A 144,179-nucleotide genomic window follows, 5' to 3' on the forward strand; every position below is an offset into this window, starting at 1 on the left:
ATTTTGTGGACTGATTGCCCTGAATTCTGGGCACCTGTTTGTGAATCCCAGGCCAGGCCCATGGAAGCCAGCTTGGAAACACTGCAATACTTGCATGAATTTGAGCTCTGGGGTCACACAGAACCGGATTTGAATTCTGCCTTAGTTTTCACATCTGTAACAAGGAATGATAGTACTTCTGTATTAGTTTGCTAGTGCTTCCATAACAAAATACTACAAACTGGGTGGCTTAGAACAATAATAATGTATTGTCTCACAGTTTGGGTGCTAGAGGTCTGAGGTCACGATGACTGTAGAGCCCTGCTCCCTCTGAAGACCCTAGAGAAGGATCTGCCCCATTCCTCTCAGCTTCTCTCGGGCTCAGGCATTCCTTGGCTCGTAGATGCATCCTCCACCCCTCCATTTTCCTAGCTCATTCTCTCTGTCTCCCACACATCATCTTCCCTCTGTGCATGTCTGTCTCTGTGTCCAAATTTCCACATTTTATAGGGATACCAATAATGGGATTATGGCTCCTCAATGGCCTCATTTTAATTTGATTACCTCTGTAAAGACCCTGTTTCTATATGAAGTCAGAATCTGAGGCACTGGGAATAGGACTTCAACACATCTTTTGGGGAGACATGATTCAAACCATAGCACTGTCCTTTGCTGTTCTGGGGGCTAGAAATAATAGTAATATTGTATGACCAATGGTAAGTACACTGATCATGGTGGGCATTTAGTAATGGATATAATCATTGAATTACTATGTTGTACATCTGAAACTAATGCTGTATATCAACTCTATTTTAGTTAAAAAAATGAGCTCTCAGGATCATAAATGCTCAAGGAAGAACAGTTAGTATGCTCATAGGAGGATGGCTCACTACCCCTCCCAGAGACACATTTCAGGATGATATTTACATTCAGCAATACTGGCTGTAGTTTGGAATTTCTTACACTGCTGTGTGTCAGTGAGAGAAGGGCCCTTACTACAGATTAAATTCCACTAAAGTGTTTACATACACTCAAGGCTACAGCTGTCAGATTTCGTTATCTACCATGTTAGTTTTTAAAAATCACTTTGGGCCAGACTGTGAGCCTTTTGATTACATTCCTTATTCTATCTCTATACTCCAATAGCTGTTGAGCACATACCAGCCCCTCAGGCCCCTCCAAGTATAGGCTGTGAGTTTCTTTTGCTTTAAAGAAGCAGGCTGCTATATATTTCTTTCTTTACTTTTTCTTTTCAGTTGGATTTTGGAACCAAGTCTGATTCTCCCACCAATGAAGAAAATCAGTCCTGGGCTAGGGGCCATATGATGAACTCAGAAAGGAGACTTTGAAAGGAAGGGCATATGTGTAGTAAGTTGTTGTGCACATGGCCAACTGTGTCCAGTGACTTTGAAAGTCCTGCCTTTTCGTACTGGACTGTCATATGTGTGCAGATTAGATTCCCAAAGAGAACTGTGAACAGTGGCCTTTGCCTTATGGACATAAAAATTTTCTTTGTGGAATTTCATGCCCGTTAAAGCAAGCAACGGAGGAGCCTGACTCCTCAGGCTGGCTGAGGGTTTTTATGTGATGGGGGGACCAGCTTTATGGAGTGCCCTATCAGGTAGATACGCATTTGACACAAGAACGCTGAGTTATCAAGTTTTGTCCAAGGGCAATAATATATCTTGGGAATCCAGAGTCAAATTATATTTGACATTTCATTTAAAGCCTGAGACATCTTGATGTTAAACCAGAGTCTAAGAGTGCTAAAGCACGAGGCCATTCAATTTGACGGAGTGGATGTTTCTATTCCTATCTCACCTGCATGGGTAATAGACAAGTCCTTATAGTTCTTCCTTATTTCATCCAGATGAAAATCACTGAGTTAGCTCTCTGCTGAAATGACACTATCTCAAAGTTATTTTCTCTCTGGCAATGTGAAGACACATCTGGAGTCATTTGGAAGCTGCATCGTGGTTGGTATTTGTGCAGTGGGTAACAAAGCTGTATTTACCTGAATTACATTGCGGATTGAAGAAGTGAGGGTATGTGTGAACAGGAGATACATGAGCAAGACCCATCAGGGGACGTTTCTTTCAGATGTAGGGGACCAAGAAAGAGGAGGCTGGGAGAACTGTGCTTAACCCAGGGTGGTGGTGATTCCCATACTTCTCTTTCCTTTTAATGAGAATTTTATACTTGTTTTTGTGAATTTTAGAAGGAGGGCAGGGAGGAGAAAAAGAGACAAAGAGGAGACTAGTTTAACCTAGTATTTTCCAGAGGATTTAGAAATAAAATGATTTATTATCTAAATATAAGAAAAATTAAGACATGTTAGCATGGTGGTATGTATGTAACATGAATGTATGTAACATTGAATGTATGTATGTACATGAATGTAATTCATAGATAAAGAAATGAGCATATGTACGTGATCAAAAACACTTGGATATTACCCGTCAGTAGCCTGTACTGGTTGGCATATTTGATCATTGCCTCTGGAAGTATCAAACACAGTCAGTACATCTGATCACAGTAATTATTTCATGAGTACCCAGGTAAACAGTCCTGTGCCAATATTTTCAGCAGAAACCAAGAAGCATGAGTGATTCACCCTCAAAACCCCCCATAATGGGGAAGAGGTAGAGGAGTAGAGTGGATCCCACGTGGATTGCCGAGGACATTCATCCATTCGTCCACGCCCCGTGGCTGTGTCGAGCCTCCAAAGTAGCAGGAGATCAGGAACAGCTGAAGGAGTGAAGGAATGAGTGACTGAGTGAATAAACACATGGACAACTGCTCTGTCCGACCGAAGCTAAGAGAACACACAATGGATGGGGCTGCCCCGGTCACAGAGAACTTGAAAGAAAGAGGAAACACAAGCTTGAGTTCCCATTTTATCTGTGATTTCTACAAGTGCAGCCGGTTTCTTTTTCAGAGGGCCCGAACAGGACCAAGTGGCCAAAAAAGGCTCCTCGAAGGACACAAGCAGAGACACTGATCCCTCAAACACCATCTGTCAGGGTGCCTCCCAGCTCCAGAATGTCAGTTCTGCCTCATTTATCATCTGTCTTTGAAAAATATCCCTATAATGTTACAGTCCAATGTTACAGCACCAGCGGAGGTATATTGTTGAAACTTAGAGAAATTAAAAAACAACAAAGCCAGCATATTTTTATCACCCAGAAGTCACCTTGTTGCAAATCCATTTGTACATTATTGATTGATTTGCATATCCATCTGCACATACCAATAATGTTTTATACTAAAATGAGATCTTATTGTATATACTATTCTGTAATCTGCTTTTTTTCATTAATGATGTCCACGTTTTCATTTTACTAAATTGGAAACTCATCAAATAGTCTCCCAGATGACATTCAAATGATTTTTATAGTTGGTTTCTCCAGTATCAATCAGGAAAATATTGAATAGATTATTATGTCTCCTAAGCAGTGAGTGGCACATGACAGCTGGCCTGTCCCTTGCACAAAGAATATTGCAAGTTGTTTGATGTCACAGAAGCAGCTTGAAATTGCCATAGTGGGGGTGCTTACAGCATGGAAATTGGAAAATAGTGCAAATTGGGGCTTTCCCATCACTCTGAACTGATTATCAAACATTTGTCGCACAGCTTTGCTTCTAGTATCTTTTAATGTGCTATAGTACCCCCCAACTTTTTTGACCAACTTGTCAAAGAGAACAGCTCAGTGTCCTGTAGAAGGTACTACAATTTTCATTTATCTGGTTTGTGGTGTCATTTAGCCTAAATGTCTCCTATATCTCATGGAAGTTATGTTGAAAGGTTTAATGGACTTAAGTTAAACATTGCTGGCTGAGTTTAGTTGATTTTAGGTGTAAGATATTGTAGTATGCCAGAAGATACATAATATTTGGTTGACCCATTGTTAGTGACATTAACATTGACCCCTGGATTCAAGTAAGGACAATCCAGTTCTTCCATTATAACGTTACATTTTTCTCTTGGGACTAGAAAGTAATCTGTGTGGTACTACTTTGCACCCTCTGCATGTATTACTGTACAAACTATTCACCTACTGGTTTTGACACCAATTGATAATCCTTGCCTGAAGCAATTAATTTAGAGTTTCTAAAATGTTTTTAAAATTCCACCACTCTTTTTTCATTTGTTTGTTGACATTCCTATGTGAAGATGTTTCCCTTACCAAGTAAGCTATTTTATTACCCTGAAACTCAGTTCCTATGAAAAAGACAAGATAAATGATAAGTTATTTGCCTTTATTTCCCAATTTTCAAAAGAGGAGTTGTGCTAATACTTCAAATCATGACAAATGAGATTTCTATGAGTTCCTTTTTTATAGTATCATTATATACTCATTGATTTTTCATTGACTGAATCTGTTTCAATCCATTGAGTTCATTATTCTTTTTGAGATCCAAATTGCCACAACTTTGACCAGTGGTAGCCTCTCCACATTTTATCTTAGATCTGTTTTGCACAGCCCCATTAATTTCTGTAGGCTTCCTGGTTTTATGATCCAACAAAAGATCCCAGGCTCTCTTTGCTCCTTTTCTTTCCCAGACTGGAATCAGCCATTTCTCCAAGGAGTCTTGGTTTCTTTCCAGGGAGAATAGCAATAGAGGCCATAATCTGGGCAGTGGGATGTTCATTGATGCTGAGGTTACATTGCTTCTGGAACCTTTCAGCCTTTAAGTATGTATTTTAAAAGTCATGAGTTTATATTCATAATTTAAATGTCTAACAAGGTTTTTTACTTTTGAAAATTTTATATTTGCATTCTTTTATACTGAAAGTTTTGATTCTTGAAACATCAATAACATAATTACTTGTTTTAATATATATTAAAAGTAGTTTGAAAATACCGATTTTACAACAAGCAGTATGATTACTGAGGGAGTTTGTATGTGTGTGTGTGTACATGTGAGATTTTTTTCCTTAGGATATATCACACCAGGTATTTACAGTCAAAATACTGTTTTTTCAAGTTCTTTGAATGACATCCTTTCACTGTTAACCAGTTTTTTTATATATAGTTGGGTTCGTTTGTTTCAATTTGTTTTCAATTTGAGGCATTTGTTTTTCTAACTTAATTTTCTTCAAAAAGTGAATATATCCAATCCACGATTCAAAGATCACAACAATACAGTGTATACACAGAAAAGTCTTGCTTTCATTTTCTTCCCCCTCACCAATTTCATGTAACCATTTAATAATTAATTTCTTTATCATTCCAGTGTTTTTTTTGTGTGTGTGTATTTTTTCCCCATAGAGTATGTACACCATTCTGTGTGTTGCTTTTTGGTATCATATAATATTTATTGGTGACTTTTCCATTTCACTACATGCATGTTGTCCTTATTCATGTTTTACCTTTGCAGAGCCTTCCTTTGTGGGAATGGATCACAGGTTGGAAAGGGAGAATAAAAGCAGAAGAAGGAGAGTAAAGAAAACAAAAGCCATACCTATTGATTGCTTCGGGGAATCACAGCAAAGCCAGAGAAAAGGCAGTGTGGGAAAGACCAGGTGTACTCCAGGTGGGAAGAAGGCAAGTTTTAGGCTAGGTAATGTCTTCTCAGCTTACACCAGATAGCTGCAGGGGCTAAAACTTTCTCCAGCAATGGAATCTAGCTTAGTCAGTATGACAGGTGCGAAGCTATCTGTACTGTGGAAAGGTTGCAAATGAGAAGGGCCAGTATTCCCTAGCCAAGTATGGCCTCCTCCAAAGGGATCTGATGATTGATGAGAAGTTGATAGTGTCAGACGGTGTCTCTTGTGTAGAAGGAGCCCAATAATGGGTCTCACCGAAATTGTTCCAATGCTTAGGACCTAATTTTGTATTTGATTGATGAAAATGGGCTGATACAGAGTATAGGAATCTGAAGTTCGTAGCTATGTTCATTTATTACCATTTTCTTTTCTCCAACATACATTTGTTGACTGTCTACTATTTTCTAGCAACTTAGCTAGGCTTTGAATATATAAAGCAAAATAAGATATGATCCTATTTTTAAAAAATCTTCCAATATAGAGCAATGGTCCCCTTTTTTTTTTTAAATCTCACACCTCAGGAATAAATACTTTTCAACATGCATTCCAATTATCTGTATTTATTAATAGCACATTGCTACTCTAATATGAACAATATAAAACTTACACAAAAATATACCTTACAAAGGGTTTATAAAAATACAGTTATAGTATTTTTTCTTCCTTAGAATAGTTTTGTGGTAATTATTGAATATGTACAAGTGTGATAGTGGTTATCATATTAAAATCTGCTAGACATCCAAGTAGAAATTAAGCCAGTTAACCCCAATTTATCAAGGGTTTTCTAACCTGGGTTTCTAGGTATCAGGATCTTACCTCTAAAATACTTTTTTTTCTTTATTAAACTAAGACTTAAGAAGACAACAAAAAGATTTTGTGGAAAGGAAAGTGACTACATGCAATGTGTACGACCCGTTTAAAGGTGAAAGGTCCTGAAATTGGTCCTCCATATTCATCTGCCCTAAGTTACTGGTGATGACCCTGTTGGTGTGGTTAAGGAGACCATTTGGCTGCAGGCTTTAACTTCTGGCTGCTCCACAGTATTCGTGTATGCTAGTGTGTCTTGCTGTTGCTTCAGAGGTGCTATTACTATGGCATAGTCTATGCTTAGACATTCAAAGTCTTTCAATACCAAACCTCTGTTGAGTTTGGTGAAGGATTCTTGGCTCTTTAGCGGTCTGTGAGATTTGCTGCCTTCAGCTGTGTGAGGCTGCAACTTTTTGTGACTTGGATCTTCTCAGTGAAGTAGATTCTCTGTCACTTGTAATGTTTGGGGATTGGAGTGGCATGGTCAACTCCATTTTGCAGAAAGACTTACTTCTCTCTTAAAGTCCTGGTTTAAAAATGAGTTCGCTCATTGGTACAGAAGCAAGAAACCTTTGACATTTCCTTCAGACATCACTACACATCTCCATAACAGCAGTGGAGTAGGATGAGTTAATCACTCATGCCCAGTATTTTGTCATTTATAATAAGATAAAAATAGTAGTGCTAAATCAGAAATGTGAATTTTTTATTCTTAAATTTCAGTCTCACTACCCCAAGTTCAAAGAGACATTTAAACCAACTATTTTTCAAGTGTTCTACATGAGACATGTTTTAGGAGAAATGAAAGAATGATTTTTAATTTCCACAGTTGTTTGTAAATAAGTAGGTGCTACTAAAATACTTGGAAATCATTCACTAATATTGTTTAAATATCTTTCCCTCCAGCCCCCAGCACTTTACTTTCAATATTAATATCCTTGGCAAAACTCCCCTCAAAGACAACTTAGATGATTTCAGCCAGAGTCAGAATTATTCATATTTTAAATGATACAGTCCAGATTATGGAAGCCTTAGTGAACTTTAGGGCTTGGGCTAGGGGTAGGCTGACGAACAGCAAGGCACCAAGCCTGATGATGAGAGAGCAGGCCTCTGATGGCATGTCTTGGCAGACTCTCTGTTCTCTTTATGGGCTCTGTTTAGCTCTCTCTTGTGAGTTCTGATTTGCAATATTAACACAATAGCATTCACGTATGTATATTTATAGGGTGCCTCTTTTCCATGGAGGAAAGACATGAAGATTAGACCAAGGGTTTTTATTTCCCCAGCCATATCATGAACAAAGCAATAGCTTTCCTTGCCTCTGGGGTGGCAAGCCCCAGGTGTCTCCAAGTCACCCAGCTCTGCTGGGGACACAAGTGGCTGAAATTATGGCTTCATTTTCAATTGAAGATCAAATGATGTAACCTTGATACAACTCTTGGGATTCATGAAAACAAGTTTGAAAAGTGAAGTTTTCCTAGGCACTATTTATTCATAGGTATGGCATTAAGCAGCAGAAAGATGGTGCCTTCATTGAGAGGACCCCCATGATGCGTTGTTTTCAGCAGCATCCAGGCATACCTGTTGGCTCTTACTGGGTACTGAGCTGCATATGCATATCCTAAGCCCTCTCTCTGCACCTGAACCTCCCCTGGTAGCCCTTTTATAATTCTACTGTTTATTTTGTGTGATTATTTTATTAGTGTCTGTATTCCCTCAGACTACATGTTCCATGAATGCAGGGACCATTTCCGATTTATACTGTTTCTTCAGAGGAATTAGCAAATAATAGTGCTAAATACATATTGGCAGAAAGAAGGAAGAAAAAGAAAAAAAAAAGGATGGAGGGAAGAACTGAATACAGAAGGTACAATGAAGCCATGGTTCTTGAACTCTAGTTGGGCCTCTTCAGATGTTGTGGAGGTGGTTCTTTTTTTAGTTACTAGGAGCCTTCAGATCATAGGGTGTGGGTAGGGTGACCATAGCCCTATTTGCCTGGCTCAGTCCTCATTTACTTCTGTTGACCTGGCGTAATTACTAATAGGGCCTCTTTTTCAGTCTCAGATGTGTCCTGACTCGGCTGATAAATTATAGCAGTCCCTTCTTATCTGAGGGCAATATATTCTAGGACCCCCAGTGGATGCCTGAAACCACTAATAGTACCAAACCCTCCATATACTGTGTTCTTTCCTATACGTTCATACCTATGATAAAGCTTACCTTTACATTAGGCCCAATAAGAGGTTAACAACAATAACTAATAATAAAATAGAGCAATTGTAACAATATACTCTAATAAAAGTTATGTGAATATGGTTTCTCTCTGTCAAAATATTATGCTGTGCTTAATATCATCTCATGATGATGTGAGATGATAAAATGCTATGTGATGAGAAGAAGTGGAGTGAAGAACATAGGCAGTGTGACATAGTGACATAACGCTGAGCTGCTATTGACCTTCTGACAAAACGTCAGAGGGTCATCTGCATCAGGATGGCAATTGACTGTGAGTAGCTGAACCACAGAAAGCAAAACTATGAATAAGGGGGGACTGCTGTGGAAAATGGGATCGGTAGCATTTAGCTATCCACTGGCCACTCTTAGCTGACCAGTATCTTCCTGCATTTGCTGTTTTTCAAGTGCCTACAGCTCAAGATAATCAATATGCCAATGTGGCATATTTTGGGGTGGCTTATTCTGGGGTGGCATATTCTGCAGCCTTTCAGCTTGCACCTCCTTAAATTGGTCCCATGTCTAGTGACCTACCAGGACTCTTGTATCAAAATACTTCTATCCTTGGACATTTTTTTGTTCTTTCCAGGTGCAGGGTCTGGCTCCAATTTATTGGATAGCAAACAAAAATGAAATCTCTGGAAGAAATGATAGGTTCCAAGTGTCTCTGTGATGCCCGTGGTTCTCACTTGTTTCTGACTATCTGTAGCAACCAGAGTCTTTATTTTCACTACTGGATAAGAGTAATAGAGAGTGATATGAGAGCTAGCAGTGTAAACTGGGTTGATATGGTTTGTACAATGGGAAAATGTTAGGACAAAAAAGACACCCTTTAGTAAATTACCTGAATGTTTTATGTGGCATCTGTCATTTATACATGGAATTTGGAAATAGACAAAATGTTCTGATCTTCCACTGTTTATCTGATTTTTTTCTAACCTTATGTAACTAGGATTCATCTGGCTTCCTGCTTCCTTTGAAGGGATAGCAGGGCAAGACCTGCCAGGTGTTCAGTTGCAGCTCATTGTGAAGAGAATTGGGCTGCTCAGGTATGCATTTCTGTAGATCCTGAATTTCAGATCTGAGGGGAGCTTGGGTGCTGATCACATCCTTATTTTGGTGAGGAAGAAATTGAAGCTCTGAGAAGTTATGGGACTTGCTTGAAGGGCACAGAGCTGTGGCCAAACTGTGTTATCTCTATTTCATGCTGCTGCCTGAGCAGACTGCAGACAAAAATGCACCACCCTCTAATTTCTGTTACTCTAAATGCTGAGGGGAAGCCCGAATGCCTGCTTCAGGAGAAGGGTGCAGGATAATTGAGGAGCACATGACAGCAGGCTGTGCAGGCGATTTACTGCCAGTCCGTGCGATGTGGGGGTCCAGTTGAAACTGACCTCAGTCAGTCACTGGCTTTTTTTCTGGCTATTGGAAAGGAGTGTCTGCAGTTACTTTAGTTATAGTTACAGGTTGATATTTTGAACAAATACTCTTTTTGATATTTCACATCTTTGTTTCTGGTAAGGTTAAATTGGGCACTTTATTTGTCATATCCAGAGGAAGATAGAGGGTTCTCCCTTCAAACCTGTGTGTGGTTCCCAGCCCCTGTTACTGTATAAGTCTCAGGCCATGTAGTCCATATATCTCCATTATGCAATTATTTGAAAAGGTTCCAATACAGTCTCCTTATCAAAGGCCTCTGGAATACATCCCACTCCCAAGCCTCTGACTAGGGGTGATTAGGGCTGGTTAGAGAAATATCTGATATCAAACTGTTTTCACACTTCCTTCTGTATCGATTGTCCAAAAGGTGATTATTGTGGCTGCTCAGCTGGCTGTTCTCATTAGGCACACATTGATTGTGGGCCGGTTATGGTTCTACATGCCACACTAAATGTGCTGCTTGCGATTCATAGTGTAAGGCAGCCAGATAAGAAAGGAAAATTAAGGCCAGCATTTTATCATCCAAACTCTGGTTAAATTGCTCCACCTTCTCACTACTTTCCAAGCTCCCTCCCCAAAGAAACAATGTTAATTAGTCTTTTCAGCTATGTAGTCTTTGGAAGCAATACTCTTGATCTATTGAAGATTGCATTATTAAAATTATCTGCTGCGTTTGTCCTTAATAACGTCAAAGAAGGAATCTATGAAAGCTGATTTATCACAAAGGCCCTGGGGATGCACATCATTGAGAAGCAAATTTTATTTTCCTGCTCTAAGTTAAAACTGGGTTGCAACCTTCCTTTGCCTATCAGGTAGGCAAAGCCCAGAGAGTCCACCATTGACTTGGAGAAAGGCCTGATCTGTCCATCTGGCCTCTTTGTGGACACTTCCTCATGACCAGGCTACCTGTGGTGGGTAGTGTGGTGAAGGGAGGGTTTTAACTCTCTAAGTGAATGATAATTCCTCTTAGGAAATCCTTTCAGAATAGATTTCCCTCCAAGCTCTCAGCTTATGCTTCTTTAATAGTTATTAATGCCACTGTATCAGCAAAGCTCTTCTCCTACCATGATAAAATCTCTCCAAAGAGGATTGCTATTGTGTACATTCAGCAGGATTTAGGAAGACAAGATGCAAGGAGAGAAAATTGATTTTCCCTCTTTCAGTAGAGGACAGTGTTGGGGACACTGGTGTGTCTTGAAACACAAAACCTGTAAATGACTTCAGCATCGCACAGGGTGATCTCCATTATATCCTCGAAATCTACAGACTCCCAACTTGGTCTAGTTACCTTACTTTGTGCTTTTTGAAAAAGAGTTTGCTTCCTAATTCTACTAAAAAATCATAGTTATGGAATTTGGGGGAAAATCGCTATAGGAAAAAACTTGGTTTTTGGCTCTATACCATATTAGACACATAGTAAGGATCCAGTGAATATTTGCTGACTTGTGGATAGGTTGCCAAGATAAAAAGATAAAATAACCCACGAGTCATTTCCATAAATGTCCCATTTACAGGAAGTAACTAGAACGTGAACTTTAACATAATGTATTTCTTAAATAAGTGTAACTATTAAAATCTAAGCACTGGAGGTTCTCAGAGCTCCCCCTCACATCAAATGCAGACATCAACTGAGAAATCATCACCCAGCCTCTAGCCCTGAGGTCATGTAAGGTTTTTTTCCATTTCCATTTTGTAGTATTTCTAAGAATACTTGGAAAATTTGGGCCTCACCCTTAAGCCAAGTAACTGTTACTTTAACAAAATGAGCAGCAAAGTAGATTCTTTCCCAAAACTTTGAAAATACTAAGTTCCTCTTAGCTGAGAATGCTATGGAAAGTCTTGATTACTAGGTCATATTAGAGAACTTTTTATTCAGCATACTAAAGACATACATCTATCAATTTCTAGAGGGCTCCAGGCCATTCACTTGGAGTTGAGGGTAGGAAGATTCCTACAAACATGGCCTCTATCCAGTCAGTCCAAAGGTTATATTAGTAAAATGTGAGGAGACAAAAAGATATCCCAGTTGATGTGTCACAGAATCCCAACATATCATTTTTGGATTCTGTGACAGAACTCTGTTCTGGAAGTGTTGGTGACCTGAGGGCAAATGGCTGGAGACTTTGAGAAGCAAGGAGGGGCCGGACCACCCAAGATCAGACAGGTCAGACTGGGAAGACTGGATTCATGTACTGTATGGCCAGCAGAAAAATTAAACCTGGGATGACAGGATCACCCTTGCCCTTTAGGAAGTTTGTATCTGTCCATAAATCCAAAAGAAAAAACAAAACAAAACAGAAATTCAGGCTACAATGTGCCCCATATCTAAAATCTCCTGAGTTCCAGTCCTGGCCATTGCATTATTCTAGTGAGGGCTTTTTATGTTTTTCTCAGCTATTTGAGTAACAAACTTGGAAGACACAGCTCAGTTTGGAGATGACTAATTTGCATTTCTCAGTGCCAAGATCACAGGGAAAAATATCATTTGTGTGGCTACAGGGAGACTGACTGATCTTCTGGTGGGATAGAATACCCTGCTTGTACTCTTCATTCGACTTCTCATTTACATAGTAGCTCTCTCTTCAGCAAGGAACACCCGCATGGCTTCCTGGTGCTGGCCTGGATTTTACTTACCACTGCCCTAAATTGTGTTATCCTGGTGTACCAGTCGTTCAGTATTCAGCCTTGCTCCTCTGTAACTTAATATTGTGATTTATTTCTGACTTGGCTTTTCTTTATCGAATGCTGACTTTACCTACGAGGTTTATGTGGAAATATGCTACATAGGAAAAAAGAGCACTCTGTGACCTCAGGGCAAAAACATGAATACTGACCCAGGGACATGAATACAGGGCCATAGAGATGGTGCTATGAGTACATTAGCAACCAACAAAATTAACTCATTCCTATGTCTCTTGCATGGTCCTAAATGTTGTGGAGTGACTACAAATCTTAGCACAGAAAATAAATAAAGGAAGTAATTATCTGCTAATAACCTTTTTCAATATCAAATTCAAAAATTTGCTTGAAAACTGACATTTTCATTTTATCTTGGTCCACTGAACCAAGTTTTAAGGTATGTGGTAGCTCTGATACTACCTGAAAAGCAAGTATTTCTTAGAATCTACTTCTGAATGATTTGAATGAGCTCAAAGTAAATGACTCAAAGATAGATTGTGTCCCTTGAAATACACCCAAACTTAATAATTAGGAGAAGAGTGCTTGAATAAAAACACATTTAGAGTGTTATTGAGCATAGACAAGCTTAGATGGTCCATATTTTGAAAAGGCAGTGAGTGAGTCTATGGTGTGTTCTTGGGAGCTGAGGGGATTACATTCACTGTAAGTAAACAACAATAGTCGGGGCATTTGTCTTGCTACTCTGTTAAACAGCAGGAATTCTCTCATACCTATGGGACTTAGATAAGACTAAGAAATGATAAGAGTAATAGAAAACAAGAAAGCATTACCATTTAAGAGTATGAAATCACTTTTCTCAGAGCCTTTGGAATTTAACATTTTTTCGATAGTGATGTCAAACTGAAACTTTCCGAAAGCAGCAGATAAGAAGATGCTCTTAACATACCACCCAGGGCTTAGGGTACTCTTATCATTCAACTTCCATTACAATATATGTTTCCAAATCACTTCCAGGATAACCTACTGGATAGAGTTAGATGTGTAGAGTGGGTTCGAATCCTGGCTGTGTCATTGGCTTTTTCTCTTAATCTTAAACAATCTTACGTAGCGTCTCAGAGACTCAGTTCCCACATCTGCAAATGAGGAGAAGTGAAACACCAGCCTTGTGAGGTTGCTCTGTGGGCTGAATGAGGTAAAGAGGGAAGGTGCTTGGCTGGTATAACAATCTCTTTATCCAACAGTGAACCCTCCTAGCGTGCAGACTTGTGCTCGGCCCTCCCGTCTCATCCTTTGCCTCTCTCTAACACAGCTCATGCAGTCTCTATGGGCTGTTATATTTTTTCCATGAATGCTCTTGGCATTGTCCCATATCTGTGCCTGTTCCACATGATTTCCCCATACAGGGAACCTCCAACAATGGTGCAGTCTTTCTAGAGAATCTCTGAAGTAGAAATATTACTAGTCCACACTGAATTTAAAAACAGAGCAAAAAAAATAGAGCAAAAGGAAAGACTGAATGTGACTGAAGGTGAAATTCTGCAATTCTTTGGAATGTACATGAATTAGCAAGTACCTATTTTTTATTTAAAAACAAGGGGAAAGTTAGGTACCTTTCTGTCACTATTTGGCTTCCTTACCATACAGGTTCTGCATAAAGGTGCCGCTGACTTGTGATCTGTCTGTGCTGCTCATTATTGTGGTTTTTCCCAGGGTTGCCCCTGAAACAGGCAGGAGCCTCCCTCTCCACAAGCTGTGAGTCAGACAGATGTGGCATCCACGTGACTCATTACCAGTGGTTCATCCCCAGAATTCTCCTTGCTTGCTTTTCCCCAGCCCAGCCAGGCCATGTGACTGGCAGCTACCCTGACTCGGCCCAGGGGCAGCTTGTCCTGGAGCCCCCACGACCCGCTCACATTCTTGCTGCTCCTCAGGATCACTTCAAAGAGCCGGCTTTGCCTGTGGCTACCCCACCCTGCTTTATTTCCAGAGCTGTCTTAACACCCAGATGGTCTGCAGTGTAATTTGTGTTTAGAGATCCCTCAGGCCAAAATAGCTTTCAGGAAGTCAACTGTAAATATGTCACTCCCTTGGGTTTGACAGTCTTCTTCCTGTTCAAACTCATATGCTTCTGTGGGGGGTGGGGATGGGAATGCCATCTGTCATCTCTCCACCTTAACAGTGCAAAGCTCACACTGAGCAGGGCTGAGTTTGCAATGGGCATAAAAGGGAGGGAGATGGGTACAAAGGACTGAAATGGGAGAGAGATGTCTGTGAAGGGAATGGGGAGGTGACTTGGAACAGCATGCACACACAGAGGAGGACAGGAGAACCCAACCAAGCGCCTTTTATTATTGCACAATTTTGCCTTGAGCTGGCCCTGCTGACTACAGAATGGTCAGGTTTTCACAGTGCTTTCGTGATGTAGCTACCCATACCTCTCATTAGGAGCAAAATCCCTTATTGTTAATATAGTATGTTCCCCTTTTTTAGAAGATAAGTCCCCAGCTGGAACTTGGCTTTCTCAGAATGGCATTCAAGTTTTCAGAAAAGCCCAGCACCGGCGTATTTCTTATCAGCTTTAAAGGTTATAATAAGTCCCTCCTTCTATTAATTCATACATACTTTAACCGCATGGCATTTTTGGTCCATATGCTTTTCTTCCTCTAATCCTGAGAAAAATCATTGACAGCCAATCTCTGTAGATATCTGAATGTGAAATCAGGTATGGTTATCTTACTCCTTTAACCAGAAGGTCAACAGTTACCTGGGGCTTTTCCATCTGTCCTCCAGCGAACGCTGGCATTTAGTAAATCAAAAATTGGATACAAATTAGTGAAGCTGAGTGGCTCAGTGAGATCCAGCCTGGAGTCTTTACTGAAAGGGTGGCGGCTTTGTTACGATTTGAAGGGGGATTCTAGGTGAACTCTGTCAAAGCCATAGAGAAGCAGCATGGAAGATGAGAGATGTTCTCCTGGGAAAAAATGTCAAGTGTAGGGGACTTGAAAGGAAAGGAGCGACACATAGCAGCAATTCACCGGAGAGTTCCGCTTTATTAGGAAAAGGTGCTGGGTTATATAGGAGGGGGCATGAATTGATTGAGGTGTCACTTCTACGGGGCTGTTGGCTGTTGGCTAGGTGCTGGGATTGGGAGGGGGGCGAGAGGTGATTGGGCTTCAGGTGGCGCCGGCGGGAACTGAGGACCCAGAAGAGAAGCCAGAAGTTTGCCATCTTACTGGTGGGGACCCTTCATTCCCCCCTTTCTCCTCTATGGGTTTGTGGACGTTGCTTTCTCTCTGGCTGCTTCCTGCTGAACAGGGGCGGAGAAGGGAGTGAGGGCTTGAGGATTGGGAGGAAAGGGTTGATAGGACTCCCCACAGTAAGGACGAGTAGATGTGGACTTCTTCAGGTTTGGAAATCAATGAAGGTTCCCTATAACCATAGGTTGGCCAAGAGGATATGGGTGTCAGGAGCCAGGCGTCTGCGGCTATTGTTTCCAGGAACAGTTTCCAGTGGAGAGAGGGGTCCATCTCAGCGTGTGGTGAGGAGGTCACGTGAGGGTGAGGGATCTTCTGTGGCCAGAAGCTGGTAGTTCCTGAGTAAAAGCTGGTTGAAAGCTTGATTAGAGATTTTTCCGACTTGGGATTTGATGAACTTTATTATACAGGGTAAGAAGAGACAGGCGAGAAGAATGATTACTATGGGGCCTGCAATGGGTCAGAGCCAGGTGAGGAGGGAGTTTGTTAGTATTGACGAGAATGGGTTGGAATTGGAAGCAGAGTGGAGACTGGAGGCAAGGTCGGTGAGTTTGGTGATGTCAGTTTCTACAATGCCAGATTCGTTGATGTAATAGCAGCACTCTTCCCAGAGGAAGACGCAGGTGCCGCCCTTCTCGGCTGTAAGCAGATCTAGGGCCCGCCGGTTTTGAAGGGTGACTTTAGCTAGCGAAGTGACCTGTCTTTGGAGAGAGGCTAGGGTATCGGCAGTGGATGTCAGGGCTCCCTCAAGTTTGGCGTTGAGATCTCTAACTGCCTATAGAGAGTGACCCAAGGCTTCTCCCGAAAACCCTGCCCCAATGGCTGAGGTGATCAAAGAGCTACTGACCATGATGGGAAGGAAAGCAGCTCTTTTTGTGCACGAGGGCAAGGGAGGTTGGAGCTCAAGGAATTCTGCCATGCTGTAAAGTGTTAACTGTGGGATTAGGGTGACGAGAATGCAGGGTGTATCGGAGTTGAGAGGCAATGAGTTGAAAAGACTGCTATTACACTAAAAGAAGTGTCCTGGTTGCATAAAAGTCTTAGAGCCAGAGGTAGGGGTGTAGATAGAGAGGCAGTGAAGTGCGCTGGAAGGGGGTGGAGTTGGGCTTACACAGTGGTGGATGGTGAGATTATCTGCGTTTTCTGGTTCCCATAAGGGTATGTCTGCCAGGGGGCAGAGGGGTTGTCTTTCTGCATGGAAGGAGTAGTTGGAAATATTAAGGGGCACGGCGGCCAGCAGTGGGCGCTGTAGTGATGCACACAAGAAACAATTAGCTGTGTTAAGGGTGTGGTTGAGAAAGATGGTGGTGTCCTGAATGAGCTGTAATGAAGAGTAGGAGAAATGGGAAGAGGGGTGGGGATAAGAAGATGAAGAGGCGCCGTCAAGAGTTTGGATAATGACTTTTTCGGAATGTCTGCTATCTGATGCAACTTGAGAGATCTGGGAATGAGAGGGAACATACTTTTGAGAGATATGAAGGGTACCGTGGGGGGTCGAGGACCCCTCCTGCCCCATAATAAACTGAGGCTGTGACTCTGGCAGCTCATCAAGAGTCCCAGGGATCTGGGATTGATAAGGAGAATGAGCCGTTGGGATATTTCATGAAATGGTTGGAGGAGTAATACTGTGTGTACTGGAAGTTACCCATGTAGTGAATGGCGCAAGACCAGTAGGGACATCTCCTGTAGGTGTCTGGTCATCGCCTGCAATAGGCTTGTCTTTGGTCATAGAGGAAGCAGAGGTAGGGAGAATAAGGGGCTGCTAGTGAACACTTCGGTGGAGGAAGGAAAGTGGAGGTATAAAGGCTCAGAGCAGCTTTTCAGAGGGCAGTCTGGTGTGGCAATGAGGGCAGTAACTTTTGTTTGATGCTGTGTGTAAGTCTGTCTGACTTTGAATGGCCATACAAAGGAGGCTGGGGTGGTGGGGAAGACAATAGGAATGAGGAAAAAAAGCGAGAGAGCAGTAAAGGAGGAAAAAGTCATGATTCGGGTATGGATGGCAAAGGGGGTGAACGGGATTTTGGAGGAAAGAGGACAGTACAGGAAGGTCAGGAGTCTGGAGGGAGGGAGAGTCTGTAAACTTTTGTAGGTTAAGATATCTTTTAGGTGATGTGGGGACAGAATGGTAAGGGGCGCCCTGAATGTCAGTTTATGAGCTTCTTTCTGCAAGAGCTGTCTAGCGGCTAATGCTCGTAGGCAGGGGGCTCATCCCCGAACTGTGGGGTCTAATTGCTTGGAGAGATAAGCTACTGGGGCAAAGCATATTGGCCTAGGACTCCTAGAGCTTGACTGGACCTCTCATAAATGTATAATGAGAAGGGCTTCGACAAATCAGGAAGATGGAGAGCTGGGGCTTCCACAAGGGCTTGACGGAGCTTAATGAAGGAGTGTCGGGGTGAGGAGGATAATGGTTTTTTAGGGGGGCTCTTGCTGAGGTTGTATAGGGGTCTTGCCAAGAGGGTGCAAGGAGAAGTTAGGGATCTACGTTCTAAAATATCTAGCTAGGCTTAGAAAGGGCCTAGAAAGGAAAGGATTTTTGTCTTGGTTTTGGGAATGGGCAGGTCAGAGAGGAGCCATTTTCTGTCTAAGGTAATGGACTTTCTTTGTTGAGATAGAAGGAATCTGAGGTAAGTGATAGGAGGGGAAGAGATTTGAGCTTTGACGGGGGATGCTCGGTAACTTCTGGAAGCTAGAAGGTTAAGTAGGGAGGCAGTGTCAAGTTGAGACTGTTCCCACGAGAGACTGCAGAGTAGAAGATTGTCTATGTATTATAAGGTGGACTTGGAGTGATCATGATGAAACTGTTTGAGGTCCTGAGCTAGGACCTGTCTAAAAATATGGGGACTATCTCGGAAGCTTTGTGGCAAAACTGACCAAGTGAGTTGTTTAGAATGTCTTGTGTATGGGTCCGTCCAGGTGAAGATGAAAAAATCTTGGGAGCAGGGGTCTAGAGGGATAGAAAAATGGGTCTTTGAGATCTAGGACTGAGAAGTGGGATGCTGAGGCTGTATGGATTTGGAACTAAGGGATGGATAGGGACAATGGCTATGTTGATGAGGCGAAGGTCTTGGACAAGGTGGCAAGATCCGTTGGTTTTTTTAACAGCTAATATGGGGGTATGTCTTTGAGATCTAGGACTGAGAAGTGGGATGCTGAGGCTATATGGATTTGGAACTAAGGGATGGATAGGGACAATGGCTATGTTGATGAGGCGAAGGTCTTGGACAAGGTGGCAAGATCCGTTGGTTTTTTTAACAGCTAATATGGGGGTATGTCTTTGAGATCTAGGACTGAGAAGTGGGATGCTGAGGCTGTATGGATTTGGAACTAAGGGATGGATAGGGACAATGGCTATGGTGATGAGGCAAAGGTCTTGGACAAGGCGGCAAGATCCGTTGGTTTTTTTAACAGCTAATATGGGGGTATTAAAAGGGGAGTGAGTGGGTCTGCTTGAATGATGGGTTGGAGGCCTATGAGGGCTGAAGTGGTTAGGGGGTATTGGGCCTGACAGATATACTGAGAGGGGTCACATAATTTGATAGAGGCAGGGGGACATAGGGCCACGGAGGGGCTTGTAATGTCCCAAACTTTGGGATTTACAGGGTGTATGAGGGCAGAACTGGAGCTTTCATTGGGTAGAGGGGGGTCGTCGGCTATGAGGGCCATCAGAAAGGGAGTACTGGGGGCTGTGGGAGTGGATATAGTTATGGAAACGTGGAGGAGGGAAAGGATGTCTCGTCCTAGTAAAGGGATGGGACACTGGGGCATAACCAGGAAAGAGTGGGAGAAAGGTATGGGATTGTCTTGGATTGTGCATAAAAGGGTGGGTGGGGGGTTTAATGGGAAAATCTGTTTACCTCCTACTCTGACTATAGGAGTAATGGCTGGCGTGGTAGGGCCCCGGTATTCTCACAAGACTGAGAAGGTGGCTCCTGTATCTAGGAGGAAGGAGATGGGGTGACCGTCTACTGTTAAAGTAACCCTGGGCTCCTGTTTGGTGATGGAAATGGTCGGGTGAGAAGCCCCCAGGCCCCTTCAATCTTCTTCTGCCAGCCCCACTACGGCGGGCTTAGGATGGGGGTTGTTCGTCCAGCCTCCCCTTCGGGTGGTTGGGCAATCAGATCCCCAGTGGCCCTTTTTGTGGCATCTGGGGCATGGGGTGGTAGGAGATCTGGGGGAGGGGCACGCCCTTGACCAATGTCCCTCTTTTCTGCACTTGAAACAAGCTCTTGGGGGGGGCTTGTTTGTAGAGGGGCGCCCAGGTTGTGGTTTTATCAGCTGGGCCAACATCTGGAAATTGGCGTGATCAGCCTTTTGTTTACGGCATTCTTTCTCCTCCTCCCGCTTATGGAAGACTTTAAAGGCCACTGTTAGGATCTCAGTCTGTGGGGTAGCGGGGCCCTGTTCTAACTTTTTGAGTTTAGCTTTAATGTCGGGGTAGCCTTGAGCTAGGAAGTATGTCATAAGGACATGTCTTCTTTCAGGTGTTTCTGGGTCCAGGCTGGTATACTGTAATAGGGCTTGAGTGAGTCTGTCTAAGAACTCGGAGGGGATTTCATCTCTCTTTTGAATTATGTCTTGGAGCTTTTGAAAATTGACTACTTTACAAGCTGCCCTTTTTCAGACCTGCTATTAAGCAGAAGGCAAAAATATCTCGAGAGCGGAGACTCATGGCGGTGTTATAATTTCAGTGTGAGTCTTGTTCGGGGACAGCAGTGGGGCCAGGGGGATAGGTGGGGTCAGTCCTGTGGGTTTCAGTAGCCTGCATTTGGGCGAAGTCCTAAACTCATCTACGCTCTTCAGGGAGGAGAGTATTGGCCAGGAGCATGAAAATGTCATGATGTGTGAGGCTGTAAGACTGGAGGGTCTATTGAAACTCCCTGATGTATGTCATGGGATCAGTGGAAAAGGAACTTAGGCGTTTCTCTAGTTAGGCTAAATCTCTTAAGGAGAAAGGGACGTGAACGCGCACGATGCCTTCGGATCCTGCTACCTCCCGGAGGGGGGCGATAATTTTGGGAGGCTCTCGGGACTGAGTCTGAGGGGGACTGAAGGGTTCTGGCTCAGTCTGTGGGGGAGTGACGCGGTCTAGCCATGCCTAGTTGAGCAGGTCCTGAAGTGCAGAAGGGGGGCAAAGAAAATAAAGAAAGATAGAATCGGACCCACTTGTCGCCAGCTAGCAGCCCAGCTGCTTGCCTCTGCTGCTTTAGTTGGGCTTGAACTCATGACTCTGAAGTTAAGAGTCCCATGCTCTACTGAGCTACAGCAGGGTTCCAGTTAATTGCTTATGGAATGCGTTGTTTTCTATTCCTGCCACATCAGCAAGTGGGGGAAGGGCATAGCTAGAAGCAGGGGCGGTGTTTTTACACATTTTCAAGGTCTCCCTATTTTCAGAGTGAGGAGTCTTGGCAAGATATGTTTTTGTTGACAGATAACTTCTAAGGACTGCACCGGTTGTTCTCTAGCTTGTGCTTTCCCATGCTGCGTTCAGACATGGGGGGAGGTGCTTTCCCATTCTCTCTACAAACATGTGAGAAGACAAAGGCGGTCCCTAACAGGGGAGAAACAGGTGATGAGGGCAAAGATGGAGGAGCCCCCGGGACCTAGTTAAAGGGGGGCTGAAATGCTCAGGCTTAATCTGCAGGGAATGAAGGTGGAGGAGGTGAGATGGGGGAGGAGATGGTTGGGGAGGAAGGGAGAAGGGCTGTTGTAGGAGAAGAAGGGGAAGGGAATGAACGGGAGGCTTCTGCGGGGGCGGCGGCTTGCAGGCTAGGAGAACTTGGGAGGGGGCGGGGAGAGGAGGAGGCAGAAAGCTTCGATATAGGGAATCTCCTTCCATTTTTTCAGGCGCTGGCAGTAGTTAAAAAGATGGCGAGTGATGTTAGGATCAAGAGTTCCCCCTGCGGGCCATTGGTTTTTATTGTCTAGGGGGTATGTCGGCCAATCTTGGGAGCAATATTTACGGAGAAGTTTTGGTTTTATATCAGGCATCAGGGAGAGGGTAGCCAGATGCTTAAGCAGGCATTCAAGAGGTGAACTTTCAGGGAGGGATGAGTAGGCTCCCATGGCTAAAGGACAGAGAAGGAGACAAACAGGGGAAGACGAACGGAGATCCTCGGACTGGAAGCAGACCACAAGGAGACAAAGGGCGTCCCTGATGATCCTTGGTGGTCTGCGGAAACTCGTATACGAGTCGGAATTTCTTGGGAAGTGTGGGTCGTCACCCAGACTTCCCTAAGAAGGCAGAGTGCCGGAGTCACGAGGTACCTAGCGCTAGGCGTTTTCGGTGGACGGAGCAGAAGGAGGAGGGGGGGAAAAGGGAGCATTCTCATCCACAAAGGAGTCACCTCATTTATGGCTGTTGGAGGGGGGTGCCTGAGAGTCAGCCGCAGCCGTGAAGGCCTGAGGCGGGGATTTATGACTGTCGGAGGAGGGGCCTGAGCATCCGCCGCAGCCGTAAAGGCTTGAGGCGGGGATTTATGGCTGTTTGGGGAGGGGCCTGAGGGTCCGCCACAGCCGTGAAGGCCTGAGGCGGGGAGAGTTCCCTCCTCATCCCCGAGCGTCAGGGCCTTGCCGGACGATCACGGTCAATGGCACTGCGATAGCTCGGGGAAGAGTGGCCCACTCCGGGGGGAAAACTTACCCAAAGGCCAGAGAGGAGTGGTGAGTGTGATGAGCCAGCGCCGGAAAAAGAGGACGCGGGCAAGCTGCTGCTGGTGTCGGGGGAAGACGGGGCCCAGTTGGGGTGTCCCGTCTCCCGGGTTTTGGCACCAATGAAAGGAAAGGAGCAACACATAGCAGCAATTCACTGGAGAGTTCCGCTTTATTAGGGAAAGGTGCTGGGTTATATAGGAGGGGGCATGAATTGATTGAGGTGTCACTTCTACGGGGCTGGTGGCTGTTGGCTAGGTGCTGGGATTGGGAGGGGGGCGAGAGGTGATTGGGCTTCAGGTGGCGCCGGCGGGAACTGAGGACCCCGAAGAGAAGCCGGAAGTTTGCCATCTTACTGGTGGGGACCCTTCAGGACTGGGAATATTTCATGGCCTGATTATTGAATTTTGACCATTTCTCTTGAGTGGAATAACTATATTTTTTTCCAGATAAAAGGAAGAAGCTAGAAACAATTTTCTCAAACTGTTTCAGCATAGAAATCAGTTGGGAAGCCTCCCCTGACTCGGCCCAGTGGCAGCTTGTCCTGGAGCCCCCACCACCATCTAGCAGTCAGCCAGGTACAAGTGATACAGAATACGTTTCAAAGTACACGCAAGTACACACAAAAAAATTTTCAAACAAAAAAGTGCAAACCTATGTGGTTTGGATTACAGATACATTAAGATGTCAGAAAAGGAGGGACAGAGTCAACTGAAGGACTGATAGTGGAGCTTCATGGAGAAGCTAAGCCTTGTGCTGGGGCCATACAAAAAGTGGGTGTGGTTTCTATACCAGAGCTAAGAAGACAGGTAACTAGAGGGAAGGAAAAAAGCAAGTAACAATGAGATTGAACAGGGACAGTGAGTAAGTCTGTCAAGCTGGAGCTGAAGGCAAGTGTTGGAACATGGTGTGGGAGGATGTTTATGGCCACCAAAAGACTGGACAAGACATTTGGACTTGGTATTTTTCAGTCAAAGGGGTCCACTGATGTTTCTCAAAAATAATGTAAAAGGAAGATAAAGGTGGTGCTTAGTATGTATCTATCTGACTGCTGTGGGTTGAGTTAACATAATCTGGACAGGACTTGATGGAACCGGCCTACAAGGAGGAGGTACAGAGAAGATAACAATTTTGCAGTGAAAAATGTCAATGCAAACCAATAGTGCTCTATCATAAGACAAAGGAGACTTTAAATAACTTAGAAATTCCCAACATTCAGGGGATAAAATGGTCATGCCTCTGACTATGGTAGGGCTTCCCCACTGGAAAGTCACCATTTCAGCCAAATTGCTTTAGCCAAATCCATGAGGCCTGTCCCGCCCCTCTCTTAACAGAAAGGAGTCTGTTTTCCCTGTTTTCCTCTGTGTGAGTTCAGGAACCAGCTGGTGATCATGGGATCTTCATGGAGCCTGGGATGGGAGTGCCAGAGAATAGGTGTTGGTGGTGTTGTAGGACTTCAGGGTTCTGAGCTTTAACAGCCTTGGCCTTCTTTGTTTGGAAAGTGGCTCCCTGGTTTGAGGCATGCAGTTTAATTACACATTCCACCTGGTTTGAGGCACACACTTTAATTGCACATTCTGCCAAAGGCCTGGTAATGGTGGTGTAGCTTGTGTGTAGACCTGGCTGACCTCCCAGCATTTGCATCTCACAATGGCTGTTTCGTTTCTCATCAGTGTCCTGTACCCAGCAATTCTCTTACAGAGTCTGAAGGAGACACTGAAGCTTTTCCCTTTAAAATTTATTGCATTTTATGGCAGAAATGATATATATGATGTAAATGATACAGGGCTGTTTGCAAATTTGGGCAATAATAAAGGTCTGTGAACATATTTATGAATATCAGAGTTTAGTCTTGGTGTTGCCAGGATGTGGGAAGATGTGAGGGAGGGAGGTGGCAGAAAGGGGGAGGTAGAGGCAGATGGTGGTCAGGGATGCAGGGTCAGGAACTGAACTAAGCTAAGGAGCAGACAGGCTGGACTGGGGAGTTTAGCTGGATGCTGAGCAGGAGGAAGAGACTTGTTTTTCTGCAGCTATTTCTCTATTTGTCTAGCCGTGTTCCCTTGTCACTCTCTGACAGCCCCAGCCTGGGAAAGCTGAGTAAGGGGCTGACATTGACTCTTTGGAACCAAGATTGGGTCCTTGCCATTGGTGGTTTTCAGAGCTGGTGGCATAGGTAGTTCTTCCCCAATGTGGCCTAGGGACTGTGAGAGTGTCAGAAAGATACTGAAGTCCTGAATCCTCAGGGCCATCACAGTCCTATTTGGTCCCTACAGCTGGGACTGTAGGCTCTGTAATGGGGCATGTAACCAGGTCTCTGACTCTTCCTTGCCATCATTTTCACACCAGCGAAAAATGATGTATTTTCCCAGGCAGGCATGTGACTGCCTGTAGCAACCTTTAGCTAAGTGAAAGCATTCTCTCGGTCCCTGGGGAACTAGATGCTGACAGATGGGCTTCTGGGATTTAGAATTTCCTAGGTTTGTTATTTGAACCTAACAAAAGAGAACACTCCATCCTGGATGCAATTAGACCATTTTTTTTCTTATGCCTCTTCTTCCCCCCACTGTGAGAAATAGAGAAAGAAATGTGAAGGACAGAATTTTACTGCCATTGTTGGTAATTTTTAGCCCAGCGCAGGTGACATAATATCTTATAACAAATAAAAGGTTTATGTATGTCTTTTAGCTCTCTGGAAAAGCTATACACTCTGAGCTAGAGGGAAATTCTCAATATATTCAAATAGAATAAAGGGTAGTTGTACTGTGTTACCAGGCAGTAAGGCTTCTGTTTAGGGCTAGAAGCTCCCAGAGCAGCTCCTACAGACTGGGAAGGGCACGTTGACCCTGACGAGATAGCAGGTGAGAGCCTGCATTCTTATTATTCAGCATCATTAACAGGTTTTCCTGTCCACAGGTGTGTAGTGAGCTATTGGGAAGTATGTCCTTCCAATATTGTTACTACTAATAAATACTGGTATATGTGATAACTTTTATTTTTAAAATTATCTTAGTTGAGTTATCATTTACCTATAGTAAAATTTGCCGATTTTAAAAGTGCAGTTTGAAAGTTTTGACAGGTGTGTACAGGCAGATAATTACCAATATGATCAAAATATAGAATATTTCCATCACCCTAAAATGTTCCCTTGCCTTTTTTGCAATCAGTTCCCATCAACCCCTCTCCACCCACCATGACAACCACTGATCTGCTTTCCATTGTGATAGTTTTGTCTTTGTTTTTCCTCTGTTACATTTCTGAACTAACCTTCTCTAAGTAATCACCAGATTGCTTCTGTATCTATATTAATATTACTAATGTCTTTTTTGGTAAGTCTTTATGACCTTAGAACCATTCTGTCTCTTTACAGTAACTTTGCAGATTTCTACTTTGATCATACCATGCGTGGGGAAAGTTGGGGTTCCTACGGCCAGGATCCTCACTGAGCATAAACCACCTGATGATGTAACTGGCCTGCTGCTAGGCTACTGCTTCCACACCCATAGGCATAAGCTATTGACTGAGTCACCATATAAAGAGCTCGGCCTAGTGCTCTGGGTGGAGGTAGAGATGCTAGTGCTTCACCTATCACAGGGAGAACAAGTCAGATAATAAACCCTTTCTTCCCAAGAACATTCTACTGTTATTTCTTTGGTCACATTGAAGAATCCTTAGTGAACTTGCTCAGGGCTGAAACCCATTGGCCAGACAATTGGTGATAGTTGGCAGGGTTCATTGTTGACCAAGGAAAAGACAGGCTGCCCTTATGGGAGGGGTGCTTCAGCAGGCTGCCCCTATGAATAGAGATACAGTGAATTGTCCCCCGGTGGGTATGTGGTCTGAGGTGGCCTAGAAGACTGGGCCCCACCCCAGGACTGGGGGCAAGTGGAGTTGATACCTGAGGCAGTAGGGGTGGCCCTTTGTATAGTAAGTAGATCTGAGAGAGAGAGTGCCCATGAGGCAGTGGGGACTGTGGGTTGACTGTTTCTCACAGTATTAAAAAAGTGTACAGATGAGAAGAACACACTCCTGAAAGAGACACAAGAAATGGTGGCATGAGAATGTGAGCTGCGGACTGCTGTGGATTCATTGAAGAATGAAATGGCATTGATATGAGAGGAGGCAGCACAAGAACACTGGTAGCAAGGTGCTGACAAAGAGGTAAAGGCCATGAAGGAAAAGGATGGACCCTTGCTAAAACCTCAAGAAGAGGCAGGGCGAGAACATGAGCTGTGAGGTCCAGTCAAGGAGGTAAAATATTCGTTACAGTATGAGACAGCAGCACTGCCAGGTGCTCTGAAGGAGGAAAAGGCCATAGAGGAAAAAGACTACCTCCTGAGGGAAGCTCAAGAGGAGGCGGCAGGAGAATGCCAGCTGCGAAGCATTGAGGTGAAGGTTAGAGACCTGCTGAAGACTGAGCTGGCATTGCTGTGAGGCATGGTAGAAAGGTAGAGGATGTAGCAGAGGAGGCACTCGGGGGAGGGGAGAGAAAGGTGCCATCAGCCCTGGAAATGGAGGAGCTGGGGAAGGATGATGGGGTGGTGCCGGGGGCACTGACCCCTCCTCTATTGAAAGCATGCCCAGTGGTTGTAAAGAAAAGAAAGACACAGCAACTGAGGGCTTCCCCAGGAGAGGTGCAGACCCCTCCCCAGGTGGTGGAGCTCTATGCTCTGCCCTATACTCAGGCTTATCTGGTGGATTTGGTCTCCTGGTTTAGGCAGAAGCCCTCAAAGTCAATATCAGCTTGGCTCCTGCATCTGTGGGACTTAGGGGTGGATGGAATTGTTGTCGGCATCAGAGATGGGAAAGCTGGCTTCCCTGACAGTGCAGTCTGCCTTGAGGCAGCGATTACAAAATGCACATCAGACCCCAGGAAAGCAGTCCCTCTGATATAGTCCAATGGTTACATCAGTGTTTGTTGCATGTGGGGCAAAAGACAATGTAGGCTGTAGCCTGTCAGTGGGGCTTGCCTTTGACCTTTGAAGAAGTTAGTAGAGCCCGGCAGGAGTGTGCCATATGCTCTAAAATGGGCTTACACCAAATTCCACAGCAACGTGGGACAATAGCTAAGGGGCTGATATGCCTCATCAGGTGGCACACAGACTATATTGGGCCTCTACCTGTGTCAGAGGGATATTGGTATGCCATGAACCTGTGAGTACACAGCTACTGGACTTCTGGTTGCTTTTCCTACCCGTTGTGCAGACCAGCAGATGACCAAAAGAGCCTAGAGCATCTCTTTGCTGCCTACGGCTGACCAGAGGTAATTGAGAGTGATCAGGGCACCTATTTTACTGGACATACACTACAAGAATGGGTGTGGCAGCTGGGAATCAAATGGAAGATGTGTCATACAATCCTACTGCAGCAGGCATGACAGAGAGGCACATGGCTTGTTAAAATCTGGAGTAAAGTCAGATACCAATAGTCTGTGGGGATGGTCAGTTTGCTTATGGACCGTGCTATGGTGTTTGAATGTGAAACCCCAAAAGGGAGCCCTGAGCCCCATAGACATGTTAACACATATGGCTGCCTCCCCTATACATCTGCAAGTATACAAACCAAGGAAAAATTGTTGAAGCCGAGGTTCAGCCACCAGAATAATATCTTGCTGCCAGCACCAACTGCACTGAACCTTGGAGACTCTATTGAGTAGACATGGCCTTGGACCTTTCAACACATGGACCAACAGTGGCTGGCTCTCCTGGCACCTTGGGGACAAGGCCTGAAAGCTGACCTCCTGTGTATTCCTGAAATAACAGCAAAATTGCCTCCCAAAATCACAGTATTATATCCTGAATGGCCAGAAGGTCGGAGCATCTTACTCGGGAGTTTTGTTTTATCATTATGGCCAGTGCATGCACCTCCAGTAGCACTATATATAGACCCTTCAGCAACCCCCATAGGGAGAGGAGTGAAAGTATACTAGACTTGGAAGGGACCCCCTTCCTGCTACAGTCCTATTACAGGGCCATTCTTTTGCATGCTTCCTACCTGATGGACAAGATTTGCCTATGTTGGTGTCATTAAAATGTGTATTATTACCCCTAAGGTCTTTGTGGATTGGGAACCTTCTCTGGCTTGAGAATTATTATAATTTTTGTTACCTGTATCAAAATCTTGCTGTATCTTAATTTTTGTTATTATATCTAAGTTGTTATCCTCTGTTGCTGTCGTAGAGTCTGGTTACAGTGCTCCAGCTTTCTCTACAGGGACCATTGAAGAAGATTGAGAGTGAGTAGATTGTGAGGTGAGAATCCTGGAGTGTGGGGAAAGTTGGGGTTCCTATGGTCAGGATTCTCACAGAACCTAAACCATTTGATGATGTAACTGGGCAGTTGCTTGGTTACTGCTTCCACACCTGTATTCAATAAGCTATTGACTAAGTCACTAAAGGGCTCGGCCCAGTGCTCTGGGCGGAGGCAGAGATCCTAGTTGTCAACCTACACCAGGTGAATAAGTCAGGTAATAAATCCTTTCACCCCTAGAACATTCTACTGGTATTTGTTTGGTCACATTGAGTCCATAGTGAACTTGCTCTGGGCTGAAAGCCTTTGACAAGACACCATGTAATCCCAATGTGATCATAGTTTAGCTCATTTCTTTTTTTTCACCCAGGTTCTTGGTGGGAGCACCTCATTGTCACCTTTATACTTTAAGAACTGTGAAAGGTGATCATATATATGACATATATAATATGTATATATATATATATATAATGGAATGCAGGGAGGAGTCAAGAGGAGTGGGTAACAAGGAAGAGGCAGAGGAGAAGGAGGGATGAGCATCATTAATGGAGCATACCTAGGTAAAGGGCATGTGGAATATGGGGCTGGCATTGGAAGGGGGTGCTGGGTGGAGACACCTCTTCTTGTGGGACAGCATGTTAAAATAGGTACTATTAACAGATTAACCTAGAAATACCACTAAGTCATGTGATAAGAGTGAGTAGAATGGATAGAATTAGGGATTCTGAGGAATGTGCTAGTGGTTTACAACTACTGGAGAAAATGCAACACTGCACTGACTTGGTATAAAGAAAGAAATGGGTAAGGAGCATTGAGGGGCCAATTGCTCCTTTAGGCACCATCTGGGTACCATTTTCTGTGGTTATTCTTTGATCATATAGATCCTTAATCCTGCTCAATTAATTTTTTAATAAAAAACTGTCCACAGAAAAGTTTCAAAAATATTACATTGCACTCCCATATGTCTTTCATCTAGATTCTTGCCAATGTTAACATTTTCCTACTTTTGCTTTCTCTTTATCTATTATATAAAACATTCTAAATATTATTCATAATATTCTTATTATAATTATCATCTTGCTGAACCATCTGAGGTAATTTGCAGAGGTCATGACTCTTCATTCCTTCACATTCCAATTCCTTTGGGATTCAGAATTCCTAAGAACATGGACTCTTTTTTACATAACCATACTGTGCTTCTTAAAATCAAGAAATTTAACAAGAATTGATTTAGTAGTACTTTGTAACATGCAGTTCATATTCCAGTTCTTCCACTGCAAGGGCTTGCATTTTAAATGACTCTCTTGAAAGCAAAATAGTCTCATGACTTGAATGATACTGCTGAGAAACTATAGGTTGTGGGGCTGCTATTTGAGAGAAAGGGTACCCTTTGACTAGATATATACCTAGTCTTCTGGAAGAGTCCAATAAAATTTTGTTTAGTTGACCTAAACTATTTGAACATTAGTTAAAAATCATTTGCTTGTTTTCTGTTTTATTCATAACTTTGAAGACCTTGTGGTAATGAGTAAGCAAGTAAGTCTGGGCCATTAGCTATTTGGAATATCCATCTCAGCTTCATTTCTCCAACACGTTGTAACAGGCTGGACTATACAAAATAAAACCCTTTTTACAGCTCCAATTCATATCAATCAAAGACCAAGGAAAGGATCCTAATATATTTCTAAAATGTTTTCATTTATCTTGGAGTTTAGTTGTCATAAAAACCATATGTTTAAAGTGTCCGTTGGGTGTAAATAGTCCCATAAACTCTTGTAACTGAGTGACATGTGATAATGAAAAAACCTTCACAAAGAAAAACAAAATAGATCTTTTTTTTTGTTATCATCATCAAATAATGTGCCCAGAGGTACTGACTGAATTATACATAAACTTGATATGGAGCTATAAAAGGATGCTAGCTTGCTCCTTCAAAACAAACCACACACAGATTACTCTGTAAAAAATAACCTTAATTCTAACAATATCTAGCCTCTGCTTAATAGATCAGAAAATATTTCTATGCAAAAATATCTTCAGCATATATGTAATTTTTTAGGGTATACTGTGAGAAATTTATTTATCAAAAAGTAGGAAATGTGTATTCAAATAAGGAAGAGACATTTATTTAGGAAGCAAGACTAACCACACAAGAGGGTGACTAATAGTCCTAGGTATTTCCTTTGTAAGTCACTATAACTTACTTAGTATTCAGATGAGTAAAGAGCTGTCAAGGTCAGGAAAACTCTAGGGAATACTTTGTAGAAAAATGTGTTTTGAATTGAGCATCTTGTTTTGTAAATTTTCTACCTGAAATAGTGTTTAACTGTTGTAAAGAAATATACTTTCTTTCTTTAAATTTTCAATTTACAATTGATTAACTGAGTAGGTTTCGTGGATTAGTAAAGTATTGGGGTGTTATGATTTGGAATTCTGTTCTTCACTGGTTCATTTTTTTTTCTTGATAAGGCAAACCTTTAAGCATCTTTCTCTTCACAGAACATTCTAGAATGAAAAGCATGTGACTCCTGACATTTCTTCTTCATCTTAAATTGTTATTCTTGTTATGTTCCCCATGCTTTTTCATCTTCATACCTCTTGTGCTTTCTACTCCTTCTGGAATTCACTCTTCTTCAGTTCTGTGTTCAAATCCTTCCCTTCTGGCAAAGTCCACTTCAAATCTTCCTTGGGTGGGAAGGCTCCTCCGACTCTCACAGTTGGGAATATATTCTGACCTTTCTTTAAGTCTTTGAGTACTTTAAACTGTATATCTTTAATGGCCCTTCCCACTTCCCACTTGGTATGATGAGCATGAATAAGTCTGTCTCCTATTTGTTCTGGCCTGTGAATTCGTTCAGGATAGAACTTGAGCTTGCTCTTGCATGGACAATATTTTTTTTGGTGCCAGATTTTGAAATTTGCCATGAATATTGCAGATTCAAAAACAAAATAGTCATGACAGCAGGGTATAACGTTTTTTTTCTTTTTTTAAATTAAAGTATCATTGATAAAAAATTATATTATGCTGGTTTCAAATATACAATACAGTGGTTCAACAGTTACCCATATTACTAAACCCTCACCCCCTTCAGTGCGGTTACTATCTCTCAACATAGAAAGATGTTACAGAATCATTGGCTGTATTTTTATGTTGTACTACTGTTCCCGTGACCAGCTTATATTACTATTGTGAATTATTGTGCCACAGGGTATAACATTTTAATGAATTAGTTTGGAATAAAATGCACTTAAAAAAATTGTTGCCCAAATTGATATTTTTTGTAAATGCAATTTTAAACTGTTACTTTGTTCTGTAACTTTAAAAGAACTTTAGGGACACTCAATATTGTTATAAATATGTAGATGTAATTTAATTAGCTAATCAGAACTAATTAGCATGGCTTAATCCAAGGTGAAGGAAATATAATATTCTACATTAGAGTTTCTCATCTCAGCACTATTGACATTATGGGCCAGAGAATTCTTTGCTGCGGGGTTTGTCCTGAACACTGTAAGATGGTGGGCAACACTCCTGACTTCAACTCACTAAATACCAGTAGCATTCCCCACTCCAGTTGTGAAAATGGAAATGTCCCTAGACATTGGCAAGTTGTCTCGGGGAGCTAAACTGTTCCCTGTTGAGAAAACAACATTCTACGTTAAGACATTGCCATTTGACAGATGACCTTCCAAGCAGCTTCTCTTTGTTTCTTCCTAGTCCTTCCTTCACTTCTTGGTTTATATGCAGCTGCCACTGTTTACTGTAGTTTATGTCATTCTATCTACTTGGATTTGGTTTTTAGTTTGCTATTATTTAATCAAACAACAATAACAATGACAATAAAACCGTTAGAGTTTCTCTTTGGAGGCAAATGTGCACATATATACTTAATTACTTTTGTCAGATGTGCCAAAGAAATCAATGGGGAAAATGTAATCCTTTCAACAAATAGTACTGGAATGATTGGTAACTATGTGTAAACAAACAAGCAACCTACCCGCCCCCCTAAAAAAAAAACCACCTCAGTTTTTACCTAATACCATATGGAACAAATGACTTGAATGGATTATATTCCTAAATGTAATCTGTAGTAAACTAAAGCTATAAAACATCAAAAAGAAAACAGGAAAAAATCTTAGTGAATTTGCGTTTGGCTAAGTATTCTTACATACCATACAGCACATTAAATAAAAAGTATTGAAGTAAAAGATTTGACTTCATTAAAAATAAAAACTTTTGCTCTTTAAAAGATGCTGTGATGAAAATGAAAACACAAAGGTACAACCTGGTTAAAAATTTAGCAAAACTTATATCTAATAAAGGTGTTGTATCTAGAATATGTAAAGTGTTATTACAACTCAATAAGAGGAAAACACCTCACTAAAAAAATTAAAAAGCAAGAGTTTTTAAAGATATTTTATCATGGAAAATGTACAAATGGTGAACAAGCACATGAAAAATAAACATCATTAGTCATCAGGGAAAAGCAAATTAAAACCTTAGTAAGATACTACTACCCTACCATTAAAATGGCTAAATGAAAAAGATTGACAATACCAAGTGTTTCCAAAGATGTGGAACAACTGCAACTCTCATGTACTTACTGCTGCTGGGAATGTAAAATGCACAGTTTTTTAAGAAATTAAAAATGTACCTCCTATATGATCCAACCATGCCACTCTTAGGTATTTATCCAAGGAATAAAGCATGCATTCATACAAAGACTTAAAAACACATTTTCATAGAAGCTTTATTTGAAATTGCCAAAAAATGGAAACAAGCAAATGTGTAAATTATAGTATATCCATACTATGAAATTACGTAGCATTAAATTGAATAAATTGCATGCAACAACATGGATAAATCACAAAATAATTATGATGCATAATAGAAGACACACAAGGAAGAGGACATACTGTTTGCTTCTATTTATATGAATTTTTACAAAATGTGATCCAGTCTATAATGAGAAAAAGTTGATTGTTTGGGGGAAAAGAGAATAATTCCGAGAAAATAATTCTGAGTAATCATGAGGAATGGAGTGATAATTTTGTAGGGTTCATTTCTTGATTGTGATGATCATTTCATGGTTACACATGTTAAAATCGGTCCAATTGTACACTTTAAATACGTATATTTTACTGTATGTCAATATTGCTTCAATAAAAGTATTTTAAAAAGTTGCTCCCAAACTGATTATTTTTGCAATCCATTTTGTAGCTTCAAAGTCATCTGTTTTTCTCTTTTGAAGGCAGCTATTATAATATAAAGAAAATGGGCTGCTGAGTCATGTAGATACAGATTTGTACCCATTGTTCTTTCATTTCCCAGATGATAATCTTGTATAAATTCTTTTGAGTTTCAGAACCTTAGTTTTCTCTCTTGGAACACAGGCAAAATAACAACTACCACCTAACACTGATGGGAAGATTCTACAGTGTAGGGGAAGCACCCAGCACTATGATTCCATGGAAGGATCCTTTCCCTTTTATTTCCCTCCATCTCTCTTCTCCACAAAGCCAAGCACAGGTTGCATGTTTACACATGCTCAAAAATCCTTGTTGACATAATTCAGTTGTTGCTTTGTTTCAGTTCAATTAGTAAAGACATCTATAGACTGAATCAAGAATTTTCCAATCTTCTTTTTTAAGTCTTGGTGGAAAACAAGAAAAAACTTGAGTACATGTTATTGGAGTGCTTGGGACAAATTCACCTTGTGACATAATTGTATATTTACTAAAGTATTTACTTATAGAAATGTGAACTTCCTTATATACACAAATCAATGAGTCAAGATTAAATCATAAAAAGAGACTCTTGATCATGAATTTTTTTGTTTGGAATAACTCACAATTATTTTGAAAAGCCAGTTGTATGAATTTGTCCAAATGACACAATACGTATTTCCTTAATCCAGAAACGAAAAAAAAAGGTCTGATTAGTTGAATAAAGCAGACATTCAAAAAAAGAAATGTTTTATTTAGGCTTCAAGAAACTCTTCGTATGGAATATGCTATTGATGGCATTGATTTGAAGCAGTTCCTTCTTGTCTCCTTTGTCTGAAATGAAAGCGCATGAAGCTCCAGGGAAAGCAGTACAAGTATTCTATTTTAAAGTATCTTCAGTTAGGCCATAGAGATGTTCCTTGTTAGCCTCAGGCATTCTGAAGCCTTGGTTGACACTTAAAGGCCGCTTGCTTCCCAGGATGGATCGGATCAGACTGTAAGTCCTTTTATATACTACTAGGTAACCAGCAAGGAGATGCAGAAAGCTGTAGTTTGCACAGAGACCATTGCTAAAAATATGCATTATCAGATGGAAAAATGTAAAGCAGCTAAATTTCTTCAAGCTATTGTTTAATGACCACTTGAGATATTGCTGTCATATGGAAAACAATGAACTAACAAATTTAAAAACCACAAATTCAGTCTTGACTAGTTTGGAATGTGTGTTCTTCAAATAGTGTTTGGACTGAAGTTTGCCATTTGTTCAGAAAATCTTTTTTCAAAATTGCTAACCAGATTGTGCTGTGATTATAATGGAGCTCTTTAAAATATTCAAGGATATTAATCTCTTTGAGAATCCATGTATACTTTAAAATTTCCACTCGTAGGAGGCTCTTAGGCTTATATAATAACCATTCCATTCTATTTCATGTCTTCATTAAGTGTAAACTTTTGTGATTCTAATCACATTTTAAAGGAGGCAGGTTTTTTGTGAATAAATCAATAAGCAATAGGACCCTGCTACCCACTGTGCATGCATTCCTTCCAAATTTCCACCTACCCCCACTTGTGACTCTAACCTGGGCATTCTCTGGCCTTTGGAGCCTGCTTTGCCCACTGAGCAAGCCAGAATTGGTTAGATATACCTCACTCCCTTCCAGTGGGAGTAAATATCCCAAATCCCTCCCATAAACATGATGGTCATGTTCTTAATGATTTTCTAGTTCCCTAAATGAATTAAGTTCCAGTTGTCCACAGTAGTCACTTACTTGAGGACACACCCTCATTGATCCTTTTCATTTCTATCTCACCTTGCCACTGTCCTACCTGAGTTTTCTAAGATCATCTTCCAATAACTATTACACTTGAATCTTGATCTCATGATCCTCTTTTGTTGGGGTCTACACCAAGGCAGGCCTGTGCACTTTAGAATTTATGCAGTGCTTTCTCTGGAGTCTTCTTTTAGAATCCACATGTTCCAGGGAGGGGGAGCACTCCCTAGAAACTTGGTGTGAGTCAGTTATCAAGGAGTAAGATGATATGCTGTTGAACAGGGAGCTTCTGCAGACAGAGAAAAAGCCAAGAAAGAGGGTTATCCCCTAAAGTTAAAAATTGTGGAAAGAGGGACAATCTTTCTGCTATTTCTGGGAGAGGAAGGCCACATGGACACCAGCAGACCCCGCTTCTTTCAATTTGAGAAGGGTTCTTCCTCTACTTTCAGCTTCAACAAGTATTTGCTTGTAGTGTATTTATGGTACCTCAGTAGAGAATGAGGAAGCAATGGTGCGAATCTGGAGAGCAGCCCCAAATCCACCAGCCATAACATAGAATATTGTGTGTCAATAATACTGGAAAGTGCTATTTAAATCTAATCCTCATTTATAGCCTATATATTGTGATGAACATATTTCTTTGTTGTTGTGGCAGTTTTTAAGACTTGCTTACTGCCCAAGACATGATGTGTTGAACAGAAAATGCAAACATATGCCAATATGACCTTCTTTGTTTAGTTGTATTTTCACTGGGGAAAGAGTCCATGTAGAGATCTTGTCATTGTATGGTGAGGGCAAAGCAAAAGGGTTTGTGATAGTAGAACACAGTGCTGATGAAGCCATGGCCAGAAGGTCAGTCCCCACTTGGATAAATGAATTTCATATTAAAAAAACAAGTCATCGACGGGAATTGTGACTCCAGCTTCTCATACCACACAATGGAAATAATCTCTCCATCTTCATGGGAGAACATGAGGGGCTTGGAAGGACACTGCTTTTGAACAGTGCTGTGGGGGCTTGCCCTCTTCATGCCAACTCTAATGATAAACTTGAACTCTTACAGGCAATGTATTTGTTGCCCAGCTGCCATGACAAACTTGCACAAGGATGACTAGTATTTATGAAGGTAACAAGAGTTATTAAGGAGTTATGAAGTAATAGACTTATATTTTCTTCCAAATACAGAAATCCTTCCAAGTACAGCTGTTGTCCTGCCATTTCCCTTGACTGACTTTGGGAGTAGTTGATTTAATTTTGTATTTGCTTAGTAATTAACTGTTCTACTTTCTTTACTGTGGTTTTATTACCTCTGGTGACAGCTATTTAGCCTTAGGAACACTTCCATCTATAGCAGTCCCTCCAAAATACACTGTAGAGCCGGTTTGTGGGAGGTAAATTCTCTCAGCTTTTGCTTATCTGGAAATTGTTTAATACTTCCTTCAAATTTAAATGATAATCTTGCTGGATATAGCATTTTTGGTTCGAGGCCCTTCTGCTTCATTGCATTAAATATATCATACCACTCCCTTCTGGCCTGTAAGGTTTCTGTTGAGAAGTCTGGTGATAGCCTGATGGGTTTTCCTTCGTATGTGATCTTTTTTCTCTCTCTGGCTGCATTTAATAGTCTGTCCTTATCCTTGATCTTTGCTATTTTAATTACTATATGTCTTGGTGTTGTCTTCCTTGGGTCTCTTGTGTTGGGAGATCTGTGGATCTCCATGACCTGAGAGACTATCTTCTTCCCCAGATTGGGGAAGTTTTCAGAAATTACCTCCTCAAAGACACTTTCTGTCCTTTTTTCTCTCTTCTTCTTCTGGTATCCCTATAATATGAATATTGTTCTGTTTGGATTGGTCACACAGTTCTTTCATTCCTAGAGATCCTTTTTTCTCTCTGTGCCTCAACTTCTTGTATTCCTCTTCTCTGATTTCTATTTAATTTATTGTCTCCTCCATTGTATCTAATCTGTGTTCCTTAAGGATTGGATCTCCATCCTAAATTTGTTCCTGAGTTCTTAAATATTTTTCTGTACCTCCAGGAGCCTCTAGTGCCCAGAAGCTCTAGTGTCTGGAGCTGTTTAGTCCCTGGAGTGATGTTGGGGGTTGCAGGGGAGCAGTGCTGGTGTCTGGGGGGAGGAAAGAGCTGTCTCCTGCTTGCCGGCTACTGTGACTGTCTCCACTGCCGAAACCAGTGGACTGAACAGACAGGTATAAGCCTCTATGCTTTGTGTTTGTAGCTGCTGTAGGCGGGGCTTCCCTCTGGCTGGCCTGATGTTAGGGCAGGGGTTGCCGGTTTGTGAGCCAGGCATGGGCTGGTCGGGAGGAAAGCACAGCAGGCTGAGTATCACAGTGGGGGGGCCTTGGAGCTACATAGCCAGCCAGGGGGATGGAGCTACTGAATATCATGAAACTTCCCAACCTGCTGGGCAGAGTGTGCCCAGACAATTTTGTCTACCTGTCCTTTCTCCTGAGCAGTAAGCTCTGTGCAATCCTTGCCCCTTTAGCAGCCTTCTTGCTGTTAGGATGTCTTTTAGACTGTCTGCTCAGAGCAGCCGGATATGGATTCCTGTTTTCCACAAACAGCTGGAATCTCAGTCTCTCCAGATATTCCATCTGTCTTAGCTTTCCAACCCCACTAATCACCAGAGCACCATGCAATGTAGGTTTGTTCTTCCAGAGCAGATCTCCAGGGATGAATGTTCAGCAGTCCTAGGTTTCCACCTACTCCCTGCTCCGTTTTTCTTCTTAACTGCCAGTGAGCTGGGGTGGAGGAAGTGCTTGGATCCCACCAGGTCACGGCTTTGGTACATTACCCTGTTCCTTGAGGTCTTTTCTTTCCTCCAGGTGTATGCAGTCTGGCGCAGCCTTCTTTCCTGTTACTCTTTCAGGAGTAGTTGTATTAAATAATGTCTTCATTTTATATGTGGTTTTAGGAGGCCTCTGTCTCACCTCTCACGCTGCCATCTTTAATCTCCAGTTGTCCTGCCATTTCATTCACTCATCTATTCTGTAAGTGCACATGGTATTCTTATTTCATAACAGCTGTTGTGATAGGTTCTGCCCCAGCTATACATAGTACAGGATGTATTTTGGGTACTTTTTACTCTAGTAAAGGCAATAATGACACATAAAAAAACAATCAAGAAAGAAGGTGCAAGCTGAGGAACAACTGACCCAGATTAAAAACAAAAGAATACCTTTAGCTTTTTTTGTGTGTCATTTTTACCAAATCTCTGCCCCAACCCTTATGCACATTGAGGTGACTTGGTATAGCCTAGAGTAACTGTGCCTCTATTGTAAAACTTTCTCAGAAGAATAGAATTGAAAATACCTAAATCATTAAATAATGTCTGACACTGTAAGCCCTTTGAGATCTGTGAGACCACTTTTAGACCTTTTCACAGATTATTTTTTTCTGCTGTATCAGTTACTTCAGCTTCTGTTATACCTTGAAATGATAGATTATCTACATTCTGATGATGCTTACCTTAGGAACATGGACAAAGCATTAATACAATATTCTCACAAATGTAAGTCTCATAGATTGGTGGTAGAGGGTTTTTTCCTCTAAGGGATGTGCTATTTCATTTTTTCTTTTATATATGCTATTTTGTTCACATAATCCTACACACCAACTGTATTCATTTCTCCTTACACTTTAAAAATAATTTTATTTGGGTGCAGTTAAATTCTAACTTGGTGGCTGACTTGTCAATGGGTTTTAGCTCTGCACAAGTTCACTATAGATTGAGACCGAGAAATGACAATGGAACGTTCTAGGGGTAAAAGGGTTTATCACCCAGCTTGTTCTCCTGGCAGTAGGTTGTACACTAGAATTATGTCTGCATTCAATAGTCTGCAGGTCTGTAATCCTTCATTTTTGCATCTTCCCAGAGCACTGGGAAGAACTCTTTATATAGTGACTAAGTCAATAATAGTTCATTGCCTATGAGTGTGGAGCAGTAGCCTAGCAGCAGGCCTGTTACATCATCAAGTAGTTTAGGTTCAGGTGAGGATTCTGGTCAGAGGAACTTCAGTTTTCACCACAGTGGCTGATGCCTTGGGTTTTCAGCATCTTTTGCCATGATTCACATGCAAATACTTTCGCATCCACAAGCACACACAGAAAGTGAAGTGTCGTTCCGTTTCATAGTTCATGTTTAAGCTAGGCTGTAATCATAACAGTGGCTTTTACTATAAGCTCACTGACTGAGAAGCTAGCCTTCATTCTCAGAAGTTGCTGTAATCTGCCACCCCAGTCATCATCTTGTGGTTCTTTATATCCAAATGTGGATCAAATGAAGGTTCCTATGGCCAGGATTCTCACTTGGCCCTGGTTGGCTATCTCACTACACAGGTGTGCGCAATACATTGTTATTGACTCTATATAAAGAGCTCTTGCCAGTGCTCTAGGTGACACAGTGGCATAGTTGCAAGGCTGCAGGAGAGAAGAGACAAGACTGGAGTGGTGGCAGTGCCAGAGGATGGCTGTGTGGGCAGAGAGACCGAGAGGCAGAGACTGGCTTGCTGAATGCAGACTAGCTTTGAGTGAACAGGATTTTAGTGACTGACCTGCCACCGTGGAAGTAAAGTTGGTTATAACCCTTTCACCCCAAGAACATTTTACTGTCATTTCTTTGGTCACATTGAATCCATAGTGAACTTGCCCAGGGCTGAAACCCATTGGCAATACTACACCAAAGGAATGACAGAAGTCTACTTCATTGTGGAAATCTGGAAATCACATCTTTATTCTGGTTACCAAAAAATTCCTAATTTCTTCAACTGCTGCTTCTCTGACATGGTTTACAAACTTCTTACTATCATGTCTGCTTTTCTCGTTTTATTGTCTATTGATTAGTCTTCTCAAAAATTGTTTCTACACATTGCATTAGTATTGTATATGGTGTGACATTATAACCTGTACTCAAAACACCGCCTTTCTGCTAATATAGGCTAAGATTGCAGAAGCATTACGTGTTTCGGTGATATTGGGCTTGCAGTCAAGCAGGAGTTTTCATTTGAATTCTGGCTAAACAAGGAATTGACTATTACAGGCTGCATTATCTTTGACAAAATACCTAATCACATTGACCTTCAGTTTTCTGAATATATCTATCTAACCAGTTGTTACAAAAGATCAAGGTCAAGTAGTATGTAAAGTGCCTGGCACTTAGTATTTACTAATTAAATAGAAGTTATTTTTATTCTAGTTGTTAGTTTACAAATAATGATCAAATGTAATTCAGGGATGAAAAATCTCCCTATGGTATGAATTCTAAACTTGAATTTTCAAAATCTAGGTGTCTTGCCAATGAGTTTCATCCTCAGGCAAGTTCACTATGGATTCAGTGTTACCAAAGAAATGACAGTAGAATGTTCTTGGGGTGAAAGCTTTATTACCCAGCTTGTTCTGGCAGTAGGTCAAGCATTAGCATCTCTGCCTTTTCCCAGAGCACTGGGCTGAGCTCTCTATATAGTGCAAAAATAGCTTATTGCCTGTAGGTGTGGGAGTGGTACCCTAGCAACAGGCCAGTTATATAATCAGGTGGTTTAAGTTCAGTGAGAATCCTGGCCATAGGAACCTACCTTCCCCACACTCCACCCCTCCAGGATTCTTGCCTGACAATCTACACGCTCTCAATCTTCTGCAGTGGTCACTGTGCAAGAAAGCTGGAGCGCTGTAACCAGATTTCACAACAGCATGAGAGGATAACAACAACTTAGACATAGTAACAAAAATTAAGATACATCAAGATTTTGATACAGGTAACAAAAATCATAATAATCCTCAAGCAAGAGTAGGTTCCCAATCCCCAAAGACTTTAGGGGCAATAACAAACAACAATTTAGAGATAATAACAAAAATTAAGATACAACAAGATTTCAAACAAAAATTATAATAATCCTGAAGCCAGAGTGTTCCCAATCCACAAAGATGTTAGGGGCAATAATACACATTTTAATGACACCAACATAGGCAAATGTTATCCATTAGGCAGGATGCATGCAGGAGAGTGGTCCTGTGATAGGACTGTAGCAGGAAGGGGGTCCCGTCCATGTCTAGTATACCATGTTTTTATACCTCTCCTCATGGGGGTTGCTGAAGGGTCTATATATAGTGCTACTGGAGGTGCATGCACTGGCCATAATGATAAAACAAAACTCCCCGGTAAGATGCTCCTACCTTCTGGCCGTTCAGGATATAATACTGTGATTTTGGGGGGCCACTCTGCTGTTATTCCCAGAAATGCACAGGAGGCCAGCTTTCAGGCCTTGTCCCCAAGGTGCCAGAAGAGCCAGCCATCATTGAACCATGTGTCAAAAGGTCCAAGGCCACGTCCACTCAATTGAGTCTCCAGGGTTCAGTACAGTTGGTGCTGACAGCAAGATATTACTCTGGTGGCTGAACCTAAGCTTCAGTGATTCTTCCAGTTTGTAGTTGCAGTTGTATGGGGGAGGCAGCCATATGTGTTAACATGTCTATGGGGCTCAGGGCTCTGTTTTGGGGTTTCACATTCAAACACCATAGCACAGTCCATAAGCAGACTGACCATCCCCACAGATTGTTGTTATCTGATTTTAGTCCAGATTTTAACAAGCAAATTGTGCCTCTCTGTCATGCCTGCTGAGGTAGGACTGTATGACAAATGAAATGTCTATTTGATTCCCAGCTGTCTCATCCATTCTTGCAGTGTATCTCCAGTAAAATGGGTGCTCTGATCACTCTCAATTTATCATAGGTGGCAAAGAGACACTCCAGGCCCCTTTTGGTCATCTGATGATCTGCACAACAGGTAGGAAAAGCAACCAGAAGTCCAGTAGCTGTGTCCACACAAGTCATGGCATACTGATATCCTTCTGACACAGGTAGAGGCCCAGTATAGTCTATCTGCCACCTGATGAGGGGTATTGGCCTCTCAGCTATTGTCCCATGTTGCTGTGGGACTCAGTGTAAGTCCCTTTTGGGGTACATGACACACTCCTGCTGGACTCTACTGATTTTTTCAAATGTCAAAAGTAATCCCACCAACCTGCTACAGCCCACATTGTCTTTTGCCCCACATGCAACAAATGCTGATATAACCATTGGGCTACATCAGAGGCAGGCTTTCCTTCTAAACAACGTATCTGGGCCAATTTATCTGCTTCATCATTTCCTGGGGATGCCAGTGGCAAATGACCTGACATGGTATACTGTAATTATTGTAGTATGACCATAGACCCATAAGTCTTGCCACAATTCTTGGCCCCAAAGGAGTCGGTGACCAACCAACCAGACAGCTGGCATGGTACCAGGTTGGTAGCCACAGTGTCAATCCCAGATAGTCCAGCTGTCAGTGCAGACAACTGTAGGGGAGGGCTCCTGGCTGATCACAAGACACATGGTCCTCAATTTTGCCCATTGGCTGCTGTTCCCCTCACCATCTCCCATCCATATTGTCTCAGTCCTAGGATGGAAAGCTATGGCCCTCCATTTTGGGGGCTGCCTGTAGCTGGAACCATCTGTGTACCATGCATCATCGGGTACAGGGTCTCTTCTGTCCTGATAGGGACTCTGTGCTGCTAATGGTTCAAAAGCAAGTTCTCCCTGCTTTTCACTAGTATATGTCACCAGCCCCAGTAAGCATTGGAGTTCTTCACTCAAGGGGCTACTAGAGAGGGCACTATGCTGCTGGAGGTAAGCACCCCACTTGACCAGTATGGTCATTTGTGCCACACCACTCCTTAGCCTTTGTGCCCCATCTCATACTCACCCGAGCATTGGATAGGTGGTTATTACCTTTATTGGGGCCATTCCAGTGATGGGTTCTATCGCCAGCAAGGCGTGATACATGGCAGCCAGTTGTTTTTCTATCAAAATGTATTGTACCTGCCCCTTTCTAGAGTTATGACCAGAATCCAATAGGTTGGTGAGTTCGTTCAAGCCACTGTCAGACACCCCATCCATACTCGTCTTCAGTCACATGAACATCCAGCTCATAGGGCCTTGATGGGTCTATCACAGTCATGGCCTGCATGGCCTTGACTGCCTGTTTTGCTGTAGTAAACTCAGATACACATGTCTCACCTCAATCCTACCTGACGCCCTTTCATACCAACAGGTATAAGGGCTTCAGAATTTGTGGCAAGTATGGGATAAACACTCTGCAGTAGCCTAGAAAACCCAAAAACTCCTGTAGCAATGCTATAGTTATAAGGGTAGGAAAGACCCAGACCTTATCTATAACTGCTTCTGGTATAACTTTGGTCTTACCTGACCAGACGACCCTCAAGAATTTGACAAGACAAACCAGGTCCTGAACCTTGGTACCATTCACAGTCCATTCTTTCTCCTGCAGGTGTTGCAGCAATTTAGGTGCTGCACCTTCTAGATGTGAGAGAGAATCAGACATGAGCATGACATCATCAATATAATTATACAGCCACATCGCTGGTGGTTTCTCCCATGTAGCCAAGTCTTGGGCTACAAGTCCATGACAGATGGTGGGGCTATGGAGGTATCCTTGTGTAAGTATGATGAAAGTTCATTGATGTCCTTGCCACATGAAAGCAAACTGTTCCTGACTTTCCTGCTCAATGTCGATGGAAAAGAAGTCATTAGCAAGATTTACCACATAATGGTATTTTCCTAGTTCGTGGCTGAGGGTATCCATCAGGACTGCAATAGAGGGGACAGGAGCATGCATAGGGGGTATGACTTTATTCAGTTCTCTGTAATCCACAGTCATACAGCAGGAGCCATCCAGCTATATTACTGAACATACTGTGAAATTGAAAGGAATGTGGGTGGGCTTTATAATACCCATCTTTTCCAGCTCCTAGAGAGTTTCTCCAATTTCTTTATGCCCTCCAGGCAGTTTGTATTGTTTGGTATTAATCACCCACCGAGGCATATGCAAAGCTAGCATGTCCCCTCAGAACTGCCTTCACCACACATATTTTCAGTCTGAACTCACCTGCAATGGTCTTTAACCATAGACCCTGCAAGATATCAATCCCCAAAATATACTTAGGGATAGGAGATATATACACAGTATACTCTTTTGGTGGTAAATGCCCTATTCCGAAAGGAATTTGAGCTTGTTTCACTCTGATAGCCTTACCGCCATATCCATCTATGATAGTAGAGGTCCCGGGCAACTGCTCAGGGTTACCATGAATCAGTGAACATTCAGCCCCTGTGTCCACCAGAGCCAGGACACGTATGTTCACTGGGGAACCAATGGATAGCTATTTCAGCATGTGGCCTCCAGTCCCCCCCTGGTCCCTCAGGGTAGTTATCTTGACCTTCCCCTCAGTCAAACCGTGTTCCCCAGTCACCTTCCTGTGTGGGCTTGAGTGAGTTTGGCTCGCTCTCCAGCAGAAAGTCTTGCAAACACACAGGCCAGACTTGTGGCTTTGTCTCTGACCTCTGCCTCTTTGGTCTTAATGGCTGAAACTGCTGCTCTGGTTTCAGTTGTTGCCATAGCTCCAGTAAGATCCTATTTGACTTCCCATCTAATTTCCTTCCATCTCCTCCTGCCCGTATTAAATCAGGCCACATCTGGGTCCTTGTAACCTTCATGGGGCCCTTTAAATTCTTCTTGTGAGTAGCATACCTTATTTCTTTCTGTGTTCTCATTGCTTCAGTCTCTCCTAAGTGTTACTGTATGTGTTACCTCACATATAGGCTGCCCTAAGTGAGGGGAAAGAATGGCCACTAGAGACCCAAAGAGGGATGTGGAAGCCATTTGAGGCATAGTATTTCTCATGCCAGTAGTGAAAGTCTCTTCATCTTGGCCATAATTCTTTGGCCAAAAATGGCATTTCTTATGCCTAGCTCTCATAACACCTGTTGAAGCTCAGCATACATCTGCCGTCTAGCAGGAGAGGATGGTAGATCACCCTGACTGGACCACACAGCACAAAGTGCAGCCATAAGCCAATTGAGGAGGGAGTGATTCCCTGGGATCTAACATACAATTTTTAACTACTGCCTCAGGCGGGCTGCACTGTTAGGGAAGCCAGTTTTCCCATTTCTGATCCTGACAGAACAATTTCATCTACCTCTTGCATCCACAGATGCAGGAGCCAAGCTGATATTGACTCTGAGGGCTTCTGCCTAAAGTGGGAGCGCAAATCCATCAGCTCAGCCTGAGTACACGGGCAGACCATAGAGTGCTCCATGACCTGGGGAGAGGTCTGCACCTCTCCTTGGGGAACCCTTGGCTGATGTGTCTCTATTTTCTTTACAACCACTGGGCATGCTTTCAATAGAGAATTGGTCAGTGCCCCCAGCAGTAGTCCTTCATCCTTCCCCAGCTCCTCCATTTCTGGGGATGATGGCACCTTTCTCTCCCCTCCCTCAGGTGCCTCCTCTGCTACATCCTTTACCTTTTCTGCTGTGCCTCGCAGCAATGCCAGCTCAGTCTTCTGCAGCTTTGTTACCTTCACCTCAATGCTTTGCAGCTGGCTTTCTCATGTCACCTCCATCTGTGCTTCCCTAAGGAGGTCATATTTTTCCTTTATGGCCTTTTCCGCCTTCAGAGCACCTGGCAGCGCTACTCTTATTCTGTAAGGAATCTTTTACCTCTTCAGGGGCACCTTGCTACCAGTGTTCTCGTGCTGCCTCGTCTTGCATCAATGCCATTTCCTTCTTCAGGGAATCCACAGAAGTTTGCAGCTTGTGTTCTCTTGCCTCCATTTCTTGTGTCTTTTTCAGGAGCATGTCATTCTCTTCTGTAGACTTTTTTAATACTGTGAGAATCAGCCAGCCCACACTCTCTGCTTCCTCACAGGCACTCTGTCTCTCAAAAAACCTACTTCCTATACCAAGGGCCACCCCTGCTGCCTCAGGTATCATCTCTACTTGCCTCCAGTCCTGGGGTATTGCCCAGCCCTCTGCAGGTAAGCCACTTCAGACCACATACCCACTGAGGGACAATCACTGTGTCCCCATTTGTAAGAGCAGCCTGCTAAAGCACCCCTCCCATAAGGGCAGCCTTTCTTTTTTCTTGGTCAACAATGAATCCTGCCACCTTTGCCAATTGTCTTGCCAATGGGTTTCAGCCCTGAGCAAGTTCACTATGGGTTCAGTGTAACCAAAGAAAATTACAGTCGAACATTCTTTGGGTGAAAGGCTTTATTACCTGGTTTGTTCTCCCGGTGGTAGGTTGAGTACTAGTGTCTCTGCCTCTGCCCAGAGCACTGGGCCGAGGTCTCTATATAGTTCAATAATAGCTTATTGCTTAAAGGTGTGGAAGTGGTAGCCTAGCAACAGGTCAGTTACATTATGAAGTGGTTTAAGTTCAGTGAGGATCCTGGCCACGGGAACCCCAACTTCTCCACACTAGGTCTATCAAATTCTAGTTTTAATTTGTTTGGTATGGATTTAGTGTTTGTACCACCCACAAAAAGAAAATTCATATTTTGACATCCTAACTCCCAAAGGTTGTGGTATTATAACTGGGATCTTTAGGAGGTGATTCACATGCTTGTGTCAGCACTGTATATGGTGATATTATTACCCCGTGTTCTCAAAATTTCACATTTCTACTAATAATCCAGGTCAAGACTGCTCAAACTATAAGAAATCAACATCACCTAACCGGGTGATAACTGAGTTTATAGTCAGGTATTTTCACTTCTGTTCTGGCTAAACCAGGTATTGGCCATTGTCTTGAATAGCACTGGCATCCTTATAAAAGCCAGGGGAGACCCCTGCCTTCCACTTTCCTGAATGTAAGGTTACGGTGGAATGAGGACTTTATAGTAAGCTAGGCTTCACAGACAGTGAATCTTCTAGCACCTTAATTGTGGATTTTCCAGTCTCCAGAACTGTAAGAAATATGTTTTTTTAAACGGACCTTGGCTTATAGTATGTTGCTGTATTTGCCCAATTAAGTAGGACAGTGTGATTAATAAGGACTTTTATATGTATCATCTCATTTGAGCAGTGTAAAGTCTATGAGATAGGAGCCACAGGTATTATATCCATTTGGTAAATGAGGAAATGAAGGCCCAGAAAAGTTAAGTGATTTGGCAATAATCATATAATATTTAAATATTTAAACAAAACACCTTTTGATTTCATTATCTTTTTAGAGTGAAATAAGATGTTTTGTGGTTTATAGAATTTGCAGTGATGCCCACAAGCTAATTGTGAAGTGTATTTTTGTTACACAAGTAGTGTTAATGGATTTTAAAAAGACATATATTACTCCAATTCACAGCTCTTGTAGAACAGTTGATTTCATTTTAGCATATTATTTCAGTTTGGGTTGTTATACCCTTATGTAATTGTAATAGGTGTTACACATTTCTCTGAATATGAGTTTTTTAGTTAACAATATATTATAAATGTTTTTCCTTATAGTTACTTGGAAGTCATTGTCATTAAAAAAATTGTTTTGAGTTTAATAGTTTATTTAATTGTTATCTTAAAAATAAAGTTAAGATGCTCCAAAAATTATTTTAGAGACTATTATTTCCTTACTGCAAATTTCCAGAAACTATTAGGTAAAAAAGTAGGTATATTGGTATGGGCCAAGCCATGTGTATCCACCTTGTTCCAGAGAGGTTGTTCTTATGTGCGAAGCATGCAGTATGTAGTCATGGCCTATTGTTGGGTTCAAAGAGTCAAATGACTTAGTTTGTAATGCTTTTGTTTCTAAAATGCTGTATCATATACTTTTATTTTCAGTTTTCATTACTGGTAAAGTGAAATATTTTCCCATGTTTTTGACTTTGCTTCATGAATATTCCCCAGTCTTTACTAACTTACCTACTTTTAAAAATGTTTGATGCACCTATGAAACATCTTAATCCACATCCTTTATCCAATTGTGGATAAAGCTTAGGTTGCAGCTCTGACTCTTGATGACACTATAATTAGCCGCAGGATTGAATATCTCTTAAAAGGCATAATGGTTACATGTCTGTTGCATATGATTGTTTTGGGGATCTGTTGTGCAAAGGGCTCAGGTGAACCCCAAAGTGTCCCTGGCTTGCTGGGTTTTCCATTCTCTTGGCAGAGGCAAGCACTTTTCCCAGGAACACCTGGAATTTTCATAGAGCTTTGTTCTAGGAGTGACCTCACTCCCTATTGCTTTCCCTTTTAACGAGATTATAAAAAAGCTTCTGAAGGTAGAAACATGCAGACTACCTCAGCCACAAGCACTGTGACCATTTCTAGTAACTGTTAGCATCTCCTTAACCTTGTGGGAAATTCAATTTGTACACAGCTTACCCTGCTTGGAAGGAGGCTCCAGTTTCAGCTTAGTATTTATTTTTCAGTCTCTACAGGTAGTTTCCAGAGTAGGGAGTCATTTACTGGATAACATGCTTGTACATTCACATGACTCAATTGGAAAAGGCACTTGGAACCATCACAAAATAGGTGATAGAGGTTTGGGTGACCCCAACATGAGCAGTTCTCTAATGAGGATGTAGGAATGTGTTAAAGTTTTTGAGGGTATTAAAAACGTTTTGGTTTTGACAGAGACCATCACCTGAGAGACTCAAGTCAGAAGTGTGTTAGGTCATACTGTAATTAGAAAGAAAAGTCAACATTACCTATTTCCTATTCCAGGGGTATCGTATATTATATAATTGTGTGACTTGTTTTTGAAGACTGAAAGTTGAGTTTTAATATGACAATAATCATTCTTCTGCCAATTTAGTAGCATTCCATTTCAAATATTACTCAACTGTTCTGCTGTGATATCCTTTATTTTCCTATCCATGTTTCTTTTCTATGAACAGAGTAAGGTTCAAATCAACAGAACTAAACTTTAAAATTAAACCTTTTTCTTGGGTGTTTTACTTGAAAAGCAATTTTTAAAAAAGTTTTAAAAGTAAACTTTCTACTGATGTTTAATATATATGCAGAAAGGTACACATAATGGTATATCTCAATTTCTACAAAGTGAACCTACCTGTTTTCACCAGATGAAGAATCAAAGCTGTTAAGCTCTCAGAAGTCTTCTTGGGGGGCCCCCTTCTTGATCACAGTCTGCTCCCCATCCCAATGGAAGTAACCAGTGACATGTATTTGCTGAGTATCATTGGAAAGAGTCTGTGCCATCTGAGCTTTCTAGTAAGCATTATGAGGTGGGGGTACCCCTCCCTGCAGGGACACTTCAATCCAGAAGGCTCTGTCATCAGCAACCGTCTGTGACCACATAAGGGAGGTGGGGTTATGAGGCACAGGCACATGTAACTAGGCTCCCAGGGCTCATTGGGCATCCCCAGACTATGTGTTCAACTTGTTATGCTACTAAAGGGTAATTCTGGTGGTGGCACTGGAGATGCACAGCAGAGCTGTGGGTGGGCAGGGATGTTGGAGTCACATGGAAACAAATGCCTCTCCCCCAGAGCAGCTGCCTACATGCGCATTAACAAGTGTCTTCAAAGAGATTTTTGTCAGGTTCTAGGCAGCATTTCCTGGCCTGTCAAACTCAAAACCCGATACCTATTCTCAACTGACTTTACTTTTTACTCTGATGAGAATTTATCACTTAAAAAAAACTTTGGGCATGATAAATATTTTACAACAGTTAGAAAGTCAAGGGACTTGAAAGCTCTTGTCTCCCTAGGATGATTTCACTTCTGGTTTTTGTGACCTTGCTCGGACTGTGTCTTCACTTCCAGGCACCTCTGGAGCAGGGCTTCCTGACCTTGCTGTGAGAATATTTGTAAGGCATTCTGGAGTATGTGGATGGGAATTTGAGGGAATTTTTTATAAAATGGTGAAAATAGTCATCTTTTCTGTGTATTATATAATAAAAACAATAAAGATAACAAATGAATGAACATAGTAAATACTGAGAACTTACAAAATTCCAGATAAATTCATTTTTATTGCTAAATCTGAGCTTTCTTCCATGAATAGGACCTTTTAATACACTGGTGAATGTTTGAAATGACTGCATATAATTTCTGATCAAGAGCTTTTAATGATATTGTCAAATTGTTGATTGTCTTTGTCAACAAAGAAATTGTATTCCACAAAGACTTCACAAAAAATGTTTGCAATTACTCTACAATTTACAACTGTTGAAATTACATTCAGGATTCTAACAGTTCTTCCTTTCACGGACTAAATGTTGGTATTTCTTGTGGTAACGTGAAGATGAAAATCTAATTGAACTTTTTCATATCAAGTATTTGGGAATAATGATGGAGTTCCAGTTTGTAGAACGTGTGTGGATTACTAGAGCAGTCACCCTGCACATAGATTGGATGCTAATAAATGAGTCTATTAGCTGCAAATTGGCAGAAATTTCAACATACATGGAAGCAGGGATTCGGGGCTGCCTGGAATTTGCACACCAGGCATTTGCACCTGGACCCCCATCTGACCCCTAGGTGGTGGCTACACCTTGGGCTACAGGTAGATGTGCTCCTTGTCCACCCAGAATGATGTCCTTCTAGCAGCTTTGTCAGTTCTCTTCTCCATTCCAACAGCAGTGCTGTGTTTTGCAGCTGGCCTCTGAAGTCTACTGCCAAGTAGCATAATACCTCCCCATCTGCACAGCGCACAGCAGCACACGGCAGGCATCGCTCATTATGCCAGTGGCCAGGGGCACACAGTCCTTCAGGCCCTGCTCCTCTCCAGTTTGCTCCAGGGAGCCTGGATGAAGCACATGGTGGTTGAAACTGGTCTTTTGGCTTTGGTTACTCTAGACTCTGGCTACCTGGCTGCTGCCCCAGGAATGAAGGGGTCAGCATCTGCTGGTACCTGTTGCAGCACACATTTTTTGGAAAGCTCTGATTTAGAAGGACAAATTTCTTATTCTCCCTGAATCCTTAGGAAATTGAGCTTCCTTGTTAAGTTTCTAGATTCTAGGCCACCATCTGTTTAGTTTTTCTGCTAACAGCCCATTTGGCATGATAAGAGACAGCAGTGTGTAATTCCTCGGAGGGTCGATCCTGGTGCCTGACAGGTTCCAAATCTTAGCCAGTTGCTAGCTGTGTGCCCTGTGCTCCTATCCTCATCTATATAAAGATGATGGTAATGCTGTTTTCCTGGGGTTGAGAGGATTGACTTCATTAATGATGTTAATTTCTTACAACAGTGTCTAGCATAGATGGTCTAATAGTATTAGTTAATGATTATTGCTATTGTCAATAATAACAGTAAACTGATGCTATTGGTGTTACTAAGAAGTTGATTATTACTCCAGTAGAGTTTTTTTGTTGTTGTTTAATAGAATTGGGTTCGAGGAAAATAAACCATGGCCATGAAATCTGAAAGGGTTTTAGTTTTACTCATTTTCCATCTTACAGCCTACCGCTTTTTGGGGCATTGCTAATAGTTTCTATTTCCATTACAGTCTTTGTAACCAGAATGGATGTTAGCCTTCCATTTTAACCACTTAAAATAAGATAACAAACCATGATTAAGGTTTGGCCTTGAGGTATGGAATAGCTACCTGCCTCTAGGAAGATTGACTCCTACATTTAACGTCATTGAGTTGACTAGAGTCACCTGAAGCTAACACAAAAACTCAGTGACAAGTTTTTAAAAATGTATTCTGTTCCTTAGTATCCAGAATCATTCAGATTTTTCATATTCTTTGAACCTTGGACTCAGGGCTAGCCATAATCAGGAGACCAATTACCATTTTAGTCTTAACTAAAGACATAAGTTGGCCTCACAATTGAAATGTAAAGTCTACACAAGGAAAAGACTTTGTCTTTTGCCTATAACAGGCTTTGTCACAGAGAAGTGGATTAATATAGTAACACTTCATTGTAAATGGACATTAATGAATGCTAAATTACCACCAAATTCCTATGGAACTGCATGTAACAGCTACTTTCACATTCAAAGAGTTTTTTATGATTAATGTTATTGTAATGAATACCAAAGAAATTAATAACCATTTGTCACTTTAAAAAGTATTGTCGATTAATTTTATGCTATTTTTCTATTCTCATTTGTCATAAGAGTGAGAACCTAGAATTTTAATGTCTAATATGTGGTGTGAATTAAAGAAGTGTCGATGGCACACTGACCTTTTCAATATTCTAATCTCTGCATTGTTGGCCTTTAGACCTCTTCCTGGCAATAGGCTTTTGAGAGAAGGGAGAGCTGAGCCTGTTGGGTAAGTGAGCACAACAAGGAAATATTTTAAGACACACTTTCATAATTCACTGACTGTATTGGAAATTCAAATTTTCAGACTATTCATTATCTTGACAAACATTGTTATGTGTGCAGAATATGGCACCACATAAATCCATTCTGGTGACAAAGAGTGTAATGAGAATGGGAAATAGTAGAAACCCAAAGCAATCAGTTTACAATCTGGAAACTGGATAAAACTAAGATCCCACTAGGTCCCTTAGCCATTCTTTCTTGGCACTCTTAACAATTGCTTTCTACAGAAAACATGGCACCATATCAAAGATTCATAATGAAAATTTGGAAACGTTCTTTTGGAAAGTGGCCTCCATCCAAGTAGAACATCAATTTAATAAATTCATGTCCTTTACTCTGTGGGGCAATGATTTGACATCATTGATTTATATTGAACAGTTCACTCTTATTTTGAGGGGATGCAACTATTTTCATGTATTAGTATACTCATTTATTTTACTTAACTGTTCACTAAGTATCAAATAACTAGTGTGTGCATAGCATTGTGATAAGATAAGCTTACACTTCAAAAAGATTGAATATGGATGAATGGGCACTAAAAATACAAATATAAAGCTAGATCTCTTCAGAATGAGAAACTGTGGCTCTATTTTTCTGGAGAATATGAGGGGGATCACTCTGGTCATGAGGAGTCTGGGAAGTGGTGTGCCCATACAAGGGCATTTGGTCCCTGGAGATATGGGACGGCCAATCAGCATGAGAATAGAATTTAAAGGGTATGATGAGGGATGAAGATACACTAGTACTTTTAAGAATTTTATAAACAACAGGACATATCAGTAGAAGATTTTACAATTATTCCCAACAACATTTTAGGCAGTCAGAAGTACCACATATACAACACCAACAAGTGCGGCACTTAGCACCTGCAATGGAAAGGCTTCATCCTAGAGAGAGTTTAGGGAAATAGAAACCACTGAGATATGATTATTTGGTACAGTGTCCCACTCAAAGGTACCAATATTTTCATGACTGTGGTGATTGCACAACCATAAGCCTAGTTCATGTGAAAGTTACAGTCGGAATAGTTTGGTAGTAGGGGTCCAACAGCAGGTCCCATCTGGACTGGGAGTATATCCTGAATTTCAAGGCAAAGTCATGGATCAGGAGTGGGTAGGGAAGTTCAAGTCAGGGCTGGAGTTAGGACTGGGATTTGTATCAGGTCGGACAGAAGATAGGATGGTAGAGACCATGAAACAGGAAATGAGGATCAAAAAAGAAAGCAAGTCATGGTGAGGCAAGAAGCAAGTGGAGGTGGCAGTCAAAACAAGGAAATTACAAGATCTACAAGAGTGAGGCAAAGTGATAAGGAAGAATCTTGCTTTTGAGGTGGATTTTTTAAGAAACATGACATTTGTGATTACAGCATGCCTGATTCAGTATGTGATTGTGACATTTGCATTTACTTTACACAGAGTATTTAGCACTTAGAGCAAACAATACCATCACCTAAATTTGTGGGAGGGAAGTCCTTAAGCACTGATAATTACAGGGTATATGGTCAAAGACAGACCAGGTTTTTTGGCTAGAAAATCCAGGCATGGCTTAAGGCAAGTGTAGAAGTCTAATAGCAATTAAAATTGTTGCTTCTTTACACTAACAGCTTATTTTTATTGTGGATATAAAACAATGGAGGGAATAGTATAATGAATGCCCAAGAACCTATCACATAGCTTCAGCAATTATTGATTTGAGGCCAATCTTGTTTCATTTATAGCCCTACTAACTGATCTCTCCTTGCTCTGATAATATTGAAGTAAATCCCAGACTTGAAATCATTTCATCCATAAATATATGTGTATATATCTCTAAAAAATAAGGAGTAATTCTTAGGCATAGCCATATTATTACTCTCTCTCCTTTAAAAAAAATTAAAAATGTTTTTTCTTATGCTGTTAAAGGTTTAGTCATGTTCAACTTTCCCTGACTGTTTTAAATTTACTCTTATAATTTGCCTCTCTGGTCCAGAATCAAATAAGTCTGTATGTTGCAATTAGTTGATATGAGATTTAGGCTTCTTTTAAGTATTTGACTTGTGGTGTTTTGTTAGTTTTGGAAAAACCTCAGCTATTCTTTAAATACTTCTCTCCCAGATTCTATTTCTTCTCTTTCATGGACTCTTTGTATCATGGTTTCTCAGTAGCATCTCTCCTGACATTTTTCATCTTATAATTCTTATTTCTGGCAGTCTGTTATGGTCATTGTGAGATGCTACGCAGTATTTCTGTATTCTAACCCCTAGGTGCCAGAAGCAACTGCTAGAAGTTGTGCTAATAAAAAAGTGTCCAGACACTGCCAAATGTTCCCTGGGGGAGGAGGACAAAATTGTCTCTAGTTAAGAACCACTGGATTATATGCATATTGGTCCTATAAAAAATTGTATTCCATAAAGCTCTTGTACTTAGCCTTTCTCCTCTTTCACTCTGTGTGCTTACGTTTGACCTGTATCCCCATTTTTTATTCCTTTCATCTACTTTGTTACTTTATCCATTTTTTAAACTCAATTTTAATTGTTCTTCAGTTCTAGAATTTTCACTTTACTTAAAAAATGTAGTCAATTGCTGAAGTACTACATCTTGTCATTTTCTTCCCTGTAAAGAATAGGTGTTTTAAGCACATGTTAACTTGAAAATCTGGATACCTTGTGAGTCTGTTTCAATTTTCTGTTTTATCTCTTGGTCATTTTTCTTTCCATGCCAGGTCATTTTTAATAGAATGCCAGGCATTGTTTATGAAAAACTGAAGAGACTTTAGTCTGACTACAGAGAAGATAGTGGCAAATCACTTAAATTCAGTCAGGGACTGAGCACATTAAAAGCTGAGTTGAGCTGTAGTTCTGTATAGCTCTTCAGGTGTCCTAAATGAGGGCCTGATAATGTTTCCCAGACTGCTTCTTCATTGATCTTCATTGCTTGCTTAGTAGGGTGATCCAGGCCCTCATTACTGAGAGGTCATAGCCCCTGTTTGCCATGCCCTTATCAGACTCTTGTTTCTACATTTGCCCATTTACAAGTTACACTATGCATGACACCACTGATAAAATGTCTGAGTGTCCAACATACTCCTTCCTGCTACCATCTGTAGCATTCGTTGTAACTTACGACAACCAGGGTTACTTACCTCTGTCAGTAAAGTGATTCCTTTTTGTACCTACTGGCCATTTGGCGTGAGGAACCCAAGATGACCAGGCAGACACTGTCATCCTGAATTAGGGAAGACACTAAATCCAATGACAGGTATCCTTTTAAGAAAAGAGAAGGGAAGAATACAGAGAGGAGAAACCAGTGTAAAGACAGGGACAAAGATTAGAGCTATGGGTCTACAAACCAAGTAATGCCAAGGATTGCCAGAGCCATGTAAAGTTAGGAGAGAGGTATGGAACAGATTCTGCCTCAGAGCCTGCAGAGGAAACAACAACCTTGCCAACCCCTTGATTTCAGACTTTTGGCCTCTAAACTGTGAAAAAATAGATTTTTATTTTTTAAGTCACCTAGTTTGTGGCAATTTGTTGTAGCAGCCCTAGGAAAATAACAGGGATAGTGATGCTGGCTGAGACATTGTGGATCGAAAAGGTGAGTCCATATCTAGACTATGAACAATGCCAGTCAAGATGAACCATTACTCTTTTGAAGGTGGGTGTTCAAAAAATCAACTCACCAGTGAGAGATACTGCTTGGTCTACTTGAGAGTGGGAATCATATGAGATGCTCAGAATTGGCCTCTGCTGTCCAGAGATTGGACATTTAGCAGTAACTCTATCAGCCATAGTGATGTGGTGCAGTGGGCCATGCATAGATTCTGTATCTGTCACTTTGACTAATACAGTCTCATCTCACAAGCCCTTTGTTGTCTGAGGAAAGTGGCCAACACCTACTGGTGAAGACACTCTCTCCACTTGGTTGGTTGGACCTGTTCTGCAGTTGATCATTTCTGCTGGGCTTTGATGTGCAGTACAAAAATTCTCACACTTTGTGCCAACTCCCCTAAATCCAACATTTGCTTCTTAGACATTCTTGCACTCAGGAGAAGAATTGTTGGCCACTCACTCCTCCATAGCTATAAACCTTTTTCCTGGTTCTTTTTAGTAGGAAATTATAGACCATTATTTTGTTGCTGGAAGCACTCATTGTTATCAGTTGAGTTGTTTTTTTATTCATATGATAAAACATATCAAGTTCATGCTGATTATTCCAATTCAGATTTTGAAATATGGGCTTTAAAAATGTAGTATCTTTGATCTTACCACTTTATGTCCTTTCTCCCATGTCAGCAGTCCTGGTTCTTAACAACAACATAATTACTCACTTTATCTCATAATATACATGTACTTGTACAGATTAATACCAATGTGATCACAAATATAAGTTTTTTTGTACTGTGTGTTTTATACTATAATACTGATAGAAATTTTTTTCTGCTATGTATTTGTATATTTGCTACATGAGTGAGAATATATCTGCTTGTCCTGGGGAATAAACCCTGTATTCTACCTGCCAAATTCTTAAACATGCTGTGCTTCCTATCTGTGATTGCTAATATAACACATTTCAATGAGATTCAGAAAGCAATGGCACTGTACAGTTCTGCCGCATATTTTTATTGCACCATAATTCTGAAAACATGAGCCAATTTGTGTCCCAACTTTGTCAGGTGTACTAATGTACTTCTAAAATATTGAATATTTAAGAGTTTCAAAATTAGTTTGTAAAATTTGGTATTTTCTGCTATTTTATAGCTGCTTCCCATTTATGAGAAAGCTACATGGCATTGGGATGTAGACCACGAAGAGTATTCTGGATATATCACATTTCTGCAATTCTAGGAAGGCAGGTCATAGAAAAATTACTCCTTCAGTTTATATACATGACAGTGGTAAATGGAGGAACCTAGTCATAGAACCTTACTTGAGTGCATTATATCTTATTGAATAAAAATAAATAACCTCCAGGTGTGTTCCTTCCTCATCATTAATTTTTGTGGGTAGAAATATTAATTTATTTGAATTTATGATAGTAATTTTTAATTATGTACAGTAGACATAATAGTAAAATAAGCACCCTTCATGTACTTCCACCTTCAGAAATTATAAATTCAAGACAATATTACTATACCTCCATTCAGTTACCCCCATTGAATATTCATTTGAAGCAAACCCCAGATATTAAATTATTTCATCTGTAAGTATTTTCACTATGTATTCTAAAAAAATACTTAAAAAAATAAACACAGTTGCATTGCCACAAGTAAAAATAAAGTGAAACTTCTTTAATTATTGAGGTATAATTGTCATAAAATATCTCAGGTGTACACAGGGATTTAGCATTTGTATATGTTGCAAAAAGGTCACCAAAATAAGCCTAGGTATCTGTCAAATTAAAAAGTTAATACATTACTGATTATATTCCCCATGCTGTACCTTATACATCTAAGGCTTATTTTATAACTAGAAGTTTGTATTGCTTAATCCCCTTTACACATTATGTGCACCACCACCCCTGCAAACTCTCCTCTAGCAACCACCAATCTGTTTTCTGTATCTATGAGTCTGGGTTTTGTTTTATTTTTTAGATTCCCCATGTAAGTGAAATCACATAATATTTGTCTTTGTCTGACTTATTTCCCTTAGCACAATACAATTACCTCTTAGGTTCTTCCATGTTGTTTCAAATGGCAAGATTTTGTTCTTTTTCTGTGGCTGAATAGTACTCTGTGTGTGTGTGTGTGTTGTGTGTATGCCACATCTTATTTATTCATTCATCCATAAATGGGCACTTCGGTTGTTTCCATATTTGGATACTATAAATAATGCTGCAGTAAACATAGGGGCACATGTATCTTCTTGAATTAGAATCTTCATTTTCTTTATATAGATAGCCAGAAGTAGAATTACTAGATCATATGGTAGCTCTATTTTTAACTTTTGTAGATCCTTCATACTGTTTTCTCATACTGGCTCTATCAATTTACATTCCTACTAACAGTGCTTAAGAGACCTGTTTTCTCCACATCCTTACCAACACTTGGTATTTGTCTTTTTGATGATAACCATCCGGACATGTATGAAATAATACCTTTTTGTGGTATTGATTTGCATTTCTGATTAGTGATACTTGAGCATCTTTTCAAAAGCCTGTTGAACACCTATATGTATTCTTTAGAAAAATTTTTTTCCAGGTCCTCTGCCCATTAATTCGATTGTTCATTTTTTTTGGTGTTGAGTTCTAAGAGTTTTTTATTTAGTTTGGATATTGACTATCAGATATACGATTTGCAGATATCTTCTCCCATTCAGTAGGATACCTTTTTGTTGTGATGTCATCACCTAGCAGAAGCTTACTAGTTTGATGTAGTCTCACTGGCTGGTTTTTGCTTTTTTTCCATTGCTTTTGGAATCAGATTTAAAAAAATTGCTGAGGCAAATGTCAAGGCATTTCTTCTAGGAATTTTATGGTTTTGGGCCTTACAGTCAAGTCCTTAATCCATTTTGAGTTAATTTTTGAATAAAATGTAAGATATTGATCTGTTTTCATTCTTTTGTATGTGACTGTACAGTTTTCCCAATACCATTTATTTCAGACTATCCTTTCCTTATTGTACATTCTTGCCTCCTTTGTCATAAATGGATCATATATATATACACATATATATATGGGTTTATATCTGGGCTCTCTATTCTGTCACAGTGATCTATATGTCTGCTTTTATGCCAATACCATATTTTTATTATTATAGCTTTGTAGCATAGTTTGAAATTGGGGCATGTAATTCCTCTAGCTTTGTTCTTCTTAAGATTGCTTTGGCTATTCAGGATATTTTGTGATTTCATACAAACTTTAGAATTATTCTAGTTCTGTGAAAAATGTCATTTTGTTGTAATTCTGATAAGGTTTGCATCAAATCTGTAGATTGCTTTGGCTAGTATGCACATTTTAACAATGTTGTTCTAACCTATGAGCACAGGGTATCTTTGCATTTATTTGTGTCTTCAGTTTCTTTCATTGTCTTAAGAATTTTTGGTGTGCAAATCTTTCACCTCTTTGGTTAAATGCATTCCTAGGTATTTTACTTTTGATGCAGTTGTAAATTTTCTTGATTTCTCTGGTATTTCATTATTAGTATATAGAAATGCAACAGTTTTTTTTATATTAAGCTTGTATCCTACAAGATTTTGGAATTCATTTAAGTTCTAATAGTTCTTTGTGGAGTCTTTAGGGTTTTTTTTTATATAGTATAATGTCATCAGCAAATAATGATGGTTTTGCTTCTTCCTTTCCAATTTGTTTTCCTTTTATTTCCTTTCCTTGTTTAATTGCTGTGGCTATGACTTCCAATGCTACGTTGAGTAAAAGCAGTGAAAATAGGCATCCTTGACTTGTTACTGATCTTAAAGGAAAAGCTTTCTGCTTCTCATCATTGAGTATGATACAAGTTCCATTTTTTCATGGATGGCCTTCATTATACTAAGCTATGTTCCCTGCTGTATACCCACTTTGTTGAGAGTTTTTATCATAAATGAATATTGAATTTTGTCAAATGTTTTCTCTGCATCTATTCAAATGATGATGTAATTTCTTTTGTTAATGTGATGTATCATATTGACTTGTGGATTTTGAACCATCCCTGCATCCCTGGAATAAATCCTACTTGGTTGTGGTGTGTGACCCTTTTAATATATTGTGGAATTCAGTCTGCTAATCCTGCATCATTCTCATCAGGGACATTGTATTATAATTTTATTATTTTTTTGTGGTGTTCTTGTCTGATTTTGGAATCAGAGTAATGCTTGCCTAATAAAATGAATTTGGAAGTCTTCCCTCTTCAACTTTTTTGAAAGAGTTTGAGAAGGATAGGTATTAAATATTTGAATGTTTGGTGGAATCCAGGACTGGGGACTCCATCTGGTCCTGGAATTTTGTTATTGGGCAGTTTCTGATGACTGATTCAATCCTACTAGTAGTAAGTCTACTCAGATTTTATATTTATTCATGTTTCAGGCTTGGAAGATGGATATTCCTAGAAATTAATTCATTTCTTCTAGGTTGTCCAATTTGTTGGTATATAATTGCTTATATTAGTCTCTTATGGTTCTTTGTATTTCTGTGGTATGGGTTATAACTTCTTCATTTGTCATTTTATTTATTTGAGTCCTTTTTCTCCCCATTACGGTAAGACTAGCTAAAGGTTTGTCAATTTTGTGTATCTTTTCAAAGAACCACCTCTTAGTTTCACTGATCTTTTGTATTTTATTTTTAGTAGTTATTTATTCTCTGATCTTTATTTCCTTCTACTAGCTTTGGGCTTCATTTATTCTTTTTCTAAATCCTTTAGCTATAAAGTTAACTTTTTGAGATTTCTTGTTTCAAAGGTAGGCCTATATTGCCCTCTTAGATCAGTCTTTGCTATTTCCCATACATTTTTGTATGTTGTATTTTTGTGTTCATTTGATTTTTTCCTTTGATTTCTTTTGTAGCCCAGTAGTTGTTTCATAGCATGTTGTTTAAATGCCACATATTGGTAGTTTTTTCTAGTTTTCTTCCTGTAACTGATTTCTAGTTTTGTACCACTGTGGTCCAAGAAGATGCTTGATATTATTTCTTCTTGAACTGATTAGAGACTTCCTGGAGAATATTCCATGTCCAGTTGAGAAGAATATGTAATCTCTTTTTGGTTGGAATGATCTGTATATATCTGTTAAGTCCACATGTGGTTTGATATGTTGTTTAAGGCGAGTGTTTGTTATTGATCTTCTGTCTAGATGACATATTCAATGATGTAAGTGGGGTGTTAAAATCTCCTACTGTCTATTGCCATCAGTTTCTCCTTTTAGGTCTGTTAATATTTGCTTTTTGCATTTAGGTGATCCTATGTTGGGTGCATAGATATTTATAAATATTATTGCTGGATTTACCTCTATATCATTGTATAGGTCTCTTTTAACCATAATAATACCTGTAATAAAAGACTATTTTGCATGAAATGAATATAGCTATACCAGCTTTCCTTCCATTTCCACTGAATATCTTCTTCCATCCCTTCACTTTTAGTCTGTATCCTTACTTCTGAAGTATCTTTTGAGGCAGTATATAGATGTGTCCTGTTTTTTGTCAATCCAGTCATTCTGTCCTTTGATTGGAGAATTTATCCTTTTACATATAAAGTAATTATTGATAGGTATTTACTTCCATTTGTCGTTAATTATTTTTTGGCTATTTTTGTAGTTCTTTGTTCCTTTTTCTTTCTCTCTTCCCATGTGGTTGGATGACTTTCTTTCGTGGTATGTTTAGATTCTGTTTTCATTTTCTTTTCTGTATTTTTTGTAAGGTTTTGCTTTGTGGCTACTAGGAGGTTCATATATCTATCATCCCATATATATATATATAACAGTCTCTTTTAAATTGATAGCAACTTAAATTTGAACGTATTCCAAAAGTACATTTTTCCTATCCCTCCACATATTTTGTTTTTTTTCACTTATTATCCCTCAATTATTGTGATTTGAGTTAATTTTTCTCCATTTGTCTTTTAACCTTTTTACTAGCTTCGTAAGTGATTAATCCACTGCCTTTAATATAGATTTACATTTTCCAGTGAGATTTTTACTTTTGTATGTTTTCTTTATGTTAGTGTCATTTCTTTTCAGCTTCAGGAAGTCCTGTTGACACTTTGTAAGACTGGTTTTATAGTGATGAACTTTTAGCTTGACTGGGAAACTATCTGAATGATAACCTTGCCAGTTAAAGTGTTCTTGGTTGGCTATTTTCTCTCCAGCACTAGAATAAGTCATATTACATCCTTCTGGTTTGTAGAGTTTCTCCTGAGAAATCATCTGAGAAATCATCCCATCTTATGGGCTTTCCCTTGTATGTAACATTTTTTTCTCTTGCTGCTGTAAGATTCTTTCTTTTCTTTGACTTTTGACATTTTAATTATGACATGTTTGGTGTTTATAACATTTCTTGGTTCATGTTACTTGGAACTCTCTGGAATTCCTGAACCTGGATATCTGTTTCCTTTCCTAAATTAAGGAAGTTTTCAGTCATTATTTATTCAAACAAATTTTCCGCCCTTTTCTCTCTTGATTATCTTTCTGGGACACTTATAATGTGAATGTTATTCCACTGGATATTGTCCCAGAGGTCCCTTAAGTTACCTTGATCTTTTAAAATTCATATTGTTGCTGCTCTGCCTTGGTAAGTTTCATTGATTTATCTTCCAGCTCACTTCATCCAGTCCGATGTTGATCTCCTCTGTTGTATTTCTTAGTTCAGTGGGTGTACTCTTCCGCTTTGACTTCTGTTTATTCATTTTTTTTAATGGTTTCTGTCTCTTTGAAGTTCTCACTGTGTTCATTCATTCTTTTTCCAAGTTCAGTGAGGATCTTTATGACCATTACTTTAAATTCTTTATCTGGTAGATTATTTATCTCCATATGATTAATGTATTTTTCTGAGGTTTTGCCTTAGTCTTTCATTTGGAACATATTTATTTCTTCATTTTTTTTTTCACTTTTTTCTGTGTAGTAGGTGAAACAGTTACCTCTGTCTTGAAGGAGTGACTTTGTCTCCTAATCCTACTTGTTCATACTTGTCAGGCTTTTGTCTCTTGAAACTTTATGATAATCTAAACTTCCTGGTTTATTCTTGACATGTCTCCATTGGTGAGAGTGTGCCAAGACCTGTTGGTGAACCAAGAAGAGGAAGGCCTTAAAGTATGCAAGTATACACAGTCCTGTAGGGCTGCAATCATAATCTTTGCTTGCCTCCATACCAGGAGATCTGGTGGTATCTCCTGGATAACAATTGAAAAATTAGGCCTCCAGACATGTCTGTATAAGCTCCTTTCTGGCAAGTCTCATCGAGCTGTAGTGAGGCCAAGCAGGTGCACAAGAATATTATCTTCCTGTTTGCATTCTTTGTGAATGCCTCCTTAGACTTTAGATATTTGGGAAACCTCAAGTCTGTCCCTCAGGTTGAGACTTCAGGCTTCCTTTTTCACAAGGAGACTGGAGTTGTATTCTGTAGTGTGTGCTGTCCCCTGGGGATGTTAGCTTACCAAGAACTGAATTTCCTATTGTTACAGTCCTGTGGAGCTCAGGAGTGACAGCCATCTTGGCCACCAGGGCCAGATGATCAAGGAGTGTCCCCTGTGTGGATTGCATGTCTTTAGCAAAGCAGCTGGAGAGTGGATGTGGGGTATGCTTGATGGCTTCAAAAGTCAACTGGGGTAAATGTCTTGACTGTGTGTGCCAATGGGGTGAAGTGAGAGAGTACCATGCCTGTGTAGTGCCTGCTGTGTAGTGCCAGGCTTAGAGTGAGAGAACTTGGTCATTTGTGCTCACCTGCCAACCAGGGAGTGGGAGAATACTGCAACCATCTGAGCCCTTCAGCCTCAGCAGGTGTTGAAACTGCTTGCCCCTTTCTGTGCCAACAAGGCAGGCAAAGGTTGCCCCATCTGATCTCACCAGCCTGTGCTTAGCAAGCTATGTGGAGAAGGTGGCAGTGTTGTCACCAGGCCTCCATCTCCAGAAGTGTCTCCGCCATCCTTTGCCCTCCAGCCAATGATCCAAGATGAGCAGGTGGATCTTCCTCATGTCGTCTGGGCACTTTTCAAACTGCTGTTTTCTTTGCTGGATCTCATGGAGAGTGAGACTACATGCAAGCCCGTAATGAGGGGAATCTGGTTCCTGTAGCACTTTGGGGCCCCCAGATATCAGGCCTGCTGTTTCTCCAAGCCAGATATCCTGGCTACAGATCCCAGGCACCAGGGTGCCTGCTGGGGGGACACCCACCTCTCCTTCTTCCCAGAGAAGCACCTTCCTGGTGAGATCCCTTCCTATTGTGTGTCACCGCACTGTGGGTGGGTTGCTTTTTTGTTTTCTTCAGGATCTTGTTGCTGCCTCTCCTGCTCACCTCAGTGTAGTCCTCCTACCCTTTGTTTGGAGAGCAGTTCATCTGGGTTTTAGATCTTTTTAGAGGGAGATGATGCAATATGTAACTACAGTTTGGTACCTCAGTGGGAGGAGGCGAGTCCAGGATCTTCATACTCCATACACTCTCAATGTTAACTTCCTAATATCAAATACCTAGTCATTTGTTCATATTTGAAATTTTGAAAGAAATCATAATATTTAAACCATCTGTATGAATTAGGTTGAAATTTTAAGTCTTTGCTTTGAAAGAATTATGTTAGATTTCCTACAAATTGGGGATTTTGTCTATTGGTATAATCGGATCAAGGTAAATTTTTTTTGCAATGCTACTTGATAAGTGTTTTTCAATTTTTAGGCAGTTATTGTCTGGTTATCTTTTCTAGCAGCTGTTGATGGTCAATGACTAGTTCCACTAATTCATTATAAGTTGCAAGATGGGGCTGTTCTAACTATTATTTATATATCTAAAATTTCATATATATATATATAGATGTATTTCTGAATTATATCTATAAACAGGATTTTTAGAAACCAAATGGTATTATTTATATAGGTAAATGCAGGGTAAATGCAAACTGTTATATTTTATAAATGAGCCATAAACATAAAAATATAATTTGGAATGTCATGGAAGACACTCAAGGCAGTATCCCCAAATGGCTAATGTTCTTCTTATACTCAGTCCTTTCAGGTCATTTGTGCAAAAGTTGAAAATGTGTGTGTTTCCAATATTTAAAAAAATTCTTATAATTGTCTTCTGTCCAATAAATTATACATACTTATATTAGAAAATACAGATACATATAAAAATACGTAAGAAGGAAAATCATCTCTAATTCCATTTCCTGGAGAAAACCTCTGTCCATATAATTTCAAATGTGTCTATTCTATTGTTAAAGGTTCCAAAATCTATTAAACACTGAACAGTGATACTTGAGGTGCAGAATGGTAACAACACATTTTTAAAGTGCTTCAGTGAGCTTTTCTTGGCATTAATTTATTGTGGTAAAATATACACATCAGAACATTTGCTATTGTAACCATTTCAAAGTGTACAGTTCACTAACATGAAGCATTTTCACATTACAGCCACCACCACTGTCTAAACCCAGAACTCTCTCATTACCCCAAATTAAGACATTGAAATTGGTCCACAACTCTGACTACACAAATAAATATTGAATGACACATTTATACTTGATAATGTAAAACTCAAAATGATCTTAAAGCTGTTTTTTAAAAATAGGAAACAAAATTAGAAAAAGATTCTTGGCTCCTGGAGCTTGCATTCTCGTGGTAATCATTACCAATAAAATTTTCTAAAACCTTCAACAGTAACAACAAATGGGGCCAATTGCCTTTAAGAAGTAAAAGACAATGGACTTGCTGTTCTTGGAGACTCCCTTAGATTTCATGAATGTAATCCTAAACTATGGTACCTGACCCCCAGGTCTTATGAACAGATAGCCAACCAAGGCTGCGGCAGGGGAGCTGATCCTGTATTTTCCCCGAAGATGAAACAAACCCTTCAATTCCGAAAAAACAAAAAGTCCCTGCAAGATGAATTTTAAAAAGTAAATCAGCATTCTACCAAGTGATGGAGTTTAAATCTGGAAGCAGTCTTTAGAGATAAAATTCAACCTTGTTACTTTACAAATAGTCAGCTGACACTCCTGGTAGATCAAAAATTTAGTCATAAGTAACCAGGTACTATCAGAATATATAAAACAATTATGCCTAAGGGCAGAGCTTTTAGGTTACAATTTTATTTTTGCCTTTTTTTTTTTTTACCCCAGTAGCATTGTTTGACAGCTCACTGATCAAATCCTCAATTTATAAAATATACTTTACTCTGCTATCCTGGAAAGATGGAGGATGGGTAAATAGTGCTTGTTAAGTGCTTTCAGTTTAGATTTTTTTGGGTTTCAATTCATTAATAGTCAACTGCAAAATTGCAGAATGAGAAAGATTACTGAAACTTGAACCTGACTCATAGATGACACCCCCATGGTATGATGGACCTCAACATGCCCCTGAGGAAGACACTCAGCATGAAAACCTTAGATTCTGTCCTGTTTTTTTCTGTAGAACTTGTAGCTATACAGTGATGTCCCTGAGTGGGGACCACTTATGTTTGTTCTCATAAGCTAGCTGGTGGCAGAGCTGAGATGAATTTTGTACACCTAATTGTGTGTACTTTTTGGCTTTGATGCTTTGTGACTTGAAAATCCTCTCCAATGATTAACCCCTGTTTCATCCTTAATTTAATCTAGTAAACACTAGAGGGTTTCTTTGCCAAATAAAACCCTTACCAAGTTGCAGGGCCCTATTTCTGAATATGAATTCTCATCCACTTTGCAAAGAATGGGTTGTAGATGGAGAGAAGGGTGAAGAGATGAGGCTGAATCTGTCTGTAATTAAAGTGAGATGTCTCACGTTGCAAGGAGACTCCTGGAATGGCTTCTAGTGATGTTCCCTCTACCTGAGTCACACAGACACGGAAAATGGATTTACAGTGGGTCAGTTTGAACAGAAGAGAGCCTGCCAAAATTTTCATTTGAGGGCTGGCACTTTAGGGCAGAGGATGAAAGCTGTTGTATCTGTTCAAGTTGTATTTGTTGCCATCACATGCAAAGCTGTTCAACATACTAATTAACTTGAAATGATGTAAACTCAGGAATGAAGAGAGAAGTGGGGAGTAGAGGTGAGAGTAAAGTAAGGAAGGATCTACAATTATTTCTTGGGAATAGCCTATTCTTTGATTAGGTACTGACTACGTGGTTATGGGTGGCTGGCCTGATTTAAAGGGAGCAACTTTTAGTCATTTTCTTTATCATCTAAGTATCATAATAGCTATGAGAAAAAGGTAAGGCATAGATTATTTACTCATTTTAGGTGAGGTGATGCAGAGATGAGGTGGTTAGGTTTCATATGATAATAGATTTATTCATTCAGGAAGGTGAGTGGGTGTGAGTTGAGTGAGAAGTCAGATCTCCCATGTGAGCCAGCTGGCCTTCCATCAGCACTGTCTCCACCATGCCCAGTATGGGGCCACCTTTTGTCTAAGAATTCCCATCAGTAGGGCAGATCCTATAGTCAAACATCGCTTTTGCCTACTCTCTGCAGCAGAGACATCAGTTCTGAGAGTTTGCTTGAAGGCATCCATCACTCTGATGGTTAAAACATAAACATGATTTGGGAGAAAGGATTTGAGTTGCCTACACTCATTTGTGGTTAATGAATTGTCTTAAGGGTTTTATATGTCCCTCTCCCACTCCTTGTGTTGCATGGTAGTGGTCCCTTTCCCATTAAAAGGCTTTCGCATTTGAACTGCTTTTATGAATAGAGCCTCTTTCATTTTTCACAGCTGATTTCCTTTTATTGTCTTTATTGCAATTTAACAGGGAGACAAATGACACCACAAACAGAAAAGAGGGAGACTTCCCCTGCCTTTCCTTACGTGTTTTTGTTAACCTCTGTTCATCTCCTAGGTCAGGTTGTGGGATGTAGACCTTTAGTATGGGTCATAAAGGAATAGCTCTATGGAAAAGCTCTCTAATTCAAGTGGTCCCTGAAAGAGTATTTGTTTTCTAAAATTGTGTCTGAAGTTATGACAGTGAAACTCATAGCAATTATAATAGTGAAAGCTGTAACACTAAGAATGGAGGTATATGGACAAAAGGGAACATTTCAATATCCACTATTAGCCAGGGATTCTAACTTTTTTCTATTATAAAAATGATGCATGAGTTCATTCTTATGACACATTTACAAGATAGGTGGGTATGTAGAATGAAAGGTGAAATTTAACTTGATTTCCCTCTTCTCCCAAACAACATTGGCCGTATAAGAGGCTTCCTAATAATTTGATTTGAATATGTATCTATTTACTTATATCGTCCATGTTCTGACGTAAATGGGTTCAAAACTCCAGTCCATATATTATTCAATGACATTCTTTATGTAACATGCTTTGAAAGGCTTACTGTTGCCACTTCATATAAAATCTGTCTGCTTTTTTTCAAGCAGCACTTCCCTTTTGATAGAGATTTAGTTTTTGTTATTACTACTAAAGCTGCAGTAAGGATCCTTGAACATATGTGCTCACAGGATGCCCTTCTAGAAGTGGAATTCCTGCCTTGAAGATTCCATGCATTTTATAGCTGGGTAGACACTGACAAATGCCCTCTTGGTGGCTCTACCAGTTTGTGTGCCACCAAATTGTGAGTGCAAGAGTGACTCAGGGTTCTTTGCTTGTTTCTGTCTTCTGGCCAGTATTCTGAGAACTAAGAGTAACTTTAATCTTTATTTTCATCAACTGAGAATAATAAGCTTCAGAAACATCACGCAAACTTGCCTGGGGTTGCCCAGCTACACTGTGGAAGATCCGTCACACGAGCCCATGTTCTTCCCATGATCAGGACTTCTTAGGCACAAAGTCCACATCCGGCTTTGCCACAGGTTGGTTTATGTTCTGAGAAGTCACACTCTGGTTCCATTTTCTCTTCGTATAACATGACCTAGTTAGACTAGGTGACTGTAAGTACCCTGCTAGTTTTAAATTTTAAGTGTGTTTTGGGTTCTATTTTATAAATAGTACATCATTTGAGCTAGATTTTGATCTTTTATTTCTTATACTTGGAAATTCACTTTCCAAAGGGGAAAATAATTTAAGCCTGAGTTAACCTAAATGACATCAATTAATGTTCATCATCATGAGTAAGCTTATTTAGCTCCTCTTGGGCTCAGAGCACCTACTGCACCCTTCTGAGTGTTTGCCTGTGTTATTTTATAATGTCCTCCCTGCATTCTAGTGAGCATTGTATTTTTGGCTTCCCTGCAGATGAGAACATTGGCAGCTGGGCAAGTAACTTGCCCACAGTCAGATAGTGTATAGTGAGTGTTTGAACTGAAGCCCTCACACTTACTGAGCTTGGAAACTTTTTTGCAGGGAAGACATTTTTCGGGGGGTGGGGTAGCAATTCCTCTTTGTAGCACAACTAAGAAAGGAAGTGTAAAACAATTCTGTAGACAACTAAAATTTATCTTCATTAGGGCCAACTTTAACTTTTGTTATTAAAAACTTCAGTAGTTCGGGATAAAATTCTTTTAGAATGTGACATACTCTTCTGTTTTTGTTTAATTTAATTTAACTTCCTTCTTGAGACTCCATTTTATAGGTATTCATTTTCTTAATAGATTTCTGCTCTTAAACTATAATTTAAGAGTAACCTGATTAACCCATTTTCCCTTGCTCTGAATGATTTAGAATAGCCATGTGTTTTGAGTGTTTGAGATTTGTTCTTATAGTATGTTTCTCTTGCCTCAGTGTTAGCACTGAAAACCACTGTTGTGTGGAGAAGGCATGACCCTGTTGAGAGGGTGCGCCCTTTGGGTGGGGGGCCATGTAACTCATCATCCACACCAGGACACTCTTGAGTGAAAAGGGACACTGTTCATAATTAAGCAGGACAGCAGGAGTAAAGTGCAACTGCCTCATTGAAACTGGGTGTATGATCACTTTACTTTGGGCCAAATACAAATTCTGGGCCAGTTACTTGCTAGTTAAGGAGTCTTGCCACAAGTTACTTACTTTCTCTGAAACACAGTTTCCTCACTTGCAGATTGGGTGATAATAAGGCCAAATTGTTCTAAAGATTAGAGAAAACTTACGTAGAATTCCTGGCATGCAGGGGTACTTTTATGATAGTAGCTGCCTCTCAAGCTTGTGGAGAGGAATGAAAATCAAGGGCTTTTAAGGTGCTTGGCACCCAAGAACCACTCATTGTTAACACGAGTACCATTGAGGTGATCTCACTTCCTGTTGCTGTAATTGTCTACATCTGGCTTGTTTCTCCTGCACCCACTTCTTCCTTCTAATCTGATGTGGGCTGGGAAATGAGAACGATTTTATTAGTATTCCGGAAAACTCTTGCCTCTGAGTAGGACATTTGTAATTTTTTTTTACTGTGCGTGTTTGCATCTTAACTGCTTAAACATCATTTTTGACTGTGTCTATGACCTGAACAATAAATGGGATATGGTAATTGACCACTGCATAAGTAATGTTTCTTGGTGAATTTTTGTGTCAGTATATTACAGATTAGTTGGTAGGTGATTTTTAGGTATTAATGTAGTTTCATTCAGTAAAGCTTAATTTCTCACCAGCTCACAAGGAGGGAGAGGTCCCCTCTCAAAAGAGGTAAAATGGAGTATAACAATTTTTATAGCATTTGAAAGACTGTGAGGTAAAAGCTTCTAGAGTGTGAAGAGCTAAACAACCTAATTTCTTGCTTCCCAGGAACATAATGTATATTGATAATTAAGAAGGAAGTAAACTTAGTTGTCCTTTTTATATAAGGACAAAAAATGATGAGAGTGTATAATATGCTTTTATCCAAGGAACATGTAAGGTGAATTAAATGCTGTTGTAATTTTTCTTTGTAATTTAATAATTTCTTGTGATTATGAATCTTATTTTTTAAAATGCAAGTAAAGACCATATCGATCTTCTGTATCCCTGGTATCCCACACAGGCTATGGCACATAGCAGATTCTCAATATATACTTTCTTAAAACTGAATGAATATATATTAATGACAAAAAGTACAAATAATTGCCATCTGATCAATTAAGCACTACCACAATAATTGTGTGAGAATGCACACATAAAATTTTGTTTTCTTCATTCTTTATTTTTCAAATGACCTGTTGAACTTAGTAGAAACAGATCATTTTTGGGGAAACTGAGAAGTCACTTCAGTATAAATGTATAAAGAGCAGTACATTGAAAGACAGCTAGGAAACATCTCAGATAAGTGAATGTTTTCATCTGTTCTTATTTTTTTATGCAAACTTCATTCACTTACTTGAGTTCCTGTTGTATACCAAGCACTGTGCTGTGTATGAGGCATCATAGGTGAAGACGTGTGATGATTGAGGTACTTTATAATTTTCATGATGAGCATGAATTTCCCTTACAAAAGCTAAGTGTATACACACACACACACACACACACACACACACACACACACACACACACACACATATATATACTGTGTTTTGTGTGTGTGAGACAAGATGATAGCTGTTGTCTTTGTTGTCGTGTGTTCTCCATTTACAGTTAAATCATTGGGCTTCTTTGTTCTATTCCAGGTAATGAGGGTATTACGTGTCTTATTTCCAAAAAGTACAGTATTCTCTGGACAGCCATGGTAAATGTAAATGACTAACAGACATGTAGGGACACCCTCTTAATTTTCTCCAGTTTTTGTTGTGTTTGGGCAGAAATGTTTGCAAATGCACCCACTTTCCACTGTTCTCATTAATGATAGTGAGCAGAATGTGGGTAGGCAAACAGGAGCTAAACATTCACAGTATGCCTTTCGGCTTTGCAACAGGATCAGGCGCAGTAGCAGCCAGCCTGCATTTCCCTACCACTCCTCTCTCTCCTACTTTCCTCTCTCTTCCCTGCTCCCCTTTCTTTGTTCCTCATGTTTCAAAGTGTTCAAAGGCTCAGAGCCTGAAGGGTGCTTCATTTGTTTGGAGAGCTTCAGGAAATTCACTGAGAAGTGGGAGTGGGGATGATCTTTGTTGGGGTCAGTGGTGGGTGCAAGGAGTGCTCAGCCAGAAGGTTTTGGGGCTAGCAGGGATTGTGGTGTGTGACTCTGGTCAGTCAGGCAACTGGAAGCCATTGAAAGCTTAAGCAAGGAAGAAATATTACCAAGCTTGCCTTTTAGAACAGTCACATATTAATCAGTCAACAAAGTGACCGAGATGGGTTTGGTTGGCTTCTAGACCCCTGACCCTCTGATCATGGTTCAGCCACACTCTTCATGCAGTAAAAAGAATTATCTTCAAATAGAAACCATTGCTCATTGCTACATGGGGTTAATAAAATCTCTTGAGGCCAAGAAAGCCAAATCACAACTTAAATGTTCCTTCCCAGCTGGCAGCTGCTGTGAGTGACTTGTGAGAGCGGGTGTCTGGCAGCTCTGCCTTGACTGGCAGTATATTGCTTTGACTCCCCCTCATAAACTTTTCTGTTTATTTTGTGGGAGGGTAAAGTGCCTGACAGACCTTATCCAGGAAGAAAATAAAAAAGCAGGAGGCCTTAAATCTTCAAGTTCCAGAGATCTCCAGTACGACACAAACTCAGATTTCAAACTTGGATAACTGTAGGCCTTACCTGAGCATGCCTTTGTTTACCTCCCTAATCTTCCAATTCCCCTTTCCCATTTGTGAGACACCCCCTCTCTTTCTCATGTCTCCTCTGAGTCTTTCCTCTTACTTGATCAACGTCCTTAAATTCCCAAAACATCACTACGTTTCCCTGGGGCGAGCCTGCCCTTTACAGGACTGCCCACCTTTCACAATTACTTCCTTACATTTCTAGTTACAACTATTAAACTCCTTCTGGGGCTGAGCTCAAATATGTATTAGGAGAGCAATTTAATTAAATTGCATCCTGCTAAAGTATAAATAACTTCTAGCCTCCAATGTCATCCCTTCAATCATCCCAGGTATGTTAGAAATGCAATGAAAGAAACAAATCTCTTATTATTGAACATAACAGTGTTGAAATAACAGCACCTTCCAAGTGGAGGTCATATTTCAGGATCCCTTAAAACATATTTGTAGCCACCCCACTTTTGGCAAAAGCAAGTCTGTTTATTAGGCCCTCTTGTCTTTATTCAGCAGTTCTCAAAACATCTGTTCTCCGTTCCTACTTATCAGCATGAGCTGGTGTTCCTTTTCCTCTACTTGGGGCTCCATGGCCTGATTTCCTACAAGCCTGAGCATGTTTGTTCTTGGTTTGAGGATCACATTCAGTCTCAAAGTGAGGAGGCAGGGTGGGTGGGCAGATGACTAGGAGAGAGATGTCAATGAGAATGAATTATCTGCACACTAAAGAGAAATAGGGTTTGTGTTAAATGGTTTTCAGCACTGATAGGAAGAATTTGTGGCAGCCGACTAAATGCCAAAGTCTCTAAATTCATGATTGAGTGCTAAGTCTGGATTAGGAGATGGGGATGACTTTTTAATTCTGATCTTGTGTAAAATTAACATCTTTGTGTCTTTATTTCATTACCTGTAAAATGAGAGATTTGGGCCAGATAGCCTAAATACCAATTAGGTAAAAAAGGAACTGATCAAATACTGGGCCTCACTGGAGACTTTGGACCTGTGTGCTGTGACATTGACCTGCTTTACGTACTGCTCTGTTGACTACCAATTTCTTCTCTGTGGGGTGGAAGAAGGGCCATCCTGAGAGTGAGCTATGGAGGAAAAACACCAAAAGAGTTGGGTCCCAATCTTAGCCTTTTCACTTAGAACACCTGAACTTTGGCCCATTAATATAACCAAAGTGCATCTCAGTTTTTTCTACCTAAAACTAGGAGTAGTAATTTCTTTCTTGCTTGCTTTATAGAATTGGAAACCATAATACAGTTACTCAGTTGCTAACTCTTATTTTAAAAAATGGTTCTGGTTCTGAAAGTCATGCATCCCCCAAACGTGTGTTACCTGACGGCTGCTGAGGAAGATGGGGACAGATGACGGGTGAGGATAGTTTTGGTAACCTGGGTCTTAATAGAATTTAGTCCCCAGTTCACATAAACTGACTTCCTTTTTTATAAGTCACACAATGGGAAATCATGTTACATGTCCTGGACTATCAACAATGTCAACGGGAGGAGGATGGAGGTGAAATTAAAGACATTTTTCTTAATCCCATCTATTTCAGGCACAGATGATCCTTGATCTTTCTGAATTTTCTTTCACTTAAAGGATTGGCTTGAACTATGACAAGAACACAGGACTGACAAGCATCTATTTCCCATCATAGACCAAAATTCTGATTACAGGCAGGAATGAGAGGAATCTTGACCTCAGCAGCCTCAGAGGGCAGAACCCCAAGAGAGGCCAAATTTGTTTTTTATGGCTGAAAAATGCTTACTAGGGCTTCTGCTTCCTTCCTGCTTCCCATTACAGAGGGTTTGGATGTCATCTTGATGTTACAAAAGCCACTCAGGTCAGGCCTCTCACTGCCCCCATTTGCACTGTTTGCTCTCCCTGTTTACTCATCTTGGCAGAAAATCATTTGTGATCACATACTGTCACTTTTTGTGTGCATGTGCCTAATATACTGAAAGAAATGATAAGCATCAGGAGCCCTGTTTTCATACCTCTTCATCCCTTGCATGGTGAGTTCTTGAGTCAGAACATAAACTCTTTCTAGGTTTAAATATTGCCTTTCTTTGTACTGGACATGGAGCAGGTACTTAATGAACTATTATTGCAGAACTTAATATTTTTTGGATTTAACTGAAGCCCTTTATTTGTTAAGATCATGGCTTAGTGATAATGCAGCCATAAATTGGACATCTGTTTGGTATACACAGTCATCTTCTGCTTCCAAAATCAATCTTTATCTCCCTAACAATAGTCTACTGTAAAGATGAGATAATGTTCCTTGGGAGACTTCCAGTGAGGGTAGAAAAAGGAAATAACAGAAGTTAGCTTGGTGGTGGTGGTGATACTGGCTTGTGGCCAACACTTATTCACTGCGAGACACATTAAACTATAACAGTCCCAAATTTGTGCAGTTTGGTGCTTGGAAGTCCTTAGAAATGATCTTGGTTTCCTTGTTTCACAGGTTAGGACACTGAGGCCAAGGAGCTTAGAGGATGACCAATTTTGAGGAAGTTGTTTGGGAAGTAATTGTGGTTCTAAAAATAACACAAAATGTGGCTGAAATAGCTCCGTTGGGAGAGCGTTAGACTGAAAAAAACATAAAAACACAAAATGACGGCTTAACAGAAGTGGTTTTATGTGATCAATTTCAGTGTTTGGGTGAGGCACTTGAAGTCAAATAGCAGCAGAGACACAGCAGTGTATCTCTGTGTCAGAAAGCTGTCTTCCAGAGAGTCTTCCTTTCCTTCCATGACATAAGGTTGTTTCTGGGAACTGGATACTCACCTGGCAGTGTTTCCTAGTTCTCTTTGCATTTCTGTGGGTCCCATGACTGGATCTGGCCCCTGGAATGCGGGTAGAGGTGATGTACACAACCTCCAGAACTGGGTCCCTGCAAGTTTCTCACGCCATCATTCTCTCTTTACTACAGTATCATTTCATGAAGACTTGATTCAAGTCTTGTTATCACTAATAAACTAGAAATCAAAACAATTAAGAAATAAGGATCTAACTTCAGCAGAAACTTACCTGTCAGATCAAATGCCTTATAAGGCAATATGGTGTTGTCTATATTTGCATAATTCAGAGAAACAATTTTTTCCACCCCTACCTGGCAGATGGGCAAAAAGTCCAGTCTTTGAGACTGGAGAAATAGTCTCCCTCATTGCTTTTGGGAGTGCAAAAAGGTACAACCTTGTGGAGAATGGGAAATATTTGTCAATTAGTTACTTTACCTTTGACTTAACCCACATCTGGAATTTAGCACATCTGCCTAATGTTTGAAGTGCCATGTGGACAGAGTAATCTATTTTAGCATCCTTCATAATATAAACATGGGGGAAACATTCAAGTATCCACCAATAGAGGGATGGTTAAATAGAATATCTGCCCCATGAAATGGTACCTCACTGAACAAAAGAACAAGGGAGGCTTCTATTTATGGATGGGAAAGGTCACCAGGATTTATTGGCAAATATAAGGAACAGAGTTCAGAACAGTACATACTGTATGCTACTCTTTTTATTATGGAGTGATAAGGTATATTTTAGTATGTTCTTTTATTTGCCAAAACAAACTGAGGGGAGTTGAGAAAAATGTAGACAGGAACAGGAGATTTTAAAATCTGTATTTCATTGTATTATTTTAATCTAAGTGAAGGAGTTGCCCATTAAAATATAATTAAAAATAGAGAAGATTAAGGAGGCCTTCCCTGTTGGCTTCTACCCAAAAGGGTACAGAAGAAGGAGTTACTAGATAATTAATACCAAAGAACTGTTATTAAAGAAAAGTGAAGCTTCACTTTGGAGTGACTGGTCTAGAATTACAGCTATGCCTCTGTCAGCTCCAGCTGGGTCAGTATATTGCATTTATTGACTTCTGTTTTCAACTACAATCATTTGTTTGATTGAGTGAAGCTCTCCTGCTTTCAGTAGATCACCAGTGCCTTAGATGAAACGGTGAGTTTTGTTCCCCTGAGCTTGGGTGAACTTCCCTCCTCTGTAGCTCCTATTTATTAAAAGATTCCTATATAGCACATGCTGTGTTAGAAGCTAGAGATAGATACACAGATAGTAAGACAAACCCTTTTTTTAGGAGACTGTAATTAGGTAGGGAAACAGAAAAAGAGAAATGAATAAATATTTTGGTATGGGCTGAGGTGTGTCCCTCTCCCCAACTGAAATTCACATGTCAAAGCTGTAAACCCTGGTACCTCAGAATGTGACCATGCTCCTCAATAGGTGAAGTGATAATTAAGGTTAAATGAGGTCATCAAGTCGGGCCCTAATCAATATGGCTTATATCCTTTGTAAGAAGAGATCAGGACAAAGACACGCAGGGAGGATTGGCCATAAGAAGACAGGGAGTAGGCGGCCACCTCCAAGCCTAGGAAACAGGCCTCGGAATGACATCAACCCTCTTGGCACCATGATCCGGACTTTGAACGTCCAGAACTGTGAAGAAATTACTGTTGTTTAAACCACCTGGTCTTAGCAAACTATTAATAACTGTAATACAGTTCAGTCAGAGCTGTGATGGGAAAAAGTTGGCCTTGGGTGACAGAGAAGCCCAGAAGAGGCAGAGAGATGACATCTGAGAAGGTCCTGTGAGGCAATGCTTTATAGGTGAAGAAACTGAGGCACAGGAAAATAGGTAAAGTGCCGGAGATTACAGAACTAAGATGTGGTAGGGAAACCCAGGCAAATTTCTCCTAATCACTGCTTTTGTGATTATATTATGCTGCCTCTGATAAGTTATCAAGAGGAAGTAACAACTGTGGAAAAGAATACCTAGAGCATTCAGGGAACTATGTGTATGGGGCTTGAACATAAAGCAAAAAGGGAGGCCGCAAGTTGTTGGGGGATGCTTTGTGGGCTTCATGGACTATCGTGATTTGGGATTTTATCTGGAAATAAGTGGAGCCTCATTTTTGTACTTTAAAGTAGGAATTTATGCCCAAATCCTAAATGTTAAACTAGATGAATTTTCACAAGCTGGCACAGTTATATACCTGACACTTAGGTCAAGAAGCAAAATCACCAGCCACCCCCTCAGAAGTCTCCCCCTCCTCTTTATTTACTTCCTCCTCCAGTGGTAACCATACAATGATAACTACTGCTGACTTCTAAGAACATAGACAAGTCCTGCCTTATTTTGATCTTTTCCATAAATAGAATCATGCAGTGTACTTTTACATTTGCCTTCTTTTTCTCATTCTTACAAAGCCTTGATGTGCACAGTTGTAGTGAGTTCATTCTCTTTGCTATGTAGTGTTTCACAGTATATCTACCTCTTATCTATTGTTGGTTGGCATATGAGTAGTTCTAATTAGAGGCTAATATGAATAATGCTATGATAATCCTTATATTTTATTGTGAACACATATACCTAGGAGTGGAATCACTATCATAAGGCACGCATGTGTTTAGCTCTAGCAGATACTGCTCAGCAACATGTACACTTAATGGTAAAATTTTGAAAGCTTTTTTCTCTGACACTGGCAATGACTTCCATTCAACATTTTACTAGAGGTCCCAGGCATTGTATAAAAAAATAAGGGCATAATATAAAAGAGTATGGGTTGGAAAGAAAATAAGGGCAAAAAAAAAATAAGGGCATAATGATGTAAAAAGGCATGGATTAGAAAGAAATAAAACTGTCATTCATCATTTGTCACAGGAGACATCCAAATGAATCTTCAAACTATTACACTTAAGTGCACTCATCAAGGTTTCTTTATATATTGATGCAAAGTAAATATATCAAATTTGTATTTCTAATGACAAAAACAGATAGAAGACTGAATTTCCAAACTAACATTTTTCAGCTTCACAAAGCATCAGCTGGCTGAATGATAGATAATGTAGTGTTTCATACTGAAACTTACAAATCATTAAGATAAATTAATAAAAGAATGTACCATATTATAGTATTGAAGGACTCAGACTGTAAATAAGTCAATTCTCAAATTCATCCATAGATGCAGTGCAATCCCAAATAAAGTCTTATGTTTTTTTGTTTGTTTTATGTAGAACTTCTATAGACTCTTAAGTGTATAAGGTTAAGTAGAGAAACAAGAGCTGAGAAAAGGAAAAAAAAAAGCTTTGCTCATTATTTTTTTAATTGGTAATACTGACTGAGGCATAGTATTTAACAACCTAGAAAAATGTTCCTTACTCTTCTCTTTAGAATCAGTAGTATATTATTCACGCACAGATTAGTGTATTCATGCACAGTAGCCATGAGAGACAATCAGAGGAGAAGAGTTTATACCAATAAGATGAAAACTAAGCCCAAAAAAGGCAAATAGCTTTCCCTAAGGTAGAAGTCCAAGACAGAATAAGGGTAAGAAATGATTTTTAATTCAATTTTCCTATATCTAAGCACACTATATAAACCCCAGATGAATGAATGCATACATGCATTTTTCATTTGGGTGATGTTTGTGGGATGGGAACCAACCAAATAACTTGATAGGATGGAAAACTCTACAACAACACACCTAGGTCAGTTGTGTGACTTCGATGTGTTTCAGAGGGGCTCTAGGAAGGTGCTGTATTGGAGGCAGGCACACCCTTTCTAAATATGGCACTGCCTGCCTCTTCTCCAGCACTGAAACAAAGGGCTCTTTCTTCAGTTCAGTACCGGATGATGCGGTCAGCTTGTGTTTAGGGTCGTATGGTAAGAAGGACATCTTTTCTCACTAGATTTTTCACCCTAGTGGCTAGAAGCTCATACTAACCCATGGGAAGTAAGACCAGACTGAGCAACAGCACAGCCATTGCTCCTGCCTAAGCTGTCGCGGGCATGTGGTCATAGAGGGGAATAACTGCATGAATTACATTATTTAAATAGTTCTTTTTCTCATTTTTATTTGTTTACCAAATATGTGGTTACCATACAGACATTAGATGCCTGTGTGGTGACATTTCATTCTATCTGATTACATAGTGTTCCTTCAGTGCTTTCTACTTTGATTATAAGTATATTAATATCCTCCATTTACAGCTGTTTAGGATTTCTTTTGGTTTACTATTCACATCGGTAAGTATCCCACTTTTGAATTACAATGTAGTTATTTCCCTAAAATTGAAGAAAGCAGCTACTGGTAAGAAAAGGAAATAATTAATTCTATTTCTTTCATGAAAATAATAGGTTTTTTGTTAGTTAAGTACTTTCAGTAACTTGTCAACAAAATTACAGTATTATCCCCCCTTGTTCAACAGATCTTTATGCACTGTGGTTACAAACAAAGGCTCAGTTTCACTAGCAGAAGCTCATGCAGTTGTTGGCATATCCTTAAACTGCATTTCCTATTTCAGTGCTTAGATATTTGAAAGAGGCTATCACACGATCCATAAATCTTCTCCAATTCCACTTGTACTAATTTCAACCTCACATTAAAACAATGAGATGTCTAGATTCCTCATCTTGTGACTGCCTACCAAGTTCAAGCAGGAAAAAAGGATTAATGAGGAAACAGCTAATGGAGTTGAAAAAACAGGGAAATAAGGAAGAAGAGAGCTACCTGGTATGGGAACAAGAAAGAGAGCCATGTGGTCATATACAGCTACCCTCAGTTTGAAGAACAAAGAAGTTGTAGAATTTAATTCCTGGATGAGGACTTAAAGATCATCTACAATAATACATAATCAGCACATTGACATTTTGAAAGCAAGTCAGCTTTGTAAGGCCTGAAGTTTTTTAAATTTCTGAAGGCGGAGTGTTTGTATAACAGTTTCTCCCTTTTCTTCCAATGTTGTATATCAACAAAGGCACTTGATTCAAAGGGCTAGAAACTTAATACCATCTTATTTGCTGTTGCCCAAATTAAGAATGATCCATTACTTCAGAGGAACGTTTTTGTGGTCTTTCTCCACTTCATACTAAACATTCTTTCACTTATTTTATTCATGGGTATATGAATCACTAGATTGGTTACTTGTGTATTTCTGTAGACAAAGGTTTTGATGAATTCAGATACCTCACACTTAATGTTCATGCATACTTCATTATGTCTTTCAGATGAGTCGATACATGTAAAAATTTGGAATACAGCAAAACTGCCCTTGTCTTCGAAGTGCTTTCTGTATAACTAATAAGATTATATGCTGTCATTGATTTGTGAAATAGATCTTCTTAATATATACCCATACCAAATAAAGTATATGTGTAATACAAAACAAAAATTCAAGTTTTCAAAGTGACATTTATCCAGACATTTTAACCTGTTTTATGATACAAAGGAAAATTATAAGTGCATTAAAGTCTTTAAGTTTGCCATTTTAAAACTCAATATCCAGTCACTCATCCATTCATTCATTGATTTAAATATACATCTAATGAATACCTACTATATGCCAGATATCATATTAGATTCCAATGACTAAAAAGATCATCATGAGATAGAGAATCACACATAATAGCTACTCAATCCAAGAACTTGGCAGGAACATGGTCCCTTGAGGTAAAAAACTGCAATAACAAACAAATCCTGACTGCACAAGGCTGGCAGGTGGAGAAATGTGTGAGATGTGTTTGGAAAAAGCAGGCTGGGGCTGTGTGATGACAAAAACCTCGAGTTCATGTTAAGAATCGTAGTCTTTTCTTAACAGCATTGGGAAAGACTTGCAGGATTTTATGTAGGTGGTGGCATAATCTTACATACATTTAGGGGAACAAATAGGAGAGGTCTAAGGTTTTCCTTGAAATCAGTTGGTAGTTTATTTTAGAGGTCCAAGTGGGAAATGAAAGGAGGGTGCCTTGGACTAGAATGGTAGCCTTGCAGATGGAGAGAAAAAGATACCCAGGAGAAGAACCTAGAAGGCTTGGTGATGGTTTCTTCAGTAGGAGGAATGAGTCAAGGATCACTTCTAGGTTGCTGCCTTAATCATTCCAACTTAAACCACTGAGAAGTATTTTGTGTGTCCATATGGGGAGACATGTGATCAATATTACTTTATCCCTGGGTAAATTTTGTAGCTCACTGAATCACTAGTGCCAACATATAGGCTAGACCACAATATTAACAAAACCTGGATCATGAGTTTTACTTGACTCCAAATGGTTAAATTAACTTTATTGTTGATGGACCACAAATTCTGTTCCTTGTGCTTATTTTCTCAAAAAGCATTTTGATTGCAGACAGCCCTGGGAGAGAGCATGGAGTCATTTCACAATAAATTTATCTTTTTTTTTTTAGAAAAATTCCTCAGTGTTTGTCCTACAAATACAGACAATGAGCTCTTTCACGAAGACCCTTAGCATAGTGGGGCATACTGAGGTTGCTAAATGTTTGAGGTGGACATTGGATCATCAGCTTGGCCTTTTATACATGCAGAAATTTTTACTTCCTTTTCAGTAGGAATTAGTAGGTCCTGAGTATCTCAGAAAGCATGAGGTGAGTACATGTTAGACTTTCCTTCTATGTCCTTTGACCATTTAATAATGTATCTCAGGTGTGAAGCAATATGGAAACTCAGTAACACAGCCAGGGGAAGGGAGGAAGGAGCCTGATGAGCTGGAATGCTCATGGAGACTGGGAAGGGGCTGGACTGGCCGTTGTCCAGGGGCCAGACCTACCCATGGGCAATGCATTGAACTCTGATACTGTGATGCACTCATAATTCCTGAGGAGATCATCATTTTCCTAAGTGGACTGTGAGCCCAGTAATGGGAAGAACCAACTTCATCCTGTTCACATTTAAGTCTCCAGAGCCCAGACAAGTGCTGACATCTGCCTGATGTTTAATAAACAGTTTATGAGTGAATGAAAGTAGTCACGACCACAGTGCCCGAGATGTGGTGGAGTTCAGCTGTAGATCCATGCTTGGGATCTGACAATCTCTATTAGAAAACCATGTTTCAGCTTTTGGAGTGAGTATGAGAAGTTGTCTTCTTCCATTGCAGGGATGCTACCAGCATGAAAGTATGAAGATGAGGCTCTAAGCACAGAGGTAAAGGGCTAGAGGGATATAGACTAGCTGCTGTGGTTCCAGCCATTATCTGTGGTTTTAGGAAGGTACCCAAATTTTAATGGGGATTGTTGTTACAGAGGGTGACATTGTGAAATCAAGGGAGTGTCCAGTCAGATCAAGTGGAACAGTATAAAGTGAGCTGGGGATTCCTATGATTTAGAGGCTGACCCGAAACAAAGATACATGTTTGTTATGAGATCTTGGGGATACACAGATGAACTAGGCACATTGTGGCTCTTGATATCTTCATAATCTAGTACAGAGAGGACCTGTCAGAGCACTGACATCTTGAAGGAACTCTCCCAGAATTAGTATCCAGCAGGCCACAAAAGAGAGGGGTCTGCTCTACACATGTTATCAGTAGAGACATGCCTTTCCCATCTTAGGGAATTACTTTTATGGTGAAATAATAAAGGAAAAAAATGTACAAAGTTGATGACGTACAAACAAAAGATTATAAAAGTTGCATGAAATCTAACCTCTCAGACACTCATTGTGAATATCTTGGTTAATACCCTTTCAGACATCTTTTGATACATATGTACACATAGATACATTATATAAATCTAAAAAAATCATACCATGTATGCTGTTTGTTCTGAAAGCTGCTTTATTCAATAATCAAATTATTTTGTTAATAACATGAGATAAACATCGTTCATTTAAAGACCTGCATAGTCAGGCACTTCATGCCTATATAGTTTACTTCCTATTCCCTAATGATAGATATTTGATTTATTGCAAATTATTTGTTTTTATAAACAGCATAACAATGAATATACCAATAGTAGGGCATCCACCATGTTACATTTAACAAAAAAAGATGGCTTTCGAAGATTGACACATGTCAAACATTTAACCCAATTATGAAGAAACCATCAGGATAGTAAAAGCTGGTTCAATGGGCTTTTGAGGAACACACATTATGTATTGAGCAAGGAAAAGTATTCTGATGTAAGTTCACTAATTTGGAGACAACCTTCCAGGGCAATACAATCAATTTTGGGTTTATCTATCATACAGAAACCATTTGCATCCCTAACAGACAAAATTCTTTGAGTCCATGTAACTTAATAATGCCTAGAATGAAATCAGTGATAAGTTCAACATCAAAACAGACACGTAATCTTAGAGAAGTAAATGATCTTTGGGAAGACCTACTTGACAGTGCTCTGATGTTATTACATAATACGTAATGTTATTATAAGGACTTGTAATCTTTTCCTTATTTCCAAATTTTGGATAATTTTTCTTAAGACATGTTGCCAAACTTCGCTTCATTTTGAAGGGTGTACATTCTGGAAGATGAGAAAGATGAGGCCAGGTGAACAAGGATGACAAAGGCTGAGGATATCTGGAAGTGTGATCGATTTTTTTCAGATAAACTATGGAGAATAGTGTCATTACCTTTCTTGTGAACTTGCTGATGTTTATTTCCAACTAAATTTTAAGTCCTTCAAAGAGGGGACTAGGTCTTAAATTTCTCCTGTATTTTAGAAAAATTAGATAGGCTCATTAGAATTACCTACTTGGATTTGAAGAGAACTCAGAACTGAGAATATGCATTTAAATGGAGGCGAATTTGAGGTTTCGTCTATAAACACACTTAAGAAATATTTCCATGGGCATTGGGTGTTAGAGGAGTTTTGGAAGAAGAAACACTTTCTTTTGAAAACATCTGAGTCTTAAAACAATGATCGATGTGCAAGTAAATGGTTAAATGGTAGACTATGAAATCTCAAGAGAGTTAGTTAACACTTTGCTACTGGCTTTGCAATTAATCACTAATCTGTACCTTTCCTGAGTTCGTGGCTTAAAATGTGGAGGCCACTCGTCAGTTTTTGTCCTGTGTCTCCTTCCGGTTTTCCCTTCAGCCTGGCTTCTGAAGGAGCCCCTACCCGGCTTGCCGAGGGAGCTCGCGCTGCTGTGTGGAATTGCCGAGTTCCTCTTGGCGGGGGCCAGAGGGTTTCTGTCTGATGATAACTGCTTTTCACTTTACGCTTGATCTAATTAATTCTGCTCACTTGGGATGACCAGGATCTCATTACACCTTTATCAACAGCAACCCTTCTACTGTGTTTACCAGATTTTTCTTTTTCTCAGTCCTTGTAATGTTTTCAATTGAATAAAGATTAACAAGGGTTTTTTGGGATTTTTTAGGAATGTTAATGTTGCTCACTCAGGTGTTCTGGATTAAGCCGTTTTGGAAATGAATCAGCGAGTATAATAGAGGACCCAGGCAGAAAGTGCGAGGTCAGTTATCTGCTTCCGTCTCCTGCCAAGGCCTTAAATAGGAGGTTTGTAGGCACAGCAGCATCTTTACTTCGGAGTCCGGGGTAGCATGATTGGTTTTCTTTTAACATTAAAAATTTTACTGGATGATTCTTCAAATGCCTAAGGGAGGATGTGTGACTCCTTTTAAATACGAGTAAAATCATGTGATGAAATTGATTTGCCTCATAAAGAACCTTCTCCCTGAAACCACCTGGAAGGAGAAAAGTAAATGTTTTAAAGTTTATTTTAGGGTGCTATTAAAAAATAAAATATGCTTTATGGGTATGTCTTAGAAGTCAATACAGACTGTGGCCAGTCTGCAATCCTGTCTCCATCTTTCGCCACAATGGAAAAGCCTGTTCAGGGAGACCATTCTTTGGGAGGCTCCATGGTGAACAGGGAAACCCAGTCCCATCCCCTGTTTCAAGCTTCCAAGACAAGAACACTGCTTAGACATTTGAGAATGACAATTACAAAAGTAATATATCAGGGCTCAAGTAATTTGGGAGGTTTGGTTCGAACTGTAATTGGAAAAGAAACTCTCAGAACTCCGGTCTCCTTTTGTAAACACTCAGGGTGAAGGTTGTGGGATCTAAGGAACACATGGAGCTGCCTTTTTGTAATTTGAGAGTCCTGGAAGCCTTCCTGACTCAGACTCTTCCGTCTCATTATCTGGAATTCCTGTATTAATGATTCCTTTCTTGGCTTAAATCCATTGCCCTCTCCTAGAATTCTTGTAAAACTGAACATGCTGTGAAGGGCAGGTTATGAAATTGTTTGACATCAGGCTTATCTGTTCATTTATGCCAAAAGAAAATATCTGTTCAACAAAAGAAAATGAGGTGTCCTGAGGTAGGGGTGGGGCATGCAGTGATACCATAGTGATGGAAGAGGAGCAGGAAACAACATTTTCCCACTTCCATCTGTATGAGTCTGAGAGGGCTTCCCTTGTTTCCAAGCATACGTATCTTAAAGACTGGTTTGGAATCACCCCATTTCTCCCTGCTTTTAGGTGTTCAGTTTCCCTCCCAGTGCCTCTGTTTAGTTTTCTAACAGAATTGTCTAACTTGGTAAAGCACTTTGACTGCTGAATTTTGCTGTCAAAGACACTTTGCAAAATAAATCCACAGGATATTTCATTGTAAGTGAAAATGATGGGAAACAGCTCAGATTGAATCTCTAATGAACTCAAGTTAGAGTTCTGGGAGCCTCCCCTTGCATTGTGCAAAGTGGAGGATGCACTTTTAAATCTGCTTTCATAAGATAATATTCCCAGGTAACTTGTAATAAGAGTCTCCACTCCTATCCAATCACAGGGCAGAGCTGAAAAAATATGGCACTCTGGGTGCTGTTATATCAGATTTCATTGCCTCAGGCACTTGAGGAGAGATGGATGTTTGCAGAGAAATTTTATTAAGAATAAGCTTGGGATAAGGAAAACAATGGAAATAACTTTTTTCCCTGGCAAGTACTTTATTGTTTAATATCTTCAGTATTAGCATAACAGCCATAGTTTAGTTGGAAAGACAACCAGATAATTTGTTTAATCGAACACAGAAGTCAAACCACCTCACAAGCTAGTTACTCAAAAAATGTTAAAACTGTGTGAAAGTGTTGCAATAAAATTAACATGAAGAAATGGGATCTCTTATCTCAAACTTTACCTACAAATATTAGGACATTTAAAAAAGAAGCCTCTAAACTATTCTTTATCTTATACTTTGAAACCTGTAATATTTCTAAATGGTCAGGGGTCAGAGAAGGCAGGTGTATTTGATTTCTGTTCCCTTTAGAGACTAGTCATTTCTGTGAAGGAAGAGGTGGAGAATAAAGGGGTAAGGAAGAGGAAGAAAGACAATCCATGGCTATATTTCTTCTACTGGTACTTAAAACATAGACAGGGAAGTCTTGAAAAGCTGTGTAAAAGATAAACTGAGGCATATTAACCATTAAGTTTATTTGTGCAGAAATAGATTCCAAACAGGCAGCGCCTAACCAGAAGTGATTAGGAGCTCTCCACCACCACAGGCTTAGCAGAGACTAACAGAGAGCAGTGGAAAAAGAGTAAGGAAACTGACTGGCTATAGCTTAAAGCTTAATTGACTGTCCATGATTGGCTGTGCTTACTGTTTTGATGTTGTAACCTTGAGGCATTTACAGACTTAGATTTGGATTTGCTTACATGGGCTGCCATTGCATTAGAACCACATTAGTCTAATGGCCATCTTGCTTATTAATTTTACATAGCCATGTTTATATATTTCAATGTGAGGGACCTGCCGATGGTCTGTGCATCATTTTGCTTGCCAGAATTGTAGCAGTCCCTTTTCCCTGACCCTTGTACTGCCTCACCAAAGATTGGCATGATTATTTCTGTTTTCCCCTTTTTGGACACTAGAAATTCTACAATTCATATAATTAGTTGGAAATTACAGAGCTAGGAATAACTTAAGAGGAAACAAGGGAAATCCTTTTGAAGTGTCTTTATTATTTGTTTTCATTTTCTAATTAACTTGTGTATTTTACAATCCCTGTGGATGATTGGTGACTCATACGTGAAAAGCAGCCAGGCAGTGTTACTTCAGAAAAGAGATTAAATAAAAAATTAAAGAGTTTTAGTGGTATAAAGTGCCACAAGTACCATTGGATGATGACTTACCATTTAGTGAAAACCTTTGCTATATATCACATCTGAAGTCTTTTTTTTTTTAAATTTAGGTCCTGCATGACAGAGAAGGAGACACAGTTTAGTAGCTATTGATGGAGACAAAATTAGGGAAAAAAATAATCTGAGAAGAAAAGATAAAATTTTAGCTCTTTGGCTTAGAAAATGTAAGACTGGTCAAGGAGGACCAGAGAGCCATGATCCAGTCTTTGAAGAATCATATGTTAGTGAAGATTACATGTGGTTTTGAAAACTAAAGGCTGAAAGTTACTGGAACAATTTTCAAACAATTAGAGCTGTCCAACAATGATGGAACTAGTCCTGGATGAAGAGGAAATTCCTCTTTATTGAAGAGTCCAGACACAAGCTGGAAGACCATCTGGTGGGGTTGTCTTCACTGGGTGTGCCTGTGCTACCAGTGTGTGGAGGGGGAATACTGAATTAGATGACTCAATAGTTCTTCTATCCCTCTTAGAACTGACTTTGCTGACTCCCATAAGTTTTGGTGTGTCATTTTTCTGTTTTCATTTGTCTTGCTGATATTTTTTAATTTTTACATTAAAAATAAATTTCTTCAGCAACCTATTGCTAATTCAGTAGCTTGCTTAATCTCCAAATGTTTGTGAGATTTCCAGTTTTCTTCTTGTAATTGATTTCTGGTCTCATACTTTTGTGGTTGGAAAAGATGCTTGATATGATTTCAGTCTTCTTAAATTTATTAAGACTTGATTTTTGGCTTAACATGATCTATCCTGGAGAATGTCCCATGTGCACTTGAGAAGAACATGTATTCTGTTGCTTTTAGATGGAATGTTCTGTATATATGTTAAACCCATTTGTTCCAAAGTGTCATTTAAAGTTGTCTCCCTATTTTCTGTCTGGGCAATCTATCCATGATGTGGGTAGGATATTGAAGTCACCTACTATTATTGTATTGCTGTCCATTTCTCCCTTTATGTCTGTTATTATTTTATGTATGTAGGTCCTCCTATGTTGGGTGCATAAATGTATACAGATGTTATATCCTCTTGTTGAACTGACCCTTTTATCACTATGTAATGCCCTTCTTTGTCTCTTATTTGTCTTCATTTTAAAGCCTACCTTGTCTGATATATCTTCTCCCATCCCTTTGAGTTTGCGTTCACCTTTATATCTGAAGGGAGTCTCTTGTGGGCAGCATAGAGATTGATCTTATTTTAAAATTGAAACATTTTTGGTTCACAACATTATTTGGTTCACAACATTTGGTTCACAAATGGTTTACAACATTATATTGGTTTCAGGCATACAACAATAGTGATTTGACAATTATATACATTACTAAATGTATATGGTAAGTGCAGTTACCATCTATCAACATACAAAGATAATATAATTGACCATATTCCCTGTGCTATACTTTCATCCCCATGACTAAATTATTTTACAATTGGAAGTATGCCTCTTTATCCCCTCCACCTATTTCACCCATCCCCCCACTCTTCTTCCCTGTGGCAACCACTATTGTGTCCCCTGGGTTTGAGTCTCTTTGTTTTGTTTGTTCACTTGTTTTATAAATTGAACATTTAAGTGAAATCCTGTGGTATTTCTATTCTCTGGTTGACTTCATTTAACATAATATCCTCTAGGTCTACCCATGTTATTACAATAACATGAATGAAATCTTGTAATATTCCATGGTGTTCCATTCATCTATCAGTGGACACCTAGTTGCTTCCATATCTTGGCTATTGTAAATAGGGCTGTGATATACATGGAAGTGCATGTATCTTTTTTGAGACGGTGTTTTTTTCTTTGGTTAATTCCCAGAAACAGAATTGCTGGGTTGTGTGATATTTCTATTTTTAGTTTTTTGAGAAACCTCCATACTGCTTTCCATTGTGGTTGTGCCAATTTACATTGCTACAAACAGCATACAATGGTCCCCTTTTCTCCATATCCTTGCCAACATTTATTTCTTATCATTTTGATGCTAGCCATTCTGACTTCTGAGAGGTAGTATCTCATTGTGGTTTTGATTTGCATTTCCCTAATCATTAATGATTTACAGCATCTTTTCATGTGTCTCTTGGCCATTTCTGTGTCTTCTTTGGAATAATACCTATTCAGTTCTTCTGCCTATTTTTTAATCAAAAAAAATTTTTGGTGTTGAATTGTATTTATTTCTTTATGTATTCTTGATATTATCCTCTTAATGGGTATATCATTTGCAAATACCTTCTTCTATTCAGTAGGTTGTCTTTACTTTTCATTGATGGTTGCCTTTGTTATAGAGCAGCTTTTTAGTTTGATGCAGTCTCATTTGCTTTTGTTTTTGTTTCCCTTGCTTGGAGAAAGCAAGGAAAAAATTGTCAAGAAAAAAAACTGGTAATACTAATGTCCAAGAGTTTACTACCTATGTTTTCTTCTAGGAGTTTTATGGTTTCAGGTTTGGTCTTATATTTAGGTCTTTAATCCATTTCAAATTAATTTTTGTGTGTAGTGTAAGACAGTGATCCAGTTTTATTCTTTTGCATGTAGTTCTCTAGTTTTTCCAACACCATTTACTGAAGATACTGTCTTTTCGGGTGGGTCTTTTCATGTCTGTCAGCTCCCATCTTTTGATGGGAGAATTTAGTCCACTAACATTTACAGTAATATTGATAGGCGTTTTTATTGTCATTTTAAAGTTGTTTTCTGGGTGTTTTATATGAAACTGACACCTTTTTGAAAACCAATTGTACAGGCTGTTTTTAAAAAACAAATATTTGGAGACATAACCTAACATAAGCTTAAATTCACAATCTGTGAGGACGGTAAACCACCCAACTTTCCACTATGTATCATATTAGTCTAATTTAATTCATGTGAGATTTTAGTAGAATTGATATTGTTATGTGACATATTAGTGGAACTTGAGGTTTTCAATGTTTTTTTCTCAAAATTGACACCAAACAAATTTTTGTTGCATTCTATGTAATAAATAATGGTGGAGGACCCTCATGCCCTGCTTTCCAGGGTTTTTAGTATACTAGGGGAGATGTTTTTGTTCAGTATGAAGTATCTCACCTTATTAAAATGTTTATCAAAAATTACATAATTTCAAAGGAAACTGTGCAGACTGAATTTAAACTCTATTTAACTAATAATGGTAATATACTTTTAGCTGGTAAATCTAAATTTCCATCCCTCTTGGTCCAAATGAACAGTATATTCAATGACTTTGGTTTTTAATGGTCTTTGGGAATCATCTCTTTGCTTTTGGAAAGATAGTCGTAACACAAGGCACTATTAACTGGTGTGAGGTACATAGACGATATAAGCCCTGGGAGAATGTTAATGGACTATGTTAATGTGAGCAGAAAAGTTTTCTGAGAAGCTTATGTCCAGGAAGGCATTAGACAGGCATTAAAGAAGCCAAGTCATTCCAGTGTGATCAGGGAAGGGAAGGGATGCCGAAGTGTGTAGGTGGCTTGGGAGGACATTTGTAGGCTAGCCTGGCCATTGTAATTTTTGCCATGTTGTGGAGCTACTCTGTAGTGTGACGAAGGGGTTTGAGCTTTTCTTGTGTGCAGGAGGCAGTGGCCTGTGTGATGTCATAGTCCATTTATCTCTAGGCTTCCCTATTCCCCTTGCCTCATACCTTTCATCACTGCTAATCCTGAATATTTGTATGCAGTTGAAATCTGATTAAAATGAACTAGGGCAGCACCAAAAGAGAGACACAGTCACAAAATAGCTATTATATCAGGAGTTATGTGAAGAGGAAGGAGGTATTCCACTAACCTCTGATCAGCAGGAATGTTTTTTGATGATGGTGAAAACTATGTTTAAACCTTGACTCGCTGTAGGTACAGAAGGACTTCACTTGTGCTCTAACCTCTGTGTCCCTTTTACCTAAAATGGCTGCAAATCACCCAGCTATAATACTAATACCTGTGAAAGATGGTCACAATAGCAGAGTGATCCCTACCTCATACCAATGGCAACATGACCCTAGGCAGGGGGCATGCTTCTGCCCATTGAATGGGAATGGTCTAAAGGGCAAATTAAGGCATAAACAGTGAATGTTTCTGTGACAGGAAACCAAGATGATCTCTTGCAGCTTCCTGTTCTACCTGAGGTGCCATAGTTGGTATTAAATAATATGAGATTAAACTCTTGTCAAGAAAACTAATGAATTTTGGATTGATATCTGTCTTCTGCAATGCTGCTGACATTTTTGACAGCTGTGATTTATGGAACTTTTATTGGGTCTATTCATGAGAGAGGCTGTTTATTTTGGTTGATGGGCAAGGTTTCATATGTTCCAGTGGGAAATGCTGAGGGATGATGGGATGGCTTTCTCAAAGGTGCTCTCTGGCTGTCTAGGGCAAGTTTTTATAGATTTTTGATCAAGGCCTCAGAGAACTAATGAGGGCAGGTTGTTTCAGAAATTGTTTTGGTGACATCTGACCAGTGGTTTGTTCCTGAAAACTGTCTGCTGTTTAGCTATAAAGATTGCTAAAGTAAGAATTATATTTTGTGTCTTGTCTTTTATTTGAAATAGCATAAGCAGTGTGTCCAGAATAGGTAAAAAAAATTTAGTCCCCATAATGGAGGTGAAAAAACTGTGTAATTCAAATATTAATAACTGGGGTCTTTTTTTACTTTGAGAATAGTATAACTCATTATAGATCATCGTTCTAGTAAGAAAGTTTTGAAAATTTGCAAATGTAGGGGATGATGTGGTGAGTCCCTCAGACTTCCCTTCAAGACTAAGGCACTCATTCCCCCAGTTCCTGGGAGTGATGTGTCCTGGTAGCTCACAGACGGGTCCCTTTCTGGAAATTGCCCTCTGCTGAAGTGAGTTGCCTGTCCTAAGGTTATGTCTCCTTCCTGGGTCAGTCTGCATACAGTAACTGTTCAAGACTGGGGTAAAGAGGCCTCTTTCCTCAGTTGAGGACCTCTCTATTTAGCTATCCCAGCTCCAGAGCTCCCCAAATGGTGGGCCAAAGATTTTATTGCAAGCACATGAAGGTCTGCCTGTACTTTCTGCTCAATCTAGTTTATCTAAGAGATGTTGTTCCTGAAACCCCCTCCTCAATTAAGTTCCTGAACACAAATCTTGGCTTGGTCTGTTTCCCAGGGAACTCAGCCTACAACCAGGAGGTGATAGTTGGAGAGGTGGACGTAGTGGAAGAAGATTATCAGGGGTTGGCTGCAAAATGGGGTTTCAGAAACGAGAAAGGGAAAGACATCGAGGATATCTTAGAAGTTCCAAACTTGGGGGTCTGGGGAGATGATGTTGTTTTAGGCTGAAAGGAATCCTCTCATCATCTCTTGAGACACATAGCTTAAGCAGATTGCATGAGAAACTAGCCCCACCCCATCTTTTTCAATAGTGGGATATCAGAGTGTCTGGCCACTGGCATTTCAGAGGCACATTTAACCTATAATAAAAAATAAAAAAGGTCATTGTTAAAGTGGTAAGCAAGATAAAATAGAATAAACATAACCCACCTTATACTTCAAATCTTTTGATAATGCTTCTGAAGAGTGGAGATAGATGGAAAGATAGGATGTATGATCAGAGTGGGATCACTTTAATAAAAGTATATAATATCCATCAGAACACACACATGACAAAAACATATGCTCTAAAGTGGGCAACAATTGAGCAACAGAATCAATAGCTGGATGCATGCAGCGTATATGTATCCCGACAGCTATCCTTGGGTAGCACAGGCCACAGAAACGTGTGCCCTAGGAGCCAGCCTTCTGTAAGTCCAGACAGACATTCTCCATGTCTTTGGTGTATGTTAAAAGTGACACTTTGTTAGGCGACTTCCCCCTAAGTAATTCTTAGGAATTCCACATTATTGCTTTCTTCCTTCAATCTTGGTTTTCTTTTCTCTGAGCTCAAAGTATGTAGGTATTATACTTTAATTTCTTTCTTACTATAATATTAAAAAGATCATGATTCCAAGATACTGACTTCAAAATTCAGCAGAGAGAACCATCTCAGGACTGTGGAAGGATAATCCCTAAAACACCTTCTCCTAAAATAAGCAGTTACCAAAAATAGTGGCTAAGATTTATTCCGCAGTTGGAGAGGGATTCCCTTTATAATGAAGTGTTGAGCTTTCATTCCTGGATGTTAGGGAGCACATATCCTCCTCCTGCCTCGGCCTTCCACATAGACCACCTGTGGGGGCTTCTGGTTGGAGGTTGTGAAGGGGGGCTTCAGGGGAACTGAAGAGGTTCCTTGTCCCCAAAGTTCTTTTGTTAGAGGTTAAGTTTAAAAATGTCAGGACCTCAGTGACAGTAGCTTACATAAGTGGAAAGAGCTGTTTTTCTTCTTTGAGAACTTTTCTGTCAGAGGAGGCAGGGAAAAGGTGTTGGCTATGTAACACCTGAAAGGACAGAGAGGAGAGTTTAAAGGCATGAATGAAAACTACATGGTGTGGGATGAGTGGGGCACAGGAAGAAGAGAAAAGCCCTTAAAGATAACCTTAGCTTACAGCCTTCTCTATGTAGTCAGATGCCCTGGACTTGATCAAATAGGCCTTTTCGAAGAACATTCATCACCGCTCCTTTCTCTGCCCCTGAGGCTCTGCAAAGACTTGCTTGCTTAGGACAGCTGATCTCTCCTATTAAATTACTCAGTTTTCAGCTACCTCTTTCTTCAATCCTTAGGTTGGTCAGCTTGAATCCATACCAGTGAACCGTGATGAAGGGCAGTCTCTCCTCTTTAGATTTTGGCCTAATTGAACAGGTTAGCTAAGTCCTGTCTGTAGTCAGAGTCGATTGGTGCCATGAACACCCCTGGCTGCCAGATTCCTCCCCTGCCAGCTGTTCTGATTGACACTCTCTGGGAAGAAGATGACAGTTTTAAGTCTTAGGGGTAGGCTCACAAATGGGTTGTGACTGGATGGGATATGTTGAAATTGTTATCACTAGGAATAATAATGCACCACAGTTTATTATAATTTACTTGGTAATAAATTAATAAATTAGAGAATGTGTAAAATTACATCTTTAGCAGCATTATTTTACTCATTCTCACAAAGTAGCTTCGTTTCCGGGAATGGTGCAAATGCCTTGAGACAGTCACGTGAGGGTGGATATACTCATCAGTGCAGACAGAGAAGATTTGAAAACTGTAGGATTAAAACACTGTGCTCCTTAAATGCCATGATGTCTTTTGGGAGAGGTGCTGGCTATGGGTGTCAGTAACCCTCATTAGTTAGAATGACAAAGCTCAGACACCTCTGCTGGTGTGTTGACAGGGCCCTCTTAGTGTGAATCTTCTCTGCTCACTAAGTGATCACTCAGAATTACTCTGGCCAGGAACTTTTTCACTGAGATAGAGCAATGAGGAGAGAGTTTATATGAGCAACTTGGTCCAGCTGTTAATGTGCATATGAATTGTCTATGGGTCTTATTAAAATATAGGCTCTGATTTCATGTTTGGGTGGGTCCTGACAATCTGCATTTCTAAAAAGCTCTCATGCTTTACCAATGTTGCTGGATCACAAGCCACACTTTATCAGCTACAAGTAAAATAAGTAATAAAGGGCTGCTCGTTCTCTTTGGCAAACATCTCCGAAATCGTTGGCTCACTCTGTCACATTCACATAGATCGGTTAATCTGATTCTCAGCTGTTTGGCTTCCAGGTCTAAAGTCTCAGAAAGTAGGACCCAGATTATTGATGGGAAGGAATATGTTTTCAAATAGATAAATAGTGCTAACTTAGGGGTCATCAAACCTGGTTTTAGTCCCAGTTATGCGACCCCCTAGCTGGGTGACCAAAAACCAAACACTTAACCTGAGCCCATTGGAAGAAGGATAATGGCATCCCAGCCTGTCTCCTGTGAACATCAGTCAGGCAGTGGAGGGTACAGAGCTAAACAAGTGTGAAGCGCTCTCATGCATGTTTGGAGGCAAGGTCTAGTTAGATGGGCCTAGATGGGATGCAGAAGCAGAAAGTCCTACGGAACATGGTAGGGGATGGATGGATGACTTGAAATTCCTTCCTGCCTTCCTGAATCCCAAGAGTTTTCCTCTAAGATGGGCGTCTTAAGCAGGCCACTCCATACACAGTGGAAGGCATGATCAATGAATGCATTCAGGTTTCTACACTACCGTTCAGGGACAGTGGCAGGAAGACAAATGCAGTTTATTTTCTCCAGCTCAGAAGCTTGTTTGCATAACATGCAGGAAGGAGAATGCAAAGGAAGGAAAATATTAAGTGGGGCAGAATCTGCTAAAATAGGTCAAGGGAGAAAATGAAAGAATTCTATTCAGAAAATGCCATTACAATTAGACCTGCCACAGACCACAAGATCAGTATGGCAAAAATTTTTTTCCCTGTTACCAAGGACTTTAATTATTAGATAAGGACTGACTAAAGATGGGAGGTATGTATTGGGCAAGATGCGTGTTGCATTGGTTTTGCAAGGAAAGAAAGCCAGGTCCTTGAAGTAAACACGTAGGCAAACCATTTCCATGAGCCTCAGTTTCTTTAACTCCTTCTCTCTTTCCTCATATCCTTTCACAGGTGCCTCTTCCTTTGTTTAAATTAATTTACACTAAAATTTTAATGGCATGACAGGTTACCTTTCCTAGCAACACTTAGGTTTATCTTACTTTCTAAAAGTACAAAACAGTTTCCTTCTGCTATGGTACCACTAAAATTCTGAGGTGAGTGACACTTACCCTGAAGTACTCAGGCCAGGCCATCAGGACTGTTGATTGGGTATGTTGACCCTGCTGATCTCAGAGTCCTTTCCTCCCAGCACAGTAAAACTGCCCCGTGTATGCTTTAACACAATGGGTTCCCTTATCTTCACATAAAACCTACCTCTTAAATGGGTCACAAAAGGGAAGGTTATGTAAAACTCTTGAGTTTCATGTTCAAAAGGTAGTTCTTCATTTACTTTCTGGTCATAACATTAGAATATTTGGCTAATATGCTATGGGAATAACATGAGATAGTCCAAGAAAAGTGTTTAGCATATTGTCTAGTATAAAATATACAGCAATAACTTAAAAGAGATGGCTATATTAATTGTAGAGGGAGGCTATTGCTGACTTCATGTTTAATTTCAGAGGCACTGAAACACCTGATTCAGGTAGTTCCCATTTCAATATTTCCTAGTATTTTCCCTACTCTCTGCTTATTCAAGAACTTCCCATTCCTGGGGATTAGATATCATTCTACCTACTGAGGTCAGGTATATGTCTCTCTTGCTTACCACTGGACACCCCATCCTTCAAAGTGTACTTGGCACATAGCCACGTTGAGTAGATATGTACGCAGCAACTTCATGGAAGCTGTGAGGCATATGGGCCCATCTGAGTGGCATCAGGATTAAAAGAAGGGCCTAATCCCCAGATGACTCCAAAATAACATAGTGTCTTCATGTGCATTTCTCCAACATATAGAAAAGGATGCAAAGTCTCCAACACATCTTAAAACGGTAATTTTCCCCTCAATTAGCTTTCCTCACAAAAGGTATCAAGCCCTGTACTTTTCCCAAATTTCTCAAACCTAGCTTCTATCATCCCTCATCTATAACATAGTTTCCATCCACTTCTTATTCTTTCCCATTTTTGTACCACAAACCTGCAGAAGAGCTTGTCTGACAAGGCAGAGCCCTCTGTAGGGGCTGTGAGAGGTGAACAGAAAAATTGCAAGTGCGCAGCCAAAATTTCCTTTAGTTGGCAATAAGAGAAAAGCTGGAAACCCATATATAAACTTAGTGCTGTTGCATTTAACTGAATAGTTGATTGACTGAAAAACCTTCAATAAATAAACTTTTTCTGGTTTTCTACCACAGTAGCAGTTTCCATCTGTGAAAATTACTTGAAAATTAATCATTCACTGCTCTTGAATCTATTTTTGTTCATATGTGCTATTTTATTTTTATCTAACATTTGTTTTATGTCTTCTGTACCTAACTATTTAATAGGCTTTTAAAGAGAATTAATATTATATATAATACCTAACATAATATTTTCTACATAGCTTAAAAATACCCATGGGGATAATTTGAAGACCCTATTAAAGAAAAATGCTGCTTAAGAGGTATGATATTCTAAGCCATTATTAGCCACTAGACAGAATAATTATTTTAATTGTATAAATTCAAGTATTTTCAGGAAGGGGTGAGTGAGGCTCAAAGCATGGGGGAATATGAAACAAAATAGGCTGGGGCATCATTGCAAGAAGATCTAGTTGGGGGGGTGGATGACAGTGGAGTAGCAAGAGAGCCCTGGCTGAGAACTTACCCGAAAGAGGGAAGGTAAAGGAAAAGAGAGGGGCCCATCAGAGTGACATCAGCTTATTAAATTGTACTTCTCTTCCAAATGATGTTCTCTGTCCCTCTCCCTGGTGAACAAATTATAATTTCCAATTCTATTGCATTTTTCATATGACTGATGTTTACCAATGAAATGTGAATGGAAGTGTTGGTTCCTTCTAAACAAACCTTCAAGAACCATTGTAGGATTTCTCTCCTGGTCTTTTATGTGGGTTTTGCTCCTTCAGGCTGTTCTTAGAAGGAAGATGTAGGTAGAGCAGAAGCTATCCAGCAAAAGCTCAATAACCTTAAAATTTTGATTGTTTTCTAAAGAAAAAAACTATGCCATGTATCCCCCTCTTGGTCTAAGTAAACTTGTTTTACAAAGATAGGACCATAGACTCACATAGCATTCTCCAACTTCCATAGATAATCTGGAGTGAACTGTGTTAAAAAATACATAAATGAAAACCAACAATATGATAGTGTTGACCATATATCTACAACTAAAAATATCTACAACTAAAAAATTCTCATGAGTTACGGATTTTTAAGTGTTCTTTTTTTTGAAGTTAAAGAATACATGGAAAGAACTGTAACCTATTATCTGAAAAGGTTCTGAAATGGGAAGTAATCAAAGTAGTCAATATGTTAAATGATATATTATCCTTCAATTCTGAACAATTTTTAATTTTAGGGATAATCAGGGAAAACTCTCTTTTTGAACCTGTATAAAGTTTCATGTGTGTAAAGTATCTTTATAAGGTATAAAGAACCTGTATAAAGTATCATTTTGAGAAAAATATGTTTTTCTTTCATAAGCAGTTCACTAGTCTATACATCCAAATCAGTCATAGAAATCAGAATAGTGGCTGAGATTGGGGAGTGTGCCTCAAGGCAAGCAGTGGAAGGAGAGCCATTAGTATATTTCTAGAACCAGACAATTTTCAGGACTTCATGCAGTGTTTCTGCTTCTAAGTTTCCTCGGGCTTTGGAGATGGTTTCTGGACCAGTAGAAGGAGCAATATCATTCAGACTAACCCAAGTGGTCTCTGGGTGTCTCCACAAGTACAGAATTACTTCATTTTTATGTTCTGTGTTCATCTTAACTATTATAAACCAGGAGAAATAGAGCTTTTTAGTAGAATCTAATAATTACCAGAATTATAATAGCTAATATTTATGAAGCATTTTCTTGGGGCAGTATTTCAACCAGGATGCAAGTGGCAGATACAATCAGGATATATAACTGTTACCCAGAAACAAAGAGGTGTTTATTGCATCATGTAGTCAAACATGAGTGAAACAGAGACTAGCTGGCTTTGACAATAACTTGGACCGCAGACTGGAAGCCCACCAGAAGTCTCCTCCCTCCTCTCCCATCTCTGTTCTCTCTCTCTATTGGCTCCATTTTTCCTACCATAGTGCTTCTTCCATAGGTTGTTGAAGCTCATATCTTTCCAGCTGGTGACCAACAATTCTGACTTGCCTGAGATTTTCCCAGCTTTAGTACTAAAAGTCCTGCATCCTGGCAACCCCCTTAATCCAGGAAATACTTGGACAGTTGGTTACCAGAAGGGACAGGGGCTCTTTCCTCAAGTTCAAAAAATACTTCAATTTGGTCTTGATTGCATATGTGTCCACCCCCAAGGACAGTCACTGTGTTTGAGGAGTGAGGTGCTATGATTAAACCAGCTTAGATTAGGTGCCAATGGAAGGCACCAATCACTGAGGCAAGGGAGGCCAATTAGGTAACATGATGACATGATGGCACTTTCTCTTCTGATACTCTTGCCAGAGGACAAGTGCTGGGCAAACCTAACCTTCTCTATTGACTAGAGTTAGCCCAGTGCTGAGCACAGCATCTGATCGACTCCTTGACAATCCTATGAGGGAATACTCTCATTATCTCACTTTTATAGGTAGGAAGCTGAGACTTTCAGGGGCAATGAGAACAATGAAATTTAAAATACCTTCAGTTCATTTGTTTGCTACTTTCAAGACCCAAGTTCTAGTGTTTTTGTTTTGCTTTGTTTCGAGCATTGTCTCTGGTGACTCCATCCCATGCTCATCTCTTTCTCCAAATCCTATGATGCTAATTTTTATTATTTTGTTGATGTGCTTTCTTGTATTTAAAAACAGTGTCTCCTTAAGAAGCTTCTATTTTAATTTATTTGAGAGCAGAGATGCTCACATGCCTGTGAACATCCTGATTGCTGCTCAGCTTTCATCTCATGCCTTACCTCATGACTCTGGATTTTTTTAAACATTGTACCCAGTTTTTTTTTTCGGGTCTGTGAGTGTGTGTGTGTTAGAATATTGTTGGAATTTGCCTACCTTTAAATTTAAATAATCTTTATTCTTAGCACTTCTTCGGCTGTGTTAGCCATCAAATATTTTCCTTCAACAATTGAAGAAAAAGCTATGATCATTAAAATAGTCAGTGTTATTATTCTGAAGGAAAGTAAATGGGAGGCATAGACAAAGCCAAGAATAAAGAGTGTTACTTTAGGAATACACTTAAAGGCTACCTATAAATACTCAAGCAAATCATAAATCTGAGGAAAGTTTTTATGCTAAATGTTTGCAGAAATAGGAACATTAAAGGAATGTTTGTTGAAAAGTCATGTAGCAGAAAACTGATTTCCAACCTGCTTTACAGTATTTTTTAGTGTCCCATAAATTATTTTTAGATGACATGTTTTGTTTTTAAATCTAAAAGCAACTGTTTCAAAATAGACTTGTGAAATTTAAAGATGGATAAAAAAATTATAATAGTCAATTACAAGTTGCTACTTTGGACCAATTAACTTCACTTCCCTGGGGCTCAACCTTGTTCTTCGTGATGTGGCAGCCACAGAGTTGACCAAAGGAGCCTAAGGTTGCATTTTCCCACCCTGATAGTCTTTGGTTTTATTTTAATTTTATATTTATGATTGGATTCTATGTCTATCATAAATTGATCAAAACCTTTATAAGAATATTAAGCCCTGGTACTGCAGGCAAATGCTTATAAAAAGTCAGTTGGCATTTTAGGCCATGACTAAATGAAATTTACTGATTTTTTAAAATCACATGTGAATTACATATGGTCATATGTATAATTCAATTACAAAGAGATGATAAATTCCATATTGTCATATAGATGAAGCCTAAAACAGAGACAGAATTAATAGGATCAAATTCTGCAAGTAAAGATAACTTGATGGATTTTTAGGTTTCATGGTTCACAGTTCCTGCCCATAATTAAGGATGGTGGAAATAATTCTTATCTTGAAGTATGAAACCAGATTTCTTGATTTATTCTGTCAAGAGACATTTACCTATGCACAAGGAGCTAATTTGTCGCCTTAGTTTTGTTTTGCCCAGAATATTTCTATATCTTATACAGATTTACTACAGCCTGTAAGAATTTCACTGTTCTTGGGAAGGTAGTTCCTGAAATTCAGCATTTTCCGTGACATAATTTTAAGCCCTGTACAGAGCCTAGAATGTAGTATTACAGCTATGATATGTACTTTGGCATGGTTGAATCAAAGTTATCTTTTATCACAATGTGTCAGGCCTGCCCCTAACTAACATTTACAGCATCCAGGGAAGAATAAAAATGGAAGCTCATGTTCCATGTGTCTAAATATTTAACAGTTATACATCAAGCTGGTGAAGTGTTAATTCCAAAACATTTTATTCTCCCTCTTGGCTAATACATCTTCATAATCTGGAATGACAGGTTTAAGTTTAGATCCTTGAATATATCCTCTGCTCTAAGGCTACTCCTCCCCTCACCGACCCACCCCTGGGCTTTGGTTTACCCTCTGAGACCTTGGCGTGGACAAAAGTCAATAACCTAGTTCAAGCTTTATATGCAGAGTTGCCACAGCTTCCCTAAACCCATCCCTTGGGTCCAGGGGTGTCCACACGTGGGCCTTGGTGTACCCTTGGGAAGTAAAATCCCGTAAAAGGGGAGTTTACAGGATACAGGTTCTAGATGGGCATATCCTCTAGGATGTAGTTAGAGGAAGGTTAGCGTGGCTGGAGAGGTATCTCTGGCTTGGTTCAGACTCTAACTCCAGGAACCCTATTAAAGGAACTCAGAAAGAACTTATTTTGAGTTTACTGGGAAGACCTTAGGGCACCAGTGTGCTGTGTTTTGGGACCAAGAATAGGGCCTCTTTCTCGTTGCTGTGTCTCTGTTGCTTTAATCTGTCTTCTTGAAGCTTTTTCAAATTCTCAGGGCTGCATGGCAGGAAATCTGGGCACAGACTATTTCTAGCTATGCATGTGTTGGTCTGGGCAACCAGAAAGATGTTTTTCTTTCTCATTATAAAATTCTAGTGCAATGACTTGGCCCTTCTTGAGTTACGTTGCTTGTTCTCAACTAATCAGCTTTCAAGGGAAACCAGGTACTGTGATCTGCAGAGGAGTTCACAGCAAATAACGAAAAGCTCTATGAGAAAATTCTTGAATAAAATTTTAATGCATGGAAAACTTATATTTTAATTGCAATTAGGAGCTAATTCTTAGAACATTGAACAGTCTGTAAGATAATAAAATGAGCCTCTTTTGCTTTACATTGGCTTTCATATAACCAACATGAAGAAAGCCCTTTCTGCTTTCAAATAAATATTTGAGAACTTCATCAGATTTCTCAAGGGGTTCCCTTAATCCTTTGATATTTAAATCATTCCCTTTTGAAGCACCTATTCTGTCATCTTTAATTTCCATTTTTTTTTTGTTAACTAGTGTAACTTGACTTCATTCACAGTTTTCAAGGGTTTGTGTATGTTATAAACAGTGTTCCACAGTCACTTTCATGGACCTCATGAAACCCTGAATCTTCTGAAAATGTGTGATTCCACTTTGCAGTCTCTTCGCATTGCACACATGTGAATGAAGTGCAAATAAATGAGCCGCAACTGCCAGAATTGTAGATCACACAGAATGGGATAGAGGCTAACTGGGGACGAAAGAGAGGATAACTATGAGTAGGTGGCTTGTTAGCAAATATTTTCATGCTTTAAAGAACTTTTCTTTGCTATGACTGTCGTAACTGGGGAATTGGATAATTTTCAGAAAATGAGGATCTCTGAATAACATAGTGATTAAGAAGGGAATTTGGGGCTCTTACAGAGTTATATGTGGCTGTGCTGTTATTTGTGATTTCCTCCTGGGCAAGTAGCTTCTCCTCGCCAGTGTGCAGTTTCTTCATCTTTAAAAAGAGGAAACAATATCCTTTTCATTATGTCATTGGAAGAATTAAAAATGCAAATTACTTGGTTCCGGTGCCTTCTCAGTAAATGAAAGCTATTTGGTTGAAACACAGTCCCTCTCTTTGAGGAGCTCAGTTTAGTGGGGGAAACAAACGTGTACAGTTACAGTATATCCAGGAAAGTAATGGCAGGGATACACAAGGGACATTAGGTAACACTGAGCAGAGGGTTGCTCTGGACAGGGGAGTTGGGGAAGGCTCCCTGCTGGGCTGGTATTTAAGGCTCATTGAGGACTTCAGATGCAGAAGGCAGGGGGCACTGGAGGGGGCCCAGCACCAGCCTCTTATGAGCAAAGGCACAGGTGATACATGGAACTCCATATTCAGAGAACCCCATAGGGCTAGAGTAGAAGGCAAAGGCAGGATGCAAGATTACACCTTACAAGATTTCCTTGTAATTCTATAGAACTGAATTCCAAACTGTAAATACCCAATACAAACTTGCAACTCAGATACCTCATGAGTTATAAACTCTAATGACCATTTCAATATCTTACCCCAAAATTAGACACTATGATTTCTAACAGAATGAATTCTGGTATGGTTAAATAGAAACATTAATATTTACTTGTAGAAACTTTTATAGTCTTCCAGATATCCCTATATCATCATATATGAGCTTCACCAAAACCTTGTCATGCAGGTGCATTAACTATTAGCTTTATTTTACTCATTAGAAACTAGACTTTGAAATATTAAGTGACTTGCCCAAGGACACACTAAGTGGTAGAGCTAAGACTGGATCCAGGTCTTCTGAGTACTGCATAAATGTCCTTGTTCTTTCTTTATAACAAGGGTCAGCAAACTTTTTCTGTAAAAGCCCAGAAAGTACATATTTTAGCCTTTTGGGCCATGGTCTCTGCCACAATGACTCACCTCTGAGGTCTTTGCACCTCTGCACCTCATGAGTGCAGCCTTAGACAATATAAAACAAATGGCTGTGTTCCAGGTAAACTTTACAAAAACAGGGTGTGGGCTGAATTTGGCCCATGGTTGTAGTTTGCCAACCCTTACTCTGTGACACTGCAGACTTTTTCCTTAATAAACAGAGGAGAATTTCAGGTATACAATTCAATACTTTTTTGCATGTATTGATTCCAGTGTGTGCTATGTGGATGGAGCCCATTGTATTATTAGCCAGAGAATCTTGCCTTTGTCTCACCTTGGTAAAGGTCACCTATGTCTGCAGTAGATAGGATGTTCCTTTCACCAGTCCTGAGTCATTCATACTGAAACCATCTCCTCTTTTCTCATGCGTATCCTCATGAACACTTTCAGTTGCCCCTTAGTGATCCATTTCTCTTGCTTCTGACCATTGCAGTGTGAGGGTTTCTTCTCCCTATGACTGTTGCTATATTGGGAAGACAGTGGGGACACTACTCTCAGTTCCTTAAAGCACCATTGACCCAAGGGTAACAGATTTTACTGAAGCTTTAGGAATAGTCAGGAGAATTGCAACATAAGAAAAATAATTATTCCCAGAGAACAAGTGAAGAAGCATAAAGGTCATTCCTCTTTAGGGGTCAACTTGCTGGCACAACTGAAATCTCAATTCCTCCTTCCCTATAATAATGTCTTCCCTCTTTTCTTCTAGAGTAGCTCCCTTTCCATCTCTCATGATACAAACCTATCATGTAAGAAAAACTCATGTTTCACTTACGAAAATGACTCAGAGGGGCTGTTCTCACCATTGGGCCTGTTCTCTTCGTCCTTCCAGGACAGACTGTGGCAGAACACACCCCAGAGCCTGTTGTTGACACCGGGGTTCATGCGGGGCTCTTCCCTCTGCCCCACGCTCAGTGTCTAATCTGCCACTAGATTCTCATGCGTCCCCTTAAAAATTGTCTCTGCAGGCCACTGCCTTACCCCTGCCTCCGTTCTCTCTGTGCGTGCTCTTTTCTCCTCACCCATCTCCCTGCCATTCTTCCCTCATCAGTACAGTATCCCCGTCATCTCTCAACCTACGTCATAGTTCTTAGAAGTAAAGCATAGTTCTTTAAGTCACATCCCTGTGCACCATTCTATTTATAGTCCCTTTTATCTATAGGAAACCATACAAATTCCTGAGCTTCAGTCCAGGCCTTTCAAAAATGGCCTCTATCTTTCTGTCTTCCATGACTAACTGAAACAGTCCCTCCCTAATAGCTCCCCATCCAGAAAAGGCCTTTTCTTAACCTCATGCCTTTGAAAACACTGTTGCTACATGAAAACAAGGGAGCTTAATCTGGTTCCTTCCACAACTGAAGCATGACATGTGTTCTTTAGTAAGAATGGGTCCAGATAGGATGGTGATACCTGGGAGGTGTTCATGCTATCCCTCCCAGATACTACCCCAAATGCACCACACATACACTCCAGCACCCGCCTGGTCCCCCCACCCCCTGATATCAAACTGGCTCAGAATACATCAACCACATGATATTTAGAGGGAAAAATGGCTTATATACATGATTATACAGATTGACAGCAATTACCACCTTCCTTAAATAATCCCTCTGCTGTACTTTACCTAAAAAAACATTCTTTCCCATTAGGAAAATGTTTGCCAACTGTTCAGTCTATAAAATTGGCCACAAAGCAGTCTTGTGTTGGCCTTGTGGCTTTTCCTCTGTCGTCTTCACTCCTTCCTTTGTTTTCTTACCTGTTACTTCCCTTCCTGCCTTTCCCCACTCCTTTGTTTGTTACATCATTTTGCAATTTCTTCCAGACATACCGCATTGTTGTGGGTGATTCTAAAAAGATATAATCCTGAATTGAAGGTCCGTAGACTATTCCTGAGGCACTCTGGCATTCAAGATAAAGAATGACCAGAGTTGCTCTACACATAACAGAACAAAGGTTATAGAGGTTCAGAAAGAGAACAAGTACCTCTGGGCTGTGACCGTGGAAGATGGGAGCTTCAGGAAGGAGCCTAGAGAATAAACAGTGTTTTCATCAGGGGAGGAAAGAAGTGTAGCCGTGCCAGGGAAGGCCCACTGCAGTACAGCAGGCCAATAACTTGGGGTGTATTTGGGTTATCAACTTAGTCATGTTTGGACAGTGATATAAATTTGAATCAATATGAAATGGTATTATAAAAAGTAGATATGAGTTTAATTTCTCTGTATCTCAGCATGTCAAGAGAGACTGTTCTTACTTTTAAAATAGTATTTGTAGCTCATTCCTTAATCCAATAGTGAAGGGTTTAATTTTTCCTTTTGTTTTTATGCGTTCATCAAGCCAGTTTAGTTAAAGGCCCACATTTATCAAGTGCCGTGCCAGGTTCTGTCTGCTAAAGATCATGTTTAAGTATTTATGAATTGTATGAAAGATTATAGGTAAAATCTCTAAGCCTTTATTTTCCCATTTTGACAGCTTCCTTAAATGGGGCCTTTCCATTCTGTTATTGAGCTAACCACCCCATTGACTAAAGATACAGAGAAGAAAAGGTCATACTTGGTTTTGCTGTGTTAGCCACCCTTACTGAATTTGTGTGTAAGCTTATCTAACACTTATTTTAACCATTTAGGATAATAGTTGTTACAGTGTCACATTTATTTTGTTATAGCAGAGTACAGAAATAAACTGACCTATTCATTTTCTCTAGAATTTTGTACAAGGGGCATAGTCACCTACTTCTAACTGAACTATATTAGCAGATCATTCCTTACATATCCTGGCAATGTTCAAAATAATCTAATGACTCCCCAGTTGTCCTCATCAGTAGACTACAGTTTTCTGTCTTTAGTCACAATCTCAAGGTCATTCGCAAATCTCCAGTTGACTAGACTGTTCAAAATGCTTCAATTACATTTCCCCAATTTAAAAAAACAAAACAAAATAATGATGTGAAAGTAATCATGTGTCCTAGCAAATAATATGTGGGAGAGATTGCAGTGTAATATTTCAGTTACAATCTTGTGCTGATGGTCTGATCCAAGGCTAATCATCTGTGCAGCTTCATCTCACCACGCAGCTAAGAGCCTGCCTGGTGCTGGGAGAGCCTAGAGAGCCTGGGGCGCAAATGGAGCTGGGATGATTGACTGCAGATCTCCTCTTGCTACATTGTTCATTTATTTGTGGACTGGCACGTGGCACTTTAAATAGCATCTGTAATCGGAGTGACTCTAAATGCTTTCCAAACAGATGCATTATCCTTATTTTATAGACCTAGCGAGAGAAAGAGAGAGTTAAGTGACTTGCCCAAGGTCACAGAAATGGCAAGAGCTGGAAACAGTCCTCAGAGAGCCCTATCCCCCCACAAACTGAGGGACATGCATATCAGATGCAGTGGGTCAGAGAGTCACAAGTGAGGGACATTCGTATCAGATGCTGTGGACCAGAGAGTCACAGGGCTGGTTTGCTGCTAGCTGGCTGTATGACTAGAACACTGTACTGATGCTTGCTGGCTTTGGTTTTCCTTATTTTGAAAATTAACCGGGGACCAGGTTTTTGCTTGTATTCATGGAGCAATAAATTTCTGTGTCACGGTTTCAGATATGTCAAACTCTTGCCTTGAAATAATAGTAATTTGGACAGAACTCAACTGAATTTAACTCTCTTCTGCTTTTGATAGAATTTTTATGTGACAATTCTAATTAAAAAACATGTTTTGATCCTTTTATATGAGCTACTTAGATACAGCTGCATGTGTTAGCACAGTGGTCTCCAAGGAGGTCTGGCTGGAGTCCTGCTGATCGTAGGTTTTTTTTCCATTTGGCACATTTTTATTGAATCTCGACTATATTCAAAGCCCTCTGCTAGAAACTTCTGAAATACAGAAGTGGATGACTTGCTCTCTAGGCAGTTTCAACCAGTCGGAGAGAACCATGAACAGGATGCTCAGTAGAACCCAAGGAAGGATTAAGGAGCAGTGAAATTAGGGTAAAACTAGAGGATTGGGGCAATGCTCAGATGAAAAGAACATGGCATTTTGTAGTCAGGAAACATGAGTTTGAATTCTGGCTCTATCATTTATTTGGGTAATAGTAGTTCACAGATTCTCTAGTCCCTGGTTTTGTCATCTGTAAAGTGAAACTAATGATAACACCCACTCCATGAAATTAAATGAGATAATAAAGGTGAATTTTTATACTAGATGGATTAAAAGTTGAGTAAAAGTTGGTAAGGCCTAAGAATTGGAATAAAATCTAGGATAGTTTTTGAGTGGAGACTTGAAATCTGAAGAGCATGTCAATATGTAGAAGAGAAGCAATAAGAACTAGCACATAAAGCATCATAGCGATAAGCAAAGGCCTGTGGAACTCCAAGAATCTGGAGCGTGGTGGATGTAGCTGACACTAGGGGCAGAGAAGGTTGGAATACTCAGACAGGGCCTTGAATCTGTTCTATGGTTGGTGAGGCTGCATGCACTTAAAATTATTTTTAGTTCTTTTCAAATATTCCATAATTGTAATCTCTTTCTAGCTCAGACTAACTTCTTTTCTAAATGAGTAAACACCTATGACATTCCATTACATGTGATGTGGTTATAAAGTCGTAAGATTAATTTTCATGTGTAGCCTGAGATCCCACTGACAACTTAAAGGTCACAAATAAACTAGTTGTTATCGTTGTATAGTTCCTTACTTTGCAGGGTCTCCATTTCAATAGTTTCTTTCTGGTATTTTCCTAGGCTTTTTGGGACCAATTCACTACGAGGAATTTGGCTTATGACTTCTTTGCCTCATCTTTTCCCTGTATTAAGTGAAAAGTGAGACCCGTATCATTGGAGTGCTTTTTGGTGAATAGAATTTGGACAGGATATTCAAAATTACTTTTTTCTATAATAATCTCCCTCTGAAATTACCTGAGAAGGTGAATTTACAGAGATGAGAAATAAATCTGTGGTTTCCTGATACTAGGGATGTGCATGAGAGTGACTGTAAATGGTAACAAGGTTTCTTTTTGGGAATAATGAAAATATTTTGAAATTGAGTTGAATGATAGTTGTAGAACTCTTTATATTCACCAAGAATCATTGCATACTACACTTAAGATGGATAACTTTTATAATATGCACATTTCGTTTCACCTCATTAAAGCTGGTACAAAGGCATCTGGAAACATAAGATATGTTCAAGGCAAAATAAGGGAATATTAATATTTATTGACACATGGGCAGTGCCAGCCATAACTTAGTACTTGAGAGGTTAGAACAGAAAGATCACATCTGATTGGGTTTTAAAGAATTTTTATAGAATTCTTTGTGGAATAAGTAGTTTCTGAAGTGACTATGAAAGAATTGGCATTTAAATGTTGTAGTAGATAAATAGTACTTACTCAAGATCCTTTAATAATTTGACCCTAACTAAACCCCCTAACCACATATTTCTTTATTTCCTTTAGGGCACCTTAGTTTTGATTAGAATTCCTCACTCAATGGTAAACAATAATTTAATAAGTATCACCCTATTCCAATACTGATAACTTATCTCTCTGTATTCCTCAGCAAGGCACCTAGCATAGGACGGGGCTTCGTTAGTACCAGTAAAAATAGCCTTTGGCTGCTTAACTGACCAACTGATGGCCTGCCTTCCATGGCACAAGCAATGTTGGCTGATTACATGGGGCTCCATTCGGAGGCCCTTGAAAACTAGGTTGGGGAGCTTGGCAGTTGATATAGTCAGTTGGGGAGCAAAAGAGTGGTTGATGCAGGTGGTATTTTAGAAAACAAACCTGTCAGCAGCATGAGGGTTACTTTGGAAGGGGAGAGCCTAGTGTCAATTAGCACACAATCACTTTTTCTCTTTACACATCTAAAGCTCAGTTCACCTTTCTTGAGAATCTGGTGATTGTTTAATTTCTGCTTCCTGGAAATCATTTGATTCTTTGTGGTTCTCCTTTCACTAACTGGGGGATGCTCAGGTCTTTTGAATGGTTCGCTAAAGTGTGCTTTGGAACAAGACAACTGTTTTATTTTTTCCCTTGAACTTCACTTCTGTTCTACTCTCAGTGGTTTGATAGGCAGCAATAAAAACAAAGTTCCTTTAAAAACATTGACCCAGACTGGATACTGCTTTTTATGTTTGTAATAAGATATGATTGAAATTGAAAGCCTTTATTGCTACAACACATAGTCACACGTGAGGCCTTAATATCACATCCACAGTATTTTGCTTCTTGCTGGTTAAATGGGCAGGTTTCTCGGCATCACAGCAACACTGAGTCCTGCTGTTAAGAGCTGTGCTCTGACAGTAATGCTTTCCAGTGTGACCTGCAACATGTCCTAAGTCCCCCAAATCAATGCTCCAAGCTCCCTGCAGGGCCTGAGGACCAGTGGGGAGTGTGATCTGGAAGTCAGCATCAATAACCATAGCACATAAGCTCATATCCAGGTGCACATTTCCTTCATTCTCCATATGAAATGGTGAGTTCAGTACTCTTCTATTTTGAAGGGAATTGAAGTTCGGGGAACAAAAGGGCTAATCTCGTGCTACACAAATCACACTGATGTTGCCGTGGACAGCTCCTGCAGCTCCAGCTGGAGCGCATAAAAATCCGAAGCCTTGTGCTCTCTGAGACCAAAAGGGGGGAGGATGCACGTTGACCTTTTTGAGAGTGAAGAAAAGAAATGCTTCAAAACAAAAAGGATATAAAACAGCTTCCTTATGCATACTCCCCATCACACTGTAAGAAATGAAATTGAGATCGACTCAAATGGCCTATTGCTGAATTGGATTCAATTAAAATTCACAGAGTTGACAAAGATATATGAGCAGACTTCTGAAGAGTGAAGGCATTTACGTTGGTTGAACTTTTGCAGACCATTTGAACTGATACAAACAGGTGTACCCAAACTTTCTTCCTCCAGTTAAATGTGGCAAAGCCACAGCAATCAGGGTCAGAACTGAACTGTCACAGGTAGGTCAGTTTGACTCCCAGTAGAATAGCTCTGGAAGCTCTCAAGTACCACTCACCCATTCTATTGATTTAGCCAAAGAAAATTTAGCGGCTTCGACTCATGTTGAAAGACCAGTTGTCATTTTTAAAATTTGTTATTTGGCTGTGGTACCAAAGAAATATCAAACCATTTGGACAGTCATGAATCAGAAACAACAATTATGTGGTGATTTTTCAATGTGTAGACTCAAATGTAGAAATAATCTCCAAGGAAATTATGATACTATGAATTCATGTTAAATTTTACCTTAAAGGGATCATGTGTGCCTGGATGTCACACAGATTTCACTGGAGGATTAAAGAGAGAAAGCTTTTGAAGCTCAGCTGGGGAAGGGAAGAAACCAGTAACCAGAGGAGAAGATGAAGTGTGTGAGAGCATGGAGAAGGCTGGTGGTCAGGCCCAGGAGACTGTTCGAAAGGGCCAACCTCAAGCAGCCTGGAAGACCTACAGGAGGGCACTGTGCAGAGGGATCACACACCAGCAAAAAGGTGGCAGGACCTGGGATCATCCCCAACCTTGATTGTCTACTTCACTGACAAATGAACACTGACCACAAACAATTCATCTCCCTGGTGTAAGGGTTGCCCTTGAATACTATGTGAGTCAAAATACTTAAGGGAGGAGTATGAATAACAGGAGGAACTCCAAGAGACTTTAGATGCAATTTTGTCCAATGTTTCACTTTACAGAAGCAGAAACTGAGGTCCACAGAGGTCAAGTGGCTGGCTTATACAAAGCTCACTGTCGTTCTTGTACCAGAACTCACTTAGAGGCTTCTCTGCTATACTGAATTCACTGCATATTCACTAACCTTTGAGCAGTCTGACTTCAAATGCCCTCCCTGTATAGCTGTGGTTCTGATTCCAGGATTGTTTCTTGAGATGTTTACAGAGGCTATTGACTCATTCTTTCTAGTTATTGCTGAAAACAAATAGTCATTTGGGGGAAAAATCAATAAGCTTTGCAGAGGGGTCTGCTATTGGGTTTAATTATAAAGCTTAACTTACTCTGGATGCTTTTCCCTCATTTCAAAACTTTTTTGTTAAAGATTTAAGAATTTACTGGCTTTTCACAAAAAAATCTTTACTCTGGAAAAGAAAGAATACTGGTACATATTCGTGTCTAATGATGAGAAAAGTGTGATTATCTCCTAAAGTTACAGTTAGCAGCTTACCACTCACTGAGTAGTAATAGCAATGAAAATAAAGCTAACATTGACTGTTCACCATGTATCACACACTGTTCCAAACACCTCATTTGATTTTTTTTTTATCCTTAAATACCACCAGATACTACTAGAGGTTAAGTAGTTTGCTCAGATCTAAAATGCCACATCTAGGATTCCAACTCCAACATGTTGTTTTCAGAATGCAAGGTTCTGACTACTGACAGACCCTTGTTACAGAATCCATTCTTTTTCCCCTGAACTTTCTTCTTGGGAACTTACTGGAGTTACCACCCTCAATGCTGAAAAATGGTATGTGGCCCGGATCTCTAACCCGTTAGTATGAATTACTTATGTTAATTGTCATCTCTAATGTAAGCAAAACTCAGATAAAGGAGGTCCTGGGCTTAGAAGGTTGACTAGGATAGAGTGATATAAAGAAGTCTAGGACTTCTGAAGATTAATTATCACAGTGTCAAAAATTTTCTTAAGGACAGTGGTACTATCTTATATTGTGAAGAAGTAGCAGATTGTAGTGAAAAAATCTTATCTTAGAGGCTGGAGACTCATCTCTGCCACTTATATGCTGTGTGACCTTGGGCAAATTATCTTCCTTCCAGGGACCTCAGGTTTATCATCTGTGTGGCCATTGTTGTTTTCTTCTTGCTCTAACCATTTTGGGATTTAAAGATTGTTTCTCCCATAGGATCAGTGTTCTGAGAAAGTAGAATAGTTAACCATCTGCCAATGACGGTATGGGCAGGCTTGCACTCACCTCTGTGCTCTGAGTGAGCTCGCCTCTCTTGTTTTTATGTTGAGTCATTTCTGAGTGACAAAGCAGGCAGAACTGCTTCCAAGCCAGCTCATCACTGGCAGGAAATTGTTAGAGTGTCTGGTGTTGTCCCACCCACTCCTTTTGATGCCCCACTTCCCCACTCCCAGTCAAATGAGATGGGGGTTCCCCATTGTCCTAGCTGGGAAGAGAAGGTATGGGGAGTGGAGAGAGATGTCACTTGTAGAAAGAGCTGTCAGAGCCATCCCCAGGGCTCACCACAACCAAGATGGATTATCTTTGGGTTTCCACTATGAGCACTTCTCTTTTATAAATGCAGCTGCTCCAGAGCCAGTGAGGCTTTAATGCAAAGGTGCTCTACGGGACAAAAGAATCTATCATAGCAGCTTGGAGATGATCACTCACTCCCAGGGCCCATCACCAAAGATAAAAACAGTTCCTGCTCCTATACCTTGGATACTGTGCTGGTGTTCCCATTTCTGCTTCTTCCCTATGAATCTTTCTGTGCATTTCAAGTAAGTTCCACTAGTATAAGTATTAAAGCAAGAGACCATACTATATAATTTGCTTTGGCTGTCAGAAATGTCAGGGCTGTGAAAGGAGATGCACTTGGGTGGGGAGTGACCTGAAGACTGGAAGAAAGGAGAAGGAGGAGAAAAATCATAAACACAGAGATCATGGACTAAGACACCCCTCTTTTAGGTTGCAAGGGTCTCCCACTCCTGTTTTTCAAGAAGCACATAGTACAGAAGTTGTTACAAGAGTATATTATCTTGACTGTCTTAAGATAAAGCACCTGGCTGTGCTGAATATATTCTTCCAACATGGTTGATCTATGTGCTTCACTGTCAAGATGTGCAGAAATCAAAACCACAGAACCTTAGTTTTCTAGTCTATACAGACTGGGAGAATGAAACTCTCTCCATTTTCCCTCTCCTCAGCCTCTGTCACTGGATTCTTTTGGCATGGATATTTAGCACATGGAGGAAGCTCATTCATTGATGTTGGTGAAATGCACCTGTATAATTCCCAGCATTGAGAATTTCAAGGAGAGATACGGGCAAAAAAAAATAAAGAACTTGCAGGAACCTTACAAAAAGCCTCCCATACTGAACCCATCTATGCACATACATAGTACACCAGAAAGTCAAACAAAATTTCATGATGTAGTTTGCAGTTTGGGAAAAATAAGTAAATGATTTGTGGTGCATTTCAACCCGTTTGTACAATTCCCAGCCCTAAGGATCTCTTCCACCGGCCCTGCAGTATGAAGGCAATGAGTGGAAATTTCCACGCACATGGGCACCCAGGTCAGCAGATGGCGATGTTTCTCAGTTTTCTATCAAGACATCAAGCCAGAGGCTATTAGGGATGCAGAGCATTTATCAGATGGCTGTTAAATCAGCTCAAAATCTGTAAAGGCATGGTAGATCTCTTATTTATTTATTTTTACTTAGAGTTGATGAATTCTGTTAAATTCCATAATGGGCAAATGAACTCTGCGTGTGTGTGTGTGTGTGTGTGTGTGTGTGTGTGTGTGTGTGTGTGCGCGTGTGTTGAGGATGGGAGCAGAGGCCCTGAATCTGTGACGGCTGGGTACCTTGGTTTTATCTCCCTCAGTTGCTTTGTGAAATGAGACTCCTCTTGTGCTGCCTTCTGGCAGCCGGGGTTTAGCCAGCATGGAGCCAAAGGGCACTGACAGAGCTTTGTTCATTTTCTTTCCCATTTCTTTAGAAGTGGGCTGCTGCTCCTCCATCAGCAACTTTGGCCCCCAGCCCCAGGTACTGAGACAGAATCAGTGTGGGGCTGGCTTGGGGAGCCAGAGCAAGGCTGCTCAGGGTTGAAGGATGGGGTGGGAGGAGGACGGAGAGCTCGCAGGCAGCCTCCCCTGGGCTGCATCTTCAGCTACACAGGAGAATTGGAAATGGGCCCGCTCCTCCCTGCTTGAGACAGCAGCTACTGCACTGAGGACGAGGCTCTGTATAGAGAGACACAGAACCATTTTAAGCAGAGTGAGAGAAATTTGGGAAATAAATTGGTCTTAAAACACTGCTTGTTCTGTGCTGTCCCATTAAGGGAAATGGTATATCACACAGGATCCAGGACAGTTGGTTTTTGGTCTCAAGGTGCCACTATCCCTCTACATGATAACAAATCTGTTTTTAATTTATTTTTATTTTTTTATCTGTAGTATGATCTCTTTGGAGAATACACCCCAATCATATTGAAATTCTTATGAATTAGCAACCCTGACTGTACAGGCATTTTTAGATGCCAGGACTTTCCTCTTGCACAGTAAAACCAGTGTCTCTGGGGTGGGGTGGGGTGTCTCAGCGTGTATCTTTTTAAGAAGGTGCCAAGGAGATTCTATTACAGTCTGGCTTGAGAACTGCCGCTCTAACCAAGAGTTCTCAAAGAGGACCAGTGGTGTCAGCCTTACCTGCGAAGTTACTAGAAATGCAAATTATCATCCTTGTCCATCAGAATCAGACACTCTGGGTTGGCCCAGAAGTTTGTTACAAGCCCTGCAAGTGATGGGATACATACTGAAGTCTGAAACCCATTGTTGCAATGGAGAGGGCAAGGCTTGCTCACGTTTTTGCATTTAGGTGATTCCAGTGACTTCCGCTGGCAATGGGCTGTGAGCGCAGGTTGTTCTATATCATTTCTTGGCTGAAACTTCTGATTGCTGGGCTTGACCTTTCATTTTCCCAGCCATGTACACTGTGTGATTCTAATCAGAATGTAACACATTGGTGCCTCTGTTAGCTAGGACCCCTGAGTTGCTGCAAGAGAGTCATGTGAATGAGAAAAGAACAACAAAAAACGTGTTAAGTGACCAGAATTCTGTGGCTGTTTACAACCTTAGAATCTTTCCTACCCTGATTAATATACGTAAAACTATTGATGCTGTAGTTCCTGCTGTTTGCTTGGATTGGTGCTGATATGGAAGCCTAAAAATCAGCCTTATATTCTGAGGTGTCCAAATATTTATATTTGCTATTACAGTGTCCAAACATTGGGGTCTGTTTTGCATCTTTTAAAATTCTTCTCAAAGCTGTGGATTGTGATGGTAATACTAGGAATTTGGTGGTGTTTCTTTTTCCACTATAAGAGCCCAAATTTTCCTTATCTTAGATCCCTTCTTGGAAGATTACTTTGTCTCTAAGAGACAAAAACTGCCAAGTTCGCATTCTTTCCCCTAGGCAAGTGTCTTTGGGGTTGGTTTCTGAATTAGCTTCAGCTGCTATTACAAAATACCAAAGACTGAGTGGCTTAAACCACAGATCTATTTCTCCTCAGTTCTGGAGGCTGTCATTCCAAGATAAGGGGCCAGCGTTGGTTTCTCCCAAGGCCTCGGCCTGTGGTTTTCAGATGGCTGCCTGCTCCCTGTGCCCTCACATGGCCTTTCCTCTGTGTGCACAGTCCGGGCATCTCTTCCTCTTCTTAAAAGGGCACCAGTCCTATGGGATTAGGGCCCCATCCCTCTGACCTCATTTTACCTTAATTATTTCCTTTCAGGTCCTATTTTCAAATATAATCAAATTGAGGATTAGGGCTTCAAGTTTATGAATTTTAAGGGCATAGAGTTTGGCTCACAAACTTCTTACACAGTTGCTTCTTCCATTATGTATTCGCAGCCATCAATCTGCTTCACAGGTTGGTCTGTTTACGTGTAATCCCTGCTTCATATTTGCTAACAGAAACTTGCCCAGACCTCTGTTTTGTCATTTTTGCATTGATCTTTCTTGATTATTATAATTCCCTCTTGCTAAAAGATGATGTTATTTTTGTCATCAGGATCACCAGCACCACCATCATTAATGTTTTCATCATAACCAAATTTGTTAAAAGTTTTCTATGTTGCTAGGTCTGAGCTAAGGTGACTGTGCATTGATGGAGGCATCACATATTTGACCTTCCTGTCCCCCCATCAGTTTGACCATCTTCTCTGCCTTGTAACTGTCCATCACCTTTTTATACTTCAGTGACATGGAAATACTGCTCTGGTCAAAGAAGTGTATCTTTGATCCTTTACGTATATCTCACCCTTCCTGTGTTTGCCCGTGTACTCACATGATGGTGATCTCCTTTTGCCTCATTAAGATATGGCCCTCAGGGTCTTTGCTTATACACAATAAATGTCCAGTCCTCATTCCTCCAGGGATCTCCCTGTGATTCCGTCCATCATTAAATTAGGAGAGCTCAACAAAAGTGGCTGCTATGTCTGTGTATGAGATTTTCCCTCTGGGGTTGGTGTGGGAGATCTCCCAGGAGTTGATCTGATTGGGTCATTAAGATGGATGAAATAACCATATTGACTGTTTAGTGGGCTGGTTATTTCAGTCATCTTAATGAGAGAATTAGGCCCTAAGGCACTCCAAATCCTTATTTGATGATTGACTTAGAAGCAATCGATTTGCCCATGTTGCTTTATATGAATCCTCTGCTTCATTCAACCAGTCTCATTCACCGCAGCCCCTGTAAACATGAGCTCTCCAAAACACACACACGTGCACACACATACACACACACACGCACACACATGCATGGGGCAGTTGTAGAGTGAATTCTGACTCTTCACTAGCTGTAGGATTATTTCATGAAACTTATCTGAGCATGAATTTCCTAACAATTCTGTATAAAACAACAGATTTGACCATTTCTGATATTTGTAAACTGGAGGTCCTACACAGCGCTAAGGCTGTTTCCTGTCCTCATACCTTCCCTCAAGCTTACCACCTGTTTGGAATGCCCTCCCATACTTCCTGCATGTCCAAATTTACCCCTTGGACAGTGCCAGCTTAAGCCCTGGATCCCTCAAGACAGCCATGTGTTATCTTCCCTGTCTGACTGCCTGCTATCCTCTCACCTGGTCTGTTAGTTCAGGGACTTTTAGAGCTGGGAGGGACTTTATATCACCTCATGTTCCTGACCTTTTGTTTTTCAAAAGAGGAAACCAGGGCACAGACTGCTTAATGACTTGCCCAGGAGCACAGATCAGACACCCTCAGACAATGACACTTGCCTGGGACCCAGGAGTTTGGTACTGACTTTTCCAGTAAACCTCACTGGGCCTGCATGAGGGAGAGGTGGCAGGACAGGTTTCCAAAGCAGGGGCCCATGCCAGGTCTATGGAAGTGTTGTGGGGGGTTTTTTGGAGGAGAGGGAATAAATGATGACCCTCTCTTTTCACAGGCTCATGAGCCAAGTGAGAATGAGAAATGACAATGCTAGACTGAAGAAGGCAGTGCAGACTTACCATCACAACTGTATACCTAATAGCCTGCCTCACGTGTAGATCCTGGTATGGCTCCTTCACCCCCTCCACCTCCATCCCTCAAAATGCACATTTGGTCTTGTAAGGCGGAGTGTGGAAATGAAAAGCAAGGGCTCTTCTGCAGCATCCCTGCTTTGTCCCTGCATGTCCTGGCAGTGGGGACAGCACGAGAAGGACCTCCAGCACCCTGCTGGAAGGCAGACTTGGCCCATTGGTCAATTGAGCTCACCCCCTGTGGCAGGGAAGAAGCAGAGCAAATGCCTGTCCAGCCTGCAGGTGTGCTGGCAAGAGATCCCAGCAGGTACTGAGCCTACTCCACTCAGTTCCTTCTTCCCAACCTCACTGGCAACACAAATCACTCTTCAATCCCTTGATGGGGAGTTGCTGAGGTGGTATTCTTTTTATAATATTTCTGAAAGCACAGAATTGCTAACTTACAGGCTAAGAGAAACATTGTAGGAGGGGAAGGGAGCCTGGTTCTCTTGGCTGTGCTGCATAGAAATCAGTTTGTTGTGCCTGTTTACTTCTTTTCTAGAATCACGAGCCTGCAAAATTGCAGGCAGACAATCTACCAGGGCCAAAAAACAATTTTGATTCTTTCTTCCAGGTGTCAGTACTTTGTGAGACCCAGAATTGAGGCTTGAATGTCAATCTGTCTATTTCATGCTGAGTACTTTACAAAAAGTTTTTTTTAACCCCCATAGGACATTATAGCAAAGGAAATTTCTATTTCCTGGAGGACACAGACTGATTCAGTTGCCTGCTTATCATGGCCTAATTAACTTACATGGAAAAAAAAGAAAACAGCACCTTACATGGAAGGACCAGTTGGAAAGGTCTCCGTGGATTCTGGGCCCTGAGAACCTCATTCTTTCTGTAATCAGGTCCTACCTCTGATTTACCAGAGTCACTGTCTTGTAAAATCATAGCTTGTATTGCAAAGCCAGTATGTCCCATCTGATGTTCCTTCCTCCAGGGAGCATGTGGTTTTATGTGTAAATGTCACAGAATGAAAATCACAGGAACCCTACCTCATCCCAGCACTATTTATTGATCCAGTCAAGGACATGAGATTTTGGATCTTTGATACTTCATGAGGGCTATAAGGAAGATATCTTGGAACTAATAGGTGTCATTTTTGTCCTTGCTCTTTTTTCAGATAGCCAGGGCCAGCACTTGGGGACAGCATTTGCTGGAGGAAGACACTGGGGCAGGACTGGTCAGCGTACTGTAGGGTGCTGTGCTCAAAAGATGTGGGTTCTTTCATCACTCTACCATGAACTTCTCTATAACCTCAGACCAGCTATTTCATTTTGGGCTTTGTTAGGTGATCTCTAAGGTCCTTTCCAGCTCCAGATTCTATGGGTTTGAGGTCTCTGGCCTTCGAGATATGGCCATATACAAAAGGGTCAGTCATATATGTATATGAACTCCGAAAGCAGTTCCTTTATGAATAAGATTGTGAAGAGCACAGATAAAGGGACTAGGATCTGGGATATGTCTGCAGTAAGTCTGTGCTTCTGTAGGACATACTTCTGTGTGTCTCCATTCTGTTTTTCAGATACCTATTAATTTACATTTCCTGCAGTCCTTAAAGCTCATTGTAATACAGGAGTAACATGTGGGATACAGTTCAGCTGGCCTAATGATTCAGAGGAGAGAAACATCCTCTACTAAAAAAAAAAGTATAAACTGGAGTTAGAGCTGAGTTCTACAGCTGTCACTGACTGTTTACTTTTATGGCTTAGGAAAGACATAAATAACAGCTATTTTTCCATGCTCTAGTGACCTATGTCTACCTTATGCTAAATGTTTCATGTCAAAGGACTGAACTGCTGAACTAGCCATGACATTTGAATAAACCCTGTTACTATGTTTTTAACTTTGTCAGGCACAGTGAGGTTAAGTGTTTTGACTGATGCCAGACTTGTAATTCATGGCAAAGTCAAGTTCTCATCAAGGTCTGTGACCAGTACACAGTTGTCTTAGTGCGCTTCTCTTTACGATGTTGTCCACATCCATGACATTGTCTATGATATTATCTATCTGTTCATCTATTTAATAAAAGCCTATACCTTTGCACATATATATTTATGTAGACATATATGTTGTTGCATTGAATATTTTCTGAAACATCTGTATCTGTATCATTGCATACTGAAAGTTTACCATGTCCAGACTGTGGTAGCATCTTGCATATGTCATCAAGTAATGCTGTTTTCAGAAACGTCTTATGAGAATGCATTTATTATTCCTTAGTAGAGCAGCTCAGGTTCAAACTCCCATCTTCTATATTCAAAGTCCACACTCCTAATCTTTGTACTGCATGAAGCATCCTTTACTTATTCATTCATTCAATAGGTGTTTATTAAATACTTTGAGTCAGGCATTGTGGGTCACCTGTTAAAAAAAGAAAATCAGTACCCTCTCAAGTTCAACTTTACTAAGGTCTCCTTGTTAGATAAATTTACTAGAAATTATGAACAAAGTTTAGCTTTGGCTCCTGGATACCCTGCAGTTGCAGTTACACTTGTACTTTAAGCATGAGGCCTAGAGAACTACATGGATATACAGGGGTCTGTTTGCACTAATTTTTGGTGGAAGGCTATGGCTCTGTGATTTATAGAGAAACATGCAAGGAACAGACATTTCTGTCTTACAAAGATCTTTCTTAAAAGGACATAAGACTATGTCTGCATGACCACAAATCTTTGGTTGACCAAAGGAGGAAAGTTATTAAAAGGTAGACATTTTATTAACCATAAGATATCATCAATTCATTCTACCTTATTTCCCACATAAAAAAAACATTTTATTGTTTCAAACATATACCGAGATAGACAGAATAGTGTAATGAACTTTCCACCATGTATCGGCTTGGCTGAAAGTGCATAAATTCCTGAACAATCTTGTTTTATCTATACCCTGACCTGCTTCTTGAGGAAATCATATCATCTCTTCTGTCAATACTTCATTATGTATCTCCAAAAAGAGTAACTTTAAAAAGCATAACCACACTATTATCACTTGTACAAGAAATTAAAACAGTTTCTTAACATTCAATATCCAGTCAATATTTGAATTTCTAAATAGCTTTATAAATATCACTTTTTCTCCATTTGTTTCCTTAAATTAGGATTCTGGTAAGGCCCATGCATTGTTACTGATAGCTATATCTCATGAGGGCCTTAAATTTTCTCTTTTCATTTCTTTTTATTTCCCTTGCATATTATTTGCAAGAGAAATAAGGTCATTTGTCCTATGGAATTTTTCACCATCAAGATTTTGTTGATTGAAACAGTGTGATGTAACTTAACACCTTCTTCCTCTGTATTTCCTGAAACTGGTAAGTGGATTCAGAGGAGGATTGATCAAATTTGGGTTCAGTTTGTTTTTTGGCAAATAAACTCATAGATAGTGATTTACTGTCGTCTGTTTTTGTAATGTTAGCAGCCGTGGATGCTTATTGGCTTGACACATTAATTCATTGGGGATTTCACAATGATAATATTCTATATACCCTTTTCATTTGTTAGCTAGGGTACTTCTATAAAGCAGACTTCTTTTTTAAAACTAGTTGGTAGCCTAGTGGTTCAGTTTGTGTAGGAAAGATAGACATTTACCTCTTCCGATTATTGACCAATTTTCAAAATGATGATTCAAACTACTATCATCTTCTAATAGATTCCAATTAACTTAATTAAAAATATCATTATGAACACACTGATTCAAACACACATGTTATGATCCATTCTAATTATCCTTATCAGTGATCATAATATCTTTGGCCAGTGAGAAAGTCTCCAGTCAGTTCCTGTGTACCTTTGACAAGATCCTATTTGTCTTTGATAACATTACTGAAATGTTTTATTATGAGTTTTTTAATTGAAATTTTGTATTACAGTTTTTTTTTTTTGGTTCATTTGGTACATCTTTTCAGCCAGACAAATTTACCATTTTTCCTAAGGTCTTTTGTCCTTTCAATGGGAAATAATACTTAGGGATCATTATATTGTTACTAGAGGCATTCTTCCTTCGAAGGTTGGTTTTGTTTTTAGGCCTTTTCTGAGCTATAAATTTAAAATAATTTTAAAATATAAAGTGGAGCAATTCAAATTCAGGATTTTTGAGATTTTATAGAACTTCTTCCATTCTCTGTCTGTAATCTCTTCTATGCATGAACCTGTAGCTTCACCTCATATTACACCAATAATCTCAGCACATATGATTACTGGAAACAGTTTAAGATTGTTTTGTGGTGGTTATTGTCTTTAGGATAGGATATATCTCAATAGAGCCATGTGGAAAACTACTTTATTTTAAAATCCCTTAGAATATTTTCTTTGTCATTTGATACCAACTGAATTTGCATTTTGGCCCATTTATTTAACTTTTAATTTTTTAGGGATTGCCTTTTAAAATTTAATTTTTTATATTAATATACAGTGTGTTTATATGGTTCCATAGTCAAATCAAAATCAATAAAGAAGTTGGACTTCTTTCTCTCTACTTCCAATTTGAATCCCTCTCATAAGTAACCACTTCTTTTTAATATTAGGGATTTTAAAATTGTAAATAGACTATATGTAACATATATATTACATATATATTACATGCATTTTTATATTTGTATTCTACTCTTTCTTATATACATTGGCACATATTTTCTCTCATCTGGTTTTCTTTACTTACACTATCACTTGGATATCACTCCATAATAGCACATAGAGATAAGGCTTATCTTTTTCATAGACACATATTGCTCCATTGGTAGCTAGATGTCCCATAGTTTAGTCAACCAATCTCCTGTTGGTGTATATTTTCACTGTATCTATCATCTAGTTGGTTGCTCTTGCACATAGATTGAAAATGAATATATTGCCTATGTATCTTTTTGTATTTTTACCAGTGAATTTTAGGATGTATTCCTGAAATTAGAATTGCTAGGTCAGAAGGTAAATGTCCCTTTTTCCAAATTCTGTCATGGTTGTGCTGCTTTTCATTCCCACCAGCAGTGTATGAGAATTGTGGCTTCCCATCACTCATCTATAAAGGATGCTGTCAACTTTGGATTTTTACTAACATGATATATAAGGAATGATATCTCATTATGGTTTCAATTTGCATTTCTCTTTTTGTGAGGAAGGTTGAGCATCTTTTTATATGGCTAACAGCCATTTGAATTTCTATTCCTGGGGCTGTTCATTTCTCCAGCTCATTTTTCTATAGGGCCATTGGGTTTTAGAAGCTATTAATATAACAGGAACATTAATCATTTCTCTGCTCTATAAGCTGCAACTGTGTTTTTCCAATTTGTCATGTATCTTTTGCCTTTTCACTTTCCTCATTTTATCCCATGATTCTCAGAAACTCTCCTACCTACCATTTATGACCAGAATTACCTTCTTTAGTTAACAGGACCAAAATTGTAACAATATAATAAAGTTACTTTATTAGAAAAAAGAGATTCTTAGTTCTCTTTGGGTTTAGATTTAGCAATATTGCAATATTTGTTTCATTCTAGCTCAAGAGTTTAAAAAAGTCATAGACTTGGTTGGGTTTAGTCAGAACTGCCTCTTTGAAAACTCATTTAAACATTTTCTTTTTAGTTTAGCTGAAGTACAACTTACAGTATATTTTTCTATTTATTGAAAATTCAGTAAATAACCCTCTTGACTAGGTTCCATATATATCAGCGATGTGGAGAACATGTTTGTGTATCTCTGGGTGCAGTAACTTTTATTTTTGAGAACTTGATAAGATGGGAATTGTGATTCTAAATCTACCAACTTCACAGGGTTTTGTGTTTATTCAGTAACACTTAGATGAAAAAAAGCTTTGAGAAGCATGAAACATTTTAGCAATGCAACATGGCCCTAATACTGGTGACCAAGTTGAGCTCAAATGTAGGAAAGAGTTCATAAGTCTTAACTGAATAACTTGAAAATGATAGTCTCTCATTTGTCAGGAACTTTCTCAACCTGTCTTACCCAGGTGGTACTCTCTTATCTCACCCAAACTTCTATTCTGTCTGTGTGCTTATATTCTGGATTTCACTGAAAAACAGAAGGAAAAATTGTGTGTGTCTACATGTGCACACATACACATCTGATGGGCAGACTTTGAGAATGTGGAATATTGGAAGGGCCTAGAGTCTTCATCTGAATGATCCAGTTTGGCTTGGAAGCCAGGTACAGGGCTCAGAGCTCTAGGTTGTCCTGATGAGATTCTAACACAGGGGAGGAAGACTGAAAGATGTCTACGAAGCTGTCAAAGAAATGACCACTGGAGTCTCCTTTTTCTGAAGCCCAACAGGATTTAAACCACTAAAATATAATTGTTATCCTTTCTCATCACTTTATATAGTTTTCTTTGCTTATATGTGGATTTGTCCTGATTCTGCAACCATGTTTTAACATCCTTTTCACTAAAAATACTATTCTGTTTCCCAGAACTGTCATTTAGGGCATAGGTCATTGTCTTCTCTTCATTAAAAACTTGTCTCCAATTTAGTTCACTTTAATGCTTTTCTTTTACACAACTGAGTTATATCATGGTTTTTAATTAAACTGCCTTACAGTGTAATACCAGACACATCTGTGAATTAGGAGGCTGGAGCTGGAGGGAACCTTGGAGGTTATCAAGTTTAAAACCTCATTTCATTCGTAAGGAAGCTGCAATCTAGAAAACTGGAGTCCTCAAAGTTTACACATATTTTTAGCTTGACAGAGGTATGGAAAGAGTCAGGTTGCTTGATCACAGCCCGGGGCTCCTTCCACTGTACCATTTACTCTCAACTCTTGCTCTGACATAAACCTGCTGTGTGGCCTCGGGCAGTTAATTTGACCTCTCTTTGCCTTGGCTTTCTTTAGAAAAAAAAAAATGGAGCTAATATAAATCTCATTCCTTCCATCTCAGATACACACTGTGGATCAGAGAAGACATATGAATTTACGTTTACGTGACTAGACCTAAGATCACTTTGAAAGAATATAATTCTATCCAAAGGTAATATATTGTTCTGTTGAGATAGCCATGGACCAAGCTTATGTGGAATCAATATTGGTTGACAATAATGATATTGATAATGTGGCAAAGAAGTCTACATTTGTGTGATTCCGGGGCTAGCGAAGCAAGGAATAAAGCTTTAAAACTGGAATGTGAGGGCAAAGTAAAAGGCAGAACACAAAACTAAACACCCCACAACGACCCCCTGAAGACCTGAGGAATATGTGAGTTAAGGAGATTCCATTAAAGGGAAGTACAGGGACTTGTAAAACAATAGCCAATATGTGGTAGATTAAACATCTGCTGCAGACATAAATTGAATCCCTCTCGGAAATAGCCATATCCCCTCTAGAAATAACATTGTTCATAAGAACATAATCTACAATCCAACCGTGGAAAGCAAGGACACATAAACCCATTAATCCTAAGAGTTTCAATCTCACTTTTATTTATATTTAAGCTTTTAATCCTGGAACAATTGGTCATTTTCTAGTATTTAATGATTGGCTTGCTAATTGTGTATCCCAGGATGGAGCTGAGAGCAGTTAACACACTAACAAACTGGTCATTAACAATGTTAATGATCACATTCTCTGGGATTATGACTATTACAAGCTATAATTAACAATTTATAACCATGATATTTTTTTTTTTTGTGGAAAAAATAAAACGCAGGAACTATGTTTGAGCCTCAGATGGAAAACAATGAATGTTGGTCGCTCCAGTGTTTCTTCTAAGAACAACAGCTCTGGAGGCAAGTCTTATTTTCCTAATCATTATTTGGGCTCAGCAAAGTAAATGCTGGTTCTGGTCGACTGAGCAAATAGGCTCTGTTTTCTCCCTGTTAGAGTGTCATGTGGGGCTTACTCCCGGACAACACAACCCTCCTGACAGCTAGAAAGGTTTCCATTAGTTCATACTTGGTAAAAACGAAGGAATTAAGGATGGTGTTGCAAACTGCAAGCTTGGGCAGAATTTACCCCATCGAGAAACTCCTGGGCCCCATGGAAGCTTGCAAAACTTGTTAGAAAAATGTGCTCTTTTCACGCAGTAGCCTTTCTTCCCCATGTGAAGTATCTTATCCCCTCTCATTCTCTCTCCCTTCTCACAAAAGCTTTCTTTCATGTCATTCAGCAGATGTGATTGATGGATCAGTAAAACTTTTAATCAGTATGAAGTCTTAATGGAGGGACTGGCTTCTCCCCGTTGGCCTCGGAGACCTGCACTCACCTCTCCGCAGGTGGGCAGTGCAGGCAGGAGGCTGTGGTTTTCTTCTGGAACATCAACCTTGCAGATTAGGACTCCAGCACAGAGAACTGCCACCTAGTAATTTCGTTAGGCTCTTCTTAAAACAGTTTTTATCCTTGGCATATGGTGAAAAGGGGGAAATGGAATATTTACTTTTAAAAAAGCCATTGTCTTAGCTTTAAAGAAAATCTTTATTAGAAAGCAAGTATTAGTGTTGTGGTCCTTAGTTTGTCTAGAGAAAAGCCTTCCAAATAGAAAAAATATTTCCAAGTTAGAATTCTGATTAGAAATTTCCAAATTAGCACTGAAATTAAGATATAAAGTACATTATGTAAGTTATGAAATATATAAAGAAATATTTATAAGCTACGTAAAAATGTATAATGAATGATACACTTAATACATTCAGCATGCCTTCACGGGCTGTTGACTGTGTCCTGGATGGAAACTGCTCTAAGATTGTGGGGTCAGGGACACAGAACTGACACCTCTCTTATAGGACAGTAGGGTGGGGTGGGAGGCGCTCCCCATTGATAAGCCTTGAACAAGGAAGCTCTGGATTTTGTGGGAGTGTCTGTGGTGTGGGAGGTGGGGGCTAACCTAGTCTGGGGTTTAGAGAAAGTCTTCTGGGGAAATGAGGTTTCAGCCAAAAGGTGGGCCAACTTTCTCTTTCTGTGAGATACCTGAACTTTGCAGGAAGTCAGGGTCTCTAATAAGCAGCCACCTCTGAAGCACTTTCTAAAAGGAACAGAGGGTCATAGCATGGCTGGAGGCTAGAAACATGCTTAAAAGTGACTGCAGACATTGGAGGAGTGGTGGGAATTAGGAAAAGGTAAGAAAAGGTATGTGCGCATCACAAAACTACTGTACTCATATGGCCTGAAAATTAGGGCACACTTTTGACATATTAGACAATGAGCAGGAAACATTTTCATTCAATACTTACTACTAACATGGGGAGGTTATTTTCATTTGTCTCTTCTTAATATCATCAGAGAAAGAAGGCCTGATTAACTTTCATTGCATCGTTCATGGCCATGAGCTCATGTAGGGTAACAGGTACCCTGTTGAGCTTCATATGTTTTAAGGAATATAATGGTTGATAGAAATGGTCGAGCTCTTTCTTATGAGTCTTACACTACTAGAAGCCTCTCCTTTACAGGAATTCATTTTTTAAAATTTTTTATTAGGGTATGATTGATATACACTCTTATGAAGGTTTCACATGAAAAAACAATGTGATTACTACATTTACTCATATATTATCAAGTCCCCACCCATAACCTAATGCAGTCATTGTCCATCAGTGCAGCAAGTTGCCAGAGATCCACTATGTCCCTTCTCTCTGATACACTGTTCTCCCTGTGATCCCCCACACCATGTGTACTAAATATAACACCCCTCAATCCCCTTATCCCTCACTCCCCACCCACCCTCCCACACCCCTCCCCTTTGGTAACCACTAGTTCATTCTTGGAGTCTCTGAGTCTGCTGCCATTTTATTCCTTCAGTTTTGCTTCATTGTTATACTCCACAAATGAGGGAAATCATTTGGCACTTGTCTTTCTCTGCCTGGCTTATTTCACTGAACATAATGTCCTCCAGCTCCATCCATGTTGTTGCAAATGGTAGGATTTGTTTCTTTCTTATGGCTGAATAGTATTCCATTGTATACATGTACCACATCTTCTTTGTCCATTCATCTACAGATGGACACTTAGGTTGCTTCCATATCTTGGCTATTGTAAAAAGTGCTGCAATGAACATAGGGGTGCATATGTCTTTTTGAATCTGAGAAGTTGTATTCTTTGGGTATATTCCAAGGAGTAGGATTCCGGGGTCATCAGACACATGAAAAGATGCTCCACATCACTAATCATCAGGGAAATGCAAATTAAAAGCACAGTGAGATATCACCTCATACCAGGAATTCATTTTTTAATTCAACTTTTTAAAGCAGTAACTCTTGCACTAATAGAGCTATGCCCTATTCCTAGGGCATAATTTCTGCAATGCTCTGGAGGGCATTTTCCTTAGAAAAAACTATGTATGGTTTCACAGGGTGGGGGGCTAAGAGGTGTCTTTTTTTTTTTTTGAGAGGGCATCTCTCGTATTTATTGATCTAATGGTTGTTAACAACAATAAAATTCTGTATAGGGGAGTCAATGCTCAATGCACAATCATTAATCCACCCCCAGCCTAAATCTTGTCAGTCTCCAATCTTCTGAAGCATAACGAACAAGTTCTTACATGGTGAACAAATGCTTACATAGTGAGTAAGTTCTTACATGGTGAACAGTGCAAGGGCAGTAATCACAAAAACTTTCGGTTTTGATCACTCATTATGAACTATAAACAATCAGGTCAAATATGAATATTCGTTTGATTTTTATACTTGATTTATATGTGAATCCCACATTTCTCCCTTTATTATTATTATTATTATTATTTTTAAATAAAATGCTGAAGTGGTAGGTAGATGCAAGATAAAGGTAGAAAACATAGTTTAGTGTTGTAAGAGAGCAGATGTAGATGATCAGGTGTGTGCCTATAGACTATGTGTTAATCCAAGCTAGACAAGGGCAATAAAACATCCACGGATGCAGAAGATTTCTCTCAGAACAGGGGGGGTGAGGTTCTAAGCCTCACCTCTGTTGATCCCCAATTTCTCACCTGATGCCCCCCTGCAACTGTGCCTGTCTTAGGTTGTTCCTCCCTTGACGAATCTTACCCGTCTCTGGCTAAAGAGTCATCTTCCGGGGCCATACAGGGAAATGTAAAGTTGGTAAGTGAGAGAGAAGCCATATTGTTTGAAAAGCTTAGCTTTTTACTTCTTTGCAGATTTATGCCCTGTGACTTCTATGCCCAGCATTTGTCTTGAGGTATCTTTACCACTTGGAGGAGTTATGATACTTGGTGAATTCGATATGAGGCACGAATTCTATCTAAGGATTTTAATTAGGAAGGAAGAAGAAAAGCTATAGAAGTAGCAGGCGGAAGAAAACATGGGAAGATTGATTATTTCTTTGACGTATCTTCTTGTAAAGTAACTTAAGCATGTATAGGTTTTAAACTCCTAATTAAATTGCACACACACAATAACATAATAGGAAAACAGTTACATAACCAAAGCAGATCTATAATTACCAGCTATCTCCAGTGAAGCCAAGAAAACCAGTTAGGCACCCTAGGCATTTGTGAAAATTTGCCTATGATATAATGGATATTGTCCAACTGTACTTGAACAGTCTGGGAGAAATCAGACAAATTAAAACAACCCATTCCTGGGAACTGTTCACATCCCATATGTTCTTTTAACAGTAGATAGCCTGTAGTTGTAAGATTTTGGAGCGCTACAACTTGCACTTCTCCTAATTCTTGGTTGAGTTCCAACAGTATAGATCCAGTCAAATTTGTTGTTTTACTGTATGCACAGGCCAACTTAGATATCTCCTTCATTCCAATGGCAAGTCCAGGAACCAGTGGGATGAATGCAGCTACAACTGCAGCATTATCTGGATCTTTGTTGAGGTTTTTTGATGATCATCTTCTAGTATATCTCTTCCAGAGAGTGCAGAAGTTGTAAGTTCTTCTTCATATTGTATCTTAGTTCATTTTCTGGGTAGCCATATTAGGCTTTGATCCTCTGTATAAACACAAACAGACCCTTTGTCCACACTTTGATATGCCCTTTATACTATTGTGTAGAGAAAGGAATATTATCAGAAAAGTGTACATCCATAGCCGATCATCTGACACCCTTTAAGTGATCAAAATTAAGGATATTTAAAGCATGCATTAATCATTGATTTACAGTTAGTTTTATCCTATCAGGGAGTAATCCCCCATCTCTCTTTCTTTTTTTTTTTTTTGTTATCTTTAATTTACACTTACATGAAGAATATTATGTTTACTAGGCTCTCCCCTATACCAGGTCTCCCCTATAAACCCCTTTACAGTCACTGTCCATCAGCATAGCAAAATGTAGAATCACTACTTGTCTTCTCTGTCTTGTATAGCCCTCCCCTTTCTCCCCCACCACGCATGTTAATCTTAATACCCCCCTTCCTCTCCACCCCCCCCTTATCCCTCCCTACCCACCCATCCTCCCCAGTCCCTTTCCCTTTGGTACTTGTTAGTCCATTCTTGGGTTCTGTGATTCCGCTACTGTTTTGTTCCTTCAGTTTTTCCTTTGTTCTTATACTCCACAGATGAGTGAAATCATTTGGTATTTCTCTTTCTCCACTTGGCTTATTTCACTGAGGATAATATCCTCCAGGTCCATCCATGTTGCTGCAAATGGTAGGATTTGCCCTCTTCTTATGGTTGAGTAGTATTCCATTCTGTGTATGTACCACATCTTCTTTATCCATTCACCTACCGATGGACAGTTAGGTTGCTTCCAATTCTTGGCTATTGTAAATAGTGCTGCGATAAACATAGGGGTACATCTGTCTTTCTCAAACTTGATTGCTGCGTTCTTAGGGTAAATTCCTAGGAGTGGAATTCCTGTGTCAAATGGTAAGTCTGTTTCGAGCATTTTGATGAACTTCCATACTGCTTTCCATAATGGTTGAACTAATTTACATTCCCACCAGCAGTGTAGGAGGGTTCCCCTTTCTCCACAGCCTCACCAACATTTGTTGTTGTTTGCTTTTGGATGGCAGCCATCCTTACTGGTATGAGGTGATACCTCATTGTAGATTTAATTTGCATTTCTCTGATAATTAGTGATGTGGAGCATCTTTTCATGTGTCTGTTGGGCATCTGTATTTCTTTTTTGGAGAACTGTCTGTTCAGTTCCTCTGCCCATTTTCTAACTGGGTTATTTGTTTTTTGTTTGTTGAGGCATGTGAGCTCTTTATATATTTTGGACGTCAAGCCTTTATCGGATGTGTCATTTTCAAATATATTCTCCCATACTGTAGGGTTCCTTTTTGTCCTATTGATGGTGTCTTTTGCTGTACAGAAGCTTTTCAGCTTAATATAGTCCCACTTGTTCATTGTTGCTGTTGTTTTCCTTGCCTGGGGAGATATGTTCAAGAAGAGGTCACTCATGTTTATGTCTAAGAGGTTTTTGCCTATGTTTTTTTCCAAGAGTTTAATGGTTTCATGACTTACATTCAGGTCTTTGATCTATTTTGAGTTTACTTTTGTATATGGGGTTAGACAATGGTCCAGTTTCATTCTCCTACATGTAGCTGTCCAGTTTTGCCAGCACCATCTGTTGAAGAGACTGTCATTTCCCCATTGTATGTCCATGGCTCCTTTATCAAATATTAATTGACCATATATGTTTGGGTTAATGTCTGGAGTCTCTAGTCTGTTCCACTGGTCTGTGGCTCTGTTCTTGTGCCAGTACCAATTTGTCTTGATTACTATGGCTTTGTAGTAGAGGTTGAAGTTGGGGAGTGAGATCCTCCCTACTTTATTCTTCTTTCTCAGGATTGCTTTGGCTATTCGGGGTCTTTGGTGTTTCCATATGAATTTTTGAATTATTTGTTCCAGTTCATTGAAGAATGTTGCTGGTAGTTTGATAGGGATTGCATCAAATCTGTATATTGCTTTGGGCAGGATGGCCATTTTGACGATATTGATTCTTCCTATCCATGAGCATGGATGAGTTTCCATTTGTTAGTGTCCCCTTTAATTTCTCTTAAGAGTGACTTGCAGTTTTCAGAGGTTTCACATATGTCTTTCACTTCCTTGGTTAGATTTATTCCTAGGTATTTTATTCTTTTTGATGCAATTGTGAATGGAATTGTTTTCCTGATTTCTCTTTCTATTGGTTTATTGTTAGTGTATAGGAAAGCTACGGATTTCTGTGTGTTAATTTTGTATCCTGCAACTTTGCTGTATTCTGATATCAGTTCTAGTAGTTTTGGGGTGGAGTCTTTAGGGTTTTTTTATGTTCAATATCATGTCATCTGCAAATAGTGATGGTTTAACTTCTTCTTTACCAATCTGGATTCCTTGTATTTCTTTGTTTTGTCTGATTGCTGTTGCTAGGACCTCCAGTAGTATGTTAAATAACAGTGGGGAGAGTGGGCATCCCTGTCTTGTTCCCAATCTCAGAGGAAAAGCTTTCAGCTTCTCGCTGTTCAGTATGATGTTGGCTGTGGGTTTTTCATATATGGCCTTTATTATGTTGAGGTACTTGCCGTCTATTCCCATTTTGCTGAGAGTTTTTATCATGAATGGATGTTGAATTTTGTCAAATGCTTTTTCAGCATCTATGGAGATGATCATGTGGTTTTTGTCTTTCTTTTTTGTTGATGTGGTCGATGATGTTGATGGATTTTCGAATGTTGTACCATCATTGCATCCCTGGGATGAATCCCACTTGGTCGTGGTGTATAATCCTTTTGATATATTTTTTAATTCGGTTTGCTAATATTTTATTGAGTATTTTTACATCTACATTCATAAGGGATATTGGTCTGTAATTTTCTTTTTTGGTGGGGTCTTTGCCTGGTTTTGGTATTAGGGTGATGTTGGCTTCATAGAATGAGTTTGGGAGTATTCCCTCCTCCTCTTCTATTTTTTGGAAAACTTTAAGGAGAATGGGTATTATGTCTTCTCTGTGTGTCTGATAAAATTCCAAGGTAAATCTGTCCGGCCCGGGTGCTTTGTTCTTGGGTAGTTTTTTGATTGCCGTTTCAATTTCTTTGCTCGTAATTGGTTTGTTTAACTTTTGTGTTTCTTCCTTGGTCAGTCTTGGAAGGTTGTATTTTTCTAGGAAGTTGTCCATTTCTTTTATGTTTTCCAGCTTGTTGGCATATAGGTTTTCATAGTAGTCTTTAATAATTCTTTGTATTTCTGTGGAGTCTGTTGTGATTTTTCCATTCTCATTTCTGATTATGTTGATTTGTGTTGATTCTCTTTTTCTCTTAATAAATTTGGCTAGAGGTTTATCTATATTGTTTATTTTCTCAAAGAACCAGCTCTTGGTTTCGTTGATTTTTGCTACTGTTTTATTCTTCTCAATTTTGTTTATTTCTTCTCTGATCTTTATTATGTCCCTTCTTCTGCTGACTTTAGGCCTCATTTGTTCTTCTTTTTCCAATTTCGATAATTGTGATGTTAGACTATTCATTTGGGATTGTTCTTCCTCCTTCAAGTGTGCCTGGATCGCTATATACTTTCCTCTTAGGACTGCTTTCACTGCGTCCCACAGAAGTTGGGGCTTTGTGTTGTTGTTGTCATTTGTTTCTATATATTCCTTGATCCCTATTTTAATTTGTTCATTGATCCATTGATTATTTAGGAGCATGTTGTTAAGCCTCCATGTATTTGTGGGCCTTTTTGTTTTCTTTGTAGAATTTATTTCTACTTTTATACCTTTGTAGTCGGAAAAATTGGTTGGTAGAATTTCAGTATTTTGGATTTTGCTGAGGCTCTTTTTGTGGGCTTGTATGTGGTCTATTCTGGAGAACGTTCCATGTGCACTTGGAAGAATGTATATCCTGTTGCTTTTGGATGTAGAGTTCTATAGATGTCTATTAGGTCCATCTGCTCTACCATGTTGTTCAGTGCTTCCATGTCCTTACTTATTTTCTGCCCGGTGGATCTATCTTTTGGGGTGAGTGGTGTGTTGAAGTCTCCTAAAATGAATGCATTGCAGTCTATTTCCCCCTTTAGTTCTGTTAGTATTTGTTTCACATATGCTTGTGCTCCTGTGTTGGGTGCATATATATTTATAATGGTTATATCCTCTTGTTGGACTGAGCTCTTTATCATTATGTACTGTCCTTCTTTATCTCTTGTTACTTTCTTTGTTTTGAAGTCTATTTTGTCTGATATTAGTGCTGCAACCCCTGCTTTCTTCTCGCTGTTGTTTGCCTGAAATATGTTTTTCCATCCCTTGACTTTTAGTCTGTACATGTCTTTGGGTTTGAGGTGAGTTTCTTGTCAGCAGCATATAGATGGATCTTGCTTTTTTATCCATTCTATTACTCTGTCTTTTGATTGGTGCATTCAGTCCATTTACATTTAGGGTGACTATTGAAAGATATGTACTTATTGCCCTTGCAGGCTTTAAATTCGTGGTTACCAAAGGTTCAAGGTTAGCCTCTTTAGTATCTTACTGCCTAACTTAGCTCGCTTATTGAGCTGTTATATACACTGTCTGGAGCTTCTTTTCTTCTCTCCCTTCTTATTCCTCCTCCTCCATTCTTCATATGTTGGTGTTTTGTTCTGTGCTCTTTTTAGGAGTGCTCCCATCTAGAGCAGTCCCTGTAAGATGCCTTGTAGAGGTGGTTTGTGGGAAGCAAATTCCCTCAGCTTTTGCTTGTCTGGGAATTGTTTAATCCCATCATCATATTTAAATGATAGTCGTGTTGGATACAGTATCCTTGGTTCAAGGCCCTTCTTTTTCATTGCATTACATATATCATGCCATTCTCTTCTAGCCTGTAGGGTTTTTGTAGAGAAGTCTGTTAGCCTGATGGGTTTTCCTTTATAGGTGACCTTTTTCTCTCTTGCTGCCTTTAAAACTCTTTCCTTGTCCTTGATCTTTGCCATTTTAATTATTATGTGTCTTGGTGTTGTCCTCCTTGGATCCTTTCTGTTGGGGGTTCTGTGTATTTATGTGGTCTATTCGATTATTTCCTCCCCCAGTTTGGGGAAGTTTTCAGCAGTTATTTCTTCCAAGATACTTTCTGTCCCGTTTCCTCTCTCTTCTTCTTCTGGTATCCCTGTAATATGGATATTGTTTCTTTTGGATTGGTCACACAGTTCTCTTAATACTGTTTCATTCCTGGAGGTCTTTTTCTCTTTCTCTATGTCAGCTTCTATGCGTTCCTGTTCTCTGTTTTCAATTCCATCAATGGCCTCTTGCATCTTATCCATTCTGCTTATAAATCCTTCCAGAGTTTGTTTCATTTCTGTGATCTCCTTTCTGGCAACTGTGATCACCCTCCGGACTTCAACCTATTTCTCTTGCATATTTCTCTGCATCTCTGTCAGCATTTTTATGATTTTTATTTTGAATTCTTTGTCAGGAAGTCTGGTTAGGTCTGTCTCCTTCTCTGGTGTCTCTGTGATCTTGGTTTGCCTGTAATTTTGTCTTTTCATGGTGATAGTAATAGTTTGCAGAGCTGGGATTAGTGACGGCTGGAAGAACTTCCCTTCTTGTTGGTTTGTGGCCTTCCTCTCCTGGGAGAATAGCGACCTCTAGTGGCTTGTGCTGGGTAGCTGCACGCAGACAGGGCTTCTGCTTCCTGCCCGGCTGCTATGGAGTTTATCTCCGCTGTGCGGTGAGTGTGGCCTGGCTCGGGCTGCTGCTCCAAAGTGGTGGGGTTGCATTGGAGGGGGAGCAACCGGGAGGCTATTTATCTCCATAAGGGGCCTCCGTGCTCCCTGCAGCCCAGGGGATTAGAGTGCCCAGAGATCCCCAGATTCCCTACCTCTGTACTAAGTGTCCTGCCCTGCCCCTTTAAAACTTCCAAAAAGCACCTGCCAAAACAAAACGACGACCACAAAAAAAAAAAAAAAAAAAAATTAGCCGCTCGTTTTTCTTTATTCTCTGGTGCCAGCCTCGGGCACCTGCTCACCAGACTTGCTGCCCTGTTTCCCTAGTATTGGGGTCCCTATCCCTTTAAGACTTCCAAAAAGCGCTCACCAAAAGACAACAAAAAAAAGAAAAAAGAAAAAAAGATAAAAAGGGTGGCCGCTCGTGTTTCTTTTGTTCTCTGGCACCTGTCTCCAATACCTGCTCACCGGTCTTGCTGCCCTGTTTCCCTAGTATTGGGGTCCCTGTCCCTTTAAGACTTCCAAAAAGCACTCACCGCAACAAAACAAGAAAAAAAAAAAAGGATGGCCGCTTGATTTTCTTTTGTCCTCTGGCGCCGGCCTCCAGTACCCGCTCACCGTTCTTGCTGCCCTGTTTCCCTAGTATCCAGGGCCCCGTGCATGCACTGTGTCTGCACTCTGGTCCGGATTACTGGGGCTGAGTGTTCAACAGTCCTGGCCTCCTTCTCCCTCCCTGCTGACTCCTCTCCTACTGCCGGGAACTGGGGGGAGGTGCGCTCGGGACCTGCCGGGCCGGGGCTTAAGAGGTGTCTTTTTAGTATGTTTCCCTCCTGTGCTTGGATGTCACATGCTCTGACACCTAATTATCTGACATTTGATGTTTTTATATACTGGGCAATAAAACAGTGAAAGGTTTAACTATGACATCCAATTAAGCAAATATTTTTCTTTGTTCAGCTGAAGGGAGTAGAAAATTTACATATTTTTCCCCTATTATAACTACTTATCATCAGTTTCTGCACAAGTGATATTATTAATTGAACAATACATTTTTGTTTTTGTTTTTTTTTGATATTGAGGTAAGTCTGAATTTTAGAAACCGGTAACTTTAAGAAGTATGCAAAATTGAATTTCTTATATTTCTCTAATTTTATTCTCATATATTCTGGATTTCATGGCTTTGCTTTTTATTGCTTTCATTCTGAACTAATTCCATATAAAACTGACATATTTAATATCCAAGATGCTTAGATAATATAAGCACCCCTAAAAATTGATCACAATTCATTTTAAATTAGGGAATTCATTTAAATTAATTAGCTGGGTCATTATTTATATATAATTGTTTCCAAATTTTATTGGGAATAAAGTAATAGGAGTTGACTTTGATAATTTTGGCATCTCCATAATTTAAGACAAAAGATGACTCATTTTCTCTCTCATATTGCAGCTCCATAATTTCTGCAATTACTACTGCATAGAAAAATCAACTTGGTGTTGAATTGTTAGCAAATAAGAGGATATTGAATTATCTCATTGCATAGCCCAGAGATAACCACATTCTTTCATGTGGCAAAGGGATGTATATTATTTGAATGAAGATAAGGCAGAAGCGTTAACTCAACCCAGGTCAGGAAAGAAACCCACACTCTTTTAGGAAAACTGTGTTCTCTCTCTATAGCTTCCTGGATCACTTCAACTTCTGACAATTCCCATTAAGGCATTTATTGTGTTGCTCTTTATTAGGTTGGTCTTTATTGTTCACCAAAAAATTCTTTTAAGAAAAAATATCACTTTAAAATGTTTCTTCTCTTACAGTCGGGCTCAGCTAAGTGTAGGCAAAGGTATGGCCAAATAATAATCAGCATATTATGGCAGTGGGAAGGAATCAGGAGGTCCCCAACTGTGTCATATGTTGACCCTTTATTTGCTGGATTGTGGAAATGAAAGTCTAGAAGGTGCTTGAGTTGGGACTGGACTAGCCAAAGATGCGCTTTTAACCCTAGATACGGGAAAGTATTGTTGGTAGAACTCATATGTCTGACTTCAACATGTGACTAAAGTCTTGGCTCTTTTTGACATCAAAACCAGTATGACACAATCCCTTCATGTTGCAAGCCTGCAAAAGCTCACAATTCTACCATGCGCTTCTCCTGAAATTTCTTTGGACATGTCCAGGATGACTGATGGGTTTGATCCCACAGATCCCTCCAATAAAAACCAAAGTTCTACTCTTTCAAGGTATTTAGTGATATTAATCAGATTTTTAAAATTAAAGCTAGAATTACAGAAAAAAATTAATAGGATTGTGGTCTCCTTGAGTACATGTAACATGGAATTGTGATGTTTGTGAGATACAGAGGGTCCCTGACAGTGAAAATGTCTCAGAGCCCTGAGGCTGTATGACCACAACAGGGAGTAGAGAAGCAGTTATGAACAGGGGACATCAGGCTATGTGTATGTCGGTAGCAAGACAAGCCTTTGCTGTTTTGTTGCCCAAGATGTATTTAATCTCAGATATCAGAATAATATTTACAGATTTAGAGGGGTTTCTATTTCTGAACTTCTTTAACTCCTTCCCCATCTCTTGGTCAACAGAGGCAGTTTACTGTAAGCACTGACCACAGAAAAATGGCAGATATGGTAGGAATAAAATCATCGGTCAACTTTGACATTGTACAGCCCCCAAGAGAAGTTAATAGAATGGAAAGAGAAGCTTTCATGTGTAAGAAGCAGAATTTTTGAAATTTATAAAATACGTAGATTCCAAAGGGACAAGTACCTAAAGACTAAATATATACACTTTTTTTAAGTTTTAACAATTTTTTTATTAAAGTATCATTAATATACAATCTTAAGTTGGTTTCAAATGTACATCACAGTGGTTCAACAGTCCCTGTGATCAACTTGTATTGCAATTGTGAATTATTGTACACTTTTATCCCCCTCCCCTTCTTCCCCACACTCAGACCCTCCCTCCCCCTTGGTAACCACTAGTCACTTCTCAGTGTTTATGAGTCTACTGCTCTTTTGTTCCTTCTATTTTGCTTTGTTTTTATATTCCACGAATAAGTGAAATCACATGATATTTGTCTTTCTCCACCTGGCTTATTTCACTGAGCATAATACCCTCTAGATCCATCCACATTGTGGCAAATGGCAGGATTCCTTTTCTTCTTAATGGCTGAATAATATTCCATTATGTATGTGTACCACAACTTATTTATACATTCATCTATTCATGGACACTTAGGTTGCTTCCATATTGTGACTATTACAAACAGTGAAGCAATAAACATGGGGGTGCATATGTCTTTTTGAATCAGGGATTTTGTTTTCTTTGGGTCAATTCCTAGGAGTGGAATTACTGGGTCAATGGTATTTCTATTTTTAGTTTTTTGAGGAGCCTTATACTGCTTTCCACAGTGGATGCACCTATTTAGATTCCCACCAATAGAGTAGGGGCTTTCCTATTTCTCTGTATCCTCACCAGCATTTGTTGTTTCTTGTCTTTTGGATAGTGGCCATTCTAACTGGGGTGAGGTAATATCTTACTGTCACTTCTGTTTTGGCATTTATTGGATTTCCTATTTAGTGATGTGGAATTTTTTTTTTATGTGCACGTTAGCCATCTGAATTTCTTATTTGGAGATTGGATCATCCGCCCATTTTATAATTGGGTTATTTGTTTTTTTGTGTTGAGTCATAGAGTTCTTTATATGTTTTGGATGTTAACCCCTTATTAGGTTAGTCATTTACAAATATATTCTCCCATACTATAGGATGCCTTTTTGTTCTGCTGATGGTGTCCTTTGCTATACAGAAGCTTTTTAGTTTGATGTAGTCTCACTTGTTCATTTTTGCTTTTGTTTATCTTGCCTGAGGAGGTGTGTCCAGGAAAAATTGCTCATGCTTATATTCAAGAGATTTTTGTCTTTATTTTCTTCTAAGAGTTTTATAGTTTCATGACTTAATCAGGTCTTTGATCTGTTTTGAGTTTAATTTTGTGTATGGAGTTAGACAGTAATCCAGTATCATTCTCTTACATGTAGCTGTCCAGTTTTTACCAAAACCATTTGTTGAAGAGCTTGTCTTTCCCCATTGTTTATTCATGGTTCCTTTATCATGTATTAATTGACCACATATGTTTGGGTTAATATCTGGGTCCTCTATTCTGTTCCATTGATCTATGGGTCTGTTTTGGGGCCAGTACCAAATTATTTTGATTACTACAGCTTTGTAGAATAGCTTGAAGTTAAGGACTGTAATCCCCCCAAGCTTTGTTCTTCCTTCTCAGGATTGCTTTGGCTAGTCAGGGTCTTTTGTGGTTCTATATGAATTTTAGAACTATTTGTTCTAGGTCATTGAAGAATGCTCTTGGTATTTTGACAGGGATTGTATTCAATCTGTAAATTGCTTTGGGCAGGATGGCCATTTTTTATAGATTTCCATTTATTAGCATCTTCTTTAATTTCTCTCAGTAGTGTCTTATAGCTTTCACATTCCTAGGTATTTTATTCTTTTTGATGCAATTGTAAATGGAATTGTTTTCCTGATTTCTCTTTCTGCTAATTCACTGTTAGTATATAGGAATGCAGCAGATTTCTGAGTATTAATTTTATATCCTGCAGCTTTGCTGAATTCAGTTATTAGTTATAGTAGTTTTTGGTGGAATCTTTAGGATTTTATGTGTGTAATATCATGTCATCTGCAAATAATGACAATTTCCTTACCAATTTGGATTCCTTTTATCTCTTTGTGTTATCTGATTGCCTTGGCTAGGATCTAACAGTAATATGTTGAATAAAAGTGATGAGAGTGGACATTCTTGTCTTGTTTCTGATATTAGAGGAAAAACTTTCAGCTTTTCTCTATTAAGTCTGTTGTTGGCTATGTGTTTGTCAAATATTGTCTTTATTATGTTCAGGTATGTGCCCTCTAAACCCATTTTGTTGAGAGTTTTTATCATGCATGGATTTTGAATTTTTTCAAATGCTTTTTCAGCATCTATTGAGATGATCATGTGGTTTTTACCCCTCTTTTTGTTAATGTGTATGAATTTGGTGGATTTATGAATATTGTACCATCCTTGCATGCCTGGGATAAATCCCATTTTGGTCATGATGGATGATCTTTTGATGTGTTTTTGAATTTGGTTTCCTAACATTTTGTTGAGGATTTTGGCATTTGTGTTCTTCAAGGATATTGGTCTATAACTTTCTTTTTTTGTGGTGTCTTTGTCTGGTTTTGACAATAGAATGATGCTAGCTTTATAGAATAATTTTTGAAGTATTCCTTCCAATTCTACTTTTTGGAATACTCTAAGAAGGATGGGTATTGGCTCTTTTGTAAATGTTTGGTAGAATTTGCCTGTGAAACCTTCTGGACTTGGACTTTTGTTTTTTGGAAGTTTTTTGATTACCTGTTCAATTTCATTGCTGGTAATTGGTCTGTTCAGATTTTCTGTTTCTTTCTGAGTCAGTCTTGGAAGGTTGAATTTTTCTAGGTAATTGTCCATTTCTTCTAGGTTGTCCTATTTATTGGCATATAATTTTTCATAGTATTCTCTAATGATTCTTTGTATTTCTGTGGTGTCTGTAGTGATTTTTCCTTTCTCATTTCTGATTCTGTTTATGGGTATACACTATCTTTTTTTCTTGATAATTCTGGCTAAGGGTTTATCTATTTTGTTTATTTTCTCAAAGAACCAGCTCCTGGTTTCATTGATTCTTTCTATTGTTTTATTCTTCTCCATTTTATTTATTTCTGCTCTGATCTTTATTATGTCCCTCCTTCTACTGACTTTGGGATTCATTTGTTCTTCTTTTCTAGTTTCTTTAATTGTGATTATAGACTGTTTATGTGGAATTGTTCTTGTTTCTTGAGATAAGCCTATATAGTGCCATGTACTTCCCTCTTAGAACTGCCTTTGCTACATCCCACAGATTTTGAGCTGTTGTGTTTTTGTTTTCATTTGTGTCCACTTATTGCTTGATTTTTGTTTTAGTTTGTTCACTGATCCATTGATTATTTAGAAGTATGTTGTTTCATCTCGGTGTGATGGTAGACCTTTTTGTTTTCTTTGTGTAATTTATTTCTAGTTTCATACCATTGTGGTCTGAGAAGCTGCTTAATACAATTTCAATCTTTTTGAACTTATTGAGTCTCTTTTTTGAGGTCCAGTATGTGATCTATTTTGGAGAATGTTCAATGAACACCTGAGAAAAATATGTATCCTGCTTCTTTTGGGTGGAGTATACTGTGGATATCTATTAAGTCCATCTGATCTAATGGATTGTTCAGTGCCTTTGTTTCCTTATTTATTTTCTTCCTGGTTGATCTGTCTATTGATGTGAGTGATGTCTTAAAGTCTCCTAAAATGAATGTGTTGCAATCTATTTCCATCTTTAATTCTGTTAGTATTTGTTTTACATATTAAGTGTCCCTATGTTGGATGCATAGATATTTATAATGGTTATATCCTCTTGTTGGACTGATCCCTTTATTATTATGGAATGTCCATCTTTATCTCTTGTAACTTTGTTTTGAAATCAATTTTGTCTGATATCAGTACTGCTACTTCTGCTTTTTTCTCCCTGTTATTTGCATGGAATATCTTTTTCTGTCCCTTCACTTTTAGTCTGTATATGTCTTTGGGTCTGAAATGGGTCTCTTGTAGGCAGCATTTAGATGGGTCTTATTTCCTTATCCATTCTGCCACTCTATGTCTTTTACCATGTGCATTCAGTCCATTTACACTTAAGGTAATTATTGATAGATATATACTTACTGCCACTTTATTAATAGTTTTCTGGCTGATTTTTTCATATCTCCTCTCTGCTCCTTTCTTCTTTTCTTATACTCTTCTCTTGTTATTGATAATTTTCTTTAGTGTTGTAATTGGATTTCTCTTTTATTTAAAACTTATTTATTTATTTTCTGTGTGTATATTTATTGTGAGCTTTAGTTTTATGGTTTCCAAAGGCTGAAGGGTAGCTTTCTTGCTATGTAATAGTCTATCTTAAATTGCTGATTACTCTATTTCAAACACAACCTAAAGGTACTTTTTCCCCTTCTTCCTCCTGCACATGTTTTGTATTAGATGCTATAATCTGCACTTTTTGTGTATCCTTTGACTGCTTTTGTGTATAGTTGATCTTGCTTCTTTTGTTTTAATTTGTACTTGCTTGGCAATTAGTTGGTTTACTAATTTCCAGTTAGTTTATTTTCACTGGTGAAATCTATTTAGCCTCAGTGTCATTTTCATCTACAGCAGTGTCTTTAACATATCTTGTAAGGCTGGCTTAGTGCTGGTGAATTCCTTCAAATTTTGTTTATCTGGAAATTCTTTAATCCCTGCTTCTAATTTAAATGATAATCTTGCTGGATAATGGATTCTTGGTTGGAGGTCCTTCTGTTTCAGTACATTAAATATGTCATGCCACTCCCTTTGGGCCTGTAGAGTTTCTATGGAGTAGCCTGCTGATAGCCTGATGGAATTTCCTTTGTAAGTAATCTTTTTTCTTTCTCTGATTGCTTTCAACACTCTCTCCCTATTCTTTATCTTTGCCATTTTAATTATTATATGTCTTGTTGTCTTCTGGGGGTTCCTTTTGTTGGGGGATCTCTGAGCTTCCATGACCTGAGTGTCTATTTCCTTCCCAATATTAGGTAAGTTTTCAAAAATTATTTCCTTAAAGAGACTTTCTATCCCTTTGTCTCTCTCTTCTCCTTTTGGTACCCCTATTATGTGAATACTGTTTCATTTGAATTGGTCACATAGCTCTCTTATCATTCTTTCATTCCTAGAAATCCTTTTTCTCTATCTGTTCCTCAGCTTCTTTGTTTTCTTCTCTAATTTCCATTTCATTTACTGTCTCATGTACATGTTCTAATCTACTCTTAAATCCCTCCATTGTATGCTTCATCTCAAATACTATATTCTTCAGCTCTGGGTGACTCTTTTTCAGGTCTTCTATCTCTGTGTTGAAGTTCTCATGAGATTTTGAATACTTTTCTCTAAATCCATGAG

At 39.6% G+C, this 144,179-nt stretch overlaps 1 long non-coding RNA gene across 1 annotated transcript; it reads right to left on the minus strand.

Moving 5' to 3' along the window:
* Positions 1–212: 212 nt before the first annotated feature.
* On the minus strand, positions 213–54,715 carry LOC140843434 (uncharacterized). The gene is made up of 3 exons (XR_012121205.1): positions 49,716–54,715; positions 44,054–44,167; positions 213–2,727 (listed from the first exon to the last, which is right to left on the minus strand). It is a non-coding gene; the product is annotated as an uncharacterized lncRNA (long non-coding RNA).
* Between the last annotated feature and the right edge of the window lie 89,464 nt (positions 54,716–144,179).

This window comes from Manis javanica, chromosome 9 (assembly GCF_040802235.1).
Source record: "Manis javanica isolate MJ-LG chromosome 9, MJ_LKY, whole genome shotgun sequence".
Taxonomy (NCBI): domain Eukaryota; kingdom Metazoa; phylum Chordata; class Mammalia; order Pholidota; family Manidae; genus Manis; species Manis javanica.